Source organism: Gorilla gorilla, chromosome 10, assembly GCF_029281585.2.
Source record: "Gorilla gorilla gorilla isolate KB3781 chromosome 10, NHGRI_mGorGor1-v2.1_pri, whole genome shotgun sequence".
NCBI classification, from domain to species: Eukaryota; Metazoa; Chordata; class Mammalia; order Primates; family Hominidae; genus Gorilla; species Gorilla gorilla.
The window spans coordinates 118,229,692-118,373,870 of record NC_073234.2 but is presented as its reverse complement, the minus strand read 5'-3'; the positions used below and the strand labels follow the sequence as shown (position 1 = coordinate 118,373,870).

The following is a 144,179-nucleotide window of genomic DNA, read 5'->3' as shown; positions in this document are numbered from 1 at the left end:
ATTGGCTCTTTTAACAAGCTACCTGGTAGTCCTTTTGTATACTAAAGATAAAGAACTATTTCTCTAGAGGTATTCTGGGTGATAAGACAGTCTCCATTACTCAGACTCATGAAGAACTAATATATTCTGATAAATAAGTTAAACTAGCCATGTAAATATGCTAATACTTTATTTGGGTAAGCGGATGCCCTAGTGACTTGAGGGGGAGGAGAGGCTCAGTAAGTTATTAAAAAGATGGCCTTTGATACTGGCCCTGAAGAATGGTCAGAAACTTGCAGCGGGAAGAAAAGAGCCACAGGAACAACCTACCCAGCCCCGGAGCCTTTCGCTTCCTTGACTTTCTCCACTCCAGTCGCCTTAACCTCCATTCCTCTTCAGCCACCCCTTTCAAGTCTGCATCTTGGGCTTTGTCTTTACCTAGAAGAGCCCCACTTTGGAAATCTTAACTTTCCATTCCCACGTGTAGCCTCATCCTCTGATTCTTCCTCATCCTCACTTCTGCCCTACCTCTCTCCAACCTCCTTTCCTGAGCTCTATTTCTTCCAATCTGGTCTCCCCCCAACTCAGGAAAGTTTGATTGATTAACTCATAAACCTGTAACTTATAAAATGCGTACCTTCCCGTCCTAAAAAAAGGCCGATACACTCTTTGACCTTGTGACCACCTTTAGCCCTCTGCCAAATTTTTTGAACATTAGTCAACACCCACAGTTTCATTTATTTCTTGCTCTTCCCTCTGGAGTACCCAGAGTGTGTCTGTGGGAATCTTTCTGGATGAGGGGGGCTGAGTAAAGATTGTGGGTAGGGCTCATCCAATCTGTTGAGGGACTGAGGATGAGTGAGGGAGAACTTACTCTCTCTACCTGTCTTGGAGCTGGGGCACTAGTCTTCTCCTAACTTTGGACTCAGACTTATACTGGAACTGTAGTCTGGGTCCACAGTTTGTCAACTGCAGATCTTGGGACTCAGCCTCCATAATCACATGAGCTAATTTCTTGAAATACATGTCCATCTACATCTAATTTCTTACTGGTTCTGTTTTTCTGGAGAACCCAGACTAATACAGTCATCCCTGACTCTATTTTGCTACACATAAAAGATACATCAGGTCCTACTTTATTTGATCATCTCAATGCATCTGGCCCTGCTGATCACTCATCTCTTCTTGAGATTCTCTCCTCCTTTGACTACCATGGTTCTTATCCTTCCGATCCTTTGTTTCTCAGTACTTAGTTTTTTTAGTTTCTCATCCCCAGTGTCAAGTTCCTTGATGACATATGCTGCCCTTAGAGTTTAGCTTCCACCTCTTCTGCTGATGACTCTCAAATTCTTGGTTCTGGACTGACCTCCCTGGGATCTGAAACTGGTGTGACCAACATTGCTACTGGAATATTCCATGGATGTATCAAGGGCAACATATTTGAAACTCAGATCATGCTTATTGCCTCAACTCGTTCCCTCCTTTTGTGTTCTATATTTCAGGGTTTAGCACCATCCGCCGACACAGTCAAACCAAAATCCTGGGGTCATGCCGTACTCTCACCACTCTCTCACAGCCACTCCACAACCACCAAGTCTTAACAATTATACACACAGACACACACACACATTTACACACACAAACACACACATTTAGTATGTATATAATATAAACAAATGTACATAATGAAAAATCCATCTGATTTAAATCATTTTCTTCCTCCCTATTACTATATCATTGCTTTACTTCAGTATCGTCCCAGCTGGTATTCATGCTTTTAGTTTAATCTCCCTCAAATACTTTTTCTTCACTGCCACCAGAATGATCTAACTAAATGTCACAGTCACACGTATAAAAGGCATCAGAACATAAAAAAATGGAACTTTATATTACAGTCCCAGACAAAGAGATCTTTACAAAGTATCACATACACTATTGCTCCTCTACAAAACCTTTCAGAACAGGGGAACAGGATGGCTGAATAGAAGCCTTCACCTATCATTCTCCCCACAGGAACACCACCAAGTTGTGTGACTATCCACACAAAAAAGCATCTTCATAAGAACCAAAAATCAGGTAAGCCATCACAGTACACTATTTTAGTTTTATATCACTGAAAGGGACACCTAAGAAGGTAGAAAAGACAGTCTTGAATTGCTGATGCAACTCCTCCCCCCTCACCCCAACACTCCAGCAGCAGTGGACGCATGGCATGGAGAGAGAATCTGTGTGCTTCGGTAAGGGACAGCAAAGGGATTGTGGGACTTGGCATTGTCCTGCCCTGCCGTAGTGGAAAGCAACACCAGGCAGAACTCAGTCAGCACCCACAGAGGGAGCATTTAGACCAGGCCTAGCCAGAGGAGAATTGCCCATCCTAATGTTCAAAAGTTTAGTTCTTGCAAGTCTCACCAACATGGGCTAAACAGCTCTTGGGTACTAAAGAAACTCAAAAGGCAGTCTAGGCCACAAAGACTGCAATTCCCAGGCAAGTCCTGACGCTATGCTGGGCTCAGAGCCAGTGGACTTGTGGCGCACATGACCTAGTGAATCCCCAGCAAGGGTTGCCAAGGGAGTGCTTGTCTCACCCCTCTTCCAACCCCTGGCAGCGCAGCTCACAGCTCCAGGAGAGACTCCTTCCCTCTGTTTGAGGAAAGGAGAGGGAGGAATAAAGAGGGCTTTGTCTTGCAACTTGAATATCAGCTCAGCTACAGTAGAATAGGGTGCTGGGCAGAGTCCTGGGGCCCCTATTCCAGGCTCTAGCTCCCAGACAACATTTCTAGACACACCCTGGGACAGAAGAGACCCCACCACCTTGAAGTGAAGGACCCAGTCATGGAAAGAACCTTTGGGCCCTGAATGATCAGCAACAGTAACCAGGTAGTATATTCCATGGGCCTTGGCTTCAGGTGTGACCCAGCATATTCCTAGCTGTGGTGGCTATGAGGAGAGACTCCTTCTGCTTGAGAAACAGAGGGGGAAGAATAAAGGGGACTTAGTCTTGGAGCTTGGGTATGAGGTTGGCCGCAGTGGGGTAAAATAGCAGGCAGGCTCTTGGGTTCCCAATTCCAGGCCTTGGCTCTTGGATGGCATTTCTGGACTGCCCTGGGCCAGAGGGGGCCCACTCCTCTGAAGAGAGAGTCCCAGACCTTGCAGCATTCACAACAAGCTGCCCGAAGAGCCCTTAGCCCTTGAGTGAAGATCAGTGATAGCCTGGCAGTACTCCCTGTGGGTCTGGGGCAGTGGTAGCCAGGGTGAGAGACCCCTCTGTTTGTGGAAAGGGGAGGGAAGAATGGGAAGAACTCTGTCTTGTGGCTTGGGTGCCAGCTCAGCCACAGTAAAAGAGAGCACCAGGTAGTTTCCTAAGGTTTCCAACTCCAGGCTCTGGCACCTGGATGTTGAAGAGTTAGGTGTTTAATACCCTACTTGCAGTATGGGCTTCCATCTCTGGACCAGCCTAAGGCTGGGGAGAATGTGTCACCCTGGCTGGCTTTGCCACCTACTGATTGTAGAGCCCTAGGGCCTTGAGTGAACATAGGCAGTAGTCAGGCAGTAGTTGCCACAGGTCTTGGGCTACATCCAGTGCTGTGCTGGCTTCAGATCTGACCCAGTGAAGTCCTAGTGGTGGTGACCACAGGGGTGCTTGTGTCACTGCTCTGCTCCCCCAGCTCCAGACAGCTCAGCACAGAGTGAGAGACTCTACTCATCTGGGAGGAAGTAAGGAGAAAGAACAACAGTCTTTGCCTGGTAATCCAGATAATTCTTCCGGACCTTATCCAACACCACCAAGGTGGTACCTCTGTAAGCTTGCAAGAGCCACAGTATTACTTGGTTTGGAGTTTCCCCTGTTGCAAATGCAGCCGCAGTGATCAAAAACTTGGATTACAATATCCAAATTTATTAGAATACCTGGAAATCCTTTCCAAAAAGTACTACTACAAACAAGCCCAGATGGTGAGAACTATATGAAACACTAACTCTTCAATGCCCAGACACCAATGAACTAGATGGTCAAGTATCAAGACCATCTAGAAAAACATGACCTCACCAAATGAACTAAATAAGACACCAGGAACCAATGCTGCAGAGACAGAGATATGTGACCTTTCAGACAGGGAATTCAGAATACCTGCTTTGAGGAAAATCAACATAATTCAAGATAACATAGAGAAGGAATTCAGAATTCTATTGGATAAATTTAACAAAATTTAAAATAATTAAAAAGAATTAAGCAGAAATTCTGAAGCTGAAAAGTGCAATAGACATACTGAAGAATGTATTACAGTCATAAGATAATTGACGAAGCAGAAGAAAGAATTAGTGAGCTTAAAGACAGGCTATTTGAAAATACACAAAGGAGACAGAAGAGTAAAAAAGAATGAAGCATGCCTACAAGATCTAGAAAATAACCTTAAAAGAGCAGACCTAAGAGTTGTTGACCTTAAAGAGAAGGTAGAGAGAGAGATGGGGGTAGAAAGTTTTTCAAAGGCGTAATAACATAACTTGCTGAACCTAAAGAACAATATCAATATTCAAGTACAAGAAGATTATAGAACATTAAGCAGATTTAACCCAAGTAGGACTACCTGAAGACATTTAATAATCAAAAAAGGTCAAGGATAAAGGAAGGATGCTAAAAGCAGCAAGAGAAAAGAAACAAAAAACGTGCAATGGATCTCCAATACAACTGACAGTAGACGTTTCAGTGGAAACCTTATAGGCATGGAGGAAGTAGCATGACATATTTAAAGTGCTGAAGGGAAAAAACTATTTTTTGTTTCCAACTTTTATTTTAGGTTCAGGGAATACACATACAGGTTTGTTACATGGGTAAATTTTATATCACAGGGGTTTGGTGTACCGATTATTTTGTCACCCATGTAGTGAACATAGTATCTGATAGGTAATTTTTCAATCCTCACCCTTCTCCCACCCTCCAACCTCAAGAAGGACTCAGTATCTATTGTTCTGTTTTTTGTGTCTATCTTCACTCAATGTTTATTTGGTTTTCTATTCTTGCATGAATTCACTTAGGATAATGGCCTCCAGCTCTATCCATGTTGCTGCAAATGACATGATTTCATTCATTTTTATGATATAATATTGCATGGTGTATATGTCGTACATTTTCCTTATCCAGTCTACCATTGATGGGCATCTAGTTTGATTACATGTCTTTGCTATTGCTAATAATGCTGCAGCAAACTTGTCCACGTGTGTATCTTTATGGTAGAATGATTTATATTCCTTTGGGTATGTAATATAATGCTAGGTCGAATGGTAGTTCTGTTTTAAGTCCTTTGAGAGATCTCCAAACAGCTTTCCACAGTGGCTAAACTAATTTACTTTCCCACCAGCAGTGTATGAACATATCCTTTTCTCCACAACCTCACCAACATCTGCTACATTTTTATTTTTTCATGATCGCCATTCTGATTAGTGTGAGACGGTATCTCATTGCGGTTTTGATTTGCATTTCTCTAATGATTAGTGATGTTGAGCAATTTTTCATATGATTGTTGGGTGTGTGTATGTCTTCTCTTGAGAAGTGTCTGTTCATGTCCTTTGCTCATTTTTAATGTGGTTGTTTGTTTTTTGTTTATTAGTTTAAGTTCCTCACAGAATCTGAATATTTGACCTTTGTTGGATGCGTAGTTTGCAAATATTTTCTCCCATTTTGTAGGTCTTCTTTTTTCTCTATTGTTACTTTATTTTGCTGTGCTGAAGCTCTTTAGTTTAACTAAGTCCCACTTGTCAATTTTTCTTTTTGTTACAATTGCTTTTGGTGTTTTCCTCATGAAATTTTTGTCAGGGCTGATGTCCAGAATGGTATTTCATAGGTTTTCTTCTAGGGTTCTTAAAGTTTTAGGTTTTACAAATTTTAGGTTTTTAAAGTTTTAGGTCTTTTTATCATCTTGAGTTGACTTTTGTATATGGTGAAAGGAAGGAGTACAGTTTCAATCTTCAGCATATGGCTAGTCCTCTATCCCAGCACCATTTATTGAATAGGTATTCCCTTCCCAATTGCTTATTATTGTCAGCTTTGTTGAAAATCAGGTAATTATAGATGTGCAACTTTATTTCTGAATTCTCTAACCTGTTCCATTGGTCTATGTGTCTGTTTTTGTAACAGTACCATGCTGTTTTGGTTACTTTAGCCTTGTGGTATGGTTTGAAGTTGGGTAGTGTGATGCCTCTGACTTTGTTCTTTTTGCTTAGGATTGTTTTGAATACCTAGGTTCTTTTTTGGTTTCATTTGAATTTTAGAATGGTATCTTCTTATTCTGTGAAAAAAATGTCATTGGTAGTTTCATAGAAATAGCAATGAATCTGTTTTGGGTAGTATGGCCATTTTACCAACGTTAATTCTTCCTACCCATGAGCATGGAATGTTTTTCCATTTGCTTGTGTTGTGTCTGATTTCTTTCAGCAGTGTTTTGTAATTCTCATTGTAGAGATCTTTCACCTCCCTGGTTAGCTGTATGCCCAGGTATTTTATTATTTTTGTGGCTATTGTGAATGTGATTGTGTTCTTAATTTGACTCCCAGCTTGGATGTTATTGTGTACAGAAATGCTACGAATTTTTACACATTGATTTTTTTTTATTCTGAACTTTTATGAAGTTGTTTATCAGATCTAGATGCCTTAGAGCAGATACAATGGGGTTTTCTTGGTATAGGATCATAACATCTATGAAGAGAGATAGTTTGACTTCCTCTCCTATTTGGATGTCTTTTATTTCTTTGTCTTGCCTGATTACTCTGGCTAGGACTTCTAGTATTATGTTGAATAGAGTGGTGAGAGTAGGCATCCTTGTCTTGTTCCAGTTCTCAACCTTCCAGTTTTTGCTATTCAGTATGATGTTGGCTGTGGGTTCATTATAGATGGCTCTTATTATTTTGAGGTGTGTTCCTTTGATGCCTAGTTTGTTGAGGGTTTTTAACATGAAGGGATGTTGAGTTTTATCAAAAGCCTTTTCTGCATCTATTCAGGAGATCATGTGGTTTTTGTTTTTAGTTCTGCTTTTGTGATAAATCACATTTATTGATTTTCCTATGTTGAATCAACATTGCATCCCAGGAATATAGTCTACTTGATCACTGTGGATTTGCTTTGTGATAGTTTCCCACTATTTTTGTGTGGTTTTCTAAGTCTTTTTGTAGACCTCTAACAATTTATGAATCTGGGTGTTCCAGTGTGGGGTGCATATATAGTTAGGATAGTTAAGTCTTCTGGTTGAATTGAACTCTGTATTATTATGTGATCCTCTACTTCATTATTTTTTATCATTGTTGGTTTAAAGTCTGTTTTGCCTGAAGTAACAATATCTATCCCTGCCCTTTTTTGTTTTCCATTTGCTTGATAGATCTTTCTCGATCTTTTTACTTTTAGCCTATGGATGTCATTCATGTCAGATGGTTCTCTTGAAGACAGCATATAGTTTGGTCTTGCTTCTGTATCCAGCCTGCTACTCTGTGTCTTTTAATTGGAGGGATTTAGCCTACTTACGTGCTAGTTTAATATGGAAATGTTCAGATTTGATCCTATTATTGTGTTATTAGCTGGTTGTTACATAAATTGTGTAGTTGCTTTACAGTGTCAGTGGTCTATGTACTTATTGTTGTGGCCAGTAATGGTTTTTTGTTTCCATGTTTAGCGCTCCTTAAAGATCTATTGTAAGGCAGGTTTGTTGGTAATGAATTCCATTAGCATTTGCTTGCCTGAAAAGAGTTTTATTTCTCCTTTACTTTTGAAGTTTAGTTGGTCTGGATATAAAATTCTTGGTTGGAATTTATTTTCTTTAGGAATGCTGAATATAGATCCCCAATCTCTTCTGGTTTGTAGGGCTTCTGCTGAAAGGTCAGCTGTTATCCTGATAGGGTTTCCTTTGCAAATGACCTGCCCTTTCTCTCTAGCTGCCTTTAATATATATTTTTTTCCACACTGACCTTCGAGATTCTGATGACTATGTGTCTTGGGGATGGTCATCTTTTATAGTATATCAGACGTTCTCTGAATTTTCTGAATATGAACATCGACCTCTCTAACAAGATTGGGAAAATTTTTGTGGACGATATTTTCAAATATCTTTCCCAAGTTGCTTGCTCTCTCTTCCTGTCTTTCAGGGATGCCAGTGACTCATAGGTTAGGTCTCTTTACATAATCCCACATTTCTCAGAGGTTTTGCTTATTTTAAAAATTTTTTCTTTATTTTTGTCACACTGAACTAATTCAAATAACCAGTCTTTGAGCTCTGAATTATTTCCTCAGCTCAGTTGATTCTGCTGTTAATATTGTGTTATGAAATTCTTGTAGTGAGTCATTCAGCTCTATTAGATCAGTTTGGTTCTTTCTTAAAATGGAAATTTTGTCTTTCATCTCTTGAATCATTTTACTGAATTCCTCAGATTCTTTGGATTGGGTTTCAGCTTTCTCCTGAATCTCTATGGTATTCATTGCCATCTAGATTCTGAATTTTATGTCTGTCATTTCAGTCATTTCATTCTCCTTAAGAAGCATCACTGGAAAGCTAATGTGGTCTTTTGGAGATGAGAAGCTTTGGCTTTTAGAATTGCCAGAGTTGTCATGCTGGTTCTTTCTCATCTGTGTGGGATGATGTTCTTTAACTATGGTGTCATTTGAGCAGTCAGTTGGCTTCATTTCTAGATGTTTTCAGAGGGCCAGTCTTTGTGCAGGGTCTGTCTTTGTGGCTGAATTCTTGCTCATGGTTTAACAGTGGGATGTATTAGCAAAGTATTTTTGCTATTGTAGTTTCAGCTGCAGTTCAGTAGATGGCACTTAAACATAAGGGCCATTAGATAGGTTCTCACTCAGTTGCATGGCTCCTCTGTATTTCCTCCTGCTTGCCTCCATCCTCTCAGTGCTCTGACAGTGTAGGCTCCTCTCCCAGTCAAGTGCTGGCCACAGATCTTGGCTTAGCACTCCCAGGCTGCACACTGCAGCCCTGGGGCAAGCTTGGGCTTTTGTTTCCTCCCTAGCTTAAGGTCTGCAGGGGCAGAGACCTTGGCAGTGGCAATGGCATAAGGCCTGTCGCTTGTACCTGGGATCTCCACCCCAGAGAAATGCAGAACCACTGCCAACTGGAATCATCACCTACGGGTGGTGTGGCTGCTTTGTAGTCCCAAACTGGGGGCCCTGCATGGTTAGGAAGAGCAGGGAGTCAGGGTCTCACAGTGAAGAAAGACTGGGCTCCTGTCTGTATGGAAGCTGCATGACAAAGCTGTGAGCAAAATGATCAGGGTCTTTGTTCACTCTCCAGCCCAAGAGCAGCAAGGGCAGGTACCACGGCAGTGGTAGTGCCAGAGGGGTTGTCAGTTGCTTCTGGGAGCTCTGCCCTGGAGAAACACAGAGCTGCTGCCAATGGGAACGTTTAGCTGAAGGTGGGACAGCTGTGTTGCAGGCCTAAGCCAGTGGGCCCTGCCTGGTGAAGAACAAGGTGTGTAGAGGGCTCTGGGGGAAGACAGTCTGGCCTCTTTTCCATAGGTCTTCTGTAGTGTGCTGGAAATGTGAGTAAAGCACTCAGGCTTTTTGTTGTTCCTTTCTCAGCCAGAAGGCAGCAGTGGCAATGGCAGAGAGGCTGTCAGTTGCTTGGGGGAACTCTACTTGAGAGAGACACGGGGCTGTCAGTGGAAATGTTCAGCTGGAGGTGGGATAGTTACTCTGCAGGCCCAAGTGGGGGTTTCTGCCTGATGAAGAGCAGGGTGTCAGGAGCTCACAGGGAAGAGAGACTGGGCTCCTCTCTGTATGGTGGCTGAGGAATGTTGGATATGTGAGCAAAGCAATCAGGGTCTTTTTGCGTTCCCCAACCCAAGGGCAGAAAGAGTTGATATGCTGCCGTGGCAATGGCAGAGAGCCCGTTAGTTGTTTCCAGGTATTCCACCTCACAGAAATGCACAGCCACCACCAACTGAAGTGAGAAGGTGGCTGTGGTGGGAGCCCAGGTTGGGAGGCCCTGCTGAGTGAAGTGTAGCAGGGGCAAGGACCAGTGTCAAGAATAATCTGGCTCCTTTTCTGTATGGCATCTACTACAGCATGTTGGAGGCTTGAGACAGTATTTGGGCTCTTCACTACCTCCCTAGCCTGAGGGAAGTAGAGGTGAGGGCCAAGACAGCAGACAGCAAGCAGCAGCAACTAAGCGTCTGTCATTTACCTCTGGGAGTTCTGTCCCAGAGAAATGCAGAGCTGCTACTGGCCCAAGTGCTTAGGTGGGAGTAGGGTGGCTGTTCTGGGGTCCTGGGCCAGTGGGCTTTGCCTGAAGATATGAAGCAGAGGTGAGGCTTGCAGTCTGTCCCTTCCTCAGCACTGTGGACACAAACCCTATCCTGGGGGTTAGCAAGAGAGCCTGGCATTCCTTATTGGTGAAATACACACTTACAGCAGGTGGTGTCGGGGTGCTCAGGGATCCAAGACCCTTGGGGATCCATGTGAACCTGAGTGGTAGCTCTGCCCAGACTCTAGGCAGTTGTCCATGTCAGTTTGGAGGCCTGGGAGGGGGGCGTTGTGGGGAGGGTCACAGGGAAAATCCTGTGCCCAGAATTGCAATAATCTATGGGAATAGTGTGGTCACTGGGGCCTCTTGCTCATGCACCCTTTCCCCATGGTGGGGATACTCCCTTGCTTCCATGCCAATCCTTGGTGGGCAGCTGTCCTGCCTCATTCCTCTCTGCTCTCTGTGGTTCACTGTTGCTTCCTTGCTGAATTCCAAACATGGCTTCCTGGACAATCTTGTTGAAGAGCAGTACTAAGGAAAATTTATAGTGTTTACTCACAACTTTATCTCCATTCCATGAGAGCGGTGCACAGTAGCTCTTCGGTCAGCCATCTTGGCACCTCCCCTCTGGAAAAAAATGTTTATCCTAGAGTAGTATATCCAGCCAAAAAGTTCTTCAAACATGAAGGAGAAATAAAGACTTTCCCAGACAAACAAAACCTGAGGGATTTTATCAACACCAAACTTATCCTACATGAAATGCTAAAGGGAGTTTTTTAATCTGAAAGAAAATGATATTAATGAGCATTAAGAAATAATCTGAAGGTGAAAAACTTACTGGTAATACTAAGCACAGAGAAAAACATAATATAATAACATTGTAAATATAGTGTATAAATTACTCATATCTTGAGTAGAATGACAAAAAGATGAGTAAATAAAAAATAATAACTACAACAACAACTTGTCAATACATTAATACATTGAAAGTACAATAATATATAAATAGAAATAATAAAAAGTTAACAATCAGGGTAACAAAGTTAAAGTGTAGAGTTTTAAAATTAGTTTTCTCTTTGCTTGTTTGTTTGTTTATGCAATCAGTGTTAAGTTGTCATCGGATTAAATTAATAGGTTATAAGATATTATGTGGAAGCCTCATTGGTACCCTCAAATAAAAAACCATATAACAGGTACAAAAAAAAGTAAAAAGCAAGAAATTATAACATACCACCATAGAAAACCACTTTCACTAAAAGAAAGACAGAAAGGAGGGAAAGAAGAAAAAGATCACAAAACAACCAGAAAAACAAGCAACAGAAATGGCACGAGTAAGTCCTTACTTAATAATAGCATTGAATATAAATGGACTAAACTCTCAGTATTAGTTCTTTCTCACACTGCTAATAAAGACATGCTTGAGACTGAGTAATTTACAAAGGAAAGAGATTTAATTGACTCAGTTCTGCAGGGCTGGGGAGGCCTTGGGAAACTTACAACAATGAAGGATAAGCAAACACATCCTTCTTCACATGGTGGCAGCAAGAAGGAGTGCCAAGCAAGAGGGGGAAAAGCCCCTTATAAAATCATCAGATCTCCTGAGAACTCACTCTATCACGAGAACAGCTTGAGGGTAACTGCCCCCATAATTAAATTACCTCCCAGCAGGTCCCTCCCACTACATGTGGGGATTATGAGAACTACAATTCAAGATGAGATTTGAGTGGGGACTCAGCCAAACCATATCACTCTCCAATCAAAAGACATAGGCTGTCTAAATGGAAAGAAAAAATAAGTCTCAATGATCTGTTGCCTACAAGAAACACACTTCACCTATAAAGACACACAAAGACTAAAAATAAAGAAATAGAAAAACATACTTCATGCCAATGGAAACCGAAAAAGAGAAGGAGTAGCTACATTTAGACAAAATATATTTCAAGATAGAAACTATTTAAAGCGACAAAGAAGATCATTATATAATGATAAAGTGGTAAATTCATCAAGACAATATAATAATTGTAAATATTTATGCATCCAATGATGGAGTACGCAGATATACAAAACAAATATTATTAGAGCTAAAGAAAGAGGTAGATTCCCATACAATAATAGCTAGAGACATCAACACCTCACTTTCAGCATTGAGCAGATCACTGAGACAGAAAATTAACAAAGAAATATCAATGTAATCTGCACTATAGACCAAATGAATCTAATAGATATTTACAGAACATTTCATTCAATGGCTGCAGAATATACATTATTCTCCACAGCTCATGGATCATTCTCAAGAATAGACCATATTTTAGGTCACAAAAGAGTCTTTAAAAAGTTCAAAAATTGAGATTATATTAAGTATCTTCTCTGACCATAATGGAAGAAAACTAGAAATCAATAATAGGAGGAATTTTGGAAACTACACAAACACATGGAAATTAAACAATACGCTTCTGAATGACCAGTGGGTCAATGAATAAATTAAAATAGAAATTGAAAAATTTGCTGAAACCAGTGATAATGGAAACACAACAAAGCAAAACCTTTGGGTTACAGTGAAAGTAGTACTAAAAGAAAATTTTATACCTATAAGCATCCACATCAAAAAATAAAAAAAATTCAAATAAACAAGCTATCAATGCATCTTAAGGAACTAGAAAAACAAGAGCAAACAAAACCCAAAATTAATAGAAGAAAAAAAAATAAAGATCAGAGCAGAAAGAAATAAAACAAAGAAAACAACACAACAGATCAACATAACAAAAAGTTGGTTTTTTGAAAAGGTAAACAAAATCAGCAAACCTTTAGCCAGACTAAGAAAAAAAAGGGAGAAGACCGAATTAAATAAAATCTGATATGAAATAGGAGACATTACAACCAATACCACAGGAATTTAGAGGATCATTAGAGGCTACAATGAGCAACTGTACACCACTAAATTGGAAAACCTAGAAGAAATGGATACATTCCTAGATACATAAAACCTACCAATATTGAACCATGAAGAAATCCAAAACCTGAACAGACCGATAACAAGTAACAAGACCTAAGCCATAATGAAGTCTTCCAGCAAAAAAAGGCCTGGTACCCAATGGCTTCATTGCTAAATTTCACCAAACTTTTAAAGAAGAGATAATACCAATACTACTCAAACTATTCTGACAAATAGAGGTGAAGGGAGTACTTCCAAACTCATTCTACAAGGCCATTATTACCCTGATACCAAAACCAGATAAAAACACATGAATAAAGGAAACTACAGGCCAGTATTCCTAAAGAACATTGATGCAAAAATCCTTAACAAAATACTAGCAAAAGAAATTCAACATCACGTTTAAAAGATCATTCATCAAGACCACGTGAGATTTATCCCAGGATACAAGGATGGTTCAACATTTACATATCAATCAAAGTGATACATCATATCAACAGAATGAAGGACAAAAACCATATGATCATTTCAACTGATGCTGAAAAAGCATTGGATAAAATTCAACATCCCTTCATGATAAAAACTCTCAAAAAACTGGGTATAGAAGGAACATACCTCAACACAATAAAAGCCATATATGACAGACCCACAGCTAGGGTCATGCTGAATGGGAAAAGACTGAAAGCCTTTCTTCAAAGGTCTGGAAAATAACAAGGATGCCTACTTTAACCACTGAAGTTCTAGTTAGAGCAATCAGACAAGAGAAAGAAATAAAAGGCATCCAATTTGGAAAGAAGAAAGTCAAATTATCTTTATTTGTAGATGACATGATCTTATATTTGGAAAAACCTAAATACTTAACCAAATAACAGAACTGGCTAAACAAATTCAGTGAAGTTTCAGGACATAAAATTAACATAGAAAATCAGTAGCATTTCTATATGCCAGCAGCAAACAATCTGAAAAAGAAATGAAGAACATAATCCCATTTACAATATCCACAAATAAAATAAAATACCTAGGAGTTAACCTAAGAAGTGAAAGGTCTCTACAATGAAAACTGTAAGACATTGATGAAAGAAATTGAAGAGGATGCAAAAAAATAGAAAGATATTCCATATTCATAGATTGGAAAAAATAATATTGTTAAAATGTACATACTACCCAAAGCAACATACAGATTCAATGCAATCCCTATCAAATTATCAATGACATTCTTCACAGAAACAGAAAAAAAAATCCTAAAATTTAAGTAACCATGAAACGCCCAGAATATCCAAAGCTATTCTGATCAAAAAGAACAAAACTGGAGGAATTGCATTACCTGGCTTCAAATTATAATACAGAGCTAAAGTAACCAAAACAGGATAGTACTGGCATAAACACAGACACACAGAGCAATGGAAGAGAATAAAGAACACACAAAAAATCCATACATCTACAGTGAACTCGTTTTTAACCAAGGTGCCAAGAACATACACTTGGGAAAGGACAGTCTCTTCAATCAATGATGCTGGGAAAACTGGAAACTCATATGCAGAGGAATGAACCAACATTCCTATGTCTCATCATATTAAAACATCAAATCAAAATTTAAGACCTAAAACTATGAAAATACTGAAAGAAAACATTGGGGAAACTCTTCAGAACATTGAACTGGGCAAAGATCTCTTGAGTAATATCCCACAAGCACAGTCAACCAAAGCAAAAATGAACAAACGGGATCACATCAAGTTAAAAATGCTTTTGCACCACAAAAGAAACAACAAAGTGAAGAGACAACCCACAGAATGGGAGAAAATATTTGCAAACTCTACATCTGACAACCAATTAATAACTGAAATATACAAAGAGGTCAAACAATTGTATGGGAAAAATTCTAATAATCCAATTGAAAAATGGGCAAAAAATCTGAATAAACATTGTGAAAAGAAAACATATAAATGGAAAACAGGCATATGAAAAGGTGCTTGATATCATTGATCATCGGAGAAATGCTAATCAAAACTGTAATGAAATATCATCTCACCCCAGTTAAAATGGCTTATAATCCAAAATACAGGCAAAGGAACCCTTGTATGCTGTTGGTGAGAATGTAAATTAGTACAACCACTATGGAGAACAGTTTGGAGGTTCCTCAAAAATTGAAAATAGAGCTACAATATGATCCAGTAATCCCACTGCTGGGTATATACCCCAAATAAAGGAAATTAGTATGTTGAAGAGAAATCTGCATGCCCATGTTTATTGCAGCACTATTCACAATAGGCAAAATTTGCAAGCAACCTATGCCTATTAACAAATGAATAGATATGCAAAATGTGGTACTTATACACAATGGAGTACTATTCAGCCATAAAAAGAATGAGATCCTGTTGTTTGAAAAAACATGGATGGAACTGGAGGTCATTATGTTAAATGAAATAAGCCAGGAACAGAAAGACAAACTTTGCATGTTCTCACTTATTTATGGAGCCTAAAAATTAAAAAGATTGAATTTTTGGAGACAGAGAGAAGAACAATGGGTACCAGAGGCCGAGAAGGATAGTGTGGTGGTAAAACCGTGGATGGTTAATGGTACAAAAATACAGTGATATAGAATGAAAAACATCTAGTATTTGACAGCACAACAGGGTGACTATAGTCAATGATAATTTCCTGTACATTTTAAAATGAAAGAGCATAATTGAATTGTTTGTAACACAAAGAAAGAATAAATGCTTGAGGTACAGGATACACTATTTTCCATGAGTATAAGCGTGCAATGTGTAATGTGACTATTAAGCATTGCATGATTGTATCAAAATATCTTACGTACTCCATAAATATACACCTACTACATCCTAACAAAAATTAAAAATTAAAATAATGAAAAACTTTCAGTAGCCTCCCATTATTCTTATAAGAACCCACTGCCTTTGAAGTTCCCATAAGAGTGAAAAACCTGCTTTGCCTCCTTTCATGAACTCAGCACTCATTGTGGTGTCTCAAAAAAGGCAGATGTTCTATATACACTTGTTGAAGAAGTGAATTGAGTTGGTGGTACCAAAGCTGCTTACAAAATGTAAGATATATGTATATGTAATACAGGAAGTGGCATGCAAAACACTTAATTTAATAGTTTCAGAAAAACTGTCCTTCTCCTCTTGTCATCTCTGTAGCCTCATTTGTTCCTTGGCATGGGCTCTCTAGGATCACCAGCGATCTTTTTATGTGAATATCTTCCTAGCCTCAAGCAACTGGGTCTTCTCTCCAAGGAGCCCACAGAGTCTGGTGCTTATTTATTGAATAGCAGGCATTTAATAAATGTTCATTGTAGTTGATATTGATGGTTTCACATAATCATGGTTGTTAACTTGTCAAAGTCTTGTGCCATTTCCTTCTCATAAGCTGTAAGTATAAGAAGGGCACAGTGGGAAGAGCAGAGGCCCTGTAATGGTGGGTCCTAAGGGTTTGGGATGGTTGGGCAGGGTAGGCTTGGCTTTGGGAAGCCTTGAATGACAGACAAATGGTTTGGTTGGGATGACCTGGGAGATTTGTAAGCAGAGAGGTAATACAGATGATAAGTCTGAAGTAATGGAAGGGGGATTGGAGGAGACAGACTCTGACTACCTCAAACCCCTTTCCTAACATCACTTTTTCTGAGCTTGTTCAGCACACACACCACCATCCATTTATTCTTTCAACAGACACTAGAATGTAAGCCCCAGGATGGCAGGGGCTGTGTCTGCTTCATTTACCAGTGGTTTTTTGGTGTCTAGTACAGGGGCTGCCACATGACAGGAGCTCAATAAATATTACTGCATCAACATTTATTGGATACCTACTATGTACCAACAATGTGGTGGGTTCTAGGATGCAAAAATTGAAAAAAGACTCAGTCTCTGTATTGAGGGAGTTAACATAATATTCCTTTTTGCAAGAGGGCAAGGAAAAAGGCTGAATGCAAAACCAGAATATCAACAGGGTGCTAACCGAGACCAATGGAAGGGGCAACTGACTCTCCCCAGGGAAGGTAGGCAAGGAGATTGAGGGAAGTAGCAATGAAAGGAGAGCTCGCAAAATGAAGTCATCAGAGCTTTGCATAAGAAACAATTCATGGACCTTAGATCAAGTAGTGAGGATTAAAACTATGTCTATGTGAGGCTTTGGCTAGTTTTTCTACCTAAGACATCCTTACCTCTCCTTTCCACTTGGGAATCATCTTCCTTTCCTAACCATCATCATCAACCCTTAAGTCAGTCAGGGGCATCTGTGGCGCATTCCCCCAGCACTTGGCCCCACACAGCCAAGCTCTAACACCTACCCACCCCACTGCCATTTCCCTCTCATAAGCTTTAAGTTGTGGGGGAGCAGGTTATTTTGTCTGACTCACATAGTTCCTGTGTGGGAGTACATACAAATTTTGGAAGCCTATGGCTTATAAAACTTTGGGGCTCTATTGAAGGAAAGGAATACAAAATTTTAAATATAAAATTTGATAGAAAAATGAATACATCTTTAGAACAAAAACCCAAGTAAATGCCACCTTATTGAAGGCTGGCAAAATGCCACAAATTCCAGGTAAATTATATAATATTTTTATTAATAAATTATCTAATCAACCTCTACAGTAACTGTTTCTGTATTTTTGGTGTACACTGATTATCTCATAATTTTTATTTTCATTATCTTCAGAGAGAATAAACAGATAATTTATTTTTTCTATAACATGATTGAAATTTGTTTTTTTATTATTGATACCATAGATACGTAAGACATATCGCTTCACACACAAATACACTGAAATGTGTAGTTGTAGAACCACTAAAGATTTGTGCCTTACAAACAGGAATTCTCATACATTGATTTCACACAATTCTCAACAGAAATGAGGAAGAAAGGATGTGTGTTTTTGCTTTATTATCAAGTATATTCCTGACAAGGAGAGAAATTCTGTTTTGATCAGGGATTAGAGAGAACTAGACCCCATATAACATGCTCTCCAAACTTCTTCTCAAGACCTTAAGACCCAGTAACTCAGGATAGTGGACAGCAGGGGTGTTCTGGAATCTCTTCTTACACCTAGACAGCCAGCAAAACAACTCTTATAAAAGTCGGTGCAAAAGATGTCAATATAACCACTAACTATACACAAATGAATTTTCATCCTATCTTGCTCTTATCTGGATCTCAAAGATGTCTGTGGCCACTGGCCATGAGGAGAAGCATGATGGAGAGGATGTTAATGTGGGAAGAGATGGCAGTCATACCTAACTGTGGATTAACTATCTTACTTTGGCAAATTAAAAAAAAAAAAAGATGAAAATATGTAACCAGACAAACTCATTTCTAGGGTTCCTCTAAGAGCCTCAGAGCTTATGTAGATGTGAGGCTCTAAAGCTTTAGTTCATTAGCTACATGATGAATCTGCCTCTGCTGCCTCTGAGTAGGTGGTAAACACATACTGAATGAATGAATGGCAGAAATAAAATAAAAAGAGCATTGAATTTGGACTCAGATAGCCTGTGTGACTTTGAGCAAGTTACTTAACTACTCAGTTTATTTCGTCATTTTCAAAATGGGGTTAGCAATCTGTACCTTACAGATAATGTATTTGAAAATACTCTGTAAATCAAAATGTAAAATACAAATAGAAAAATAGTTTTTAGAAAGATAACACATAATAGAAGGTCCCTAACTTAATATCTCAATGAGTCCCAGTTCCACAGGGATCTTCTCAATGATTAGACTGAAGAGCACAACTCAATAGATCTCTTTGTTCCTTCAAAAGCAGAGATAGAGCTATCTCTGAGAATGGCATTCTCTCCATCTACTTAGCAGCCTAAGAGTCATCTTTGACCTGTTTCTCATGCTGGCTCATATCTAAACTGACTCCTCTTTTTAAAATTTCTAAATTTTTCTCAAATTCATCCTATTTTCTTCATCTCCACCCTCAGTACCACTTTAGTCCAAGGCATCATGGCCATTTCTCACCTGGACAAGTGCAATCACCTATTAGCTGCTTTCGATACCCTCCATTCCACTCTCCACCTTGCAGCCACAGTGGTCTTGTCAAAATGCACATCTAATGGAGCCACCTCTGATTACACACTTCAAGGGCACTCCACCTCTCAGGATAAAGATAAAAGTTCCTTGCCATGGTTGACATGGTCTACCCCAAGGAGCTTTCCACTCGCATCTTCAACCAAGTTCCCCATTGTTTCTGCAACATGACCTTTGCTCATGCTATTCCTTCTGCCTGGAAGGTTCTGGAAGGTTCCAGGTTCTTCCCTTCCCTTTTCATCTAGATATTTCTACTTTATTCTCTGAGATTGCAAAAACTTCCTAGGGAAAAGTTCTCAGAGCATTATGTACATCTCCTTCATGGCACTTGTTAAGATTACAAATTTGAATTCATTCCTGTGATTTGACTAATGTCTGTATTAGTCTATTCTCATGCTGCTAATAAAGACATACCCAAGACCGGGTAATTAATAAAGGAAAGAAGTTTAATTGACCCACCATTCTGCAGGGCTGAGGAGGCCTCAGGAAACTGACAATCATGGTGGAAGGGGAAGCAAACACATCCTTTTTCACATGGTGGCAGGAAGGAAAAGTGCCGAGCAAAAGAGAAAAAAGCCCTTTACAAAACCATCAGATATCCTGAAAACTCATTTATTACCATGAGAACAGCAGCATGGGGGCATGAGAACGCCCCAATTTGGGTGGTGGCACAGCCAAACCATATCAATCTCCATTTGCTAAAAGAAACATAAACTCAGGAAGGCAGTTATAATCATGGAACCTAGAAGAGTGGCTCTCTTGCAGCAAAAGCTGAACAAATATTTTTAGATTGGGTGGATGAATCTCATGTCTAGTCCCCCAAGTGTCTCCTTAGCCCTAGACCTCAGCCACCTTTTTCCCCTGGTGAGACAGACCCAGAGGAATTAGCGAAAGAATTTATATCCACAATCAGGTCTGTGTCTTATCAGGAAACTGAGCACCCCATGGCCTGATGGACTGTGTACCTCAGAATATGTGCCTCCAAAATTTTTTATTAGATGAGTAGTGACTGCAGTCTCCAAAACTCACGCTTTCAAATGGTCACACCTACCAAGTCCCTGCAAGGGTCAGGGGTCTCTAAGTGGATAGGGGTGTTTAGACCACGCCCCTTCCACTAAACATTTTGCTTCCCTTGAGAACCAGAGGGAAAAGACAATGGGGACTTTCTCCAGCCCTGACATCACCATACCTGATATTTTGCTTTCTATCCCAGAAGACTACAATATCTCAGACTCCTCATCCACACAATGAGAATACTAAAAACCTATCAGTCAACAGTAATTTATTGTACATTTAAAAATAACTAAAAGTATAATTGGATTGTTTGTAACACAAAGAAAGGATAAATGCTTGAGGTGACAGATACCCCATTTACCCTGATGTGATTATGACTCATTGTATGATTGTATCAAAATATCTCATGTACCCCACAAATACATACAACTACTATGTACCCACATATATTAAACATTAAAAAATTTTAAAATAAAAGCATATCTCATTGGACTGTAGAAAGTATCAAGTGAGATAACTTTTCCAATGTGCCTGGTACTGAATAACTAAGTGCTGAATTAATTTTTGTTTCTCTCTCTTTCCGGAAGGAATGAAATAGAATAAAGCTGAAGGATATTTCATTTATGTTCAACTAGAAATCCAATATAGTTTTAGGCAAACTATATTTTCCCTTGCAACTGTACTTCCTTACATACATGTAAGTGGGAAAGAATAAATATGACAAACAAAATATCACTCCTGATTCCACAATCTAAACAAAACACTGCCTCTTTCTAGGTTTTGTTTTTTGGTTTTTGTTTGTTTGTTTTTTGGCTTAGGGTTGGGGTGTATGCTTCTTGACATACCTACATAATGAGGAATACAAGGCTTTATATCTTTTATCAGTAATTATTCATAGCTTAATTGTGTAAATTGTAAAATATCACACTTTTATAATCTTAATTTTTTGTGGCTGCAGCTATTATTTGAATAAACTGTAATTAATTATTTTCCCTGTGCTTAAGATTTCATTTCTCCCCACACTATCTGGAATCATGTTGCCCTGAACATACTTGTGCATATTTTTCTACATTTCTGATTATACTAGTAAGCATTGAACATATAATGTGCATCAGGCACCATGCTTAGTCCTGAGGATTTAGAAACACTGATATTTGATCTCTGTCCTGAGAGTTCTTAGTCCAGGAGAGGAGACAGAAGAGTGGAAACAAAATCACAAGAGAGTGTGTGAGTTTGCAGAGAAAACTGCCAGGCAGTATCTGGGCCAAGGAAGGATACCCACCTCTGACTAGGAGCAATGAGTCAGAAAAAAAAAAAAACTTTTTTGAAGATGTAGTGTATGAATTCACCTGGTGAGTGTTGATCCTTACTCCTAAGCCTTCCATTTTGGCAGCCTCCCCTAGCTTTCACCTTGAATTTTTCTTCAGACCAAGCATACCCTGATAACTTTGGATATGATGTCCCTTTCTCTGTTATCAAAGGCTGAGCCTTCTCTGCCCCTAAGTGTCTTCTATTCCTAATGACATTGTTGCTCTGTCCTCTGAGCCATCAGACTTCAATCCAGTCCTATTTGTGACTTTGCTACCATAGTAATAGTCAGTGGGGTTGCGGTAAATGTTTAGCAACCCACCCACCCAAACAAACAGTGTTTGCTAATTATCATGGTGTAAAGACTCACTCTATGACTGACTTCAAGCTACCAACATCATGTCACTGAACACAGAATTGGGAAGAGAGGTACAGTAGCATATTATGTCATATTTCTACCACATAGATACAATGGACATAAAATAACATTAAAAGCATAGATAGTAATAAAATAATTAGAAGTAATCTTCTTGGAGTATTTATTACCTTCGTTTTTAATATAATTGATTCAATCACAAATTTACATAATTTCATTTTTAATTGTGGTTCTGTTTAGAAATATGCTCACAAAATTATTGATAAGTTCTTGAAAAATAGTCTCGAATGTCTATGTGAACTATCAGGTTGGTGCAAAAGTAATTGTGGTTTTTGCATTTTTTTATGGCAAAAACTGCAATTACTTTTGCACCAATCTAATACTTTTGGCTCACAACTGGCTATGAACCAGTTACATGAATTTGTCCTGCCTACTTCTCCAGACTCAGCTTACACGTCTCTCCTTTTCACTCTCTTTACGCCCCCCACAACTGGCTTATGTATGCTCCTCAAAAAAGTCCCATTTACTCATATATTAGAGATTTTGTATAGATGTTTCCTCTACCAGAAATCCCTTCCCCTAGCTCTTTGCATTCGGAGCCTTTCCATAATTCAGTTCTCAGCTCAAACATTACCTTGTTGAATAGATCTTCCCTCAGCACCCGACTTAAACCAGTATCCCCCAGATAGTCTCTTACCTCTTTTTAAAACTCAGTGTCTTCTTGGTCACTGTAAGTACTGAGTTTATCTTGCCTTTTTTGTCTATTTATTTAATGTTCATGTTTCCTAATAGGACGTGAAATTACTTTGAGTAGACTCTCCTGTTTATCATAAACAAACAGTGCCTGGCACTTAGTACATCTTCAACAAACGTTTGTTGAATAAATGTGTGCATGAATGACAGCACCTCAGTGATCTCACTCGGATGCTGCCGAGAAGGGATGCTAATGCAATGACTTCAGAGTCTTGAGATCATACATATAATGTATATTATATATATATTGGTTTGTACTTAAACTTGGATCAAATGCACTTGATTTACTAACTGACTTTATTATGACTCAATGTAAAGTCTAAATTCTGCTAAGAATTCCTGGAATAGCCTGCCTGAAATCTTATTTTAATGAAAACCATGACTTCATACCTTAATTGCATTGGGTTTATGTGGGATTTGGCTGATCTTTAGATTTCTGGGTTGTCTGTGAGGGAAAAGTTAGACTAAAAAGAAGGATGCCATTGAAACAAGGTTCTGAAGAAGTTCGTGAGCCATGCTGACTTTTTAGGAAGTCTCCTTTGTGTTTGCAATGAGACGTTGCATTTTTCTCTGAAGTCTGATGAAGAAAGAACAGTTTTAGGACAAGTAAATCCATCTTAAATATCAATCCATGTCTCTTAGATTGTTGTGATTAGATTTGATTGTGAGTGACAGAAACATCAAAAAAATGAGTTTAAACAAAGTAGAAGTTAATTTTTCTCATCAAATTCTAAGTCAGCAGTCTAAGGCTGCTGAAGTGATGTTTTATGATATCAATAACCACAAATGCTTCTTCTATCTTGAACCTTTCCTCCTTTGCTCTGAAAAACATGTCTCCATCCCTAAATTTACCTTATAATGCAATATGGCTGCTCCTGCTCCAGTCAGCATATCTGCATTCCATCCTGCAAGAAGGAGAAAATAAAAGGAGAAGGGTGTGCCTCCTCTATGGACACTACTTAGGTATTGCACAGACTACTTCTCCTTGCATTTCTTTGGCCAAATATTAGACCTGTAGTTACACTCAGCTGCAAGAAAGGCTGGGAAAGGCTGGGAAAGGCAGTTTTTATTCTGTGAAGGATTGGGGAAAACTAATATTGAGTTTCCATTTCCATGCGAAAGAAGGAAAGAAAATGGAGAACCTAGTTGTATATGCCACAGGTCCCTTTCTTTCCTATCAGGTTGCCAAGCAATTCCTGAACATCAGGGTAACTTCTAGGCAGACTTTCCACACTTTCATAACATTGGCAAATGAGTAAACCAGGAATCCAAATGAATTTACACAGTTTATTGTTCAGGGCACAATAGGCAATATGAGGTCCACATTTTCATTGATTCTGCTTGTCCCCCAAGTCCATGGGTAATGCAGAGTGGATCCAGGTGGATGCTGAGCATACAGTTTCACAGCCAAGGAACACTGAGCTTAGGAAATTCTGATTCATACAGAAGCTGATGGCAACTTCCTCATCCTCCTCTTCAAAGATAGGCATTATCTTTACCTTGGCATGGAAACAAGTTTTCTTCTGGTGAGAGGTTGAAGACTTTATTATTATGGAATGTCTTCAGAGATGGAGATGTTCTCTATAATTATTATACTGGTCAATAAATAATTCTGCTGTCTGATCCAAAGGGACAGACTAGCCTCTAATGCTCTTTGCTGTGCATATATCCTTGAAAAGGTAGTCTAAGACATATAGAAATGCCATCGAAATTGTCTCTAACATCCCATTTGTTGAATTCTGTACAAATGCATAAAACTGGTTAAATATTTAAAGAAATAGCTTAATTTAAAAAAAACCCATCAGTCTAGTTGCTGCTAATAGTACATTGAATGTGATTGTTTTGTTTTTGCTGCTTTGGAGTTTGAGACTTTCTATACAGGACATGCATGCTAAGAGATGGAGAATCCCATTTGGCAGCATTAGATTCAATACGCACTGTAAGGATTTATAAGGACCAACCAGAAGACTAAAACAAATGGCTGGAAAAAGAATTTCACTAGAGATGTGTCAATGTGCTGTGGCATTTCTCTTTTGCTTCCACTGGAAGGGGAGAAGGATTCCCTCCTCTTTACCTTATACCAAGTTAGGGAGGTTAAAAAGAACCTACCAGAGAACTTGGCCTACGTCCTCTGGATTTTGCAGGTGTAGAAACTGCCTAACTCATGTATAAAGGCAAGAAACTGGATAACTTCTTTGAATATTGAGCGTAGACAGAGAAGAAGTCCAGAGAAGAAGCTGGACTCCACCACTGGCAGGACAAAGGTATGTTTTTCTTAAAATAGGCTGCACGGTGAGATAACTCCAAAAGACAATTGATTGTGGGATGGACCTCTTTAAGTCAGGTGGTATTACCTGGACTGTGAGACCATGTTGAAAAACCTCTGGGAAATCCCGAAGACAGGTACAAAATATCCCATTAGACAAATAATCAGAATTTAGACATCTTAGGTGTAGACAGTTCACAGAAATGACAATAGAAATTACTTTTAAATATGTACAAACATTGCTCAAAATAAGGTACATTCTAATTTAAACTATAATATGTTTTTCCCCCTCTAGAATGATGAGAATCAAAAATTTTGGTAAGTTCTCATGGATGGTCTATAGGCCACATGCCTGGCTACCTAATATTTGTTCTGGTCCCACAGCAATAAATTTATAAATGTTCTTGGTTCAAGCAGTTTACATTAGCATGAAGAGCTTGAATATGATTAATGAGAAGTTTGTTCAGGCATAAGGGTACCCTGTGCTATATCCATTTCACCAAACTGTGCAATGTGTGATTAATGTGTTATGCTGAAACCAAGTGCGTTGTATACAGTCAAGTCCCTGTCCAGAACTGCTTTAGTCTCATGCTCATCAGGCTGTGTGTGAAGGAGGAGCTGAGCTTCCATAAGGTCTAGCATATCTCTCATTCACGCAGGCATTATCATCCACAAGTGTGTACCCCCTGCTGTAAACATATCCTGCTTGTTCATAGGTGATACTGATGATCTTTTTGCTGTGAATCTTGACTCAGCAGACCTCTTGATTTACTCAAGTGATGTCTGGTCTTTCTGTAAATCTGAACTTACTTGTTGACATTTGCCCAGTGGTGAAGTATACAATGTCACATTGGGCTGAAAACTATAGGGAAAGTGGACATTCTTATATTTTGTTGGTAAAGTGTAAGTTGGTAGAACTCATATGGATTGATAGACCATACATAACCATTTAACGGAGACAGTCCAATTTATATCTGGTTTTTTTTCTGTGTAATTACAACTAGTACCTCCTTTCACTATCAAAACATTCCAACATGGATAATAAATTATATGGTCATCCTCTAAAGGGTAATTTGTCAGTATGTACTAAAATTATACATTCTCATGTCCTTTGACTCATACATTCAACTTAATGTATTATTTCACATAGCTATCTTCTTACACATGTAAAATGATACATACAAAGTTCTTCATTAAAGCATTACTTGTGATAGTGAAAGATTAGAAACAACATAAATGTTAATACTTACCAACAGAGTACTGATGAAATAAATTATGATAATCCACATAAAAATACAATGGAGCCATTACAAAAGAATAAATAAGGTCTTCATGTAGTAAACAGCATGACCTCAAGATATATCATTAAGTTTAAAGTTTAAAAAGGCAAGGTTTAGGGCCAGGCGTGGTGACTCACGCCTGTAATCCCAGCAGTTTGGAAGGCTGAGGTGGGTGGATCATGAGTTCAGGAGATCGAGACTAACCTGGCCAACATGATGAAACACTGTCTCTACTAAAATACAAAAAATTAGCTGGGCATGGTGGTGCGCACCTGTAGACCCAGCTACTAAGGATGCTGAGGTGGGGGAATCACTTGAACTGGGGAGGTGGAGGTTGCTGTGAGCTGAGATCGCACCACTGTATTCCAGCCTGGCAACAGAGCGAGACTTCATCTCAAAAAAAAAAAAAAAAAAAAAAAAAGGCAAGATTTAGAATCATGTATAGTATGCTACTATTTGTGTAAGAAAAGGAGGGAAGGAATATATGCATATACACTATCATAAATATTTGCTTAAAAATCTCTAGAAGAAACTGACAATGTTGGTTATCTTTGGAGAAGAGAATCAGGTGCCTGATGAAAAGGGGAATGTGAAATAATTTTCACTAGGTTTTACATTTTGATGTTTGAGCCATATGAGTGCTCACCTCCTCAAAAATAAATGAAAAAGGTTATATCTAAAAGGAAAAAATTATATAACTTGGAGGAAAAAAATAAAAACACAGCAAAAAATTAAAATATAAGGGATAACTCTCGAATCAGAGAAAGAAAATTTGATCTATATATCTAGAGGAAAGTTAAAATAGGCTCTACGGTGAGAAAATCCCAAAAGACAATTGATTGTGGGATTGGCCTCTTTAAGTTAGGTGGTATTATCTGGACTGTGGGACCATGTTGAAAAGCCTCTAAGAAATCCCCAAGGCATGTACAGGTATATCTACAACGCAGGTAGATTAAAGATCTAGATATGAAAGATCTAGATGCTAGAGAGAAGAGCACCTCTTTGGAACTTTGGGATGGGGAAGGACTTCTTAAACAATACTCTATAGTACAAACCACAAAAATTTTTAAAAGGATGGACTTATTATTTCAAAATTACTTGTTTTATTGTTTAATCAAGGAAGGACACCAGTTGACAATTAACTGACAGTGACACATTGGGAGGCAATGTGTTCAGTGACTGAGAAGGGCACAGAGCTAATATTTGGACACAGAGCTAACAGAAATTATTGCAACAAATCTACAAGACAGGAATCCTAGTAGAAAATGGGTAGAGAATATGATGATAAACTATTCATAGCATGGGAAATCTAAGAGGTATAAGTATATAAAGAGATGCTCAAACTCATGAGTTATGAGAGAAATTCAAATTAAAAACAACAAGACACCAGCTTATGCTGATCAGATTGGCAAAAATTCTGACCTTTGGAGAATACCACATATTAGGTATACCCACCAGTAGGAACTCTTTTGCCTGCTAGTTGGTGTGTAGACTGGTCCAAGCCACTCTAAAGGGCAATCTGGCAGCACTTTGTGAAATTAAGAGTGCATGTTCCCTGTGATTCATAATAGCCCCACTCTTCTATCCCAGAAAATTTCTACCCCAGGCCTATAAGGGAAGAAAGATAAGGAAATTTATCACAGTATTGTTTGGGGTGGTGAAAAATTAGAAATGACTTAGATGTCCATAACTGAAAAATAAAGAAGTCAAGTGTGGCAGATACACACTGGAATATTCTGAACCATTTAGAAAAGCAAAGAACTAGATATATATTCATCAGCATGGCTAGATCCTAAGAACACAGTTGAAAGAAAAAAGAAACTATGAAATCTATAGTACATCCATAGATTGTAGTAAATCTATAGTGCCACATCACATATCCATGAAAAATACATATATGCACAAACATTTCTATGTATTTTACAAGTTCAAGGCTAAACATCATATTAGAGAAGATGCCTCTGGGGAAAGGCAGTGAGAGTGAGGAATTATGATAAAAGAGAATGAATAAAAAAACAAGAGAAGGGTCATGTAAGTTTTGTTTCTGTGCCATGAACTCATGGATTATGATTAACTCAACCTTCTGCACATGAAGATAAACAAGAAAGAACTGATAAACCTGCAATGGTTGGGTAATCTTCAACTTCCAAATCAGCGAAGGTCAGCTCTAAGTTTGCCAAGTACACAACTTCTCATCTTGTGACATGTTCCCCACCTCTGTGCAGTGTTAAAGAATACCTGAGTGGTCTACTGACTGACTGTGGATGCTTCTTCTAGATGTGCCTTTTATTCCTCAATTTCCTTAGCACCCAGCACTGCTCTCATTATAGCAGCACATTGCATTCCAACCAAATTGAACAAAAAGGTGGCTTAAAAATCATCTGCAAGTTTATGGCACAAGCAATCTCTTATTTTTATTTTAGTGCATAAATAAATTTTTCCTTTTTGCCAGAATAATTTTTTTAAAAGAAGCAATTAGTTTTTCTTCTCTCAGATAGCAATGATATGCTTTCCTCTCAACCTAGATTTAGGGCATTTTTATGTGAGATAGGATTAAAAATTCCATTTTTGTACAACCACTATGGAGAAGAGTTTGGCAGTTCCTCAAAAAACTAAAAATAGAGCTACTATATGATCTAGTGATCCCACTGCTGGGTATATACCTATAAGAAAGGAAATCAGTATATCAAAGAGATGTCTGTTCTCTTATGTTTGTTGCAGCACTATTCACAATAGCCAAGATCTGGAAGCAACCCAAGTCTCCATCAACATGGGTTTTAAAAAAATGTGGTACTTTAATACACAATGGAGTACTATTCAGCAATAAAAAAGAATGAGATCCTGTTATTTGCAATAACATGGACAGAACTGAAGGTCATTATGTCAAATGAAATAAGCCAGGCACAGAAAGCCAAACATCACATATTCTCACTCATATGTGGGGCCTAAAAATCAAAACGATTTGATTCATGGAGCTAGAGAGTAGAGAGCTAATTACCAGAGGTGGGGAAGGGTAGTAGGGGCCTGGAGAGGAGGTGGAGATGGTTAATAGGTACAAAAAAATATAGAAAGAATGAATAAGACCTAGTATTTGATAGTACAACAGGGTGAATATAGTCAAAATAATTTAATTATACATTTAAAAATACCTGAAAGAGTATAATTGGCTTGTTTGCAACACAAAAGATAAATGCTTGTGGGGATGGATGCCCCATTTTCAATGATGTGATTATTACACATTGCATACCTGTATCAAATATTGCACATACTCCATGAATGCATACATCTACTATGTTCCCACAAAAATTAAACATTAGAAAAAAGAGTTGCATTTTCAGCTGTTATGGGGAGAAGAAAGAAAAGCTATCATTCTGTTGTCCTAAAAATTATGTTGTCCTCATTTCAAACAGGAAAGCAAAAGTATTTGAGAGCCAGTGCACTGCCTTGGTGTTGGGTGAAACATAGATTGAATTCGGGCCATTTGTTTAAACTTCCTAGGCCTCAGTTTCTTGCCTATTAAGAGGGAGTGCATAGTACATGGGATTGTTAAGAGGAAGAAGTGAAACCATGCACGTGGAGAGCGTGGCACAGTGTCTAAGACAGAGTGTGCATGCAAATAAGTAGATAACATTCTTTGCTTTTCTTTATTGCATGCCTGTAATATTTTTGGAGCTGTCACATTCATTGCCCTCAAGTAGCATCAAGGGATGAAATTATGTTTGTACGAAAATCCTGAGGCTGAGGAATACAACATGTTTTATGTCTACTACACTGAAAACTACCGGAGTCAGATAAAGAATACAGATTCTCCCGAGGATGGAAATCAAGATCTTTGCCTTCAATATTTAACAACATTGAGCTTCCAACTTACTATGGGAAATATTCCTCAGGCCCCTAAAGGTTCCTTTTGGACAGAAATTGCACCTGTTATATCTGTATTCTTAGCAAACAGTAGACAGCCTGGCACATCATAGAGGCTTAAGGAATCTTAAATATCCCCTAACATTCTCATTTTAAAGACAAAAAAAAACAAAAACAAAAAACAAAAACTGAGGCATGGGCTTGACCAAATCAGTGGTAGAACCAAGAGTTAAACCACTTGTTTTGAATCCTAAACCTGAGTTTTATTTTATTTATTTATTTATTTATTTATTTATTTATTTATTTATTTATTTTCAGATGCTTGGTCAAAGAACAGTGGGAGGAGAGGGATGGGCTTCCAGCAACCTTTATTATTGGCTTATTTTCTTACAGCCCATTAATTTCTCTTGGGAAAATATTAAGCAGGCACTCAAGGCTTGAGGCCCCTGAGTTTTCACATCCTTTCTGAACTTCTGAACCTGCTTTCCAGCATTCTTTTATACTTTGTTTTACCTGCTGGTCAGTAATGCCTCACCCTCAGTCTTCTCTAAAAGTGTAGTTAATGGCGTCTTCCCGACTATTTGAAGACCACTGGCCAAAACCCACCAGCTCACTCATAGACCATCCCCCTACTTTACTTTCTTCAAAAGACTTAGCCCTACCTAAACTTATTTATATGTTTATTTTCTGCCCACCAGAATGGCAGCATGGCTGGGGAGGCAGAGTCTGTTTTGTTCATTGCTGTATTCCCAAAGACTAGAACACCACCAAACACACGGTACAGGTCTCAGTAATTATTGTCAAATTTATGTGGATTTGCTTTTAAACAATATCTTCCATTTACTGAGTGTTTATGTGGAAGAACTGTACTAAACTTTAATGCATTTCTTTATTCCTATTCTTAAAACCTTCCAGCAAGGTGGCTCTACCACCCTCTTTTCCGAGCTTCAGGAGCAGTTGTGCGAATAGCTGGAGAACACCAGGCTGGATTTAAACCCAGATCGCTCTTACATTTGCTCTTTACCTGCTGTGCTCAGCGTTCACGTGCCCTCTAGCTGTAGTTTTCTGACGTCAGCGCACAGCAAGGCAGTGTGCTTAGAGGTTAACAGAAGGGAAAACAACAACAAAAATCTAAATGAGAATCCTGACTGTTTCAGCTGGGGGTAAGGCGGGGCGGATTATTCATATAATTGTTATACCAGACGGTCGCAGGCTTAGCCCAATTGCAGAGAACCCCGTTCCCAGGCTTCTGAGAGTCCCGGAAGTGCCTAAACCTGTCTAATCAACGGGGCTTGGGTGGCCCGTCGCTCCCTGGCTTCTTCCCATTACCCAGGGCGGGCAGCGAAGTGGTGCCTCCTGCGTCCCCCACACCCTCCCTCAGCCCCTCCCCTCCGGCCCGTCCTGGGCAGGTGACCTGGAGCATCGGGCAGGCTGCCCTGGCCTCCTGCGTCAGGACAACGCCCACGAGGGGCGTTACTGTGCGGAGATGCACCGCGCAAGAGACACCCTTTGTAACTCTCTTCTCCTGCCTAGTGCGAGGTTAAAACCTTCAGCCCCACGTGCTGTTTGCAAACCTGCCTGTACCTGAGGCCCTAAAAAGCCAGAGACCTCACTCCCGGGGAGCCAGCATGTCCACTGCGGTCCTGGAAAACCCAGGCTTGGGCAGGAAACTCTCTGACTTTGAACAGGTGAGCCACGGCAGCCTGAGCTGCTCAGTTAGGGGAATTTGGGCCTCCAGAGAAAGAGATCTGAAGACTGCTGGTGCTTCCTGGTTTCATAAGCTCAGTAAGAAGTCTGAATTCATTGGAAGCTGATGAGAATGTCCAGGAAGTCAACAGACAAATGTCCTCAACAGTTGTTTCTAAGTGGGAGAACATCTGTCCTCGGTGGCTTTCACAGGAATGGATGACCACTGCTTTAGGGGGTTGGGGATCTGGCCTCCAGAACTGCCACCAATTAGCTGTGTGTCTTTGGACAAGTTACTGTCCCTCTCTGTTGTCTGTTTACTCTTCTGTACACTGAAGGGGCTGGTCCCTAATGATCTGGGATGGGATGTGGAGTCCTTCTAGATTTCTTTTGTAATATTTATAAAGTGCTCTCAGCAAGGTATCAAAATGGCAAAATTGTGAGTAACTATCCTCTTTTCATTTTGGGAAGAAGATGAGGCATGAAGAGAATTCAGACAGAAACTTACTCAGACCAGGGGAGGCAGAAACTAAGCAGAGAGGAAAATGACCAAAAGTTAGCCCTGGGCATGGAATGTGAAAGAACCTTAAATGTGACTTGGAAATAATGCCCAAGGTATATTCCATTCTCCAGGATTTGTTGGCATTTTCTTGAGGTGAAGAATTGGAGAATACATTCTTTAATGTGACCTACATATTTACCCATGGGAGGAAGTCTGCTCCTGGACTCTTGAGATTCAGTCATAAAGCCCAGGCCCGGGAAATAATGTGAGTCTGCAGGCCCCTGTCATCTGTAGGATTAGGGAGAAGAGTTCTCAGTAGAAAACAGGGAGGCTGGAGAGAAAAGAATGGTTAATGTTAACGTTAACATAACTAGAAAGACTGCAGAACTTAGGACTGATTTTTTTTTTGAATCCTTAAAAAAAAAAAAAACTTCTTATGGAAAGAGTACATGGCTCTTAGGAGACAGAACTTATTGTACAGAGGAACAGCGTGAGAGTCAGAGTGATCCCAGAACAGGTCCTGGCTCCATCCTGCACATAGTTTTGGTGCTGCTGGCAATACGGTCCCCACAACTGTGGGAAGGGGTTAGGGGCAGGGATCTCATCAGGAAAGCATAGGGGTTTAAAGTTCTTTATAGAGCACTTAGAAGATTGAGAATCCACAAATTATATTAATAACAAACAAAGTAGTGTCTTGTTAGGGAAAAGTTATAATTAAAAAAAAATAGGCTGTATATATATCAATGGTTCCAAAATTTTCTATGGTTAAGAATCACCTGGGATGGTTTTGAAATGGCATATTCTAAGACAACTTGATTCAACAGGTTTAGGTACAGCCCAGGGAACTACATTCTAAGAAGGAATCACCTGTAATTTTGGAGTCAAGATCCAAGGAACACTCATTGAGAAACACTGATTTACAAAGTGTATGGAGAGAAATGGAGCAAGTGAAGGGGGATCAGCATGGTGAAATATAGGCTGTTAGGAGTGGTATTGACTAACTGTCTGGTGACTGGACCAGAGTAAATCTTTTACTTTGCAAGAAACAGGACTAAATTCCCATATTACGTCCATAGCAAAGGGAATTATGTAGAAAAATTGATAATTAGGAACCTGAGTTCTTGACCAGCCTCCACTACCTATGTGGCCTCAGGTGAGTTATTTTCTCCCTTTGGCTCTAAGTTTTCCCCATCTGTAATGTGAGGGAGTTTAACTAGATGAGCACTAAGGACAAATCAATTTCTGTGAGTCAATTATTATGAAGTACCATGTGGGCATCAAATGCCAAGTGGAAAGCATAGATAAAGAAGTGATTGTGCACCTGGGCTGAGGGGAACAAACATTTCCTAAGAGAATTGAGACCCAAAAGAGCCGTTAAGGAAGGTGAGATCTTGGAAAGGGGAATTTGGTGAATACTCTAATGAGGAGCTAAAAAGGCAAGAAAGAAAGCAGCTTGGCTGGAAAGGAGGTTCCTGTAGGTGGGCCTCCAGAGATTCGGTACCACAGAAACTGCCAAACATCAGCAAGAAGCCATGGGGATGGAGCGTTTGAGGGATTCTAAGTAGAAGGACACGAGTAAAAATGTCAGGCTGGATCGATGCAGGCCACTAAGAAATGGATTCAGGTGATGGCAGTGGGAAGAAAGGACCTGATGCCCAGAGGCATTTCTGGAGAAGACGAGATCAGACTTGTGATTGGCTGAACACACATTGGAGTGGGGTGGGGTTTGGGGGGTGACTCAACTTCAAGCCCAGGTACATTCAAGTCTGAATTGCCCTAGTCAAAAGTGGCATCTGTGGAAGTGTATCAGAAATATCTTACTTTTCTTGGAAGCCAACAGGAGAAAGGAGTGCTGCCAAGTGAACTAGAGACAGGAATATCTTTTGTCATTTCAAGGAAACTGGAAAGAAGAAGGCTCAGTATTCTTTGGTAGGAAGAAGACTTAAGTCAGAGACTCATCTGTACCTCTCTGGCAGGGTTTAAAAGGGGGAAGAGGAATAGAGGCTGCAAGAGATTGTGATTCATGGACAGTATGCAGAGATCAAATGACCTGGGTTCCGATCCTGGCTCCACTGCTAACTGTGTAACTATAGGCAAGTTCCTTAACCTCTCTAAGCCTTAATCTTGTCATCAATAAAAGGGGGCACTTGGTACCTAATAAAACCTACCTCTTAGGTTGTTGCCAAATTACATGAGATAATCCAAATCAAGTGCTTATTATAATATCCAGAAATTATAGGCTCTAAATAAATGTTTATATAGGCTCTAAATAAATAAGGTTTTTTAGAAAGATAACATCATGATCAAAATGGGATATTTAACAGTTTAGTCTTCCATTTCATTTGAAGCTCCCTAAAATCACTCTTGCTGATAAATTTGTTTTTTCCTTCACACCTCAGTTTCATGGGATGTTTTGGCAAAAATCTGAATTTTCTGAATTGAAAGAATTTTTTTGCTAAGGGTCATCAGTATTCATGCAGGGCTTGTTATTCTGAGTCACTAAGAGTTTCCTAACACAGCCTTCTCTCATTGAGATGATGTAACATCTATTCCATTAATTTCATTAACTTGCTTACAAGAGAGTAATTGTTCTGCAAATTTTTTTCTTCCCAGTTTTAGGTACCTGCTGCTTATTGTGGACACACATAGAATTTTATGTATTATTTTTCAACTTAGGCTAATGATTTAGCAAACTCTGGAATGTCAGCCCTAACCCCAACCTTGGTTTTCTGTCACATGCATGTAGTAAGTGCTAGATCCTGGACATTCTTTGAGATTTAGTTTAAGACTAAGTTTATTTTCTGATAGATTATTTGTGTACTTTCATGGATTTTGTGACTCTTTTTCAACAATTGGATGTCTCAGATCTCAGCATATGGGAGCAAGTTAATGCTTCCTGAGATCTTTGCCAAAGGTCAAGAGGTCATTTTTGTGTATTTATAATTTTCCATCATTTTTATATATTTCTCAATATTCTTTTTAAACTATTCTTTTCCTTTTTTCATCCTCTGAATACTGTTTTGACAGAGCTTGTTATTAGCATGCTTTCACGGATGAGAAAACTAAGAAAGCTGAATGATATGCCCAAAGTAGTCCACCTGGAAAATGAAAGAGAGAGGATTCCAATCCAGGTCTTACGATTCAAAAGCCTGTGCATGTTCCATTTTTAGTACTTTCCACACTGTATTTCTCAATGTCTTTCTGGGACATTTTATAAACCATATTATATCACCTCTAAGGATCTTTCAGTTTGTTATATATGTGTCTATTAAGTTAGATTGTGAGCTCCTAAAAGATAGAGCATTGTCTTATTCATCTTTAAATTTCTCAGAGCCCAAATAGTGCCTGGAACCTAGTAGTTGCTCAATAAAAGGTATTGAATTTACAGGATTGAATGGTGACATCAATGAATAATTGAAGATTCCTTAAGTTGATAACTGACCCAGTAGCATCATTGATCATTTAATTGCCCTGGACTTACTTATTTTCCACCACACTACATATTTCTGTATGGAATATATATAGCTCATTGTATTGCAAGATTTAACTGGAAGAAAGAGTTCATGCTTGCTTTGTCCATGGAGGTTTAACAGGAATGAATTGCTAAACTGTGGAAAATGTTTTAAACAAATACATCTTATCCTGTAGGAAACAAGCTATATTGAAGACAACTGCAATCAAAATGGTGCCATATCACTGATCTTCTCACTCAAAGAAGAAGTTGGTGCATTGGCCAAAGTATTGCGCTTATTTGAGGTCAGTGCTACAATCATGTTTGTCTTCGATAATGTCGTAGCAAACTTCCATGTTCTTTTCTAGTTAGATGCAATGAAAAGAACACAGCATCTGGAACAGGCAGATTTGAATTTGAGCTCAAGTTTTTACATTAACCAACTGTGTGACCTTAGTTAAGTCACTCAATGTCTCTGAGCTTCAGTTTTTCCATTCATAATATAGTGCTGATAATATGTGCCTTGTCAGTTTCAACAGGAACTTTGTGATGAAATAATGTGTTTTGTAAAATGCGTAATCATATGTGCGATTAGGCATGATTAACTATAATCATATGTGACACGTGATTACATTTCACATAACATGTAATCACATGTGTCACATGTGATTACAGTTAAAGAGTAGAGAAAACAAGAAATAAATATTAATTCTTTTATTCACTAAATTAATATTGATTGTCTTCTATGTATAAGTGTAAAATAATATGCAAGACACCATCCCTTTCTTCAAGTAGCTTAACCCAAAACTATGCTTTAGAAAATAGCTAATGTTCTTCAAGACATTGGTAAATGTCTTATGATTAAAGTGGTTCCATAATTAATAAACTTGGGAAGCTCGGGCATATTATGTTACCTGATTTCTCTATTATAGGACTTTTAGAGTCTATAAAACTAATTATATTAAGTTGTTTACAGAGAGAAATGTATGTATTATTTTCCAAACTTACTTGACTGTGGATCCTTTTTATTTTAAGAACACGTATTCGCATCTGGGAACAGAATTTAGGAAATGTTGATTTGGATGTTTGCTGGGCAGCCAAACTTCACAGAACTCCAAATAGGTTTCCTCATCCAGATTCCTTCCGAGTACTATGCTAATATTTTTGCTGGGATTTTGTCCCACCTGAAAATACATTGCTTTATGCTAAGATTCCTGTGACCTCTCTAGCTGATTGGGAGGCAGGGGTAGCACATTGGTCAGGGCCGTGCACATACTTAGTGCTCAGTGTGTTTGGGCATGCAATCAACAAATCCTTTTGGGGCATGACTGGATACGATTAGATATCTTGTGAAAACCTAAGATGTTCTCAACACTGTGGGTGGGGAGGAAGATGGGGGACACATAGAAATTGTAAGGAAGAGAAACTGCCTCCTTTAGGATCTAACAGGGGAAGCAAATATTCTGAGTAGCTGGGGAGGGAAGGCAGAGCATGAGAAGTTATCTCAGTAAAAGGTAGCTTTATAGACATGATCTTATTCAGTCTAATGAAAATAACATGAGGTAGGAGCTATTTCTGCCCCCATTTTTCAGAGATAGAAACTGATGCTTACAGGGGTTAGGTAAATGTGCCCAAGGTCAAACAGCTAGTAAATACTGAAGAAATCATTTAAACCCAGGCATTCTGAGTCTAGAACCTACATACACTCTTAACTGCTATTCAGTACTGCCCCAGACAGAACGGGCTTCATAGTTTGCAGGGCGCAGTGCAAAATGAAAACGTGGGGTCTCTTCCTCAATAACAGGAAATAATGCTGTTAAAAGCACTAAAATATATAACTTTGTCCTTTCTTCTGTGGTCTCTCTCATGTCCTGTTATGGTGTTTTTGATTTGCCATTTAGTTGTGCTCTCCTCTCCTGGGCACCTTGGCCCTCTAACTGCTGGGTTCCCTTTCCAGCCAGGGCTGGGCTGACAGCCAAGCCCCTACCAAGGATGGGGAAATCCATCTTCCATTTCCGTGGGCCTGCTGCACAAACCCACAGTGATGAGCTATCCCCCAAGAGATTGTAACCTCTGGATGGAGAATGGAAAGGAAGCTTGCCTGAAGCCAAATCACCCACCAAATCCCCTGCCAGATCTCCCAGGGTTGGCGGAGAGTGGCAGCAGAATATAAACTTCCCCCCAAAGCCCATGCCTCCTGGTCATGACTCTGGGCAAAGGGCAGTAGTGGTGGTGAGGTAAGGCCAGGGAGGGGAAGGCCGCGTGGGTCCAGAGGACCAACGTGCTTGAAAGCAACCCCTTAGAACCATGGCTGAGAAGGTAAGGAGAGGGCAAATGGTGTGATTACACATGAGCTGAGTCTCCAAATACCCAGCATGTGCTTTATTGTCCCATTGGACTTTGCTTATGAAACACAAATTGAAAAGTCATTATTAAGAATTTCAACTCACGCCTGTAATCCCAGCACTTTGGGAGGCTGAGGCTGACGGATCACAAGGTCAGGAGATCGAGACCATCCTGGCTAACATGGTGAAACCCCGTCTCTACTAAAAATACAAAAAATTAGCCCGGCGTGGTGGTGGGTGCCTGTAGTCCCACCTATTTGGGAGGCCGAGGCAGGAGAATGGCGTGAACCCGGGAGGCAGAGCTTGCAGTGAGCCCGGATCGTGCCACTGCACTCTAGCCTGGGTGACAGAGCAAGACTCCATCTCAAAAAAAAAAAAAAAAAAGGAATTTCAAGGAGGTTGCAAAGAACATGAAACCCCAAGTATGATTCCTGTGGTATGACACTGGTTGCACATCCCAGAAGCTGGCCCTGACCTCAGACCTCTTTTATCAAGCTTTCCTTGAATTAATTACAATCTTCTCAGTGTTCCCAAAGCACTTCTTACTTTTAGCTGCAGCACTTCCTTGCGTGCTCAGCATATACATTATGTCTAGTCCTGAGGATGGTTTCTTCAAGAAGAGAACCTTGTCTCAGTCATGTTTATATCCTCAACAGAACCTGAGTTTTATATACGTTGTGTTCAATTAAGAATGAAATTCAATCTAAAGAAAATTTTTTTACCTTAATAAATTTTTTTAAGTTAAAAAAATATTTTAAAAGTATCTTTTCACTTTTTGAGCCAATTAATTTTTTTTTTTTTTTTGAGACAGAGTCTTACTCTGTCACCCAGGCTGGAGTGTAGTGGTGCAATCTCAGCTCACTGCAACCTCCGCCTCCCAGGTTCAGGCGATTCTCATGCCTCAGCCTCCCCAGTAGCTGGGACTACAGTCACATGCCACCATGCCCAGCTAATTTTTATAATTTTAGTAGAGACAGGGTTTCACCATGTTGCCCAAGCTGATCTGGAACTCCTGGACTCAAGTCATCTGCCTGCCTTGGCCTCGCAAAGTGCTGGGATTACAGGCGTGAGCTACCAGCCAGGGCCAATTAATTTTTACCCTGAGTTTTTAAATATAATTAAATCTTGTGATCGAATTTATGAATAAGTAGAGAAAAGATAGATCTCCTATTTAGAGTTCCAAATAATTTAAGTAGTGGGTTTTTATAGTGACTTTTTTTCCAAAAAGTACCACATGGAAGGGGGAGAAGAGTTTCTTTACAGTGGAGAAATATGACAAGGACACCTCAGCCATGTGACCAAAATCAACATTATTCAAAAAGAAACTGAATATTAAAACAAACCTTTCCTTAATAGTAAAAAAAAATTAAAATTAAAATTAACATCATCAGCGATGTCATGTTGATGGTATGCATTCTTGGTAGGATGAAAATGGCACATTACCCCTGTGGTCTTCCTCCACACAATCCATAACCTCCGTCTAACCATGAGAGAAAAAAATCAAATGAATCCTAATTGAGGAACATTATCCAAAATACATGACCATTACTCCTGAAAACTCTCAGGGTCATCAAAAACAAGTACTGTCTGAGCGACTGTCACAGCCGAGCAGAGCTTAAAGAGGCATGAAGACTAGGGCCAGGCATGGTGGCTCACGTCTGTAATCCCAGCACTTTGAGAGGCTGAGGCGGGAGTATCACCTGAGGTCAGGCGTTTAAGACCAGCCTGGCCAACATGGTGAAACCCGGTCTTTACTAAAAACACAAAAAATTAGCTGGGCATGGTGGCAGCTACTTGGGAGGCTGAGGCAGGAGAATTGCTTGAACCAGGGAGACAGAGGTTGCAGAAAGCTGAGATCACGCCATTGCACTCCAGCCTGAGCAGCGAGAGTGAAACTCTGTCTCAAAAAAAAAAAAAAAAAAAGAGACATGAGGACTAAATGTAACGTGGTATCTTGAATGGGATCCTAGAACAGACAAAGGACTTTAGATATAAACTAAAGAAATTTGAATAAAGTATGGTCTTTGGTTTATAACGTGCATCAATATTGGTTCATTAATTGTAACCTATGTTCCACATTAATGTAAGATGTTCATAATGGGGGAGACTGAGTCCAGGTTATGTGGAAACTCTCTGTGCTATCATTTCTATTTTTTCATAAATCAAAATTATTCTTTAAAAATTGCGTTAAAAAATTAAACCTGGGGGAGGAGAACGTATGTCTGAGTGAGAGCAAGCGAGCAATGGGTGTAGAGAAGAGAGACAGCATTTTCTGAGCAACAAACTGTCCATGAGAAAGAATATATCTGTAAAATGCACCTATGTAACTTCTTAGCTTTTATATTAGATAATCAGCATTTTCTCTTTGAGAGGTTGCCCCTTAGGCCTAAGTCAGAGTTAATAGATTAAATAATAGTAAATGAACAGAACGTTTTCAACCTAATAAATAAACGACAAGTATCTAAATTACCAGAATTGGATGGAATGCACTCAAGACATGTGTGTTTGTGTGTGTGTGTGTGTGTCGGGGCTGCGGGGGGTGGTAGGGAGGGGGGCGCATGCATGTATGTGAACTCTGGGTGAACTCTCTGAAGCATTATCCAGAATCTCAACTGCACAGGTCAGTAAGTGATGTTATTACACCCATTTTACAGAAGAGGAAACAGAGGTCACTGTATTGGGTGATTGAAGAAGGGTTGTCAGTGAGTATTGATTTTTTTTTTTTTTCCAAACATACTTCAGAAGTTGCTGTAGAAATTGTATAGGCCAGTATACTTCTCGCCTTAGTAACAGCCTGGCAAAATGTTACAATCACTCAAAGTGCTGAGTTAAGGCTGGGCATGGTGGCTCACACCTGTAATCCCAGCACTTTGGAAGGCCAAGGAGGGCAGATCACTTGAGGCCAGGAGTTCAAACCAGCCTGGCCAAAATGGCAAATCCCCATCACTACTAAAAATACAAAAATTATCTGGGCGTGATGGCGCATACTTGTAATCCCAGCTACTAAGGTGGCTGAGGCATGAGAATCGCTTGAACCCAGGAGGCAGAGTTTGAAGTTAGCTAAGATCACCCCACTGCACTCCAGCCTGGGCAACAGAGTGAGACTCTGTCCGCCCCCTCTCTCCCCACAAAAAAAAAAAAAAAAAAAGAAAAGAAGGAAAAAGATGCTGCGTTAAGAGAGAGAATCAAATTCTAGTATTTGTGGAACCGCATTATGCAATGAGCTGGGCACATATGACTCTTCATTTAATCCGCATTAAACTAAGTGAAGGTGGTACTCTCACTTTATGGATGAGGGAACTGAGGTTCAGAGCAGTTGAGTAATTTGCTCAAGATCACACAGCTAATGTGCAGTGGAAATGGCATTGAACTCTGAATCTCAGATTCCGAAGCCCATGATCTTTCTATTACACCCCACACCTCTGCCAAATACAGCTATCCCTGAACATCTGAATCACTCTGGAGTTTTTTTAAAAATGCAAATATCCTGGTCCCAGTCTCTCATTCTTGGGGGGAGGGGGCAAAAGTACCTGTCTCTGGGTATTTTTTCTTTCATATTGAAAAATGCGTTTAAATGCAAGACAATTAACTACTAATATTCCTTCCATCTATTATCAACCGCTGTTAACATTTTGACATATCACTTTCATTTTTTCCTGTGTCATTGCAGTTTCAAATATTACAAATTAACATATCATTTCTTAAGAAAAAAATTAGAAGATAAAGCTACAGTCTTTTCTCATCTCTCCTCTATCCTGATCATTCTAATTCTACAAACTTTCTAGCCAAGACAGCATCATTATGAGTTTAGCATATTTCCTTCCAGTCCTTTGGAAAAGTATGTTGTTATTGACAAGTGTCATGCTATGCACATTGGTCTGCAGCCTCTTTCAGTAAGCACAATGGAGTGGACAAGAGGATGGACTCCATGGATGCAGGGCTGTGGCTTAGAGAGGGTCGCTTGACTTCTCTGTGCCTCAGTTCCTCATCTGTAAAATGGAAATAGTAATCGTATCTGCTTCATAGGGTAGTTCTAAAGATTAAATCACCTAATGCATGTGATCTAAAGAGTAAATCACTTAATGCGCCCTCAGAATATTTATTAACTGTTAAGTAAGAATTACTATATATATATTTTGTGAATGCAACATTTAAAAAATGTATACATGTTGATACATATAGATCAGGTTCATAACTTTTAACCTCTGAAGTATAGTTCTTAATATCTGTGTATCATATTTTATTTATCATCCCTCTATTTTTGGCATCCATGGTGTTTTCTAGTTTCTATAGTCACAGACAATTCTGCAGTATTTTGTTCAATTTTTTTGGTAAGTAATATGCAAAAATTTCTTTAGGGTAGATACCTAGAAGTGGAATCTGGTCGTAGGATATGGACATTTTTAGTTTTAATCAGAACTACAAAGTTTTTCTCCAAATGTCCTGTAAGAATTTATACTCCCACTGGTTCAACATGAGAATACTCATTTCTCTATACATTTAAGAATATATGCTTATTATTGCCTTTAATCTTGAACAATATAATGAGTGAAATGTGGTAATTTGTTGATTTAATGTTCATTTTTTTGACTATTAGTGAGATGTAGGTCATATTTCATAACATTTATAATTTGTCTTTTTGTAAATTGTGATTTGTCTACACATTGTATTTTTTGTGGCAAATGTGCCTTTTTCTTACCAATTTTTTGACATTTTATATACTCTGAATACTGTTATGTATGTTACAAAGATTTTCTCCCAGTCTTTCTCATTTTACTTGGGTTTATGGTATAATTTGTCATATTGAAATTTAAAATTCTGATATAATCAATACTTTCAGTCATTTTTTCATGTGTTTTGGATTTTTGTTTGTTCTTGAATTTTTTTTTTTTTTTTAATTCCACTGGTGACTCTGATGCCAAGTCGGGAATGAGAACCATTGTTCTAAGCTATTGCCCGGGAAGGGGTTCTTGCTGTGCATGAGAGACTGTGTTATCACTTCACATGAATTAAGTCATATTTAATACTCATCACAGTGCTGTGGGGAGTCAGCGATGCCATACCGATTTTAGAGAGGAGGAAACTAAACCTCAGAGACTCAGTAGCTTGTCTAAGGTAGACAAGGTGGTAGGACTTCAGAAATTGACCTAGGCCTATTATGCTAAAACCTCCGGGCTCATATTTTTTTTAATCAGAGAAAAACCAATTGTTATGAGAAAGCAGAATGACACAGCAGTTATTTTGCATCTCTTTTTGTTGTAAAGAGAACGATCTTTAGACTGGGAATGTTGAAACAAAACATTGAGAGCCAAGAGAAGCTTGGCTGGTAGATCTTGGTACCCTGTCCTTGGACTAGTGACTTCACCCCATCACCTATCTGTTACTTACAAGGGGGTGAATCACGGAGCTATCTGGGGCCAAGGTTTTATGAGAAATCAAGAGATCACTATTTGCCCGTAGAAGAATTCATATCTTTGGTTCCAAACATTATAGTAGCCCCATGTTATGACATAAAGAGTAGGAGGAATATAGGCTTGATATTGGGCATCTAAATCCCAGATCTACCAGTGATTGACTTACTGGTCTTGCTATGCCTGGTGTGACTCTGAGGCCACAGAAGATGCTCACACAATTTTTATTCCTTTACCCCTTTCGCGTGTTTTGTTTTACCCCATCAGGAATCTTTGAGAAAGCGTGAAGATGAGAAAGATGTTGGAAGACTAGGGAGAGTAGAAAGCTTTGATTTTAAAGTGTTGTTTTTTGTTTTAATGAAAATCTAGAATGAATGACTTGTATTGTTTGTGAATACTTACAGAAAAATGGCAATGAGTAATAAGAGCTGGGGTTGAGCCATTCGCCAGAAGACAAGTAGCTTGGCAGAGCAGGGGGACTGTGGTGTGCATAGTCTACTCGGGTGTTTACATCTCTCCCAACATCTTTGTGAATGAAATGGAGAAGCAAGCCATAGATGAAAATACGGATGAGACCTTTAAGCTGTGCAGTTTACAACACATTTCTGGACCCTATAAAATGAAATTAAAGGAAATAAGTGGCAAAACAAATGAAATAATCTAGACTACACTTTAGAGCAGTGTTTCCCAAATAATATTCTGTCAAAATCTGTATGATAGTAGGTATTTTATCAGAAAAGAATTCCAAGGGTCATTATATCTGAAAAATTCCACATCTAGGTTTTAGAGAGCCATAGTGCACATGAACTTATTAAAGACTCTGAGAAGTTCTGTAGCGAGGAAACCTGTTCAGTGTAATCTCACTCAGCATTTCCTATATGTATTTACCATGGGACCCTGTTTAGGGAAGATCTCTTAATATCTTCCAGGCACTAGTGTTCCACTAAACTCATGCTGTTTTAGAGTTATGAACTCCAAACTATCAGTGATAACCTAGGTTTGGGGTCCTGAGGGATGGAATGGCATTGGGGTTAAGGATATACCATCTAGAGTCAAACTGTTTGGATTCAGAACCCAGTTGCACAACCTGTGAGCTTGAAGACCTCAAGAAAAGTATTTAACTTCTTAGTGGCTAGGTTTCCTCATTCTAAAAATTAAGATAAGAAGTAGAAGTTCTAGTGAATTGGGGCCAAATGATTAGGAGTATACCAAAACCCTTACCTGCTAACCTACAAACATCCCACTGACCTCAGTAGATTGTTCCAACTTTCAATTATTTATGCATTGGTTTAAACATTTTCTGTAGCACTCTATATTTTTAGCCTCTACTAGCTCATGTCCACGCCTTTTAGGAAAACACTCTCCTGAGAGTCTTTACTGTAAGTGGCTTAGTAATGGGCTACAAAATGAGAAGCAGGCTCCTGGGGGAAGTACACTGTTCACCTTACCACGTATTCTCTAGGGAAGGGAACAAGCAAACAAGCAGATGTACAGAGCTCTGAGCTCCAAGGTCGTCTTTGACGTATGTGGGTAGGTTCAAAGACAGCATCATTCAATTGATGAAGGCACAGAGGCTCAGACTAAACAAGCTTCCAGGAGCTAGACACTTAGAGACAAAAACTGCTTTAGAATTTACCCTCCATTTTTACAGTAGACAGATCTTTTGGAAGCAAATGGGAAAGGCACAGTATCTATTAGTCATACCCACTTTTTTGTGCCCTACTCCTGCCTAGGGGATCCACTCCTCCCCCTCATCAGATATTCAATGATCTCATCAGATACCCAGTGATCATGACCTCATCAGATATTCAGAGATCAATGACCTCATCAGATATTCAATGATCACAGAGGTTGTGGCCTATTGATAGCATATCAGTTGTGATTATTGCTCCATAAGGTTGTTTTTTTTGTTTGTTTTTGTGTGTGTGTGTGTGTGTGTTTTTTTTTTTTTTTTTTTGAGACAGAATCTCACTCTATCCCCCAGGCTACAGTACAGTGGTACGATCTCAGCCCACCTCAACCTCCACCTCCCTGGTTCAAGAGACTCTCTTGCCTCAGCTTCCTGAGTAGCTGGGATTACAGGCACCTGCCACTATGCCCGGCTAATTTTTGTATTTTTAGTTGAGACGGGGTTTCACTATGTTGGCCAGGCTGTTCTCGAACTCCTGACCTCAGGTGATCCACCTGCCTTGGCCTCCCAGAGTGCTGGGATTACAGGCGTGAGCCACTGCGCCCAGCCCACAAGGTCTTTTTGACCTAGAATATTTTACCAGTTTGGTGGTATAGGAAAAGAAACACAAAGAAAAGACAGTTCTTTTCCCTAAAGGTGTGAGCTGAGCCAGATTAAGCTGCAATCCTGGCTTTCTCCTGCAAGGAGTCTACTCTGAGTTAGGCAGCCCCAACTACCTGGAAGGGAGGGTGGGGGAAGAAATAATCTCATGAAGTGGGAGGTGACTGAAAGAAAAAATGTCCAAAGAATCACACAGGAGACATGCCAAGAGGAAGCAAGAGTGAGATCCCAAAAGATGGTCTTGGGGTTTCCTGTAAATGCCAGTGGGTTTAATTTCCATATTGTTGGTCAACTGGGGCATTGTTGGCCCTCCCAGAAGAGGAAATCAGTGAAACATGTAAGAAGTTCCATCAGTATCTCCTTGCGACTTCTCCAACCTTTGCAACTACCGTATCTCACCCCAAATACTGTTGTTGCCCCAGACAGTTCCTGTCTTGTCCCACTACAGTCTAGTCTTAAAACAGCTGCCAGAATGTGTCTTTTAAAACATGAATCAAATGATACCTATCTTCTGCCTAATTACCTCTCATAGCTTCTTATACCACTCAGAGTGAAAACCAAACAAAGTTCAGGTAATGGCCAAAATGGCCTTCCATGATCTATTCCTGGTAACTTCTCTGCCTGGTGTCTTCACACCCCCACTTCCTGCTTACTCTGCCCCAGTCACACCGGCCTCCTTGTTGGTCTGCCCTCACATTGTGCATTCTCTTACCCCAGGACCCTTGCACTGGCTGTTCCCTCACGTTTTTCTCCCTCACTGATTTCAGGTTCATGCTTAAAGGTTACCTGTTTATTTTTTTATGACTTCGTGGCTGCATTGTTTAAAAATAGCACTCCCATGCACAATGGTGTAGCCAGTCCCTCTTTCCTGCTTCATCTTTCTCCATGGTGCTGACCACCATCTGAAGACTGTATATTTTACTTATTTACCATAACTACTGTTTGTCTCCTCCTTTGAGAACATAAAGCTCCACAAGGGCAGAGATTTTTTTTTCTGCTTTTCCCACTGTTACATTCCAGCACCTAGAACAGTGGTTAACACAAAAATGGTGCTTAACTGAGTGAATTATTGAATGGTCCTGTCTATTTACCTAAGACCAGTGATTTAGGGCATTTTTTGTAAATGTCTTTGATGTTGTCCCCAGCAACCTCTGAAATAGGCCAGGACATAACTTCACTTAAGTTTACTCCAAGACAACAGCACATAGTGGTCCAAGAAGTTCTCCCTTGCCAGTCTATTCTCATCTCAAAAGATGCCTAGGCTTTCCTTCTTTTTGAACTGTGCTCTCAAAAAAAAAAAAAAATTTAAAAAAAGAGCTGAGAAAAATTTAGGGTAAAACAAATATTGAAGGATAAAATTACACATAAAATGTAATGTGCTCCATCTTTCAGAGAAATGGGTATCTATACCAAGTTGAGGAGGCAGAGTATAAGGATACCTACTGAATATATATTAATGAAGACAAAAATTATTAGGTGCAGACAAAAATTGTTGGGTGCTTTTGCTTTTTTAAACTCTCATTAAGCTGCCAGGTAATATTATCTTTATTTTAAACACAGAATACCAACTTCAGAATGGCCAATTAATATATCCAAAGGTAGTGAGTAGCAGAACCAGAATTTGAACTCAGATAGCCCACATACTTGCAAGATACCATCCTCTCTTTTCAATGAATAAGATAGAGGAGGAGGAGGAGACGGGGTGCCCCGTATGCAGTCAAAAGAAGATCCAGAAAGACAAGCCAACTTTTCACCATTATGAACCCTGTTTCTATAGTTTTATTTGCTTGTGACCAATCCCCCTTTAGAAAGGCTTTCTTAAAGGATAGGAGAAGAAAGTGGTTTCTGGTGAATCCTTAGAAAAATTGGTGATTCATTTCACCTTGCCTATATCTTCTGTTTGAATCCTGATTAGCAAGGTTTTGTGCTGCCATCTTTTATGCATAAATTAAATATTAGACAAATCGTGAAATTGTTTTTGGAAAGTTCAAGCCTTTATTGCCTTCCCCTAGATGCCCACTTGGAGTAATATCAAGAGTGCTTTCTTTATCCCTCAGCAAAGATGTGGTGAGTGTATATGGGTCAATTTGTAAACCTACACAAACCTCTTGTTGAAAAGTAAAAATTCATTTGTTAAAAGTATGATCCTAATCAGGCTTGTAAATTAACTTTTGAGGCTCTCTTAGCAATCAAAATTATTGGTTTCTAAGGATCCATACTAGTAAATTAGAAAGACGCCAATAAGGAAATTACATGCCAAACTGGAGGGTTATTTTTTAACAAATTGACTCAAAGGGAAAGAAATGATTTAAACAATTCAGCTCTGTGTTCAGTGTGTAATTAACCAGAAACTTCACTCATATAAGACTTTTGCCTAGTAAGTAGCACTTACATAACTCCCACACCCCACCCCCCATTTGTTAGCCCGGGCATAATTTTTTAAACATTTTTAAATAATCCCATACCTATATCTATTATAAGTATTTACCCCAATGGTTATCATTATAACCATTTAACAAATAAAGTTAAGTTTTCATTATAAAAGTAATAAATGTGGCTGGGCACAGTGGCTCACGCCTGTAATCCCGGCACTTTGGGAGGCTGAGGCAGGCGGATCACGAAGTCAGGAGATCAAGACCATCCTGGTTAACACGGTGAAACCTCATCTCTACTAAAAATACAGAAAATTAGCCAGGCGTGGTGGCAGGTGCCAGTAGTCCCTGCTACTCATGAGGCTGAGGCAGGAGAATGGCATGAACCTGGGAGGCTGAGCTTGTAGTGAGCCGAGATCACGCCACTGCACTCCAGCCTGGGTGACAGAGCAAGACTCCATCTCAAAAAAAAAAAAAAAAAAAAAAAAAAAAAAAAAAAGCAATAAGTGTTTCTAGGAAACTTGAACTATGATTTTAAAAAAAGAGAAAGAAGGAAACAAAATCATCCCTAAGCCCTTCATCTAGAGACCGCCACTGCACTCATGTCTTGAAGTGCTTACTGACACATTTTTTAATACATGTTGTTGTTTTTGTTACTCACTTTTTAATGATTGCCTAATCTTCCGTTGTGTAATTATACCACAGTCCACTTCATCATTCCTCTATTATGGGAGTTTAGTTAGCTTAGAAGTTTTGGTGAAATGCTATGTGAATTTTCCCATAAGTTAAATCTCTAGCACTAGAAAAACTGAGTCATAAAACATAAATTGTTTTATTGTTATCCTCAAAGCTGTGGAAGTGGATGCTTCCAGGGGTGGGGTATGAGTGATGAGCACTGCATCCTATGGTCTGCTTCCCAGAACTTCTTCTTTGCTCCCCTCCCTTCCAAAACTCTCCAACAAATAAGCGTGCCAGAGGTGTGTCCATTCTCGGTTCTTGGATTTGCTGTGCTCTCAGCTCTACATAAGGCAGGGATTGGTTATGTCTTCTTTTGAAGTTTCATCTTAGGTAAATAGTAGGTGGAACCTACCCATTCTCTTTATTCCTGAGCCAAGAAGGATGACATTGCTCTTTGCTTTGTTTGACAAGTAATCTCTGTTTGCCAGAGAAAGCTTCAGATCTATCTCTATCTCTCTGGCATTACCTCCTCACTATTCTCTCTCTCCCTAGTGGGGGCCCCTCTGTGGGTTTCCCTAGCCACAGCCCTCAGGGGTGTGTTGTCAGCAGTTGGAGCCATAAATAATTGCTGCACCGTGAGCCTGTTTGAGGTTATTTATTATATTTACTACACCCAGAGGTTTTAATTATTTGTGTTTGACATAATGGTAGTAATAATAATAAAAGTTGATACTTGTGGAGTGCTCACTGTATGTATGCCTGGCAGGAAAGGCAGTGTGGTTAAAAAACTAATGACTGAAATTAGAAAAAAAAATGGGCCTCGCTCTCTAGCTACTTACAGCCAAGCACCTTCATCTCTGATTTTATTTTTTTATGTCTCCCTTAACCTTTTCAAAGGATTGTTGGGATGGTCACAGAAAAGAATTCTATACTATAAAGTGATACTTAAGTATGAAAAGGCATCACTACAGTTCTTTTGAACCTTATACCATTAATGATCAAGGCAAAAGATACACCTCTTCAACTACAAGTTCAGTGAATTTTAATTTTTTGAAATTTTAGAGTTATTTAGTTATATTTTCAGATACTTTCTGTCCATTTAAATATTGGAATAACCCGTATTATGTGTTTGTTTGTTTTAATAAAGTGTATATAATACTCCTTGGTTTTCTTCAAAATAAATAGCGTTACTAAGGAAATCACATACTTTCTGACTAAGTAGCAGATGATTTGCTGGGCATTTATGTTAGAGGACCAACTAAAATAAATGACTTTGTTTTTGTAATAACCATAAGAGCTAAAATATCACCATCTAAAGACATTGAAATTGAGAAGCTGTAGTAAATAATCATTATTTTCACATTTTTATGGCATTTAATGAAAGCAGCTTCCCAGCTCTTTGCACGAATGTGGGAGTGGGATGTTTCCATGCTTAGCAAGTGCTTTCAGCAGGAAAACACTGACTGATGACTGCAGGTTGAAATCTTTGTGTTGGGGGTTCACTGTATTATTTTAGTAGACTTTGCCAAGTGTTGCTGCTGACCAACATTCATTTTTTAGTTCATTTCTGCTTCAGAACCAGTGTAAAGAGTCCAGGTTTTACAAGAAAACTGTGGCATAATTACAAATGAGCTCCAGTCCCCCACAGCCCATTCTTGGAAAGGGACAAGACAGATGTAAATAAAACTCTTGGGTCAGCCAGCCTAATATTTTTTAGAGGATACATTTGGACAAATTATACAACCCACATTGTGCTTCTTATTTATGTGTGGTTATTTTGCACCCAGCACTCAGCAGATGCCATAGTAATCCAGAGGAGTCCAAGGAATTTGGTTCTACAATTAGGGACATTTGAGACATCAAGCAAACTCTGATACTCAGGCAGTTATTGCCTTTGAGAAAGAAGTTATTGCCTTTTTTCTGATAATGCATCACAGCTACATTCCTTAAAAACTCTAAGACTATTTATACTTGTGATGTTCCAACATTTTTTGAGAGCATTTTAAAAATTGTTTTTTCACTGAGGTGTTTAAGAATAGCCAAGAATAAATGTCGGTTTGAATTTTATATATATATATATATATATATATATATATACACACACACACACATATATGTGAGAGTTAATATGAAAATATAAAAAATTATTACAAATCAGTAAAAAATCTCTATAATAAGAAAATGGTATAAACTGATAATTCATAAAAGAAATGCAAATGGCCACTAAACCTAGGAAAAATGTTTAGTGTCATCAGCAGTTAAATAAAAACTTGAACAATGAGTTATTTGCTGTTTTCATCTGTCAAGTCAAGAATATTGAAAATCCTTAAAGGTAGTACAGGTGAGAAACATGGATCCTCTAGTGGAAAGATAGAAGAGATGAGTATAGACTTTCTGGAAGGCAATGGGACAATATATAGAGAATCTTTAAAGGGTAGTTTCTGATTAAACAATTTGACCCCTAGGCATTTATTCTGAGAAATCAGTTAGACAAGTAGGCAAAACTTTATGTATATTGCTGACTGTTATTTCTAGTGGCAGAAAAACAAGAAGCAACATACCCATCACTAGGGTATTGGTTAAAGAATTTATGACCACATCTGTGCTGCGGATCATCAGGCAGCCATTAAAAATGGTCTGATGAGGGTACGAATGGCTAATGTAAAAGCAGGAAATATCTTATTCATCCTTGCATTGTCCAAGTACCTAGCCTGGCCCATGATATTTGATTTAAAGACGATATTCCTCAGGGAGATATGATGTGCTCTTTTCTTCCCGTTGGATTCCTGAAATTCTCTTTATTTAGCCACATAGACACCAGAGTAATAGTCAAATCTGAGGGTGGCATGGAATATGATGGACTTTTTCCATTTTCCTACCCACAAACTCTTCTCATATCCTTGGATAATTTTGATCCTTTTGAGGTGATTATAGAAGACGTCCTGAATGTAATATCTTCTTACCATTTCCACTCCCACCAACATAGACATAGCCACCTTCACGTCTTGTCTGCATTTCAGCAATGGCCTCTTGACAGGACTTGCTTGGTCTATCTTATCCCTTAAAGTTCATTCTCAACATAGAAATTAGACTGGTCCTTTTAAGCCTATGAGATCATATTCTTCCTCTGCTCAAAATCTTGCAAAGATCCCTATTTCTTTCAGAATCAAAACCATAATTCTTAAAATGGCCTGCAATGACCCTGTGATTATTCTGACACTGTCTCCTGTTATTTTCCCCTTGACCTCCTCCACTCTCATCAACCCACCTTGTGGCTGTCTCTTCAACAGGCTGGGCATGCTGCCACCTTCCGGCCTTCACCTCTCTCAACTCCTTTAGGACTGTACATAAATCTTGCCATCCCAATGAGGCCCCATGTGCCTGCCCTATTTAGTCCTGCAATCTGCCCTCACCCTGCCTCAAGAATGCCCATTTGCTTCCTCCTGCTCTGTGTTGCATTTTTGCCTTAGTCCTTCTCATGATAACATGCACAAATGAGTTTCTGTTTGTTGTTTGTATCCCCTCAACTTGAATGTAAGCTTTATAAAGGAAAGCATCTTTATTTTGTTCACTGGTGGATCCCAAGCCACTAGAAGGATGATTGGCCACTGTTCGGTGTTACAAATGTATATATTTATTGAATAGCTAGAATGGAAAGTAATTATATATATATATATATATATATATATATATATATTTTTTTTTTTTTTTTTTTTTGAGACAGTCTCGCTCTGTCGCCCAGGCTGGAGTGCAGTGGCGCGATCTTGGCTCACTGCAACTTCCACCTCCGTGGTTCAAGCAATTCCCCTGTCTCAGCCTCCCAAGTAGCTGGGATTGGGATTACAGGCACACACCACCATGCCCAGCTAATTCTTTTGTGTTTTTAGCAGAGACAGGGTTTCACCATGTTGGCCAGACTTGTCTGCAACTCCTGACCTCAGGCAATCTGCCCACCTCGGCCCCTCAAAGTGCTGGGATTATAGGCGTGAGCCACAGTGCCAGGCCTATATAAATATATTAGTGGTAATTATATTAGATAATTTTTACTGAGCATTTACTATGTGCCAAGTGGTGCACGTGTATCATATCATCCAACACTCCCAATGAACTTAAGAAGCAGGTATAATTAAGACCAGCAAGTTACAGATGGAAAAACTGAGGAATAGAAACATGAAAGTACATCGTCTCACAAGCAATAAATTTAGGTATTAGATATAAATCAAATAAGTCTGACCCCCTATTCAAGCAGAACAATGTTGCTTCTATATTATTTATTTATTGTAATTCCATAGAATTTCATTTGGAAAGTGGGGGTGTTTCCTACATAAATATTTTTGGCAGCCACTGTCCTAAATATTTTAACCAAATCAAAATCTTATAGTGGCAATTCTAGGCCTTTAGCAGATTTTCATGTGATTAAATTGTGACATGTGAACTAACTGCCCCACCTCCTGCCACTTAGTACTTGGTTTTAAAGAAGAAAAAGTAAACAACTTTTGCAAATTTAAGGACTTTTTTCTACTCTTATAAAAATAATTGTATTCTTGAACTCTCCATTTTGTTGTGTTAGGTTTTCTTGTTCTGGTTCTGCATCTTTGGCCTGCGTTAGTTCCAGTCACTGTCTCCTCACCCTCCCCATTCTCTCTTCTAGGAGAATGATATAAACCTGACCCACATTGAATCTAGACCTTCTCGTTTAAAGAAAGATGAGTACGAATTTTTCACCCATTTGGATAAACGTAGCCTGCCTGCTCTGACAAACATCATCAAGATCTTGAGGCATGACATTGGTGCCACTGTCCATGAGCTTTCACGAGATAAGAAGAAAGACACAGGTAAGAATTAGAGGAATTTTGCAACATAAGTAACTCCACACTATCTTCATAAAATAACAGCAATATACATATTTAACAGCATATTTAAATATATGTATATTTAATATATATTGCAGTTATTTTGCGGAAGCAAAATAATATATATGTATTGGAAATAATGCCTTGGAAGACTGTTTGGGGGATTAAATGAGTGGACATAGGTTGGGGACCTAGGCAAGTGCCTGGTATATTTTAGACATATAATGAATTTTAGTTATTTTTCACCTTCCTAAAGATAGCTATTTCTTTTTTTTTTTTTTACTTTATAAGCTTTTAATTTTTATTTATTTTTATTGTTCTCTCTCTTTTTTCTTTCAACTTTTATTTTAAATTCAGGGTTATATGTACAGGTTTGTTACATGGGTAAATTGTGTGTCATGGGAATTTGGTGTACAGATAATTTTGTCACCCAGGTGATCAGCATACTACCCAATAAGTAGTATCTAATTTTCAACAAAACCCATGAAAGCAAGCAATGAAGAAAGGAATTCCTAGTCAATAAATACTGCTGGGATAACTCGAAAGCCATATGCAGAAAATTGAAACTGGACCACTGCCTTTTACCATATACAAAAATCAACTCAAGATGGTTGAATGGATTTTTGAATCTCTCCACTCCAACCAGAGGGATCTCTTCAAGTCCTTTTCATAACATGCCAATTCCAGAGCTGGAGATACCTGGCTCCTTGTTACTAGGGCTTTCATTGTCATTTTCCATCTTCTTATCTGTCTCTTCTTCTCATACAATCTCCTTGTGGGCAGGTAGACTCTCTTACCTATATTTGTATCCTCAGAGTTTAGCACACTGCTTGGTACACAGGTGCTCTGCACATATTTCTGAGTAAATGACTAATATAGGAGTTGTCAAAACTTGCATTGTCCCATTATTTACGTACTGAAATGCTACTCATCCTCCGGGGAGGAAAAGGGTGGTAGAGTATAGAAATTATAAGTGTGGGCTTGAAGTTGAATAGACTGTGGTTCAAGTCCTACTTCTTCCACATATTGAGTTTGATACCCTGACAAATTGCTTTAACTGCCCTGACCTCAATTTTTCATACGGCTTTTGTGAGGATTAAATGAAGTCATACATAAACAGTGCTTAGAACAGTGCCTGGTGCACTGTAGGGCTGGACAAATGATAGCATGTGGTTGTTATTATGATTATGATTAGCCTGAAAGCAATACAGAGGAAGAAGGTGACTGCTTTTTAGGGCCTCAAGCATATTCAAATGAACCCTTTTTTAATAGACTTATTTTATTTTTTATTTTTATTTTTATTTTTTTAGACAGAATTTCGCTCTTGTTGCCCAGGCTGGAGTGCAATGGTGTGATCTCAGCTCACTGCAACCTCTGCCTCCTGGGTTCAGGCAATTCTCCTGCCTCAACCTCTTGAGTAGCTGGGATTACAGGCATGCCCCACCACACCTGGCTAATTTTTGTATTTTCCATAGAGACGGGATTTCACCATGTTTGTCAAGCTGGTCTCAAACTCTCGACCTCGGGTGATCCACCCGCCTCAGCCTCCCAAAGAATTGGGATTACAGGCATGAGCCACTGTGCCTGGCCTTAATAGACTTTTTAAAAGAGCAGTATTAGGTTTACAGAAAAACTGCACAGAAAGTACAGAGAGTTCCCAGGTCTTTCGTCCCTACCTCAGTTTCTTCTATTAACATCTTGCATTTGTGTGGTATTTTTTTTAGAACTGATGAGCCGATATTGATATATTATCACTAATTGAAGTCCATAGTTTATATTCGGGATCATGCTTTGTATTTTACAGTTTTATTGGTTTTGACAAATGCGTAATGTCATGAATCTACCATTTCAGTGTCATACAGAATAGTTTCATTGCCCTAAAAATGCCCTGTGCTCCAGCTATTCATTCCTTCTTCTTTACAGACTCCTTCCAGCAACCACTGCTCTTTTTGCTAGCTCCATAGTTTTGCTTTTTCAAGAATGTCACATAGTTGAAATCATACAGTATGTAACCTTTTCAGACTGGCTTCCTCCATTTAGCAATACATATTTACAAATCCTCCATGTCTTTCTGTGACTTGATAGCTCAGTTCTTTTTGTTCCTGAATAATATTCCATTGTCAGGATGTACCACAGTTTGTTTATTCATTCACCTATTGAAGGACATCTTGGTTGCTTCCAATTTTTGATGATTATGAATAAAGCTGTGAATAAACATTTATGTGCAGTTTTTTTGTGTGAAGATAAGTTTTCAACTGATTCAAGTAAATACCTAAGAATGTGATTGCTGAGGTTAACTTCTTTAAAAAATTATTTTTTTTTTCTACTGTAAAATCGAGTTTCTTTCAAAAACACTTGGAAAGACTTTGGGTCAAGAGGAGTTCAGGCACCATAGCTGAAAGAAGCATTTGAATAGGCAGAGATGCTTTAAAATGAGACAAGATCCACCCCGTAAAACAGGCCACTGAAACATTTTTTAAAAGGTAGCTCCATGGCCTTTCTAGGAGACTCATCTCTGCCTTCATTCTCCTGTAGGTATAACCAAGGCAAGGAAAGCCCACTCCAGTGTTCTGGCCTTGTGGAGAGTGGACAGCCATGCAGATGGGCTCAGGCCCCTGGAGGGCAGGCACTTGGAATTCCTCCCTGGATTAGTCCTATCTGCCTTCTTTCCTTTTCAGCCTCCCAAGCTGCTTCCCCAATGACTGCCCTCCCTTGCTTTTTTCCGGCCACCTGCTCTCAACAGGAGCTGCAGACCCTTTGGACAAAGGGCCTGCCAGATCCTGGGGCAATTCAGCCTCTGGTTGGAGCAGGTGGAGGCTGGGCCAGCTGGGGCCATGAGGAAGGAAATCAAAGCAATTGACAGGCAGCCAGCCAGCCCCTGGAGGAGCCAGGGAATATATAGTAAACCAGCTGGAGAGCCGGCAGCCTGAACTGGAGGCTCAGAAAGGAGGTTCTTAGTGGGGACATTGAGGGGGAGTTAGGAGTGCAGATTCAGGAAGCACGGCGACCACACTCGGTGTGACTTTGAGCAAATCATTGACCCTTGCAGTCTCCCACTGTATCAAAGGGGAGTCACAAGAGCCTCTGCCTTATAGGATTGGTGAAATCACACAAGTGAAGCACTGGGAACAGAGCAGAGCGTGTTTAATTAAGGACTTAAAGTTATTCTCTATTCTTACCATTATCATCATTATTATTATAAACACTGGCATGAGCACAAGAGCGACCGAAATGCAGCCTGTGCACAGCTACTTTTTCAGAGTCTGGCAACTGGAAAATGACCTGAGAGGTCATGCAGCCCTACAGACCCCTTCATTTTTCATTGTGAAAACAGAGGCTGTGACTTGCCTTAAGGCAAACAATGGGTTCTGGGGGGTCATGCGCAAGGGTGTGTTGAGAGCAGCTCTATGCCGGGCACAGTGCTAGGAAAGAAAGGGTCAAACTGCCTGTTCTTAAGGAGCTCACAGCCTGGCAAAGGGGAAGACACACCCAGGTAAGTAGAATAGAGGGACAGGTGCTGTGACAAAGACAGGGTTGGTGTGATTCCGCCTGTTCTCCACTCATGTTTAGCTCTGAGGATCCAGGAAGTAAGAAAGTAAAAAAGCTAATGTTTTCCTTTTTTTTGAGATGGAGCCTCACTTTGTCGCCCAGGCTGGAGTACAGTGGCACAATCTCTGCTCACTGCAACCTCCACCTCCCGGGTTCAAGCCATTCTCCTGCCTCAGCCTCCCCGAGTAGCTGAGATTACAGGTGCATGCCACCACGCCCGGCTAATTTTTATATTTTTAGTAGAGACGGGGTTTCGCCATGTTGTTCAGGCTGGTCTCACACTCCTGACCTCAGGTGATCCGCCCACCTCGGCCTCCCAAAGTGCTGAGATTACAAGTGTGAGCCACAGTGCCCGGCCTAAAAAGTTAATGTTTTCACATAGAGGCATCATGTAATAAAAGTTGGGTTTATTGGAGCCTGGAGGAAGCACAGGTTCAATTCCCTAATGGGGCTTCTCGCTTTCTTGCTCAAAATGTCAAGGTTGTTGATATTTGAATTGGGATGACATTTTCCCTAGGGAAGAAAAACTAGCTAAGACCAACCCTTTAAAATAACATGTGTTTTGTGACCCTTATTTCTTCAGATGATTGGTCACCCAATCCCACAGTGGCTGCCCCCACCTGACCTTACCGTACCTGTAATGAGAGAGCTGATGTTGACATGCCACGACCTGGCATCTGCCAAGAAAGACTCTTTTGGGTTTCTGTGGTAGTTTCCGTGAAGTGGGGTCTGGGCCAAGAAACAGGTTTTTTTAAGGGGAACAACCATTCCTTTGCAAAGTTGCCCTTTCTATAGGACTCAGTGGGAGAACAGTCAGAGGAAGAAAAGCATTGTAGTAGATCTGAACCTTTGATTCTTTCTCCGGACAAAATGCCCTTTTTATTGTGGGGCTCAGATCTCAGAGGCGAGTCTGACAGCAGGTTCAAGTAGGAGATCTGAACCCCTCAAATCAATTAAGCTAAACCACTTTCCACTCTAGTTTTTAAACCATTCAAAAAGCCATGTGGGTGATAGAAAATAAAAGTTTTTCAGTTTCTTAATTGCGAAAGTTCCCCACCCAAAACAGCTTAAGAGAAGGTTAATTACGGTGACATGGTAAAGAAACCCCAACCTTCTCAAATGCCTCCTGGAGAAGCTGATGTGAATTTAATAGGATTTTAATCCAGAGAGTCTTTTGAATACTTGAGGTCTATTCTCCTGCTACCCTCTTTCCTGATGACTTCAAATCCTTCTTCAACCAAACATGAAAGAGCATTAATATCTTTCATCGATCAATCTACTAATCCTTTTACCTTTCCCTTTGAGTCGACTGCATGACATTACATTTAGTGGGGGCTAGAAAATTCCTACATGGAGAGAGATTGCAGCCAGGAGAAGCAGACAGACACAATGTCTTGGGTAGACAGAAGTTAGGAACATCACCATTTGAGAAATATGTTTGCAGTTATTTTCCAAGAGCAGATAAATATCTGTTGGGTTTTGTTTAATTTATGGTGATTATAAGGGTCCTGTTGGGGAAGAAAAGTGAGTTCAAATTGCCAGAACAACTACTGGTTCTGTGGAAAGCAGAAAGACCTATCTGCCTGTCTATCTATCTATCTATCTATCTATCTATCTATCTATCCATCCGTCTATCTATCTATCCATCATCTATCATCTATGCCTGTCTATCTATCATCTATCTACCTATCTATCTATCCATCAATCATCTATCATCTATCTATCTATCTATCTATCTATCTATCTATCTATCTATCTATCTATCCATGTTGTCTGGGGACACTTATGATTACTGTGAGAAGACAAAAGCAACATCATTGTAGTCATTCCTTCCCTCTTGTTGCCTCTCCTTGCCTTCTTGAGTTTCTTCTGCTTCAACATTGCTGACCTGAAGAACTGTGCTGAGTAAAGCTGACATTTCAGATCAATTGGTGTTGAAGGGAGGATAAGATTCCTTAGAGGGCTCTGAAAAGCCCCTGGCCCAAGATAGTACATGGGAGTGCATGCATATTTTTTAGGAGACAAGATTTTTCAAAGGGGCTATGGTTCCCAAAGAGTTAAGAATTTTTAGAGAGAAGCCGCTTAGGGCTGGAAGGGAATCCATCTGGTTAGAGTTTTTCCCCACTCCCACCACCTGCACTTTTCTTTCGTCTCTCCTTTCCTCTGCTTGGCTTTTCTGTCTCCACCTTCCCATTGCCCTCTTCTCAGTTCTAAACCTTCTCCCATGCATTTCACTTTGTGCATTCCATGTGTGCCTTTCACAGCTGTAGATGTATGTGGCTCTGTGTCTGCAGGAGACCAAGTATCTGCATGTTTGCAAAAACACACAGGATTGGCTGTCTTTTTCAGTCTTTACCTGGATGCTTGCTGGATGCACTGATGTAGCACTAAGTCCTGGCAGCTGGGGAGGTCACTCGTTTCAGCAAACTGCCTCACTGAGACAAGCAGACTCCAGCTGAGAGGATCAGCTCATTCAGGGGGAGGTGACACCAACCCAGGAGTGGGAAGCAGAGTCCCTTCATATCCTTGGTAGACTGTCTGCTCCCTGCAGTCAGTCACAGGCAGCTCTATTCATTGGCAAAGGAAGATCCTGAGCAAATGCTATTTCTGCAGCCCATCTAGTTTGCCAGGTCACAGAGCTTCAAGCTCAGGAAGATTACAAAATTATAAGGAGGCTCTCATTCTAAGAGGAATCCCTCAGTGATATGCCACACCCAGTGTTTTCCAAATTCTTTCGCATTAGGTTATCTCATTTAAGCTTTGCAACAACCAACTCAGGCAGCTAAAGCAAACATAGTATTATTCTTGTTTTCAATATTAGAAAACAAGTCAGAAAGGTATAATTAAAAGGTTGCATGGATTTTCCAGTTCAACTCCTGGGCTGTAGCTGTTCGGCCAAGTTGCTTTCCCTCTTTAGGCCTCAATTTTCTCATCTGCAAATGAAGAAATCCAGGTCCCAGTGTGGTTGTGTGGATTATATGATATAATTTGCATAAAGTGCCTAGCATGTAGGGCCCATGCAAAAGGTTACAAGTAAACTTACCCTTAAGTCTCTCATAAGGGTACACAATGAATCTTAGGGTTGAGCAAGTCCAAACTCCCAAAACTCCTGAAGTTTGATAAACAAAGGCAACCGTGAAATGCTGTTTGGGTCAATCCAAAAGATTGTGAAAGGTAGAAAAATTTACACTGGGAATACATTTTCTCTGTGTGACAGGTGTGTTCTCTCAATTGAAGAAGGAAGTAAAAGGATATGGAATGACTAACTAAATATCACTTTGCCATCATGCTGGATTGAGGGAGTATTGTCGTGATGCACTAAGGGCCATGAATTTAGAGTCAAGAGCCAGGATTTGGGTCTCCATTTTGTACACTACTAGCTAGGTTTGAATTCCATCTGACACCCTTCCAGATGGATGACCGCTTCTCCTTCATCTGTGAAATGGAGCAAAGACCCACTCTCCCAATTCCTGTGGCTCATGGAGGGGATTATGTGGAGTACCCTGTGCATTAGGGTGCTTGAAAGATCAAATTGAACTTGCTTGAGTTGAATAGGCCCTTGATCTTAGACATCCTTAAGTTTCAATAGGGAGAGCTCTCTATGATCTATAACCCCAGCCAATAACAGGTCACTTGTCACCACCAGCTCCATGGACATAGACACTTACCATGCCAATAATAATATATAAAGAGTTGGTGGCAGCCACCACCTCATTGAAGCCAGGCTTACCTAGCAGCCACGGAGACAACTTCATGTGTGGGATTGTATGAGGGTCCCTGTGAATGATCTCTCATTTCCAAATATTTTTTGTGCTTAACATCATCCACTTGACTTTGTGCTATATTGCACATGGCACTGGCATATGAGATAGAAGGTCAGCTTTTCATGCAGCTTTTCTTTCTCCTTCCCTTCTTTCTTCCTCGTTCCTTCCCTACTTCCACCATCCTCTTTCCTCCTTGCTTCCTTCTTTCTTCTTTCCCTTTTTTCTTCTCATCTTCCTTTCTCTTGTACCATTCTGACAATACTCAAAACCAATAGCCTCTCTTTTTTTCATCCTCGTCGACATTTTTGTAGCATTTGATACAAATATCCCCCAGGAATTCTCTCTTTCCTTAGCATGTTATGAATTATGTGGCCCTTACTTTTTAAAAATCTTGACTGTTGGGATTTTCTTCCTTCTCTTACTACTCCTTCTCAAACAGCACAGAGTCAGCGTTGCCACCATCCTCTCTCATTCACATCTGTCTCCTAATTCAGTTGATCATTTATGCTACTGATATTGATTGAGTGCCCACTCGGTGGCAGCCATATGATAGGATGCAATAGTGAAAAAGACAGACGTGGTGCCTAGACCCATGCATTTTGTAATCTAGTAGGTTGTGGCTACATGGCATAATACATGGCAATGATAGAGAAGATGGCATGTCTCAGTAGTCTTAGGAGGTGCACCAAGGCACTGAGCCCAGGCGTGGGTTCAGTTGATGAGAAGAAGGGGAGCAGGGCCAAATAAGTGCTCCTGGAGTGACATAACCAATACATGGAGGAGGCTTTAGATGTCTTCTGTTTGACCCAATGTTGCTTGACCATAACTAGGGTTGTCAGTGACAGGTAACCAGATCTCAATGCAATGGTGAGCTCTCAGAAGACAGAATTAGATATTTGGGGATATGGGGGCCAGCCTGCCAATGGATAATGTTTATGAGATACATAGTATCTTAAAAAGGATATTGGGAGGGTAGTTGTAATTTAGGTGAGCGGTTGGAATAAATAGCCCTACAGGTTATTTTATTTATTCATAATTCCACTCATATCTATTCACTCACTCCCTCCGCTTATTAAGCACGGTTTCACTGTTTACTTCATGTGTGAGATCCCTTTTATTCATCTGGTTTGGGGATTCTTATTTTTCCATGTGAACAGAGAGAACAGATGCTTTGTCCTAAAATCACCACTCCTGACTTCTGACCACTGCTGTCTCCAGGAGGCAGAGGGTAATAGCTGGGCATCATCAGCCAGCCTTTGGCTCATCATTCTTGCCAAGAGCTTCCTGAAGAGCATTCCTTCTCCAGAAAGAAAGTAGAAGCTACTTAAAAGAGAAGAATAAAACCCTCAAAAGTCTTCCTCCTGCAGGATGTTGGCATGCCATCTCTTCTTCCTTTGTGGGAGCTGTGGAGATCGGCACACAGGGACTGCTTCTCTGGGGGGCTGGAGGCCATTGCCTAGGAGGAGACATCCGGGAGCCTGGGAGGAGGTGGTGAAAACAGCCTTCTATTTCAGACCCAAGAAACCAGGATTTATTGCTCTCTCTGAGACAGGCTGGAGGCAAGCCTGGGTGCCTTGCCGGCTAACCCCTGGGGCTAGTGAACATCGGGTGGAGGGAGGGGGTAAGATTGGACTCAGCCTGCACCTTGAACTGCTGTAAATTGAATGGGCCTCCTCTGACCCACTGGCCAGGAAGCAGGCTCTGGCCAGGCCTGGAGGGTCTTTTGCTCAGTGGCGCTCCTGAGCCAGCCACCCCTTGGCGTCCTGGCTGAGCAGTTGACCCCGACTTAATGGGACCACTACGTGGGTGTCCAGGGCCAGCTCTCCAGCGGGCTGCTTCCTTTGGAGCCAAATCAATATTTATTAATGATCTGCCCCCACCGGGTGCCTCCGCTCCACAGAGGGCCTCTGTTGCCCCAGCCTGCCCAAGTCATTCATTAACTGCGGAGCCCAGCCGCCCGCCGGAGAGGCTGTTAAGGGGCTCACAGAGGCCAGCCCACCGGCCGAGGTATTTGGCAAGGCCATTAATGAGCTAATCTGATTTAACTTTTCAAAACGGAGGCCTGGGTCGCTGGGGTCAGTCTCTATTTCCAGCTTTGTGAGAGAGACCGGGTAGGGGGAAGGGACCTGCAGCCTTCACTAAAGAAAATAAGGGGTAGGTGAAGAGAACTTAGGTTAAAAAATGACTATCCCTAAATCCAGGGATGCTTAGGATGGGGCAGACTCAAGGCTGTCCTAGGGATCTTTTTCAAGCACCTTTAGAGCCTTAGTTTGTCATGCTTCCTTTCCTTCTCAAGGTGGGGGAAAAGGAATCTAAAATTTAAAAGCACCCCTTCACCACCACCACACCTTTATTCTAAGCCCAGCATTGCTTTTTGGTGAAGTGCATCGGCTGCACAATTGTTCTTTCGGCTCAGCTAGCTCAGTGATCTTGAGCAAATCACTTTATCTCTTTGAGCCTATTTGCTCATCAGTGAACAGCAATAATGTCTACCACCTGGGACTGTTTTGCGAATTAAAGGAGATGATGAAAGTAAAGCACTTAGCACAGTATCTGGTGCATAATAAGCGCTCAAGAAAATGTAACTTTAGAGGAAAAAGGGTAGCCCTACCTTTTTGCCTGGGAAAAATCAGAAGAGCCCAGGTGCAGGGGTTAGAGACATAAGCATGGACTGGCTTGGCCTCTAGTAGCCTCTGGGACCACTATCTTAGTCAGACAAGCAACTCTGGAGTTTATTATGAGGCTCAGGTGCAAGGACTGATGCCACAGATGCACCTGTTTTGGGTCAGTTTCTTCCCACCCCAAAGAAGGAGGCAGGCAAGTGCTCAGCACCTTGCCCATTTCACAGATGCAAAGCCAGAGATGCAGGAATTAAGTAGTTTGCTCAGACTTCCATGTTGTGTGGGTGGGAAAGATGAGACTTGAACTCAGACCTGCTGGCTTCAAACCCAGGATGTGCACACCCTTTGCACAATGTAGAGTCAGCACATGTGTCAAGGCTCGGCACTGAGTTTGTCTGGGGTCCTCTGTGGTCTCTCCTGAGGTCCTCACATTGCCTGCTTCGCAACTCTGCAAGCTGGGAAGTGAGCCACATCAGGGATCGACCCCCAATCCCCAACACCCAGCACCCAGGTGCCTCTCCCTGGTCTTGTTCCTCAGGCTTTGTCCCTGCTCTCCAACATGACAGCTGGTGAATTTCTCTTAATGGTTAGGTCTGACCTGGGTCCTCATCCTACCCTAGAAGACAAATAGGCTGCACCCAAGGGCATTAACTTTATGTAAGGGAATAGATCAAATGTGGAGCTGGGCTGCTGCCTGGAGGAAGTGAGCACCAGACCTTCTCACCCTTTCTCACTTGTCCTTCTGTAATGATAATACCACTATCGGATACTTAGAAGCACTTGTGTGCCGGACACCATTCTAAGAACTCTTCATACATGAGTTCATTTTAATCCTCCCATCAACCCTCCGAAGGACGTACTATTAGTATAGCTATTTTGTAAACGGGAAACTAGGGAACAGAGGGCTTAAGTAATTTGCACAAAGTTCCAAAGTAGAGATTGGAGCTAGGTGGTCTGGCTCCAAAGTGTGTATGATGAGTCCCCAGGCTTTGCCACTTCTCTGGCCTGGCTGTGTTTTGGACCTTTTCTTGAAGATGATGGGGTCCCGAAGCCACCAAAGGCCCCTGGACTCAGGTGAGCACCCTGCAGCCTCACAGTGCTACCTCGGGGTCCCTCACAGCCTCTGCGACAAGGTGCAGAGCTCAGAGGTCTGGGATGTGGTGAGCTGTTTTGATCTTTGTCTTCTTTTTACAAAGACTTGAATCCTCTGAGTCTTGGCAACTTTCTCAAGTTCTTCAAATTTTTTGTTTTCGTTTTGTTTTATTTTGTCTTGTTTCTCCGACCAAGAGGGCTGAATGAAGCCAGGTGGCCCAGTAAGAATTTTCCTTTGGAGAAGGAAAAAGTCACCCAGAGCTAGAAATATGCTGGTTCTGCTGCCCTCTGGCGTTCGCTGAGCGCCAGCCAGCCCGCACAGCCCCGAGTCAAGGTGGTGCACCCTGACTGAGGTCTGTAGGGAAGAACGTTGTTTCTCTGGTGGGAGGAGAAAGGAAAATGAGGCTGTGCATTTGGGAGCTGAACAAATGTAGTGACTGTACTTCTGAAAAATAAATGAGGTTGACACATTGATTGAAGTGGAGCTGACTTTTCAAGTATCATCTGGCCAGTCTCAGCCCTTCAGAGGATCCCACAGGTCTCTGAATATGAAACTCAAAAGGGTTTGCTGCGCCGATGAATCTAATACCCACATGTTACAGAAACTAAAGCCCAAGATTAGAAACCTCTTAATATCCAAGCTGGACAGAGAACCAGCTTCCTGATCCCAGTCTCTGTTCTTTCCTCCTCCCTCCTCCTCTTCTTCCTCCTCCTCCTCCTTTAATCATCATCATTAAAATCTTTGTCATATTAATGGTTAACATTGATAAAACACATATTATGGGCCACTGTGCTAAGATGTGTCATATTGCTGCAGCATTTAATTCATCCAATAATACGGAAAGAGCATTTTAATTCATTTTGTGAATAAGGAAACTAAGGCTCCAGGAGATAAGACACTTGCCAGTTACACAACGAAATAAGTGGTAGAGACTTTCTAGGCTTGCTGGAAAACTTTCCACTCTGCTCTCTGCTATGATAAGCTAAGGATACAGTAGAAAAAAATTATATATATATATAGTATATATATATGCATATATATACAGATATATATAGTATGTGTGTATACGTGTATGTGTATATATACATACACACATATGTAACTCACAGCTGAGAAGTAATACTGTCTACTATGTGCCAGTATTGTTTTCCATAAATCACACATATTAACTCATTTAACATCATGTTGTTCTTATAAAGCAATACTTTCTAGTACTACTATTATCACCATTTCAAAGATAGGAAGAGTGAGGCACAAAGAGATGTAATAACTTTTCCTGGGCTCATAGATAGTAAATGCAGAGATAAGATTCAAACCTGGGCTGTCTGGCTGTTTTATGACTCTTAACCATTGCCGGACTGACTATTCATGACACAAATAGGAAACCAACTCTGGACTAGGGCCAGATCCTGAGTATCCCAGATTTCATTGAGCCATGCCAAGGCAACTTCAAGTCACCAGGGTCTTCCCTCTGGGGTCTAGAGGCAGAGGATTTCATAGTAAATAGCATGTTGTCTTTAACATCAAAAAGACAAGAGATAAGAGTTGGCAAGGATGTGGAGAAGAGGGAACCCTTGTACTCTGCTGGTGGGGATGTCAGTTGGCACAGCCATTATGGAAAACAGCATGAAAGTTTCTGAAACAATTAAAATATAGCTACCATACTTTCCAGAAATCCCATGTCTGAGTATATACTCAAAGGAAATGAAATCAATATGTCAAAGAGATATCTGCACCCCCTGTTCATTGCAGTATTATTCACAACAGCCAAGGGAAACAACCTACTTATCTATCAACAGGTGGATGAATGAAGAAAATGCGATACCCTCCTGACACACACACAATGGAATATTATTCAGCCATGAAAAAAGAAATATTGTCATTTGGGAGAACATGGGTGAACCCTAAGGGCATTATGCCAAGTGAAATAAGCCAGACACAGAAAGACAAATACTGCATGATCTCACTTATATCCAATTCAAAACGTGTTGAATTTATAGAAGCAGAGAGTAGAATGGTGGTTGCCGGGGGGTAGGGTGATGAGAGAAATTGGGAGATGGTCAAGGGTACAAAGTTTCAGTCATAAGATGAGCAAGTACTGGGGGGTCAAATGTACCGCATGGTGACTATTGTTAATCACACTTTACTGTGTACTTGAAATTTGCTCAGAGAGATCTCAAGTGTCCTTGTCCCACTCCATACCCACACAGGAAAAATGACTACATGAGATGATGAATATGTTCATTAACTTGATCGTGGTAACCATGATGTATGCATGTATTAAATAATTACATTGTATTTATAATTTTATAATATAAATATATATGTGTTATATAAACTATATGCAATAGGCCAGGTGCAGTGACTCACACCTGTAATCCCAGAACTTTGGGAGGCCGAGGTGGGCAGATCATGAGGTCAGGAGTTCGAGACCAGCCTGGCCAACATGGCGAAATCCTGTCTCTACTAAAAGTACAAAAATTAGCCGGGTGTGGTGGCACGCACCTGTATTCCCAGCTACTTGGGAGGCTGAGGCAGGAAAATTGCTTGAACCCGGGAGGCGTAGGTTGCAGTGAGCCGAGACCACAACACTGCACTCCAGCCTGGGTGACACAGCAAGACTCTGTCTCAAATAAATAAATTAAATTAATAAATAATAAAATATATGCAATATATACAAATATAATTATGTATATATAAATTATACAATTTTATGCAATTGTAATTTTATATTATAAATATATATGCATTTTTTATTGTTCAATTATACCCCAATAAAGATGGAGTTTTTAAAAAACAATTTAAAAAAGAGCATCCCCATCACTTTCCATTTCCTTATGCTTCTTTATTCTTCTTCTTCAAGAATTTCCTGACATTGTCATGTATTTACATTTATTTATTGCTTATTTCGTGTTGTCCCTGCCAGAATGTAACCACCACAAGGATGGAGACTCCCTTGTATGCACCCCACAATGCTTTGTGCTTGGTACGCAGGAGGTGCTCAGTACATATTTGTGGAATCTCCTTTGGTCATTCTAAAGGTCCCCTAAGTAAGAAGAGGTTGCAGCAAGAAAGGACTTGTTCTGCCTTATTTCTGGGGGCAGCAGTTACTGCCAGAATTATGAACGATTCCCAGGCAAAAGAGAGATGATGAATGAGTGGAGGCAGGCTACCTCCGCAGTGCGCGGATGAGATTATCCATGGTCCTGAACATAGAGGAAAGGGTCAGGCCCCCCTGTCCAGGTGGGTGCCATTCATTGAAACCCCTTGGTGGCAATGTCCTGGAGAAGCAAGAAAGATCTTTTAGAAGATCCTGAGCCCTGGGTGACTCTAAAGTGCTGATTCCTTTCTCAAGCCCTTGCAAACCTGGGTGGGAAACAACCCCCATTCTTGGCACTGACAGCAGAGGTTCAGTGTACAATGCAAATGCTGGACACACTGAGGAAGGAGAGCTTGGGGAGGAGTGTAGGTGACAAGGCGGGAAGCCACGTTCCTCACCAAATGAACAGAGCATGGTATTGAGTCATCCGAGACTCCAAAGTTTCAGCAGTTGGGACCAAGGAGGTCTATCAAGAGACTTGCCCTCATTGTTCCTCAGTTTCTTCATCTGTAAAACGGGATAATAATAATACCTACTTCAAAGGACTGTTGCAGAAATTGAAGGGGGTAGCATATGTGAAATGTTTAGGGCAGTGTCCAACACACAGCAAGTACGACAGCAGTGTTACCTGGAGTGATGGCTGCAGCATCTGCCTCTGTTCTTGCTGTCCATAGGGAGCCAATCTGGAAAAGAGGGCTGTGCTTTAGGGGCATGGAAACTTCTGGGCAGGAAATCTGCCTTCAGAGTCAGCCCTCCTTATCCGTATGCTCTGCCACCTTCCCATGATTGGCAAGATGCATTGACGATCAAGACCAGAGGCCAGAGAGTCAGCTGGACCTGCATTTGAATCCTGACTCCACTGTTTCTTAGCAGTGTGTGTTTGAGTTTGCACTAAACCTCTCTGTACCTCAGTGTCCTCGTCTTTAAAATGGGAATATTAATAGTACCTCCCCCCCCCCCACAGGTAAAATATTTAGAACACCATTCAGTGTTAGTTTTATTGCTAACATGGGTGGTAGAGAGCCTAGGTTCCTCAGCTCTGCAGAAACAAGGGGCTAAATGGACCTTTATGAACTGCTGGAATCAGCTCTCCTTGTTTTGCTGGAATGCAGCTGCTGCTCCTCCTGAGGCTCCTGTTTAGATCACGGACGGAATTTCCCCAGATTGGCCACTAGATGGCACACATGCTCTTTCCTGCCCCATCTAAGCAGGTCAGAATCATGAATCATGGGTGTCATATTGAAAGTCACGTTTTATGTACCAGACGCTGAGCGGCGCCCTTTGCTTGTTTCTCATCACTGCCCACAGCAATCCTCAGATTCAAGTAGCTACTCCACCAGAAATGCTCCACCAGAAGTGCCTGGCACGTAGGAAGGCTTCAAAAACACGTTTGCTGTTCTTCCTATAGTTGTGTATCCCAGTTGTTTATTCCTCCTCCTCCCGGAGGAGAAACTGAGACACAGAGAGGATAAGTAGGCAGATGGAACCCGGATTCTAAGCCAGACCGCATGCTGATTGGAAGTTCAGCATCTTCCCCTCAACCTCATTTCAGGGGAAGTTCTGGAAGCCTTGCACTCACTTCAGGGTTCCCACCACGTCTATTTTGGCTCTCTGGATTCTTTTTGAATCTACCACTTTCTTACTCCTGGTGTGATCTTAAATCAGCTATTTAAGCTTTTAGAGCCCCAGTTTCTTACCTGCGCAAGAGGGGTTATCATGACTTCCTTATTTTGAAGGTACGTCAGAAATAGCAACTGTACCAAAGCAGGCACTCTGGATGGTGGTTACTGCTGTCAATACCTTAAATGTTAACACAACCAGGGTGAATCGATTACTTCCCTCCTTTCTTCCCTCCTTTTCTTTCTTCCTTCCTTCCTTATCTTGTTTTCTCCCTCCTTTCTATCCTTTTCTTCCCTCCCTCTCTTCCCTCTTCCTTCCCTCCTTCTTTTTCTCTTTATGCCTGGTACAACAAAGTACCCATGGTTTCTGCCCTCATGAAACTTACGGTCCAAAATGCCCTTGTCTGTTCATTCCTGGGAAAATTTCACCTGCAATGTATCTTGTTTCCTGTAACCCACAGGGACGTCGGTGCTGCCACCTGCCCTTCTCCCTGGGCCCCTCTCTCTGCAAGACCCAGGTGTTGTAGTCCACCCCACTCAAGCCCAACCCCTTCCCCACTACACTGGCTTAGAAGCAAGTCTGAAATCCTTTAGGTGCTGCAAGTCATCTTCAGATCCCAACTATCTGACTCTGTTCACTCTGCTTCAACAACGGCTTTCTAACTGGCTTTGCGATCGAAATATTTTGCTGCAGTGCCTGGGGCCTTTGGGAGGGAAACACATAATGGGAAGATGGGTTCTCATGAGCTCATTTACAGTAGAACAGTCTGGTTTTATATAATTTATATTTTGGGCCTATATGTAATATTCTGCTGCTAATGGCCGGACGCAGTGGCTCATGCCTCTAATCCCAGCACTTTGGGAGGCCAAGGGGGTGGGTCACCTGAGGTCAAAAGTTTGAGACCAGCCTGGTCAACATGGTAGAACTCTGCCTCTACCTAAACTACAAAAATTAGCCAGGCATGATGGCGTGCACCTGTAATCCCAGCTACTCGGGAGGCTGAGGCAGGGGAGTCACTTGAACCCAGGAGGCAGAGGTTGCAGTGAGCCGAGATCACGTGCAACTGTACTCCAGCCTGGGTGACAGAAGGGAAAAAAAATTCTGCTGCTAAAGAAAACCATCAAAGAAAACTACCATGATGGGTGGGAGGGAGATGAGTTTTGAGATAATTCAGAGAACATCTCCAGGAAAGAGAATGTATTTGGGAATGGGTTTTAAAACCGGTTTCTAAGGAAAATGGAGTTTAACTTTTGAATGATAGTAATTTGGGGGTTATCTGGAAGCCAGCCCACTTGCCATCACCATTGACTGGGATCCCTACTTCTGATCTCAGCAAGGCCTTTGGCCATGTTCTGCCAATCTGTACTCAGGACGTTGCCTTCTCTGTGTTTCAGTGCCCTGGTTCCCAAGAACCATTCAAGAGCTGGACAGATTTGCCAATCAGATTCTCAGCTATGGAGCGGAACTGGATGCTGACCACCCTGTGAGTCCATGGCCCGTAGGATGAGATTTTTTCAGTGCCTCTCCTCCACTCCCCTCCCTTCCTCTTACCTTCTCTACTTGGAGCAATGTGCTTGTTCACTTGTTCAACAAACACTTATTGTGTTCCTATTTACACGAGGGCTGGGAAAAATTAGCAAGACATTATTGTCATCATCATTATCATGGTCATTATTTTTGTAGGAGCAAATATAAATCACTGTCCAGAAACTATTGTCTCTATATACTAGGTCTGTGTATGCACAAACACACACACAGATGCAAATCATCATTGTTTCTGCCTGTGTACATCTATGGAGGTTTAAATCAAGTGCTTGGTAAACAGCAACCTGTACTAACAACTCTGCCAACTTCAGGGGGCAGCGGGGAGTGGCGACGTTGAAACTGGATCTTAAAAACTGAGTAGGAGATGCTGGTCAGATAAGGAACAGAGAGGGCTTATGGCTGAAAGAACAGTGTATGAGAATACTGAGAGTCTTGGAAGCATCCACAATACTGTGGGAATGACTGGTTGGTGCATTAAGTATGAGAATGAGAGATGTGGCTGGGGCAGTGGGTTGGTATCAGATTGTAAAAGGGCTAATGGACCAGAAAGAGGAACACGGACTGGGCCTGTGTCTTGCAGCCATGGGGGCAGGTCCTTTAATGGTTTTTGAGTAGAGGACCGGGGTGGGGGATATTTCATCGTTCCCTCTACTCTGGAGCAGAGGGTCTGGGGAGGAACAGCCCAGGCTGCGGTGGCTCAGGGCCAGGTCTCACAGCCTCCATCGGTGGGAAGGGCCACCGTCCTGTTGCCTGCCCTTTATTCTCTGCCAGGCAAATGACTCCTTCATCTTTAAATGACTTGCAGCCATTTACATCGGTGAAGGTTGAGCAGAACCCAGAGGAAGCATTTACACTTCCACAGGAGTCTGTTTTCTCCTCACATTTATGTGTGTCTTTATAATCAGCAAAGAATGTTCTCAAAGGCACTTTTCAGGAGGCAAAGCAGATGCTTCCATCTTGCAGAACTAGTGAGGCCCGAGGAGCCTGATGACTTTTCTAAGGCCCGGTGCTAAACTGTGAATCCTGAGAGCTCATGGTGCCTGAAGACAAAGGCCTAGCTAGTGGCAGAAATCCAAGCTCTTTTACAGAGGCCAAAGGCAAGCTATTTCAGGGGCAAGCTGGCCTTTTGAAATATGAATGATTGATGCTTCTTCTAATTCAAATTGTAAAACCAATTATAGTGGGCTTGAAAACACAGAGGGGCATGAGGAGGAAAATGAAAAGCAACCATAATTTCAGTTATTTCTATTTTTCTCTCTGGACAGTTCTGCATTTTTCAAATAATGAGAAAGCATATATCAACAGAAACAAAGGTGAATTTCCTCCAATCTCCCAGACTTCCAAACAGAAAAAAAAAATCACCTGTTATCACACTATTCTAAAATAATCAATAAATCAATATTAATATTTGGGTGTGCCTCCATGCTTCCTCCTTTCTCTCTCTCTATATATGTATATATATATGTGTGTATATATATGTGTATATATATGTGTATATATATATGGTGTATATATACGCACACAAATATGTGTGTGTGTGTGTGTGTTTGTGTGTATTAACTGCCACAACTTACTAACCAGCACCCAATTGCAAACGTGTAGGAAGTTTGAGTCTCACCTATGTATTTTCATGTGAACTTCCAATGGCTTCCTTGAATATTAGTTGTGAAATTAAACTAAGTTATATTTAAACTGAGGATAGGAATTAAATTTAAAGCTCCTAGTGTATATTACTTAAATACTCTCTCTCCCCGAAAAGTAAAGGTAAATGTGGGGACTTTTGACCCCCATTCCATTCTATATACCATGTAGCCTACTCCCAGGAGCCCTGGGGCACCAAGGTTGCTCCAGGTGGGATTCTGCTCTGTGTACCCGTTCAACAGATCTCTGTCTGGGGCCTCTTAGCCATCAACTCTGTCAGCAAAGCAGCTCCAAAGATACTGGTTCTCAGAAAAGCTGTCTGTTCACCTCTGACCCATCCAAGGGGTCTGCCCAGCAGGGCGTTATTCTCCTCTTACCAAACTCCTGTCTTCCTGCCCCAAACTGGCATTCTTCCCATTCGTTTCACTCCCTTTTCATTTGGGACAGTGGAAGACGCCAATGCAAAGAGATGGACATTTTTCTCCCTGTATCCTCAAGTCCCCTCCAAAGCAGCTGGCACTAGCTTTAAAACTCTCTGGAATGCATTGGTTTTTAAAAGCCACATCTTTGACTCCCTGCCCTCTCAATGTTATGAATTTTATTGTAAAAATACAACATATCAGGTACACAGTTCCCTGAAGACGAGGCGCCAGGCTCTCTCTGTTCCTTTCATTTCTCATCAGATCCCAGGGACATGGGCCAAGGACAAAACAAACCCTCCAGCCTGCTTTCCCAGAGACCCTGGGGCCCACAGGCCTGGCCTCAGTGTGTGAGTGCAAACAGACACCAGCACAAGGAGTGGTGCAGTCAGCGGGTGTTCTTCTCGAAAGGACCCTCTGTTCTCTCTGTCCTGTTGCATCCTGTGTGATCTCTTCGTCCCTGAACCCGGCCCTTGGCCGTATGCATGGATGTGTGACCCAATATCTCTCATCAGGTCCTCCAAAGCAGTCACTTTGCAAAATGAAGTAAAGGAAGGACTGTTTCCAAGACAGAGGGAAAATGGCCTCTGCCTTTCAGTTTTAGCTAAGTGGGAAAATGAAATAGGGAAGCTAGATTTCCTGGTGACCATCTTGCCTCCTTTCCCCTTCTTTCCCAGTCTCCTTCCTTTCCCCTTTCCCACCTTGCTTTCTTTTTTCCAAAAGCTTTTAGTTAACTAATGATATTAGGAGCTAATGCTTCTTGAGCAGGGGCTGTGTGCCAGGCACAATGCTAAATGCTTGGCATTCCTTTTTTAATTTGAATATTATCACCACCGTATGAGGGCTGTACATCTCATTTTCAGATAAGAAATCTCAGAGGGAGAAGGCCGTGTAACATCATCTGTATGTGAACTATGTCTCAGGCCATATAAAAGAAAGGAAGTTGAAGTGACAGATGACATGATCCCTGCCCTCCAGGGGCCTGTGGTTGTACAGTAGAGAGAGAAGGGGTGTTGACTCTTCTCAAAGCAGTGCAGGAGGGAGCTGGAATAGTAACTGCAAACTTGGCAGGCAGAATCCAACTGGTTCTATTTAATTTCCATTTCCAAAATTTACTCCCCGTTCTGTCCATGTTGTTCCCTTTACCTGATATGTTTTTTCTTGCCAACCCACCTGTTATTTCCCCACTTGGAAACCTCTATTCATCTAAGGTCTAAATCATATATGTTGCCTCCCTAAAGCCTTCCTCCTGTCTCTTCCAAGACTTAAGTTTCTCACACTGTTACTATCTCAGAGATGGCAACAGTCACATTGTGTTTTATACTTTGGGTACAGAGTATCAGATCACAATAAGTTTACTTCTTCATGACTTATAACCTCATGGGAGGCACAAGATATATATATGCAAGTGAAAGGGCCATATGCATGTTTCCCAAACTGTAGTTTATGAAAAATATCCCATGATCAAAGAGAGAAACTCTGTATTCCATAACCCTACTTTAAGTATGCAAATTCCATTATCTCATTAGAAACTTTGGAAAATCATGCAAAAATGAAACCCAGTCAATGCAATGTTTCCTAAAACTTACTTACCCATGGAACTCTTTTTAATGAAATACCTAGCAACATTATCGTGAGTGGTAGTTTTCCATGGAATACAGTGTGGATAATAATTAGTATATAATTATATAATAATAACTCAAAAAAGTGCATAAATGCCAGGTTTCATGAGTCAGATAGCATGTGCTATCATTTCTAAGGTCACTGTGTACTGGAATGGTTAGGGAGGACTTCTAGAAAGAGGAAGATCTGAGTCTAGCCCTCTAGCAACCAGAGCAGGCTAACTGCTCAGCAAACAACCCCCAGATCTCCGTGGCCAACCCAATACAAGTTCACTTCCAATGTGGGTCAGTAAGGAAACTGCTCCACAAAGTCTTTCAGAACCAAGGCTCCTTCCACCAATGGCTGTACCCTCCTTCAACTCCTTGGAGCTCACTCATTCTGCCAGTGGATGGGAGAAGAGAGAGTGAGAATTGCTTCTGGGAAGTTTTCATGGGCCATGTCTGGAGATGACTCACATCCCTTCAATCAAATTCCATTGAGTAGAGCTCAGTCACATGCCCACTACTAACTGCAAAGAAGATGGGTGAAAATAGTTTAGCAACGTTCTCCGAACAAAGGAGAGAGGACAGATCTTGGGGAGCACCAGCAACCTCTGCCACATAGACCCCCAACTCCAGAGCTACCTATTCCAGTTTACCTGGCAGCTGCACTGGAGTCTAGGCTACAGATCTGCAATAGAGGGGGCTTCTTAGTGAAGAAAATATCAGCCAACACACCTGTCCTTCTGTGGATATTTCTACTTCTTGATCCAAGTCTTTGAAACTACATGTTTTTTTTTTAATGGAGTTTCGCTCTTGCTGCCCAGGCTGGAGTACAATGGTGCAATCTCAGCTCACTGCAACCTCCACCTCCTGGGTTCAAGTGATTCTCCTGCCTCAGCCTCCCACATAGCTGGGATTACAGGTGTGTGCCAGCACACCCAGCTAATTTTTGTATTTTTAGTAGAGATGGGGTTTCGTCATGTTGGCCAAGCTGGTCTCAAACTCCTGATCTCAGGTGATCCGCTCGCCTCAGCCTCCCAAAATGCTGGGATTATGGGCATGAGCCACCACACCAGGCCTGAAACTGTTTTTAATCTTTCAAGGTGTGGGCATCAAGTTTTCCTGCTCTCCTGTAGGAAATTTCTTCTTCAGCAAATTGCCCAAGAACAAGGCTATATTTTTCAATACTTTTCTCCTTTTCTTTTCCTTTTGCCCACCTAATTTTCTCCACCTGAGGCCCTGTCAGAGTTCATTCTAAGAGTCAGTCAGCTAGTTGAGTCATCAAAGACTTGTTGCATTCTTACTAAATTGCTCTATCCAAGCATAATTTGTGAAAAGTTAAAAACATAACTGTCATGCAGGTATATAGTGAACACCTGTCAAAGATCCATTTAACTCACTATTGAGGGAACCAGCAAGATGACAAAGATAGTGCAGAAAAGATAAAAGAGACAAAAGTACATGTGGTCATCGGAAAATAGAAAGCCAGAATAAGGTCACAAAGATGGATGCACAAGTGATTAATGTTCCATAAGACAATAAAGCCATAATTATGTGTCTTATCCTTTCTACTAGGCAGAAACAACTTACAATTTGATAATCAAATGAATATTTTGCAACTTATTGGTCTCCTAAAAAGCCAGCATCTACTTTGAAGTGGTTGTAACTTTATAAGTAGTAAATATATGTCCCCTTAGAGCACAGAGTGAGCTTGTGAGACAATGATCTCATATGACATTTAAAAGGCACACGGTAACTTTTTTGCCCTAGGTTTTGCAAATATACATATATAAATATATATATATATATATATATTTTTTTTTTTTTTGAGGCAGAGTTTTGCTCTTGTCACCCAGGCTGGAGTGCAATGGCACGATCTCAGCTCACTGCAACCTCTGCCTCCCAGGTTCAAGCAGTTCTCCTGCCTCAGCCTCCCGAGTAGCTGGGATTACAGGCATGCGCCACCACGCCTGACTAATTTTGTATTTTTAGTAGAGACAGGATTTCACTATGTGGGCCAGGCTGGTCTTGAACTCCTGACCTCAGGCGATCTGCCCACCTTGGACTCCCAAAGTGCTGGGATTACAGGCATGAGCCACTGCACCCGGCCTGTTTTGCATAATTTTTGAACAGCTTCTACTTGGGGATATGCTGAGTGTGCTATGCCCTGAAAATCCAGTGATATGTAAAAGAGTTTCCTGAGTTTAATCATTATTAACATACGTGAGACCATCTGAAAAGAGAAACGTACAACACACTGAGAGAAACCAATAAACTTTGGAAAAATCCAGGAAGACACAAAGAACAGATAGTGACTTATTGGTCTAAACGAGTGGGGAAGAGGGTCCCACTCAGAGGGTAGAACATGTGTGAAGGCCTTGATGTGGGAAAGAGCATGGTGTGTTTAAGGAATTAAAGCAAGACCAGTGCACTCTGCAGCATCATAGGAAGGCCAGAGTGAGTCAGCACAGGGCTGGACACATAGACAGCGCTGGATCATGTAAAGCCTTGTGGACTGTGCTAAATATTTTGGACAATAGTCTAATAGCAATGAGAAGCCCTTGAAGGGCTTTTGAAGAGGCAAGTGGCCTCACCAGACTTGCACTTTATAAATATAATTTGGGCTGAAGTGGAGGGGGTGAGAGGCCACTTACACAGCAGCTACAATAGTCAGGCAAGAAATGGTGGTGGTCGAATGCAGGTGCAGCAGTGAGAATGAAGTAGGAAGGACAGACTCAGATGTTTGAATGGTAGAATGGGCAGAAATTGATTGCTGGATGTGAAGGAAGAGAGAAGGGGGAAGTAAAACAATAACTCCTGGCTTATGGGCTTGGGCAACTAGGTACATACATTTTTCCAGAATAGGCTTCTTGGCCAATTGTAGAGTGAGCAAAGGGATTGGGCATGGTCGGTGCTCCCCTAGTCTACTGTTTGCAAGTCCTCCTTGACCAATGTCTATAGGATGGGAATGGCAGCTACCTAATAAATGCCAGTTTGAACCTTTTGTCTTCTGTGTTCCACCCTTCCCCCAGTTGTCATGAAACATTATGAAAAATGCAAAAAGCCTCTTGTTATTGGCCTAACTGAAATATACACAGCAAGGTAAGAATTCTGTAGATGTTGGTTTAAAAGCCCCTTGTGGCCGGTGGGGATCACTGACCCATTCCAGAGTACATCTTTTTTATATTCTGAGCCAGACTTCTCTGTCTTTGGATTTCCTGCCATTTTGCACAAATGCATCATGCTTTGAGCGACTATGATGTGCTCAGAATTTTGCTTAATGTGCTGCCGACATTACCTGACTTAAACTGTACAACACTGTGAAGCAGGTAGGATTGACAGTCTTATTTTACTGATGAGGAAACTAAGGCTCTGAGAGATAAACTGGCCACTCCCAGGCCATGCTCCTAGTGAATAAATGAATTAATATTCCAACGCAGCTTTTCTGACTTTAAAACCTATGTTCTCACTAGCCTAAAGAGAGCACTTCTGAGGTTTAACCTTAGCTATGTTATTAGGAAATGATGGAATAAATATCTCAGTCTACAAGAATACTCAAGACTTTTCCATATATGCAGTTACCCTCTCCCCTAAACCCCCACACACAAACAAATTATACCTCTCAATACACGCAGACTTCAGTTGATGTCATGACTTGCATCCTGTAGAACTCTCTCGACTTTCTCCCGTCTTCTATCCCCTCCCCTCCCCCTCACCACTCCTTCACCAACAATATATTTTCCTGTCAAAACATACTTGGTTACATGCAGTGCAACTAAAATTGCTGCCATTAGTTTAATTGAGACAGGATGATTATAAATAAATTACATGCAGTGCTACTGAAATTGCTGCTATTAGTCTAAATTGAGACAGGGTGATCAGTCATCACCAACTGTGATTTGATTCAGAATGTACTCCACATGGACGGCTACAGAGGCCCTGTGGTCGTCTGGTAGCCCAAGGAATGCAAGGCCAGATCCCCAAGAGACTGGGCATCAGGCCACAGAGCTCTCTGACCACTGGTAACTGAGAAAGCAAAACTCCTTGCAACCTGGTTGGTTGGGGCCCCTTGCAGGCTGATAATGAACTTCTTAGAAACCAGGAGCTGGAAAGGGTCATGGTTAGAAACCTTCCCACATGGAAGATCTGTATAGTGCATTATCTGTGTGTGTGTTCCTGTATACCAATGTGTGAATCTCCTGCTACTTCACTAAAATGATTTGAGATGGATATTTAATACTATTTTCTTTATTTCTTATTCTAAAAGAAACCCATTCTCACATTCTCATGTGAATCCCCTGCTACTTCACTAAAATGATTTGAGATGGATATTTAATACTATTTTCTTTTTTTTATTCTGAAAGAAACCCATTCTCACATTAGAAAACTTGAAAAGCATAAATAGTTTTCAAGAATACAACTGTTAGTGTTACTTATTTTTCCCACTACCTGGAGGTAACACTTGTTAGAGTTTGGTGTATTTCTTTAATCATTTCATTTATATACTTACATATTTCCTCTGACATAATTGATATATGACATAATTGACATAATTGATAATATCAACTGGGTATACAGTATTACATTAGCTTTTATTTTCACAAGTAGAAAATCTTTAAACCACCTAGACAAGGTACATGAAAGATAAACAATAAAGGCAAATGGGGGTAAGAACTGTTCAGGGATATCTCATTCCTAGAAGCAGCATGATGAAGTGGAAATCCACGGATTGAAGGAATTCTCTTTTCTTCCTGGATTCCTACTTCAGTGCTCAAATCTCAACTTGCCAGCCTAGGGAGGACCACAAAATCCAAATGGAGGTGCTAGTTCTGTAGTTTTGGGCCTTTAGGCAAATGGCTCCATGGGCTTCATATTCTTCAAGTCTAGACCAAAATATAGAAATGGACCTTTCTACAAGGTGCCTTACAGGGTCAAAAGTCTACATATTATCCTTAAGGCCTGGAGAAAAACTATTCACTACTAACTATTAAATAAGAATGGCAAGTGAGAATGACCGTAACAATCAAACCTTAATGACTGACCAATATTACATTTTTATTTTGAGCCCCAAGTATGGAGATATGGACAAATAAATACTCTTTGTTTAGTCCAGTAGACAGGTTTCTAAAATGGTGTGTTACTGATGTTTGGAAAGTAAATCATGGTGCCCAGTTTTATTTTTTTTTAACCACATCATCTCAAACCAACTTATCTTCACCCAGTAGAAACGAGGCACAACAGTAGTTTTAAGTACTCAGATTCCTAAGCTTTCTAATCTGTAATTAATGATTAAAAACCATTCAGTGCTCTAGGGAAAGGAAGAGTTATACTTTGCAATAACCGTGTCATAAAATCTTTTCTAAACAGAGTAATCACATTATTTATCTGGGATTTAGATTTGGAGTAAAAAAAAATGTGTAGTAGTTTTACTTCGCTTTGCAAGTGTGAAACATTTGGATGTTTCTATTTTTCAAAATATATTCCAGGAAATAAACTAATTAACTCCTTTCTTCCCTCCCTTCCTTTCTTCCAACAAGTGTCTGTAGTTTTTTCCTGTGTGCCAGAATCAATGCCGCAGATTCTCAGAACAAATTACATTATATTACATTGACCTCTGTGTCTTTACAATTACTGGTAGGCCCTGATATATATATATATACACACATACACATATACATATATATATGTATATATACACGTATATATATACATGTATATATACATATATACATGTATGTATATATGTGTACATATGTATATATACACGGATATATACACGTATATATATACGTATATATACATGTATATATCCGTGCATATATATACGTGTATATACATGTATATATGTATATATGTATATGTACGTGTATATATACACGTATGTATGTATATGTACGTGTGTATATACACGTATGTATGTATATGTACGTGTGTATATACACGTATGTATGTATATGTATGTGTGTATATACACGTATGTATGTATATGTACGTGTGTATACACGTATGTATGTATATGTACGTGTATATATACACGTATGTATGTATATGTACGTGTGTATACACGTATGTATGTATATGTACGTGTATATATACACGTATGTATGTATATGTACGTGTATATATACACATGTATGTATGTATATGTACATTATATATACACATGTATGTATGTATATATACACATGTATATACACACGTATACATGTATATATACACGTGTATATATGTATACATGTATATATGTATACATGTGTATATACATGTATATATGTATACATGTGTATATACATGTATATATGTATACATGTGTATACACATGTATATATGTATATATGTGTATACACATGTATATATACATGTATATATATACATCTATATATGTATATACATAGGGAGAGAGAGGGAGAGAGAGAGAGAGAAAGAGAGAGAGAGAAAACTCTCCCAAAACAAAAATTCAACCAATCAAGCAACCAAAACAAAAAACAATATCTAAAAATCAGGGAATATTTCTCTTTTTAAAAGGCTCCTTTAAACATTACACTCTGTGACATAAGCTTTTGTTTTGAATTCACTACTGCCTTGGTTTGGAGGGACAGTGGAGAAGAGAAATTGTGAGCTAAAGTGGTGGATGGCATGGCTTACTGGGAAAGGCTTGGAAGAACCACAGCAGAGTTCTACGGAAATGACATCAGTCTCTTGTCTTAACAAAATTTAGACTGCAATCAACTGTTTTTGGAAAATTGTCTTTCAATCAGTTGGAATCCCATTTCCACCCCAAACACTCAAAGACACACTTAGCCTCTTTTCACTCGGAAATGTGCTGCTTACAAATCACTGGGAAAAGGCTGCCTGTGAGTCAGCTTCAGAGGAGACGCCATTATCATCCTTTTTAGGTCCTGAGACAGACTCTCAGTTAGCTAGGCCCCTGCCAGATTGTAAAGGCTGACAATTACTGATGGTGATCCAAATCCCAGCCTCACCTTCACTATGGCTCCACTTCTCTGAACCACCATTTATTCCGGAAAGAACAGGATAATCATACTCGTCGAACTTGCAAGTTTGTTGTGAGAATTATATGTAAAATCAGTTCCTAGTACTCACAAACTGGCACATAGTATGTATTTAATCAATGGTATTTTTAACAATTGCAAGAGCAATAAGCATGTGCCTGCTCGTCTATCAAGAAATTAAAAGGTAGAGCTAGACACAAACCTTAATCAGGAATTAAATGGATATTGTACATCTTCATCATAGACATCCATCCTATGAACTTTGCCTAGTTTAGCAAGTGTGTCAGTCAGATATGCTGTAGATGAGGTTTCTTTAAGAACAGATCATGCACATTGGAATCCACAGCAAGGAAGCTCATGCTAAATCAAAGGAGTTACTAATAAGGTGTCACTCACAATATCTGGTAGGAGAGCTAAGTTTAACCGAGACTTTAGTTTTAGGGTATAACCAAGGGAAGGAGACATGCACTTGAGAGCCCCCATTCAAAGCATTCATAAAGGTACCAGACCTCTTCCTATGAAGCCTTGAAAAATCAGGTGTCTCTTTTCTCCTAGGGTTTTAAAGATCCTGTGTACCGTGCAAGACGGAAGCAGTTTGCTGACATTGCCTACAACTACCGCCAGTAAGTCTGCCTTGCTTGTTGGGGGGAAGAGAGAAAAACACACCCCTAGCCTGCTTCTCCCTTGCCCTCATCCAGTTGAGGATGGAAAATACCAGCATGAAGAGTCCTGCCTTCTGTGTGTGCATGTGTTCATGTGCATGCGTGTATGTGTGTGGGGGGGTGTGTTTAAACCCTCCCTTTAATAACACATGATAAAAAATGATTGCTGCTAGACAAAACAAAATTACCCACTGTGCTGGGGCCCTGCTCTCTCCCAAGCTTTGTTGTCTAATTACGCAGTGGTGTCTGCAGTAATTAGAAAAGGCCTTGGCCCTGAATAAAACAGCCTCCGGTCTTCTCTACATTAAACAGGGAAGAAGGAAAAAGAGAATCATTTACATTCAAGAAGGAGCTAGCTGCTTTACTGAAATAATGAATCATTCAAGATTTCAGGCCAGCCAAACTTCAGCTTTCTACTTTTATCTGGTCTGACCCAGCTGTGAAGGACAATTTTAGGATGTTTTTTTTTTTTTTTTTTTTTTTTCCTGTCTGGGGTTCTGTGTTCCTCCCCTACCCTATTTTAGCCAAAAGAAAATGCAAATATAAAACATGTTTGAGAAGACAACAGCTTTGCTCCTTTGAGTCTTAAGGAACTACAGAAATGCCACCATGGGAAACTTAGTGTTTTGACAAGTGCTGTTACTGAGTTAAGGGATTAAGAAAAGACATGCACAAGAAGAAACTTAAAATTTGTCCAGAATGCTCATGGCATAGTGCTTTGACAGCTTTGATAGAATCTCAGGGAGATGGAGAAGATGATGGGCCTTTCTATACTGAATACAAAGTTACTTTCAACATGGAAAAACCTCCGGAAAAAAGAGAGAGAAAGTTTTTCTGGATGACTTTTGGTAGTGGAAGAATTCAAAAATGTGCTGTCTTTAGTCAGATCTAAGCCCATCTGGGCCTTGGATCCTGCTGAGCAGGATTCACAGAAGATGGTGACCTCCCTCTCCTGACCCCACCTTTGCCCCAGCACAGTCAGGTGGACACCATCAAAGCAGGTACAGGCAAGAGTCCTTCAGATAGTCAGCAATAACAGATCATACTTATTATCTTCTTGCTGTGTGTCTGGGGGCTTTGGTGAATGCTTTGTATATATCATTTTGTTTAGCCTCAATAATAACTTCTCATTTTTCAGATGGGGTAATCAAAGCTTACAAAGGTTAAGTAAGTTGCCAACATCATGTAGCTAGTATGTGACATAATCAGGTTTTAAACTCAGGTTTGTTGAATTCTAAGGGTATTTTTAGCCACTCTTCTGAGTGTCTGGGGACTCCTAGAGTCTAGAGACTGCACTTCATATAATCAAGGAGAAGGTGCTTAGAAAGTACATTCACTTACTTCTGGGTTGCTGGGATTTGGGGAGAGTGGAGACAGATCCTCCTCAACCTCCTTCTCATAGAAATGTGAAACCTTATGAAGAAGAGTGAAATTGGTGAATCACCTCACAATCCTGGATGTTAATCAGTTAACTTGGTTACTGAAAATCATCTACAGATAGCTGGACTCTCAGAAGTATGTTAAAATTTTTTAGTCAATTTCTCACCTTTTATAGATGAATCCCACATGATTAACTGATGTGCCGAAGGTCATGTAGCTAGTAAAGGGCTCGCCTTTTTAAAAAATTCAAAGCCTATTTCAGACTTTACTTTATCTCATCTCATTTAAGTTTTCGGTGCTCTTTTTACCATGTCTTTCTTCTTCAAAATAGTCTCTTACTTCAGGGTCTGATATAGTTCATCCTTGTTTTTTTTTTTTTGTTTTTTTTTTTGCAGATTCTATTTTGCAAATTTGCCTACTTGCTTAAGTGTATTTGTGACCCCAAAATCGATACTCACTGTACACTTTCACAGTCATTCCCAGACTTGCACAGAGAGGAGAAAAAATTTGATTCTACTGAGGTGTATATCTCCAACTGAGGTCAAACAAGGCAACACTCTACCTTTCTGTTTCTACCCTCATTTTGTCAGCATGTGTCCTTTACATGGTCTGTTTAGTGTCACATTTTTAACATTTTTGTGCTTTCCTTTGTGATTTTGCTTTTTAAAAATTGAGCAAGGTCTCACTCAGTTAGGAAGTGGCAGAGTTAGAATTGAGATTCTCCTGCTTTTCCCAGGAAAGCAGTGACTGCTGAGCCACTGCTATCAAGCTTGGGATGAGCAGCCCCAATAACTGCATAAAGGGGATACAGCAATCACTGCTTTAGACTTCAGGGGCTGGCGCTAATCGGATTAACCTGCAGAAAAGCAGAATCAGAATCTCAAATAGTCATGTTCAAGCTAAACGAAAGACTCCAGAGTGAAGCACCGAGGCCTCATCTCCTCAGGTTTTCATTTAGATGTCACCTTCTCAGCCATGCCCTCTCTACACCCTATGTAAAATTGAAACCCCACTCTGAAACTCCCTATACCTTTGCCCTTTTTTTCTCTATAGCATTTGTCATCATCTAACGGAGTTGTGTTGGCTTTCTGTCTGCCTCTACTAGAAATGTGGACTCCATGAGGGCAGGCGTAATTGACTGTTTTGTCACAGTGCTCAGTTAACATTTGTCGAATGAATGAATGAATCCAAGAGACCATATAAAAGTAAAGATTCAAAATGGTGAATTGGAGTCAGAGCCAGGAATTGTGTCTAGAATCATCTAGAAGGCTGCTACAGCAGGTTTTGATGATATTACTGGAGTGGAAGTTGGGCTTTTAAGTTTTATCTAGGAATAGATAAAACGGATCATAGGAGCTTATATTTTTCAGCTGCAAAACAACTCAAACATAAAGGAGAGCTCTACTGGATACTATAAATGAAGAGTTTAAGGGGGGTAGTTTAGGCTCAGGCAGGTCCAGGATTCAGTGTCTCATTATTTGCCTCTCTGACTCTAGTGTCCTTTGCTTTGGCCTTGCTTTTCAGACATTGGCCTCATTTCTCTTGGAGAGGGAACCTAGCAACTCTAGGCTGATACGCCAACTCAATTAGAGGTCCTGTCTATTTCCAACAAAGTCAACCACAGTTCTGGCATTGAGTCCACTGACTCTGATTAGGACATAGGCCCATCTCTCAGCCAGGCACAATGCAGGAGAATGAGGGATTTCAATTGGCTTAGCCTGGTCACATGCCCACTTCTGAAGGTAGGAGTGGAGTATCTCCTCACCGGAACCGCACAGACTGAGAGGGGAGAAAGGTGCTTTACTGATGAATGGGGAACAGATGTTGAGTCCCTAGAACAGCAGGTGTCAACCAGCAGAACATCTTGGTGCTCAGGATGTTACCATTTCTTGAAATTTGTTGCAGGAATAACAGATGCCTTTCTTTTAAAATGCGAATCAGTCATAATGGTAATGATCAATTATCCAACTGTTAGGATTTGTCAGTACTAATACTAGGTACTTTATACATAGTATTAGACTTAAATTTATCCACACCATACAAATAGTTACTTATGTTTAGCCCACGTAGCAGTTGCACAGATTGAGGCTCAGAGAGGCTTACTAAATTGCCTGAGCTGATACAGCTAGGGAATGGCAGGGCCAAGGATTGAACAGTCTCTGTCTGTTTCCAAAGTCTGTTTGTCTCCTGTATCAGTGCTTAGTCTCGATAATGGCGTGTTCTTGGGCAAGAGCTTACCTGATTTTTTGTTTCACCATCATTGCTGGCTACCACAAGACCTTCTGAACTTGTCTGGCTTTCAATAATACTTAAGCAAAATGCTATCTTTTTGCCTAATCCCTGTCACTCATCTGTAGACAATAACAAAGACTGTGCTCTAATGTGTTTGGATGAGGTACAATTCTGAAAGGGCAAGAAAGACCTAATCTGGAGCCTAATGATGATCCATAATTCTGAGATAAACAGTCTCACTTTGTCCCAGACTGTGTTCCTGTTAGAGAAATAGGCCTGCAGCCTAGGGAACAGTCACTGATCTTTGAAGTCAGGCTTTGTTTGGTTTACATCTGTTTGTGCTGTTCAGAACACAGTTCATTCCCAGGTGGTTTTCAAAAGGACTTTTTTTTTTAATCTTTAATTTAGCTTTCATTTTAAGTTCAAGGGTACATGGGCAGGTATTTACATATAGGTAAACTTGTGTCATGGGGATTTGTTGTACAGACTATTTCATCACTCAGGTATTAAGCCTAGTACCCATTAGTTATTTTTCCTGATCCTCTCCCTCCTCCCACCCTCCACCCTTCAATAGACTCAGTGTGTGTTGTTCCCCTCTACGTGTCTGTGTGTTCTCACCATTTAGCTCCCACTTACAAGTGAGAACATGTGGTCTTTGGTTTTCTCTTCCATTAGTTTGGTAAGGATAATGGCCTCCAGCTCCATCCATGTTCCTGCAAAGGACATGATGTCATTTTTTATAGCCATATAGTATTCCATGGTGTATATGTACAACATTTTCTTTATCCAGTCCACCACTGATGGACATTGAAGTTGATTCCATGTCTGTGCTATCGTGAATAGTGCTGCAGTGAACATATGCGTGCATGTGTCTTTATGATAGAATGATTTATATTCCTTTGGGTATGTACCTCATAATAGGATTGCTGGGTCAAATGGTATTTCTGTTTTTAGGTCTTTGAGGAATTGCCACAGTCTTTCTTTTTTTTTATTATTATACTTTAAGTTCTAGGGTACATGTGCACAACGTGCAGGTTTGTTACATATGTATACATGTGCCATGTTGGTGTGCTGCACCCATTAACTTGTCAGGTATATCTCCTAATGCTATCCCTCTCCCTTCCCCCGACCCCACAACAGGCCCCGGTGTGTGATGTTCCCCTTCCTGTGTCCAAGTGTTCTCATTGTTCAATTCCCACCTGTGAGTGAGAACATGCAGTGTTTGGTTTTCTGTCCCTGCGATAGTTTGCTAAGAATGATGGTTTCCAGTTTCATCCATGTCCCTATAAAGGACATGAACTCATCCTTTTTTATGGCTGCATAGTATTCCATGCTGTATATGTGCCACATTTTCTTAATCCAGTCTATCACTGATGGACATTTGGGTTGGTTCCAAGTCTTTACTATTGTGAATAGTGCTGCAATAAACATATATGTGCATGTGTCTTTATAGCAGCATGATTTATAATCCTTTGGGTATATACCCAGTAATGGGATGGCTGGGTCAAATGGTATTTCTAGTTCTAGATCCTTGAGGAATTGCCACACTGTCTTCCACAATAGTTGAACCAGTTTACAGTCCCACCAACAGTATAAAAGTGTTCCTATTTCTCCATATCCTCTCCAGCACCTGTTGTTTCCTGACTTTTTAATGATCGCCATTCTAACTGGTGTGAGATGGTATCTCGCTGTGGTTTTGATTTGCATTTCTCTGATGGCCAGCGATGATGAGCATTTTTTCATGTGTCTGTTGGCTGCATAAATGTCTTCTTTTGAGAAGTGTCTGTTCATATCCTTTGCCCATTTTTTGATGGGGTTGTTTTTTTCTTGTAAATTTGTTTGAGTTCTTTGTAGATTCTGGATATTAGCCCCTTGGCAGATGAGTAGATTGCAAAAATTTTCTCCCATTCTGTCAGTTGCCTGTTCACTCTGATGGTAGTTTCTTTTGCTGTGCAGAAGCTCTTTAGTTTAATTAGATCCCATTTGTCAATTTCGGCTTTTGTTGCCATTGCTTTTGGTGTTTTAGACATGAAGTCCTTGCCCATGCCTATGTCCTGAATGGTATTACCTAAGTTTTCTTCTAGGGTTTTTATGGTTTTAGGTCTAACATTTAAGTCTTTAATCCATCTTGAATTAATTTTTGTATAAGGTGTAAGGAAGGGATCCAGTTTCAGCTTTCTACACGTGGCTAGCCAATTTTCCCAGCACCATTTATTAAATAGGAAATCCTTTCCCCATTTCTTGTTTTTGTCAGGTTTGTCAAAGATCAGTTGGTTGTAGATGTGTGGTATTATTAATGAGGGCTCTGTTTTGTTCCATTGGTCTATACCTCTGTTTTGGTACCAGTACCATGCTGTTTTGGTTACTGTAGCTTTGTAGTATAGTTTGAAATCAGGTAGCGTGATGCCTCCAGCTTTGTTCTTTTGGCTTAGGATTGTCTTGGCAATGCGGGCTCTTTTTTGGTTCCATATTAACTTTAAAGTAGTTTTTTCCAATTCTGTGAAGAAAGTCATTGGTAGCTTCATGGGGATGGCATTGACTCTATAAGTTACCTTGGGCAGTATGGCCATTTTCACGATATTGATTCTTCCTGTCCATGAGCATGGAATGTTCTTCCATTTGTTTGTGTTCTCTTTTATTTCTTTGAACAGTGGTTCAACTAAAAGTTCTCCTTGAAGAAGTCCTTCACATCCCTTGTAAGTTGGATTCCTAGGTATTTTATTCTCTTTGAAGCAATTGTGAATGGGAGTTCCCTCATGATTTGGCTCTCTGTTTGTTTGTTATTGGTGTATAAGAATGCTTGTGATTTTTGCACATTGATTTTGTATCCTGAGACTTTGCTGAAGTTGATTATCAGCTTAAGGAGATTTTGGGCTGAGACGATGGGGTTTTGTAAATATACAATCATGTGATCTGCAAACAGGGACAATTTGACTTCCTCTTTTCCTAATTGAATACCGTTTATTTCTTTCTGCTGCCTGATTGCCCTGACCAGAACTTCCAACACTATGTTGAATAGGAGTAGTGAGAGAGGGCATCCCTGTCTTGTGCCAGTTTTCAAAGGGAAGGGAATGCTTCCAGCTTTTGCCCATTCAGTATGATATTGGCTGTGGGTTTGTCATAAATAGCTCTTATTATTTTGAGATACGTCCCATCCATACCTAATTTATTGAGAGTTTTTAGCATGAAGGGCTGTTGAATTTTGTCAAAGGCCTTCTCTGCATCTATTGAGATAATCATGTGGTTTTTGTCTTTGGTTCTGTTTATATGCTGGATTACATTTACTGATTTGTGTATGTTGAACCAGCCTTGCATCCCAGGGATGAAGCCCACTTGATCGTGGTGGATAAGCTTTTTGATGTGCTGCTGGATTTGGTTTGCCAGTATTTTATTGAGGATTTTTGCATTGATGTTCATCAGGGATATTGGTCTGAAATTCTCTTTTTTGTTGTGTCTCTGCCAGGCTTTGGTATCAGGATGATGCTGGCCTCATGAAATGAGTTAGGGAGGATTCCCTCTTTTTCTATTGATTGGAACAGTTTCAGAAGGAATGGTACCAGCTCCTCCTTGTACCTCTGGTAGAATTCGGCTGTGAATCCATCTGGTCCTGTACTTTTTTTGGTGGGTAGGCTATTAATTATTGCCTCAATTTCAGAGCCTGTTATTGGTCTATTCAGGGATTCAACTTCTTCCTGGTTTAGTCTTGGGAGGGTGTATGTGTCCAGGAATTTATCTATTTCTTCTAGATTTTCTAGTTTATTTGCATAGAGGTGTTTATAGTATTCTCTGATGGTAGTTTGTATTTCTGTGGGATCGGTGGTGATATCCCCTTTATCATTTTTTATTGTGTCTATTTAATTCTTCTCTCTTTTCTTCTTTATTAGTCTTGCTAGCAGTCTATCAATTTTGTCGATCTTTCAAAAAACCAGCTCCTGGACTCATTGATTTTTTGAAGGTTTTTTGGTGTCTCTATCTCCTTCAGTTCTGCTCTGATATCAGTTATTTCTTGCCTTCTGCTGGCTTTTGAATGTGTTTGTTCTTGCTTCTCTAGTTCTTTCAATTGTGATGTTAGGGTATCAGTTTTAGATCTTTCCTGCTTTCTCTTGTGGGCATTTAGTGCTATAAATTTCCCTCGACACACTGCCTTAAATGTGTCCCAGAGATTCTGGTATGTTGTGTCTTTGTTCTCATTGGTTTCAAAGAACATCTTTATTTCTGCCTTCATTTTGTCATGTACCCAGTAGTCATTCAGGAGCAGGTTGTTCAGTTTCCATGTAGTTGAGTGGTTTTGAGTGAGTTTCTTAATCCTGAGTTCTAGTTTGATGGCACTGTGGTCTGAGAGACAGTTTGTTATAATTTCTGTTCTTTCACATTTGCTGAGGAGTGCCTTACTTCCAACTATGTGGTCAATTTTGGAATGAGTGCAATGTGGTGAGAAGAATGTATGTTCTGTTGATTTGGGGTGGAGAGTTCTGTAGATGTCTGTTAGGTCCACTTGGTGCAGAGCTGAGTTCAATTCCTGGACATCCTTGTTAACTTTCTTTCTTGTTGATCTGTCTAATGTTGACAGTGGGGTGTTAAACGCTCTCATTACTATTGTGTGGGAGTCTAAGTCTCTTTGTAGGTCTCTAACGACTTGCTTTATGAATCTGGGTGTTCCTATATTGGGTGCATATACATTTAGGATAGTTAGCTCTTCTTGTTGAATTGATCCCTTTACCATTGTGTAATGACCTTCTTTGTCTCTTTTGATCTTTGTTGGTTTAAAGTCTGTTTTATCCGGGATTGCAACCCCTGCCTTTTTTTGTTTTCCATTTGCTTGATAGATCTTCCTCCATCCCTTTATTTTGGGCCTATGTGTGTCTCTGCATGTGAGATGGGTCTCCTGAATACAACACACTGATAGGTCTTGACTCTTTATCCAATTTGCCAGTCTGCGTCTTTTAATTGGAGCATTTAGCCCATTTACTTTTAAGGTTAATATTGTTATGTGTGAATTTGATCCTGTCATTATGATGTTAGCTGGTTATTTTGCTCGTTAGTTGATGCAGTTTCTTCCCAGAATCAATGGTCTTTACAATTTGGCATGTTTTTGCAGTGGCTGGTACCAGTTGTTCCTTTCCATGTTTAGTGCTTCCTTCAGGAGCTCTTGTAGGGCAGGCCTGGTAGTGACAAAATCTCTCAGCATTTGCTTGTCTGTAAAGGATTTTATTTCTCCTTCACTTATGAAGCTTAGTTTGGCTGGATATGAAATTCTGAGTTGAAATTTCTTTTCTTTAAGAATGTTGAATATTGGCCCCCACTCTCTTCTGGCTGGTAGAGTTTCTGCCGAGAGATCAGCTGTTAGTCTGATGGGCTTCCCTTTGTGGGTAACCTGACCTTTCTCTCTGGCTGCCCTTAACATTTTTTTCCTTCATGTCAACTTTGGCGAATCTGACAATTATGTGTCTTGGAGTTGCTCTTCTTGAGGAGTATCTTTGTGGCATTCTCTGTATTTCCTGAATTTGAATGTTGGCCTGCCTTGCTAGGTTGGGGAAGTACTCCTGGATAGTATCCTTCAGAGTGTTTTCCAACTTGGTTCCATTCTCCCCATCACTTTCAGGTACACCGATCAGATGTAGATTTGGTCTTTTCACATAGTCCCATATTTCTTGGAGGCTTTGTTCGTTTCTTTTTACTCTTTTTTCTCTAAACTTCTCACTTCATTTCATTCATTTGATCTTCAATCACTGATACCCTTTCTTCCAGTTGATTGAATCAGCTACTGAAGCTTGTGCATTTCTCGCGTAGTTCTCGTGCCATGGTTTTCAGCTCCATCAGGTCATTTAAGGACTTCTCTACACTGTTTATTCTAGTTAGCCATTCATCTAATCTTTTTTCAAGGTTTTTAGCTTCTTTGCAATGGGTTCAAACTTCCTCCTTTAGCTCAGAGAAGTTTTATCGTCTGAAGCCTTCTTCTCTCAACTCATCAAAGTCATTCTCTGTCCAGCTTTGTTGTGTTGCTGGTGAGGAGCTGTGTTCCTTTGGAGGGGGAGAGGTGCTCTGATTTTTAGAATTTTCAGCTTTTCTGCTCTGTTTTTTCCCCATCTTTGTGGTTTTATCTACCTTTGGTCTTTGATGATGGTGACATACAGATGGGGTTTTGGTGTGGATGTCCTTTTTGTTTGTTAGTTTTCCTTCTAACAGTCAGGACCCTCAGCTGCAGGTCTGTTGGAGTTGGCTGAAGGTCCACTCCAGACCCTGTTTGCCTGGGTATCAGCAGCGGAGGCTGCAGAACAGCGAATATTTCTGAACACCAAATGTTGCTGCCTGATCATTCCTCTGGAAGCTTTGTCTCAGAGGGGTACCTGGCCGTGTGCGGTGTCAGTCTGCCCCTACTGGGGGATGCCTCCCAGTTAGGCTACTGGGGGATGCCTCCCAGTTAGGCTACTGGGGGGTCAGGGACCCACTTGAGAAGGCAGTCTGTATGTTCTCAGATCCCAAACTCCATGCTGGGAGAACCACTACTCTCTTCAAAGCTGTCAGACAGGGACATTTAAGTCTGCAGAGGTTTCTGCTGCCTTTTTTTTTGGCTATGCGCTGCCCCCAGAGGTGGAGTCTACAGAGGCAGGCAGGCCTCCTTGAGCTGTGGTGGGCTCCACCCAGTTTGAGCTTCCGGGACTTTTAAAACTAATAACTTTTAAACTATAGTTTGCATCAGAGTCACCTGGGGAGCTTACTAGAATCCAGATATGTGAGCCTTCCCTTCCCCAAGAGATTCAGGATCTATGCGGCCTGGCATATGTATTTGAACAAGCTCAGTAAAGAGAAGGTATAAGGCATTTTATACCTTAGCATGGATTTATATATTTATTTTCTCTCCTTTGTTCCAATATTTATTTATTATCCTTGATCTAGAACTTATTTATTTATTTAGTTTTCTAATTGACAAATAAAAATTGTATATAATTTTTAATTGTATATAATTATATAATTGTATATAAAATATGGTGTACAACATGATGTTTTGATACATGTATACAATGTGGAATCTTACTTAGCATGTATTTAAATACCTTTATAACTTCCCAGGAGCAGAAATATCAAACCCAATAAGTGCATGCCTACCAAACAAAGGGGATCTCAGATTCGTGGCCTACATATTAAATCCAGTTTAGCCCACTGGTATAATTGCTTTAGCTAACACCATAAACATACACTGTGTTGCTTTAACTGAACTTAGATGTCCTGGTTTAGAAAGGGAATGTATTCTCCTGCCAGCCCCCATTCTCCTTATTGCCAATCTCTGCAACTTTACAGCTTTGTGATACCTGACTGGCCCGTGCAGGTAAGTGAATTTCTACCCTAGGTAAGCAATTAGAGAATTAGAAGAGTAGAAAAACCAAGTGATTTCCCGAAAGTGAGAGCAAATCCTCATTGCAGCCTGTGTCATTGCTTAACCAAATCACCCTTTCATGTGGGAAATCAAAACAACAATGTTTCCTATATCAAGATGTGGAATTTTTCTCTTTCAAATAATGTATGAAATTCACTGTAGCAAGCGATGGCAGCTCACAGGTTCTGGTCCCCGACTCCCTCTGCTAACCTAACCTGCGTTCTGCTGTGCCCCTGCCCTGCTTGAGACACCTATTTTGTGCCTGTATTCTAGTGGGCAGCCCATCCCTCGAGTGGAATACATGGAGGAAGAAAAGAAAACATGGGGCACAGTGTTCAAGACTCTGAAGTCCTTGTATAAAACCCATGCTTGCTATGAGTACAATCACATTTTTCCACTTCTTGAAAAGTACTGTGGCTTCCATGAAGATAACATTCCCCAGCTGGAAGACGTTTCTCAATTCCTGCAGAGTAAGTCCGCATCAGGGTCAATGGCCCTGCAGAAAGTTGGGGGAGGATTGAGGCAGAGGAGAGGGAAGGGGAAGACAAGTATGTGGAGGCAAGTATGAAAGCATGTGCTTGTAGAAATGCATGCAGATTGATTCCTCCAGGAAGAACTCAATTTCACTGCGCTCTGCCTTCCCTCCAGCCCCTACTGTGTTTATCCACTTTCATTCAATCAAACACCTGAGGCTGTGGATTTTGCTGTGTACCTGTCCCTGAAAAGTATTTTCTTTCACACTTAAAGCCCAAGGTGCTTCATTGAGTTTTTTTTTGTTTGTTTTTTTTTTTTTTTTTTTTTTTTTTTTTTTTTTTGCCCTGTAGTTCCTGCTGTGTTATGAGTTAGGAGTGTGTGTTTGTGTAAGAAATGTGCTATTTTCGGGGATGGTGCCAAGAGCCCTGAGCTCTGAGTCTGTGCATCTGGTATGAATCCTGCCTTCGATCCTCTCCAGCTGAGTAAAACTGCCTCAGTTTTGTCATCTGTCATATGGACACTGTATCAACTCTTTAGCTTTTCCCATAGGGAAATTATGAGAATGAAGTAAGGTGCTGCATATGGAAACAACCAGCACAGTCTTGCATATACAGCAGGTATTCAGTGAATTTGGACTGAATTGAAATCTGAGTAGCTCAATAGGTAAGTACATTGAGTCGCAAGCCTCTCTGTACAGTATATCCAGGTGAAATGGGTGTTACTCTTTCTGCCAAGAGGATGTTAATTTAGCAAAAACAAAATAATGAACTAGCACATATTGAACACCTACTATGTGCCAGGTAGAATAAGCAGAAGTGGGGAGACAGACTACAGGTTACAAAATTTTCTATATATCAGAGCTGTGCAGAGATGGGCCACTGTGGGGGCAATAAGCCAGGGAAATTACTTGGCAGGAAGGGAAGTTGTAGCCAGGACAGTTTGGGGGTGAGCTAGATGACCTTTTGGGTCCCTTCCATTAGAAAGTCTTTGCTTCTTAGATAAAGAATGGAGTAAGGGTCCAAGCAGAGTGTGCTTCAGCCTGAAGACACAGAGAACATGGGGGCAAGAGGCAAGGGGATCTCAAAGACTTCTTAAGCTAATTACTTCCATTGCCATGGCCAATAATAAGACTAATAAAACAGTAATACTAGCAGTTGGGAAGCTACATAATAGTAATTAAGAGAACAGACTTTGAAGCTAGACTGCCTGTGGCTGTGACCTTGAATAAAACCTTTAACCTATCTCTGTCTCAGCTTTCCCATCGGTAAAGTGGGCATAATAAAAGTGTCTGCTTCATAAGGCTATTGTGGGGATTAGTAGCATAACTAAAGTAGCTTAAAAGAGTGTCTTACATACAGTAGGTCATATATAGTGTTAGCTATTATTACCATTATCACTGTCATTATCCTTATCCTCCAAAGTTTGCAACAAACTGAGACAGATACAGGAACCATAGAGATGGTGATCAGAGGTCAGCTTTAAAATTGAGCGATTTAGAGAATGTGATATAGATATGCACACAAATGGACTTGCTAATATTTTACCTCTTAATTAGGTAAACTTACCTGCCAATTCATGGAGCATAGTCCATTGCATGGCCAAGAGCAGACTGGAATAAGGTCCTCTGTGAACAATTAAGAGAGAAAGAGCAGTACAGAAAGAGTTAAATTGACAATATTCATATTCTCTTCCCAAATGCTCCAGTCAGACAGGTCACTGCTACTCATGGGGTAGACTGTGTGACGTGCAGTACAGAAGCTGGAAGCACTCTATCCATACTCTTCCCTTCTGAGAAATGAGGTACAAATTCCCTCTTCACTCTAGAAGCAGGAGAAGTAGGGAATCATTGTTCCACCCTAACAAATGGTAATGAAAGCTAAATTTATTGCATGTTTCCAATGTGCTAGGCTCTGTGCTAAGTACTTTGTATTCATTAGCTCTTTTTATTCTTGGAACATCTCTAAGAAGTATCTATCCACATTATGCAGATGAGGAAACTGAGGCTCAGAAATGGGAATTTACTTGATCCAGATCACCTAGCTAGAAAGCAGCGAGGCAGACATCTGGAGCCAAGTCTGCCTAGCGTCAAAGCCTATGTCCCTGGGCAGTTATGTGTACTACTCCACTACCTAAAGGTCTCCTACTGCCTCTGACTCAGTGGTGATGAGCTTTGAGTTTTCTTTCTTCTTTGCATCCCAGCTTGCACTGGTTTCCGCCTCCGACCTGTGGCTGGCCTGCTTTCCTCTCGGGATTTCTTGGGTGGCCTGGCCTTCCGAGTCTTCCACTGCACACAGTACATCAGACATGGATCCAAGCCCATGTATACACCCGAACCGTGAGTACTGTCCTCCAGCTACCAGTTGCCAGGCACAATGAGCGCCATCTTTTCCTGCTGCAAGAATGAGGTTTGGGTTCATTGCTGGCTGGTCCACAGGACTAGTTGTCTAGATTGTTTGCTGGTAGTACTAAAAACAATTCATCTATTCTGGAGATTTGCTCCATCCAAGTAGATAGACCAGACTGATTGGAGATTTGGGCATCCTGTGATCCAATAACTCAGAACTCCCTTGGCAGTGAGAATGAGAGATCCCAATCAAGTTCCAAAGTCAAAGCTACAAAGTTGCAAATGAGAACAGGAACAAGTGGCAGCCAAGCTATCTCAATACCTCCTAAGTATACATCTAGATTACTCTTATCTTTCTTTGCCTAGATTGTGTATTGGGTAGAGGTAGAGAATTGCAGACATTATGCTTCTTACTTGGGTGTTTCGTTATCCCCTTAGTCTGATAAAACTTATGCAACTTATAAAAAATTAATGGAACATCCAAAATTGTTTTTCCTTGCCCATAAAGTTCATTGCTACAAATCCAAAAAGACCTATTCCAAATGGACATAGCACATACAGTGTTAAATAAATGTAGGTTTTCTTCCCTCACTGCTGTCCACCTCCAGACTAACAGAAGAGCAGCACTGTTTTTGTTTTAGTTCCCAGTGGAATAGCTGAGCATATTGTATCTGCCCAGGGAAGTCAATACCAGGGAGAAGACAGGATGAGAAGTGTTCATGACTCATAGCTCACTTAGGTATATGGGAGCATGTCCACAGGAATATTAGCTCTTCTGCCCGGTACCCCACTGGGGATACTCTTAAGACCCTTGGCTGCTGTGCCCTACCCTGCACCTGTCTCTTATTTTTCCTTCCTTTTCTTCTTTTTACCTTGTACCCTGCCTTTTCTGATCCCAACCTCTGCATATCACTTATTCCTGGGAGAGGGATCATAAGCCTAAAAGAGTTATTTCCATTCTTTCTGCCCATTCCTCATGTAGAAAGACTGAGTCTGGCTTGGCTTAAACCTCCTCCCCTCCAAGCTCTCTGTGCTTTCTGTCTTTCAGTGACATCTGCCATGAGCTGTTGGGACATGTGCCCTTGTTTTCAGATCGCAGCTTTGCCCAGTTTTCCCAGGTAAGGAATGGATTTTTTAGCCTTCTAGTTATAGGTCTGTGACCTGAATTTCTCAAATGAGTTGAGCCCAGGGAGGGATCCTCATGCCCTCTGCAAGAGGGGAAACCAGGTACAGTTCTATGATCCCACCTGAAATGGGTGTGTGGTTCTGGGAAGCTAAATACCCATTTCGGAGATCAAGCATGGGGTTGGTGAATCACTCATCCTCTGAATCATATGTGTGTTCTTCAGTGTACTAATCTCATTTTTCCTGCTAGAGCCTTTCATCCATGAAAGCCTCCCTGATTCCCATGCAGGAACTACCTCACCTTCTTCCAATCTCTTAGTACATTCCCCTCACCTTTTCAGGGCTGTTGCAACTTTCTACCTTGTCAGGCAGTTATTTGTGTATATGCTTGAATTAAGTGAGGTGACATTTGCCAAGAATCCAATGCTGATACCCTGACTTAGAGTTAACAAAGAAAAAAAATGAGCTGAATATCTTATCACCATCATCAAAGCTGCAACCCTGCAAGCTAGAATTTCATTCATCTTTCACAGTGGTTAACAAGCTCAAAAAAAAGCTTTCTTTTTCTTTTTCTTTCTTTCTTTTTTTTTTTTTTTTTAAGGCAAGGTCTCACTCTGTCACCCAGGCTGGACTGGAGTGCAGTGGTGTAATCATGGTTCACTGCAGCCTCAGACTTCTGGGCTCAAACAATCCTCCCACCTCAGCCTCCTGAGTGGCTGGGACTACAAGCACATACTTTCATGCCTGGCTGAATGTTTTAACTTTTGTGGAGACAGAGTCTCACTACATTGCCGAGGCTGACCTCAAACTCTTGGCCTCAATCCTCCCATCTCACCCTCCCAAAGTGCTAAGATTACAGGCAAGAGCCACCACACCTGGCTAAAAAAGAAAGTTTTGGGCTGAGTAAAATAATGCTACCAATTCTCTCCAGGCACTGAGAGGCAGCCTAAAACCATGGTTTGGTAGCTGGGATCATGAGAAGGTTGAATGGTGTTCTGATGTACCGAGGCTCCAACCCTGCCACTAACCAGCTGTGTGACCTGGGGTTACATTATCAGCCACCCTGTGCCTCAGTTTTAATAAACGTGGATCAGTCAAAAGCCCTCTCCACCAGTCATCTTCCTCACAAAGAAGCACAAGAATCAAATGGAATGACCTATGAGCAAATGCTGAGCCAAGTATTGGGATTTCAGAATAATTGGATTGTGTGTGAATTTAATGGGCATTTTCCCTCAGCTGGAAGAAATAAACATTCCCACTGTCAAATAAAGAAGCTACCACTAAATATTTGAAACAAACAAACAAAAAAGTGGAATTTATTGCTTGCTAAGTGAGGGAAAACTGTACTTGTAAGATGAAGCCTCTCTAAACAAAAGGAAAATTACTTTTATGTGAGGTTTGGGGAATTATGGAGTTCAAAGATCGTTGGACTTTTGGAAGTGGAAGTGTTTAGGGATTAGTTGAACTTTAACTGTAGAAGCATCACCAATGACATTCAGAAGTGTGGTTACTGCTGCCAAGATATCTTTGATTGCTTGGGACAGTTTTAAAATCTGGATTTGTTACTGTGGCCAAAAAACAATCAGATGTTTCCTTGAAGAATAGGAACCTTTTATTCTTACCACCAGAAGTTAGTTTACGAAGTCAGAGGCTAAGTGGCAGTCCTCCTTAAGCCATTTCCACTTTGGGGAACCCCACAGAAGAGTGGACAGTTGCTCAAGTCAACAAACAGGAGCTCTTGGGGCATCAGTGTCACATGGTTCTAACTTTGATCTGGACAGTTTCAAGGCAGCAAGTCATGTTGAAAGTTTCCTGAGAACATTCCTTTTTGATCAGAGGCAGGACTTGCTTCCCACTACAGTACAGGATGGAGTGGGGCTGGAGCACAGGGAATGTTGGGCCCCCCTTGTTGTAGGCAAACTCTAGGCTCACAAAGAATGGTGACTAAGAGAACAAGGCGCCATTTTGGTCTTGGATTTATCAGTGGTTTCTAGTTGAATTGAGAGAGCAGATCCAGGCTAAGAATTTGAATTTGGTTCACTCTAAATCAGAAAGTATTTTATAAGCCTAATCTGAACCAGGCTCTGGACTTGGCCCAGGGAGTGATATAGAGATGCAGACCATGTAGCTTCTTGCTTCAAAGTGGGTCTAATCATAGTCTTCATCTCTGTCTACACGCACTCCTCTGGTGATCTCACTCAATTTCATGGCTTTAACTACCACCTCTACTCTGATGACGGACACATTTACATCTGCAGCCAAGACTTCCATCCCCAAATTCAGACTTACGTATTGAACTGCCTATTCAACATCTCCCCTTGGATGTCTATAAGACATCTCTATCATCCTGTCCAAAACTGAGCTCTGGATCTTCCTTCTCAAACCTTCTCCAGCACAGCTTTTTCTATATCAGTTCATAGGAACTCTGCCCTTCCAGCTGATCAAACCATAAGCACTTTGGGACATTACCAACTCCTTTTTCTCCTAACCCCACAGCCAATCTTTCAGAAAATCCTGTGTGTTCTACCTTCAAAATATGTGTAGAGTCTGACCATTTCAATTATGTCTACTGCTACCGACTTGGTCTCAGCCACTATCATTTCTCATCCTGGTGACTGCGGTAGCCTCCTCAGTGGCCCCCTCTAGTGGTCCCTACCCTGGACCCCTCCAATCTCCTGGTGTCCTGTCTACCCTCCACCTCTCCAGTCTCCTGGTGTCCCGTTTACTTTCAGCCTCTCCAGTGTCTTGGTGTCCAGTCTACACTCAGCCTCTCCAGTCTCCTGGTGTCCCATTTACTCTCAACCTCTCCAGTGTCCTGGTGTCCTGTCTACACTCAGCCTCTCCATTCTCCTGGTGTCCTGTTTACCCTCTACCTCTCCAGTGTCCTGGTGTCCTGTCTACCCTCAACCTCTCCAGTCTCCTGATGTCCTGTCTACACTCAGCCTCTCCAGTCTCCTGGTGTCCTGTCTGCCCTCCACCTCTCCAGTCTTCTGGTGTCCTGTCTATCCTCAACCTCTCCAGTCTCCTGGTGTTCCGTCTACACTCAGCCTTTCTAGTGTCCTGGTGTCCCGTCTACCCTCCACCTCTTCAGTCTCCTGGTATCCTGTCTACCCTCCACCTCTCCAGTCTCCTGGTGTCCTGTCTACACTTAACCTCTCCAGTCTCCGGGTGTCCTGTCTATCCTCAACCCCTTCAGTCTCCTTGTTCCCTGTCTACCCTCCAGTCTCCTGGTATCCTACTCTAACCTCAACCCCTACCATCTCTTGGTGTCCTGCCTCTACCCTCAACCGCTACCATCTGTTCTCACACAGCAGCCAGAAGGAGTGCTTGATAACACAAGTGAGATCATGACCATCTATCTGCTCATTACCCTGCAATGGCTCCTGTTTCACTGAAAGGAAAAACTCAAGCCCTAAAACATCAAAAATATTCTACATGATCTGTCTCTGGATCCCCCTTTGATATTACCTGCCACTGCCCCCTCACTAATTCTTCTCCAGCCACATTGGTTCCTCCCTGTTTCTTGACCCAAACAACACTGCCTTTTCTTGGGAAAGAAATGCAAGCTTTTGCACTGGCTATATGCTTGGCCAACAGTGTGCTTCCCTCAGATGTCAGTATAACCAACAACCCCACTTCCTTCAAGTCTGTGCTCAAATATGACCTTCTCAATGATGCTTACCCTGGAAGGCTATTTAAAATCGAAGTCTCCCCTGAATCCCCTGGAGCTCTTAGTCCCTCTTGTTTATTTCTCCTTTTGTTTCTTCTTTCCAAAGAACTTATATTCTTCTAACATAGTTATGTATATGTTCATTATTGTCTGTCTCCACTAAAACTCACAAGATGTCTTTACTGATTTTATACACTGCCTGGCACATCGAATAAACTTAATAAATATTTTGAGAGTGAATTAATGTACACAGTAGGAAAGACACATACACGCAAGGCAGGCTGCAGTAAGTGCTGTAAAACAGACAATGAGACAGTAGAGGAATTCTGCAACAGAAGCTGTGGTGAGAATTAATCTATGATGTGTTAGACTCTCCAGCTATATATATGCCTGGACCGATGTCACCACTTATCTGCAGTTCTCCTGTGATGTTTCCAGGGTACATGATTAAGACTCATTTAACATTCCAGGAATGTTCTGCTGGTGAATAATCACTGAGCTGGAGTCAAGAGAAGAAGCTTTAGATACTAACCGACCCTGTGACCATGAGCAAGTCACTTCCCTTCTCTGTGCCTCAATTTCCTCACTTATAAAGTGAAAACAAAGGGCCAAGTGAGGGTGAAAGGGTCCCCCTACCCTGGAGATCTGTGATTCTATAACATATGGGCAGGAAAGACTTGATAACACACTCAGAGTCTATGTGGGCTGTTCTGAAGGCATCTGGCCACCCATCACCTTTTTATGGCCAAGTACCAGGTTGGTTCTGTGGTTCCAATTACAGGAACAGAACAGGTTCTGTTTTCCCCCACTTACAGGAAATTGGCCTTGCCTCTCTGGGTGCACCTGATGAATACATTGAAAAGCTCGCCACAGTAAGTCCCTTCTCTCCCTGGGTGGATGGTGGAGTGCTATAGGCTATGGCCCTCAGGTCTTTGAAACTTTCCTACTCCCCTGGAAGCCAGGTTATCTGGGGAAAAAAATCAGAATGTGGTGGGTCACATTTGCACAAGTGAAACTTCACATTTTGATAGATTTCTCCTTAATAATTTGATTTTGAAATCAGCTACCTGCAGATGTTTACATCTCTTAAATTTTAAGCAGTATCTTGAACCCACCAACAGGCTATAATAGTAGCCCTTGAAAACCCTTGGCATAAAGTGTGTGTATGAAGTAATCTGGATCCAGAGCTTTGAACATGGAATGTTTACATCTCTACTTTTCATACCAGAGCATACATTAGGATCTTTTCTTACTCAGACATGAGGGAGAAATGGGGGTGGGCTTTCCCCTTCTTGCTGAACACTTTCCTCTCCTGAGTATATCTGATGACACTTGTCCACTGGGGCTATAGAAGCAATTCTACATAGCATGTGATTTCCTTCCTTCATACTCGTTTCTAATTTTAGTACATCCCACCCCAGCCACTAGCCACATTGCCTGTCCTGGAAGTTGAAAAATAAACATTTATAATTGAATTATGGACTGCCAATGAGTGCAAATCTATTATTAAGATATATCAGTTTAGAAGCTTATGAACTCATTCCATCAAAAGGCTAAAAACTCCCAGAAGGTTATTTTCTCACTGACAGCTGCTTTCAGGTGCTGGACAAGTGGCTTTTTCTTCCTCATCTCTAAAAATGGGATGCAATAGCTCATATCTTGCCCATCTCAAAAGCAACTAAAAATTTAACTATTTAAATTGAATTATTTAAATTTTTGTGAACATGGGTTTTTAAATGCCAGAGGCTACAGAGATACAAGGAGCGGCTTTCAAAGAAGTTACAGAGGTAGATAGAATTTCTCATTTCTACAAAGAAAATAAACTTGGAACTCAAAGCATCATGTTATCTGCCATAACAATATTAAAATGACTTATCACCAATTCGACTTCTCTAAAGAATTGTTACTGATTGAAAAAATGTTACTGATTGGTTGGGGAACAGTCCTGGATTCTTGCTGCCCTTAATTTGCTGTGTAACTACATGCATGTTGCCTTACCTTCCTGGGCTGAAGACTCCTCACCTGTATGTGAGGAGGTCAGACTGACTGAGCTCTGACAGCCCTCCCAGGTTTAACATTTTCTAGTCCAATAAACAGATGTAACTAATAACCTACCCCTAATTCTCCAAAACTGTGACTGTCTCCAGCAGCTAACTGAGCTCTGGGTTCCTCTTAGCCCCAGAACCCCAATATTCTTTTTTTCAGGCCAACTCTCTAGGACATATTGAACTGTCAGTTATTGAAAGAAAAGTACTTGGTCATTTGCATAAATGCAGTAGTTGACTTCAGAAACATCCCCAAGTTTTAGCATGGATGATGGGACATTCTCCTCACTGATTCTATCACTACCCAATCTGCTACCTCCCACTGTTGTGCCTAATGAGCTCTACCAGCTTCAGAGCATCTGAGGAACATCTCAGTCTAGTTGACACCACAGAGAAAAAAACAAAAGAGATGGAGGAGTTCCTGTCATATGGAGAACAAATTGTTGGGGGCCTCCTTTTGGGGCTTCTTAGTACCTCCTGATATTTTCCATCATGCTTTACATTCAGCCAACACTCAACAGGTGACTAGATAGAGTGAGACACAGGACACAGAGACGTGATCACAGGTCATGCTGATTCAGAGAACAAACCTGCACAGGCTTCTACCTGGGCAATCCTGTCCATGGCACTGGGGCAGTTGCTGCCTTCTCCTTCTTTGAGGTGTGTGCTAGTCAAAGATCTCCAGAGAGAAAGAACCAGTGAGATATATAGACAGAGAGAAAGAGAGAGAGGGAAATCTGAGAGGGGACTTATTAGGGGAATTGGCTTACACAGTTATCAAGGCTGAGAGGTCCCACGATATGCTGCCTGCAAACTGGAGAACCTGAAAAGTCAGTGGCGTAGATTAGTCAAAGTTCAAAAGCCTCAGAACCATGGAAGTTGATGGTATAGCTCTCAGTCTGAGACCAAAGGCCTGAGAACCCCTGGGTGGTGGTTGGGTGCGAGTCCCAGAGTCCAAAGGCCAGAAAGCCTGGAGTTCTGATGTCTAAGGGCAGGAGAAACAGGGTGTCCTGGTTCCAAGAGAGATAGAATATGAATGTGGCTTTCCTCTGCCTTTTTCTTCCATCTGGGATTCCAGCCCATTGGGTGGTTCCCGCCTACAATGAGGAAAGATCTTCCCCACTCAGTCCACTGACTCACATGCCAATCCCCTCCAGAAACACCCTCATAGACATACCCCAAAATAATGCTTTACTATCTATTCAGGTATCCGTTCATCCAGTCAAGGTGACACATAAAATTAACCATCACAGAGTGTGCTCTCAGATTGACTTTCCATTCCAGATTTACTGGTTTACTGTGGAGTTTGGGCTCTGCAAACAAGGAGACTCCATAAAGGCATATGGTGCTGGGCTCCTGTCATCCTTTGGTGAATTACAGGTATGACCTTAACAGGAACCAAGGATAGATTTAAAAGTGGTGGGTAGAGAAAACCATTATTGTGCTTTCAATATTGTTGAAACTCTATTTGTATCCATTTTGATATGCAACCTGGGAACTCATTCTCCAGTGATTGGTACCTTAGCAGCTATGATTTGATGATGGCTGCGGGTGTTACAGATAGAAATGGAATTGCAAGTACACATATCTCTGGGGAGAAGGGGCCTCCTGATTCCAAGGCTGACCTATGCATGCAGCCTTGTGAGTATGCAAACACATGCCAGAAAGTGTGGTTGGCTCCCACGTCATCTATTGACCACCTTACTTGAAAGTAATTGGAGTGAATTACTCCTTTCTCCCTTGGCTGTAGGTTTTAGATGAGCTATGAAGGGTAGAACCTAGTATGTGCAAAATAATTTGGCTCACAGCATTTGGGCTGTGATGTAGAAGGAATCGGGGTGAGATGAGAGAAGGGGCACAAATGGCCTATGGGATGCAGCAGGGAATACTGATCCTGATTTAACAGTGATAATAACTTTTCACTTGGGGCCTACAGTACTGCTTATCAGAGAAGCCAAAGCTTCTCCCCCTGGAGCTGGAGAAGACAGCCATCCAAAATTACACTGTCACGGAGTTCCAGCCCCTGTATTACGTGGCGGAGAGTTTTAATGATGCCAAGGAGAAAGTAAGGTGAGGTGGTGACAAAGGTGAGCCACTAGCTCTGGGGGCCTCCTGACTGGTGCCACTCATCTGTGGGTGGTTGGCCAGGAGAGTGGACTCCAATGCCTACAGCAACTTTGTACCATAGATAGTTTCTCTCCCATGTTCTCCACCCTCCTTTTCTTCCATTCTCTGTTGGAAGGTTGGGCATGCTGACCTTTGCACACACCCCTGCCACCTGGTCCCTGTTCAACGCAACCACCAAGTCAAGACACTGAACCCTCCTGCACACAGAGTGGCCACAGAAGTCTCCCCACAAAATCAAAGAAGTCTTATAACCTGGGAAGTCCTTTCTTCACTTTCTTCTCCCAAACACCTACAAAATTTGCTTCCTCCTTTGTGTCTTTACCCAAATTTAATCTCTATATGTCTTTCTCTAACCAACTTATTTCTACTCACACCTGCCACCAGTGCGTCTGTAATACTTATTAACTTGTAATATATTACATAAGGTAAGCTCCATGAGGGTAGAAATTTTGTTCTTTCTATTTTCTGTTTTTCCTCCAGCCCCTGGAACAATACCTGACACAGAGTAAGCACTCAATAAATAATTGGTGAAGGCATTAATCCCAGAGGTAGTTCAGCAAGAGGCTGATGGAGTGGTTCTGGGACTCTGAGACTGTTGGCCCTCTGAGTGCACAGTTCCTGCACCCAAGCAGGAGACAGAGTGGGCAGAGGGTCCACCTGGACATGAATATCCTAATACTCACTGTATGTTACCACTTAAAAAAATCTTATCAGTGATGGATGACAGGCATGGAACATACAGGCCTTTGGGAGTCTATGACACTGGGTATGTTAGCTTTCAACCCTATCTATGGCCTCTGAGAGGTCAGAGGAATGGAGGGGAGTGGTGATAGAATAAATGACTTCTCAAAGAAATCCGCACTTTTGAAAAGAGAGACATGAGGGAGGAAAGAGAGACATAAGGGAGAAAGTCAAAGACAAATGAACATACATCTTAGTCCTTCCTTTCTAAATCCAAATTCCATCCCCCCCAGACCCCTCACAAAGAAAGGTAAAAATTATCCTTTTGCCAGCTCATTCACTTACCTTACATTTGCAAGGTAAGATTGTGGGACAAGACAGGTCCAGCTAACATTTCTTTGAGAACCCTTTGGAATAAAGAGACTTCAAAGAGGACTAAGTTTCTTTCTTTTAAAATGGATATTCCTTAATTTATGTCTACCATCTTTAGATAATTAAAGGTAAAATGCTGGCCCACAAATCCACTTGGTATGGCCTAAAATGACTATTTCTCCAGCTCTGTCCAGAGCTCTCAAGTCCTTCTGGCTCTGCTTTTTTAATTCTCTCCTAAACTGGGAGCCTAGCCTCCTTCCAGCATCATCCCCCTCTCCCTCCAAGGCCCAAGGTTTGGACCCAGGCATTGGGGCTTAGAGGCAGTGCTGATGAGCACCCTGTCATACCGAGATCACATTTGGATGGGCCCTCCTGGAGACAACTCTCTAACCAGCAAGTGATCAGTCCCAGACCAGCAGGGAAGAGCTTGCCAGGAAACAGGCCTGTCAGTACCAAGGCCTCAAGGGAAACAACCATGAAAACCCCATTCTGCTGAGAAGTGGCTCAGAGAGTCAAAGAGAATGCTAAAGAACAGGGTTCAAAACAAGGAATCTGCACATCCCTTTGGATTCCCTCAAAGCATCTCAGCCAAGAGAAACCAATTCTAACCACTTGGAGTTTTAAGATTCAAGTTGTAGGCAGCGATGTGATTGGCTGAGCATGGTTCACATGCTACCTCCTTGCCAGAGGAGGGCTGGCACTGAATACTGACTTCTGGACTGATACACACCTAGTAGGGTAGGGGTAAATCACCCAAAGCAAATATGAGCTGCTTTATGGGAAGAAGGAGGAAGAGGTGCAGAGCAGGCAAAATCACAGATGTGTAACATGTGGCTCATGCCACCAGCTGGGTTGAGACAGCTCCTTTCAGAGAAGAGGTGGAAATATATACTTGGCCATTTGTTCTTCATGAAAGATAGCAACTAACACTCATGGGGCACTTACACCATAGTATAACAGCATTTGCTGCAACCCCCTGAGGCAGGTACCACTAATGCCCCAATTTTACAGAGGAAATTGGGGTACAGAAGAGTGGTCCCCTGTGCCCATGGTCACAAGGGCCATAATAGACAGAGGCAGGGTTTCAGCCCAGGCAGCTTGACTTGGAACTTGGGGAGCCACTCTTGCCAAACTTGGAGGTCCCTACTGTCTCCTGTAACATTGTATTTTCAGTACAGCAGCTTATACGTTCACCAGAGGCCAACTTAGAAATCTGTGATTACTTTGCAACATCTTGTTAATGGTATTGCATGATGTCCCTCATAGAGGCCCTCATGGTGGATTTCTCCCAGATCCAGGAGTAAGGCACTGGGAAGGCAGGAAAGCAAAGGGTCCAGGCCAGAGTCAGACTGCCTGGGTTCCTTCCCAGCTGCATAACTTACTGACAGTACGGCCTTAGTAGTCACGCAGCCTTCCCAAGCCTGTTTCCTCATAAGTAAAATGGGTATAGCAATGGTGCCTTTCTCCTAAGGTTTTTGTGAAGGTTAAATAAGGAAGGATATTTGTAAAGAGCATTGGACAGTTAGAACTTAACATAGTTCTTGGAACATAGAAGGTACTCCATCAATGTTAAATTTCATTATTAACATAGTGCTTTCTTCACCACTTGAGAGCTATTTCCCTCTGCATTGATTGTCAAGCATTTCAGAGCTTTTTTTCCTCTATATAGCATTCTTTAGCTAGATTTTACTTACTCTTGATTTTATTTAATGATAGGAGTTTGTGGCTTTATTGTATTCAGTAGTTTCACTGTAAGCTATCTCTGTCTTCTTGGAGCCAGGGGACTAAATAAACATGTGTATACATGTGTTTGTACATACACACACACACACAGAGGCTTCCCAAGAAGACTCACTAAAACTCCATTCCCCCCGCCTCAGCCCTGGCTGTTGAAGACCCTGCTCTAGGGAGGTGTCCGTGTTCCTAAAAAAGAAGTAAAATGCCACTGAGAACTCTCTTAAGATTACCTTTTTCCAAATGGTGCCCTTCACTCAAGCCTGTGGTTTTGGTCTTAGGAACTTTGCTGCCACAATACCTCGGCCCTTCTCAGTTCGCTATGACCCATACACCCAAAGGATTGAGGTCTTGGACAATACCCAGCAGCTTAAGATTTTGGCTGATTCCATTAACAGTAAGTAATTTACACCTTACGAGGCCACTCGGTTTCTCAGTAATCGAAGACTGTCTTTCCCTACCATCGCCATAGGAAAAATAATAAATTTATTGAAATATTTAATTAAGGAGAAAAGCACCTCTATGTAAGCCATGGGTTCATTGATGGAGAAGAACTTGACAAAAAGGTCAGAATTACCCTTGTGTCCTTTTTCCTTTGACCTTCCTAGATTCCACTCCACCTCCTACCATCATTCCACCTTTCCACACTTGGCCTGTCACTGCCATGTTCCTTTTTCTCCCTCGCCTCTCCATCCCTTCTACGCTAAGTGTCCAGTTGTTATCACTCTGCCTGGTTCTATCCACTTTATAAGCTGTCCAGTGGCTCATCTGTTGGCCTTCCACTCTTCCTTCATAATGAGAATATTATAATAATTGCTCTTAAGAATATCACAGGGTTACCTCATTTATCACCTGATTATCTCTCTAGCCCTTCATATTCTCTTCCAGCAACACTGATCAATTTTTAGTTCTCATGCTCTTTCCAGACTCCTAACCCTTGCCCATGCAGTTGTTTATGTTTAAAATATTCTCCTTTCCAATCTCATTTACCTGGTATGTGAAGACATGGCATAAATGGAAGGCTGCATCACACCTTCATCCAGTGATCTTGCCATCTAGACTGAGTTATCTGCTTAGACCATGGATTCTAAAATTTGAATGTGCATCAGAATCAAATGAAAAGCCAGCTAAAAATTAATAGCTTTGAGTCATAGCCAAGGCTAAATTTACCAAATTTGTGATAACTCTTGGGAGTTTATAGACCTCAGGTGATTCTGACACTAGAGTTTTGTGTGAACCATACTATTAGGTTCAATGATTTCGCTTCTTGAAGCATATGCAGATGGTAATGTAAAAGAGAAATGGAACAGCTAATGATTTGCCTGGGGAGAGACCTGTTAAGTCCTTCCCTGGGAAGTGACCTATGGAAAAGGGATGCTGATTACATTAATGGCTCTGGCATTTTCTAAAACATGCAAGTACTTATACCATAATGAGGCTGTAAGCTCCTTGAAAGTTGGGGTGGCACCCAGCTCATCCAAGAAGCCCACTTATCCCCTAGTGCTTTGCACTGAGGACACTTGAAGAGTGCTTGTTTATTATATAAGTGGCCCATTTTGATGGTGTTTTTCTTTGTAGGTGAAATTGGAATCCTTTGCAGTGCCCTCCAGAAAATAAAGTAAAGCCATGGACAGAATGTGGTCTGTCAGCTGTGAATCTGTTGATGGAGATCCAACTATTTCTTTCATCAGAAAAAGTCCGAAAAGCAAACCTTAATTTGAAATAACAGCCTTAAATCCTTTACAAGATGGAGAAACAACAAATAAGTCAAAATAATCTGAAATGACAGGATATGAGTACATACTCAAAAGCATAATGGTAAATCTTTTGGGGTCATCTTTGATTTAGAGATGATAATCCCATATTCTCAATTGAGTTAAATCAGTAATCTGTCGCATTTCATCAAGATTAATTAAAATTTGGGACCTGCTTCATTCAAGCTTCATATATGCTTTGCAGAGAACTCATAAAGGAGCATATAAGGCTAAATGTAAAACACAAGACTGTCATTAGAATTGAATTATTGGGCTTAATATAAATCGTAACCTATGAAGTTTATTTTCTATTTTAGTTAACTATGATTCCAATTACTACTTTGTTATCGTACCTAAGTAAATTTTCTTTAAGTCAGAAGCCCATTAAAATAGTTACAAGCATTGAACTTCTTTAGTATTATATTAATATAAAAACATTTTTGTATGTTTTATTGTAATCATAAATACTGCTGTATAAGGTAATAAAACTCTGTACCTAATCCCCATAACTTCCAGTATCATTCTCCAATTAATTATCAAGTCTGTTTTGGGAAACACTTTGAAGACATTTATGATGCAGCAGATGTTGACTAAAGGCTTGGTTGGTAGATATTCAGGAAATGTTCACTGAATAAATAAGTAAATACATTATTGAAAAGCAAATCTGTATAAATGTGAAAGTTTTATTTGTATTAGTAATAAAACATTAGTAGTTTAAACAATTTCACTGTTTCAGTTATTTCCTGGAATGAAATATTCCTCTCACTTTCTTAGAAATACATTAGCTAGATAGTTTTGTAACATGAGAAAATGGCCAGAGGCTCATATCTCCAACCCTTTGCAGGGGCTCCTTGTGACACTCAGAGTCATGCCTGGACAGTCAACGGACTTTGACTTTTGTTGATTGTGTGTTTGCCATGAAAACATGAATATCTGAGAAGCAGTGGGGAGAAAAAAAACAATATCTTTGAAGCTATGATTTGAAATTCTCATACTACTTTACATTTTATTTTGGAAACAGTTAAGTCTTAAAGAATTTGCATAGTGTTTCTTCGAGTTTAGTTCTCAGAACAGCTGTAGTATCATCAACAGCAAATTCTGGGTACCTTCCCAGCTCCACCCAATTTGAATCTCTGAAGATAAGGCCCAGAGACCTGTATTTTTAAGTACCCCATTTTTTTTATTATTCACCGCCAAATTCTATCAGGTACATTCAGTTTGAGAAAACCTGACTTGTGGTGGTCAGTCTGCCACTGCCAATGATGTCAATGTGGATAAGCTGTTTCCCTTCTTTAGACCTCAGTGTCACTCTAACAATGAGGGAGTTAAACTTTATAAACCAAGGTCCATTGCAGCCTTGAAATATGATTCAAGTGTTCATATGTGTCTTTATATAGCTATGCCTGATCCACTGATGGGGTGTTACAATACCTGCTTATATATGCCAGCTGGGAGGAAAGAGGAATTTACTGAAAGTGTCTGAAGTTTCATTGTTTTGAAGTTGGAATTTTATGCCTGTATCTACGTTTATGCCTTTGTAAAACCCAGTGATTTTAAAAGTGAAAAAGGACTTTTTTCTCTGCTTTTACTCTAAACACCAAACAATCCCTGCAAAGGGATTATTCTGATGTTTCTTTATTTCACATGAAAAGTTAATTATTGACTCTGGAACTTAAATATTAGATAATTTTTTGACAATATTGAAGAGTGAGTTTTAGTCCAGTAAAGATGTTTTAATGAGCTTGAAGGTAAAGTTTCGGTTAAGTTATGATTTTCACAGGAAGTTACATACTGAATGAAAGATAATATTTGTATTTTTGGTAATGTGCTACTCAGTTCTTAACTCTTTTTTATCCAGATATAAAAGCCCAGTCTATAGCAATGGGATTTAATAAATTTCCAATATGTAAGTGTTTTTATTTGTTTAGTTTCTAGTAAATGAGCAATATTTTAGAAACAGTATCAGTCTTTACTGACAGATGATCTTGCTGAGTACAATCAAAATAAATACATAAAAAATTCTAAGCATGTGGCATTGATGTTTAATAAGTTTCTGAAAGTAGGAATCTGAATTTTAACTGTAGGTTTCTAAGTTGTATAATTTAGTTGTGTTTCAAAAAATCCGCCAATAAAATGTCAGCTTTATAAAAACAGAAACCTTGACTTTATTTTCACCTCTAAAACCATTAGCACTTAGCCCATAATAGATGCTCAATAATTTATTTTAAGACAGTTGCTGTGTGAGCTGCATCACAAGGAAGGTAGCAAAAATTGTTTATCACAAATAAACTATTGTGTAAGAAAAGTTTAGAAACAACTAAATTTGTAATTTTTTCTTTTAAAAGTTATCAAAAATTTATAAATTAGACAAAATAGTGATTTTTTTTTTGAGACGGAGTCTTGCTCTGTTGCCCAGGCTGGAGTGCAGTGGCATGATCTCGGCTCACTGCAACCTCAGCCTCCTGGGCTTAAGCGATTCTCCTGCCTCAGCCTCCCAAGTAGTTGGGATTACAGGCATGCACCACCATACCTGGCTAATTTTTGTATTTTTAGTAGAGACAGTTTTCGCCATGTTGGCCAGGCTGGTCTTGAACTCCTGACCTCAAGTGATTCACCTGCCTCAGCCTGCCAAAGTGCTGGGATTACAAGTGTGAGCTACCATGCCCAGACAAAATTGCGATTTTTTTAAAAGAAAGATATTACCCCTTATAACTAGTTTAGACTAGATTATGGCTAGTTTGTATTTATGCTGCTTGGATAATAACTGCACTATGGTAAGTGCTTAATAAATGTTTGTTGATAAATAAAGATAAAAAATTATACCAGTGAAACTTCACAGTCGTCCATGGTCAGGCTGAAATGCTCAGAAAGCATTTAGTGACTTCTCTAACATTTGCAAAAAAAAAAAATCATCGAGGAAACAAAATTAAGAAAGTATATAAAAATGTATTTATTTTGCAAAGGAAAGATTAAAAATGTGTTTAAAGTATCTTCTTCCCAGTAAAGTGTGTATGCACCCTCAACACACACACACACACACACACACACACACACAGATGGTCACTGTCTTTTAATAGATTTCCTGTGAAGTTTCAAAAGTAAAATTGCTTGAAACTTGAAAGTTGCTAAGAGTAGATTTTAATGTTCTCATCCCCCAAAAATATAAATATGTTATGTGATGGATATGCTAATTACCTTGATTTAATCATTTTACAATGTGTGTGCACATATATGTATATGCATATGTACATATGCACATATATATTCATATGTACATATGCACATATATGTATATTCATATGTACATGTGCACATATGTGTATATGCATATGTACATATGCACATATATGCATACACATATGTATGTATGCATATATATGCATATATGTGCATATCTATATATGTATTGCACACATATATATACACCACATTATACACCATAAATATATACAATTTGTATTTGTGAATTTTAAAACTTTCTTTTAAAAAGATGTGCTTCTCTGAGAGATGGGATTCTTAAGAATCCCATTACTAAAGAAATCATAACAGCCTTTTAATTTTTTAATTTGCCTAAATGAATAAAAGATAAATAGCAATTAAGCTTGAACTGCAGTACTTATTTTTCTTTAGATCATTCTTAGGTGGTACACGATGCCCAGAGGAAGTAAGTGGATCAGCATCTTTCATTGATGTTATTAAAATTTGTCTAAACTTTGGATGCCTTTAATTTGCTATTCCTAGAAGTAGACATAAATTAAGGAATATCTATTTTAAAAGAAAGAAACTTAGTCCTCTTTGAGGTCTCTTTATTCCAAAGGGTTCTCAAACAAATGTTAGCTGGACCTGTCTTGTCCCACAATCTTACCTTGCAAATGTAAGGTAAGTGAATGAGTTGTGTCAAAGGGATAATTTTTATCTTTCCTTGTGAGTGGTCTGGGGAGGATGGAATTTGGATTTAGAAAGGAAGGACTAAGATGTATGTTCATTTGTAACTTTGAGTCTCTCCCTCATGTCTCTCTTTTCAAAAGTGTGGATTTCTTTGAGAAGTCATTTATTCTATCACCACTCTCCTCCATTCCTCCAACCTCTCAGAGGCCACAGATAGGGCTAAGTTGAGGAATTCATCAGCAAAGGCACAGAGCAGCTGGCCCTTTCCCTAAGACCCACCCTGCCATATATTGGAGTAGAACACATTTTAAAGCTGTTCATTAGAGAGTCACCAGGCATCAAAATCATCCCAAAGCAAAAAATTAGCTTGGAACAACTACTTTGCTTGCAAAAGGTAACTGTTGGTCTAGAAAGGCTTCCCAGCTCCAGCAGCACCCAAATACTGCTTCTTCCCACCTTCCCCCAATCTGTGAAGATAGATAAACTCTGTTTCCTTGGCCTAACAAAATAATCAAGTTTGAGAGTGAAAAAGGAGGAAGCAGAAACTTTCCCAAACTTTCTGTTCCTAGAATGTCCTTGGGAAAGCCAAGGAGGCAGGAGGCTGTCTTTGAAGTCACTCTTGTGAAAAATAACTACTAATTTTCCCGCATGGAATGCAGCCTGGAATTACACAATAGCGGTTTTGTGACTGTGAAGTGCCTTGTGCCTTCTAAGACAAGGCACCTCAGCCTGGGGCAAAGAGAGAGAGGAGCAGACTATACATGCCTTCTAGAGTAGAGATTCTCAGCACCGAGGACAGCACCCACATTTGTTGCCAGTACTGAGGGCAGGGAAGTGGATGGTAATCCTGAAAGCCTTTATTTATTTATTTATTTATTTATTTATTTATTTATTTATTTATTTATTTATATTTTGAGACAGAGTCTCGCTCTTGTTGCCCAGGCTGGAGTACAGTGGTGCGATCTTGTCTCACTGAAACCTCCGCCTCCCGGGTTAAAGCGATTCTCCTGCTTCAGCCATCCAAGTAGCTGGTATGTGACATGACTCCTGGCTAATTTTTTGTATTTAGTAGAGATGAGGTTTCACCATGTTGGTCAGGCTGGTCTCGAACTCCTGACCTCAGGTAATCCACCCGTCTCGGCCTCCCAAAGTGCTGGGAGCCAGCATGCCTGGCTGAAAGCCTATCTTTTAATGGAGCAAGAGTCAGGCATGGAAAGAGAATGAGTTTGTACAAACACCAGGAAACAAGATTATGACAATTATTTTGCTTACAGGAAACTTTGAATAAATTTTGGCTGCATAAAGACAGAATGAAAAAGTGTGCCATTTATCTCCTTAATGACAATGTCCAAAGTCTTACATTTTACACAGACAAAAATCAGGTACCATTTTTTTTAAAAGAAGCAGTACACTCCTACATGTTACAATTTAGGATAGAGATAGAAAGACGTAGCATCTTTCAGGAGACTGCTCTGGTGATCCCAATTCAAATGGCAGTTTTTCCATCAAGCTGAACTTACTTAAATAGACTCTTAATCTCCCCAAGTCTCAATTTTTTATCTGTAAGGTGGAGAAGATGCATGTCTATCTTATAAGGTTGTCACAAAGATCAAACAACATATTGTGTATATAGAAGCTCTCAATCACTTCCAATATTACCTAACAATTTTAAATATTTATTATTCTTATTTAAAGCACAAATGGGCTCTAATAAGTCTTGGTTATTATTACTCTGATCATCTTGGTCCAGCAACATAATCCCAACTGACCACTCTTTCCAAAGAGATGACAACTGTAGAGAAGCTTCCAGTTGAGAAAAGAATTTCAATTAAAGTAGAATTTAAACCTTTCAACACACACTGCACATGCACACACACACATACATGTACACACGGGCTTGTGTTATGAACAATAAAATAATAAAATTTGCATCAACTTGAAACTAAAACTATCTTGAAAATGGCAACTTCAGAGATTGAAATTGAAATTTCCTATTTGAAGCTTAAGGCAATAGACCTTCATTCTTTCACCCTCATTTCTGACATTGTTCTTCATTTTGCAACCTCCTTTCTCTCATGGAGCTGCAGCATTACCAGACTTGTAGATCATAATCTTCAAAAAGTCAGCATTTGCTTTATTGCTAAAGACATTTCTTGAAATGATCTGTCTCTGCGTCCCCGAACAAATCACATTTTGAATCCAAATTGTAATCCCCACAAGTTGGGGGAGGGATCTCATGGAAGGTGATTAGATCATGGCGGCAGTTCCCCCATGCTGTTCTCATGATAGTGAGTGAGTTCTCATGAGATCCGATAGTTTTATAACGGGTTTTTCCCCCCTTTGCTCTGCACTTCTTTCTTCTTCCACCATGTGAAGAAGGACGTGTTTGTTTCCCCTTCTGCCATGATTGTTAATTTCCTGAGGCCTCCCCAGCCATGCAGAACTATGAGTCAATCAAATCTCTTTCCTCTATAAATCACCCAGTCTCAGGCAGTTCCTTTTAGCAGCAAGAACAGATTAAGACCCTTCTTTCAGCTGGGGGTGTTCTGCAGTGCACGTTTTATGAAATAGTTAACACTTTAACATAAACAACATTGATTTTTAAAAAATAGATCATGCTACAGACAGGTTGTTTTACTAAGGAACCAGAGTAAGAAAGCATGACTTCACTTTGCTGCCCAATTTTAAGGTAATTTTGGTGAGATCTGGGAGGCTTTTTGTGTTTCCAGGAGCAGGAAGTGGAGAACAATTTTTAACACAAAAGTCGCTGGCACTGTGGCCATTTCACCCTTTGAGCACATTGCAGCCTACAGAAAAAGCCAATTTGGAGGCAGAATCAAAAATTCTTGCAAAATAGGGCAAGACAAACCAGTCCTTCAAATATGAGGAAGTGAAAAGAAAGCACCCTATTGCTCCAGGAACACTGCTCCATCCCCACTCATTAAAGGATTGTACAATAAAAGTTGCCAAAATCTGCCACCAGGTGTATAGTTTGACGAGGGGGAAAGATAATCCGTTAATATACAAGGTTTTAAAACTCAAATTATTGCACTTTTCGGGCTTAATTCCGCAAGTTTTTATATGAAAATAAAATAAATACTTTATTTGGGCTCAGTGAAAGACTAGACACATTAAAATGATTACTGCAAGGGCGATGCAGCAGAACCTCTATTGCTCCACCCTGTGGAGTTGATTTAGGATATTAGTCTTTTTGCGTAAGCACCGCTGGATTCCTCGACCTCCTTTTCTCTTCCGTCCCCAGGAACTCTCCAACCTGAAAAGAAGCGCCTTCCACTCATCAGTCCTGGCTTAGAACCAGCTTAGCTGGAACCAGAAACATGCTCCATTCATTTCAAGAGATTCAACCCTCATCGTTCCAAAAATTTAGTTTATATTTGATGAACTTAAAGTGGCATCCCGTCAACATACAGGCGGGGACGGTGGGTTTAAAACCAGTCCCATCCCCAGTTTGCCTCAGAATCCCCAAGGCCAGCAGGACTGCCTAGAGATCAGGAGTGAAGGTGGGAATGACCATTTGGCTACTGCAGCCCTCACCTTGCGCTTTTCCACCTAGATTTGTTTGTGGGGCAGCGGAGAGAACTGGAGAGAAGTGGGGCGGTGGTGGACAAATTCTGGGGGATAGGTGAAAAGAGAACATGAGACGTATCCGAATAAAGTTTTCTACGTCCTCAAAGAGAAATGGCACTGACGGAGAAACCGAAAAGAAACCTTCAGATTCTCACCAGCGGTGATTTGCGCTGCAAAGGGCGCAGAAACGCGGCTCTCAGACCTTGCCTGCGCGTGGGTTAATTAAAACCAATCCAGGTTCTGCAGCCCCCGACTCCTCCCTACGGTTTGGCAGAAGGTAGGCGGGCTGCCCCAACCCTTAAATACCCACGGGTCGACGCCGGCCAGAACCACGGACAGCTCCCGCCCTGTGGCCCTTGTGTCCTCCCAGCGCTGTGCCGTCTGCAGTTTCACCCGGAGGACAAGGAGTGTGGCTGCAGATCGGGTCGGCCTGCCCTTGCTCTGCTTCTTCCCCACCCACACTTGGTGGGTGTCTTCTAGGCTGTCCAGCCTTGAACTAAGCACCCCAAGAGGAGTCAGAGCCCGAGAGATGAGAAAGGGGCGCCCGATGAAGATCTAGGTCCGTCCATCTCTGGGAGCTCAGCTACTGCGCCCGAGAGGCAGCGCTCAGACAGCGGGGAGGAGGCGGCCGCGGAGCCCCCGGAGATGGAGGGTGAAGGCCTGCTTTCAAAGTATCCCACGTCGTTCAGGTACCACTTCCTTTGAGAACTCTTGTTTGCTCACAAATGAGAGGGAGAGACCAGAGACGTATGAGAGGCCTCACTGTACAGTGAAACTGAGGTTTCCCAGCATAATAAGAGCAGTCCTCATCCACTTTCCCCTCCCCATCCCTTCTCCACGCTCTTTCTAACTTGGTTCTTCGAGGAAAGAGGTTAGCCAGATGTGAGATGTGAAATTCACTCATCCATCGCGCTTCCCCTTTCCCCAACCACTGGGAGGTCTTCACACTCCCCACCTCCCTTCTTCCCAGACCTGCCAATCTTCAGGTCCCATGGAGAGAGCTGAGAAGAAGGTTGAGTCTCCAGGGCCCAGATGGGTTGGGACCTGGGGGTTCTCTCCTTCTGGTGGAAGGTGGAGAGGGAGTGTGAGATCCTTCTGCTTCAGGTTGGTCTTTTCTACTAGCTTCTGTTTTAAGTGCAGGGGAAAGCTCAATGAAAAAGTCTGTTTCTCCAAGACTGAAGAAGTTTTTTGCAAGTGCAACCTTTGTTCAAAGAGTTGGACCTTTCTTTGTGTATGTGTGAGGAGGGGTGTGGGGGGATGAGTGGGGAATTCTGGGAAGCATATTTTAATTCATTTGATCAATGGCTTCCAAGTGTTCGGTCTCTGTTAACCCCCAAAGGACTCAGGGCTCGTCGTAGAGAGAGTGGGAGGCTGGACTGGGCAGTGGGGAGAAGATAGAGGAAGGTGGAAGGTGGCCACCAAGTTTTCTTCTTGGTTGGGCATTAGAATGGGAATGCAGACATGCTGTTGTCTTTAAGGATTTAGAATATAAATTACTGCTGTTGGCTATGGGTATCTGAACTAGAATCAGAAGCAGGAAGTGTTTGTAAAAGGGTGTCTGGAAATCTGAAAACTAAATATTCAGTTAGGCTTTACCTACTTAGTTGAAGACAGAAAAAAACAACCACCTGATATCTTCAGGCAAGTGCTGCATGCTCTAAAAAGACACTATTTGGGGAGTATAAAAGAATACACCAACATGATCTCTCCAGCAAATGTCGCAATACAAGCCAAGGGCCCACTAGTAGATTGCTCAGATAAATTATTATCTATGTAACAGAACATTGTTCAAGAGTTCAAAATAAAATGAAGTAAATCTATAAATAATGACCTAGGGAAGTCTATCAGGTATTTTTAAGCAAACAAAAAGCATGACCACATTTCCATTTTTTGAAAAACGCTATTAATGATGTATATGTATATACATGGATATATGTATATTTGTTTGATCACAGAGGATAACAGAAACTAGCAAGTTGGAATGTTGCCAGTGGTTACTACTGGGTCTGAAATGATGGTCAAAGACTGCTCTTGCTCTTTATCCCACATGCTGTTTTAAAAAGAAGAAAGATAATGTGATTAAAGGTAATTTGAACTTGTTACTCTTGCTGTTTTTATTTTTATTTTACTATTTTATGTAATAAAAAATTACTGAAATTTGAGGATAAAAAGCAAGTATGTGAAGATTTCAATTACTGATCCATCTCTCCCTTTCAATCCCTTGAAGCAAAGATTCATCATTTAGAATTCAGACCTGCCAAGACTAAGGATGCTTTGTCTCAGGTGAAAATTTACATGAAATGTAACATTTCTAAGTCCATTGTCACCATGTTTATTGGTGCCTTAAAACAAGAGCTCAGATGTGGGCATGCTCACCCAAAAGAAAGAGGTAAATCATTGTATTTCTCTATGCAGAGGCTCTGAATCTAAACTGAGGATGGAGATAAAGTTCTGCCATTTCCCTGGATTGGCTATGATTGCAAACCTGTTCCACCTTAAAGGCAGTTCCTGGAATTGCCATGTGCCACAGTCTACACACAACTTTGCTATTTCAAACCTTTCTAACTAAGGAGACAGCAGAACATCGTAGTTAAACAAGGGCTGAACATGGTTTTGCCATTCACTCAATACATGACCTTAAGCAAGTTATTCATCATCTTGTGCTTTGGTTTCCTCATTGGTAAGGCGAGAACGTAACAGTATCCACCTTATAGGTTTGATGGGAGTGTTAAGGAAGACAAGCCTGTAAAGAGCTTAGGAGAATGCTAACTGTAGTAGTTATTATCACTAATCCTACGTGGAAAAAATGCAAATCAAGGAGAGTGGAAACCTGTTGGAAGCAAATTGGTGCTTTTTGGATAAAAATATCCATAATGAACAAGAGGGATGGAGCTGGAGATTATAGGTTAAGGAACCTGACGGTACAGTCTGCATAGTTAGATGGAATAACGTGGAGGGTTTGAGTCAGGACCCCTGGATTCAACTCCCAGCTGTGCCGCTTACCAGCTATTCCCACATGAACAAATATGTTACCTCTCTGTACTTCTTGTTAACTACAAAATGCCAACAATAATACACACTTTCTATGCAGACTGTGAAAATTAAAGGAATTCTAAGCATTCAGTACATGTTAGCTACCATCTGTCTCTTACCCTCTAAAAGCAAAATTGCTTCAGATGCTCTCAGTGACCCTCCCCCCACCCTTCTGCCCTTTCCTTTTCAGTGCAGAATGGTTGGCTGCCTAACTGCCAGCTCCTAAGTTTCTCTTTTTAAAAGTTTTATTCAGATTCTAAGGCACTTTGCCTTTATGGTAGACCAAAAGTTCTTAGGAATTAATACCTTTGCATCACATTATTCCTCTACCAATGACCAGTAAGAGCTGGTAGAGGCTTTCTTCCTCACTGACTCTCAAAGTTTTATCAGAGGCAGTAAGCTCAGTTGCCCACAATAATAACTGCATGCCTGATAACACTCCATGTAATTATTGCCTTTCTTTACCTGTCTGTTTCCCATTTTTCTATTTTTAGTTCCCAACTATATTATTTCCACCAGGATCCTTTTCTCAGAGTCTGCTTCTAAAAGACCCAAACTAGGACATATGTGCGTATGATGATAATGACGACAACGATGAAGACGATGATGATGATGATGATGATGATGATGATGGTGTGTGTTTCTCACCCAAGCTTCTGCATTGTTTTTCCCCAAGATTCTCATCTATTAGCCCTTATCCTATAAATGATTAATTCTAATGTCTCTTTTTTTCTCTCTTAACTCGGATATCTTCATTTCTCCTTCTTACAGTTTCCTTGTTTCCAAGGAAAAATACAAGATCTTGACAACTGCAATCACCTGGTAACCAATCATGAATCTGGTATGGACCACTTTCACCCTGTAAGTAAAATGCATGCATTTGTTTATTTTAATTCCACCTGACAACTTATTGGTTATACTCTTCAACCTTCCAAAAAGAAGATTCCAGGCAGGCTTTTTATATGCACTGAAAATAAATGCCATCATTGCCACTATCACGCAAGAACCTGACAGGCAGATCCCTATCTTTCCTAAGAATATGGCTAGAAATTTAGGCCAATCAATATGTTGTACTATAAAAACTCTAGCCCCAAATATATAGACAAAGGTAAATTGAACTCACTTGTTCATGTGTAACTTGGAGAGAGTAATTCCACACAGTAGAGTGAGTAGTCTGGAGTGAATAGTCTGGGCTGGGTTTACATCTTGCCTCCTCCACTCCTAGCTGGGTAACCTTGGGGAATTTATTTAACCTACATCAACTTTAGTCTCCCTGTTTATGAATTGGGGATAATGAAAATAGTACATACTTCACATTCTTTTTGGTAAGGATTATATATACTATATATAGTAAGTACTTAATACAAAGGCATATAGTTAGTGTCCAGGAAATGTTAGCCCTTGTTATTCCTATTGATAATAATAATAAACAGCAATAGAATCTTACTGAGGAACCATAAGGGACCTCATGGTACATACTGGATTTATACATCTCAAAGCTGAAAAGAGACCACAGACATTCTGCAGCACAGAAATTCCCCAACTGAGGTCAGGTGAGGTGACCTTCTCAAAAACACAGGATTCATTTCAACAAGCAAATGTAGTGATTGCTTACTGCATGATAGATATGATTGTTGATATTGGGTTTGTTATTGTACGTACTACAGGCTAAGAGGAGAGCTAGTTTTTGGAACACAAAAAGCCTATAATTTCATGCAGAATCTGTTTATTGAGATCTAGCAGGTGGCCACAAATAATACCTAACACCAGCTGAAAATGGGAAACCATTTCTCTTTTCCAGGCCAAGAATATTTCCAGGAACAAAACTGCTTTGGAAGGGGAAGTGGGACTTCTTGGATAAAGTTTCCTGGAGAGAAAAGGAGTTCTAATTAGTATGGGCACTGAGGTGAGGGTAGATAGAAACAGACATGGGGGCAGCATACTTCTGTCTGGCCACCCTTAGCGGGTTGATATCTTGATCAGTTGGTTGGTCAGTTCCTAGGATAGAATAAGGATCCACAGCATGTAGACCATATCACTGCCTAGGAAACACACAGTGGTGCTTGCCCTAGGAATTTCTGCCCCTTCTTTCCAAGACCCCACATTGGAGGCTCTATCCAGAGTGAACTACTGAAATTCTTTTAGAACTTTTAACCCAAATAAAGCTGGGCTACCTTATGTCCTATTTTAGAAATAGTACTTCTTTCTAAAGAAATGTCATCATGACAAAAACAAAAAAAACAAAACAACAACAACAGAAAACATCGTCAAGCAATATAACTCTTTAGTGGAATCTTTGGAAAGGGCAACTCATGGGAAATTCCATTTCTTGCAATACAGTAAAATGCCCTGATGCGCCACAAATTGCTCTTCTGTCTTTTGCCTGTACTTTTTATCAGTCTCAAACCTCCAGCTCTTCTTTCTTTCTCATATTTATCTTCCTATCTCCTGACTTTCTGGCTCTAAAGATAACAGTGTTTTGGTACACATCATAATCTCTGAAACCAAATTGGCTAATTAGCTTTGAACCCCGGCACTATCATGGTTTGTTTGTGGCCTTGGAAAAGTTGCCCAACAGTGGTTGACATATGATTACATTAACTTTTACCTTGTGCCAGGCAGGTATTAAGTAACTAGCCCAAAGTTACTTAGCTAGTTAGTGATAGAGCCAGGACCTGGCTCAAGCAGCTTGACTCCAAAGCCTACATTCTTTTTTTTTTTTTTTTTTTTTTTTTTAGCAGAGTCTTTCTCTGTCACCCAGGCTGGCACAGTGCAATGGCACGATCTCAGCTCACTGCAACCTCTGCCTCCTGGGTTCAAGTAATACTCCTGCCTCAGCCTCCTGAGTAGCTGAGATTACAGATGCATGCCACCACACCCAGCTAATTTTTTTTTTTTGTATTTTTAGTAAAGACAGGGTTTCACTATGTTGGTCAGGCTGGTCTTGAACTCCTGACCTCAAGCAGTCCTCCTACCTTGGCCTCCCAAAGTGCTGGGATTACAGGCGTGAGCCACCACACTTGGCCCAAAGCCCAGACTCTTGAGGACTATGCTGTTCTGCTACGTTATGCCTCAGTTTTCTCATCTTTAGATGGGGGTAATAATAATACTGCTTCATGGCAGGAAAAATAATGTACTGGGGAGTGTTAAGGCTATAAATATATTAATTTCCTTCTGACATTAAATGGTTTTAATGGTTGCATTTTACTGAGTCAACTAAAATTCAGAGACATTAAGTTACTTTTTTTGTAGTCTCCCTGGTAAGTTGCTGAACAAAGCTGGGCTTAAACTTAAATCTATACTATTTCTAGTTGAGGCATTCAAACTCATACTCAGCCATCTGAGGATGATGTAATATTGGGCGTGTGATTTTTACCTTCCTGGGCCTCAGTTTTCTCACCTTTAAATTTAGGGTGTTCACCTCACAAATCCATGATAATTATAAAAATTAGATATAAAAATGTAATTTGTAGACCTTCCAATGGCATGGAAATGTTAAGTTAGGTATTGTTAAGTATTACTGGGTCTTTCTAGAAGCGTTTGCCCAAGTTGCACAGAGCTGGGGAATGAACAAAGTTTCATGGAAACACCAGACACGTCAAAATCACCCAAGGACACCATAGATGGCCATTCAGCCTACTGGGGGATCTAGTAAGAGAACCTACTGAGAAGAGGATAGAGGGGAGCCTGCTAAGGTACCTGAGGCCAGAGATACAGGAAAATTAGCTGCCCTCACTGCACATGTGGGGATGGGGGTAGAATCCCTGTTCTGCTGGAACAACAGTGCTTCAGAGAGGCTACTACTCATGGTGAAGAAGGAAGCTTTAACAGTGGAGATCATGAAGACCACAATCACCTATACATCCAATCTTCCCTTATCCCCTGTCCTAACAGAATCACTGTACTTGCCTTTCCTTTGAACGTGGGTTGCCTCAGGCATTTGTTCAACAAATATTTGTTAAGCACCTATGATGTGGCAGACACTATTCCAAAGCATACAGACAAGATTTCTGCTTTTATAATATCTGTATCCTGATAGAGGGAGGCAGGAGGGGAGACTAAAAGAAACAAATGAAGGATATGATTATTTTGTCTGATAAACACTGTGAAGAAAATAAACATCTGATTGCTCATCAAAATCATCTTTGGTAATAGATCATGATATACTTTTGCCAAATAACCTGAAGGTGCTCAAAGAATTGAGTGGCATTACTGTATAGTTTCTCAGCACCTACAACTATAAAAAATGGGGAAAAACCCAAACAAATATAATCAACACTGGTTCCTGTTTCATTTTAGTAACAAATAAATTTTGCATAAACTAAGAGGGTTAAAAAATTTTCCATCTTTTTAATTAACAAATGCATTTCCAATTATAGTGCACTTTTGTGGTTAGCAATTATTTATAAATTGTGTATTAATAATATTTGTAAGTATCACTCAATCCAAAACATGTTTTAACCCTCAGGATCTTAGAGCCATGGAAAAAAAGTTTTAAAGAGGCTTAATTTATGCTCATTTTTTTTTGTGAGGATCAATAAAATGCTTTTAGGAATAAAATATATTGCATTGCAACAAAATTTTGTGAGCAATATGAAATGAAAATATGGTTTCAAGAAAAGAGGACAAACAGAAAATTTCTAACTATTAGGAAAGTGCATACCACAGCTTTTGGCTGGATTATTGTGAGTATCAAGCTGCAATGGAATCAGATTTCAATGGATACCAATAGAAGAATTAGCTAACCGTTTTATTTTAAATGCGAATATTTTAATACACCAGCGATTACATTTTTATGACATAGGATAAATTTTTAGGTGATGACTTAAAAAAATCTGAGGGGTATACATATTTGCAAAATTCTTTTAGAGAGTGTATAAGATTTGAATATCACGTGCGTAATCTTTAGACTGCACTATACTTAGTGGCCCCTAGATGGAGTCTCTCCTCACATGTTGCCCCAGTTCCACAAGGACAACTTGGAAGGGTGGAGAGCTCTCATTTGCATTAACTGCTCCACAAATTACTAAAAAGGCCTTGATAGGAAGCTCACCGGAAGGAAAATGTGCATAGTGGAAATAGCAGTAGGTTTTGCTCAACATTAGTTTTCCTGATTCTTCTCCTAACTAGTTCATTGGCTCTCTGAGCCTCAGTTTCCTCATTTGAAATATGAGTGGTAGGATACATTCATATAAAGAATACAGACTCTGGGATTGGACTGCCTGAGCTCAAATTTCAGCTTTGCTACTTACCAGCTGGGTGACCTGATACATGTTTTTGATATCTCAGTGTTTTCTGTCATCTAATAACCATAATAGTAATGATAGTAGTACCTATTGAATAGAGTTGTTGTGAAGATTAACCAAATTAACACTTATAAAGTGCTTTGAATAGTGCCTAGCACAAAGATGTAATTATTACTTATTACCTTAACTATTAATATTATTATAATCATTAACATGGCTTTTGAAAAAATGAAAATGAACAATGCATGGGAAATGCTTTAAACCCCATGGCTGCTACACAACTAAAAGAAATGCTAATAAATCACATTAGCTATGGTGCTTTCAGCAGCAAATTACAAAAACAAAAACAAAACTAAAATGGGTTTAACCTAGGAGGAGATTTATTATTTCCTATAACAATAAGCTCATATACGTGACAGTCAGGGCTCCAGTGCTATAATTCCAGGCTCTGCCCTGTGAGGTGTTCTTTGTGCTCACAGTATCTTCCCTCTCACTCACAAGACAGCTACTACTGGAAGCTGAAGCCAGGTACTTCCTTCTTCCCTTCCATCTAATTGGCCAACGTAAGTCAGGTGCTCACCTCTGCATCACTAATATTTCTTAAGGAAGTTCCGCGCACTGATTACCTTAACCCCGGTGTCTGAACTGATCCCTGGTACATGGGATAGTGTGACTAGGTTAGGACAATCAAGATCCAGACCCTGGAACTGGAGACATGAGTCACACATCTCAGTCTGTGTCCCAGCAGGGAGCAGATGGCACATTGAAACTAGTTTAATGAGAATTTAATAAAGTGACCATAAAGCTGTGGGCAATGTTTAGGGAACTCAGCAAGGGATGGTGCAGTGTCCAGGGCTGGCAACAACAGGAACCAATACCGCCCTCAGCCTGAGGATTAGGGGGCTATTATTAGAACACAAGTGCCGAGAATCAGATAGGGAGGGTTGCCCAAGAGGTTCTTTGTCCATTCATAGAGGGATGCTGTCAACTTGCAACTACCTAGCAAAGAAGGAAGCCAGAAGAATAAATACCCACCCTCCCTCTGAAAGCCACAGTGCAAGGAAGCCATTAATGCCATCAATGCACACTCATCACCAGATCAGGCACTCAGACTCTAGGTCACAGTGGAGAAGGATAAGCAAATGGAATTATGAGCATACATGGACATTGAATACACATGAGCTGTACAAAGGAGGGGACAGATACCTAAACAAAATCATATCCTGTTAGCAAAGAGAAGAGGAATGCTGGTTAGACATCTAACACAATTCACTATAAGTATTCTTTTTCAAAATAAGATTGTTCTGTTTTGGTTTCAAATATAAATTATCTACAATTGAAGATATCTTTAATTTTTAAGTAAAATTCCTCCTGAAAGGAGAGGCACAACAAGATAACAAAAAAGGCTGAACTGTCACTACTTGATGAGAGATTCAGGGAAAGATGAATGTCTTGACCTTTCAGGGGAAAGTGAAGAAATCCATTCCCAGAAGGGATTGCAAAGGGAAGTGGCTGTTCCCTTGATAAGGCCAAAGAGGGCAAGCCTAATGAGACCTAAGCCAGTTACATGGTGTAATTTACTGAATGGTGTTGGCTGCCTTGCAATGTTTCAAGGCAATCTTTTTGCAATACATGATTAGTAGGAAAAAGAGATTTGGATTTTGCCATTTTTCAAAGGAAACTTGACTACATTTAGTAATACAGAAAAATGTTCTCTTTGGAAAGTCTCATATTTCTATGCAAAGTGGTGTCCCAAGTCAGAATTTACACAATGTATTATTGCTTAGTGTATGAGGATCAGCTAATTAGTTATGAACGAAATGTCAAGATAAACAAACCCAACCTCTAAAGAACTCCAAGAAGCTCTGTGACTAAGTGTCACCATCAAGGACGAGAAGAGTCTACACCAGTGATTCTCAACACTGGCTATGTATTAGAACTTTTTGGGAGATTTGAAAATTTTCTGGGCCCAGATTCCACCCCAGAGCAATTAAATGAGAATCTCTTTCATTAAGGTACAGGCATTGGTGCTTTTTGAAAAGCTCCCCAAGTGATCCTCGTATGCTTCCAGGGTTGAGAAGCTCTGGTCTATAGGACACCTATACTTCCAATAGATGCAGCATGCTCAAATCAATCAGATCAGTTGCTGTGCTGATGAGTCAATTCAGTCCAAGTAGCCATGTTAGCATGTAGAGCCTACAACTGTTTTGTTGTGTCTTTTAGCCAGATATTGGGCCAGCACAATAGAGCAGTTAAAAAGGAGGACTGCCTGGGGTCAAATTCTGTGTCCACTCATGGGCTATGTGACTTTGGAAAAGTCACTTAACTCTTTTGAGGCTTAGTTTCATCATCTGTAAAATGGGGGCAATGGTAGGAATTACAACACAGATTGTGTTGAGTATTAACTTAGAAAATATTTATGGAAGTCTTAGAGCAGTGCCCATCACAGAGTGAGCCCTCACTAACTGTGCACTGTAGTTATGTGTCTAGATTTAAGCCAGCTGGAAGTTCCAGGAGGATCCCTACACCTTTCCCACTGGCTTTGTAGAGTTCTGTCTGGCAGGGGGTTGGGGAGGAGAGGTTATTGAAGTTACTGGATATTTTGGCCCCTCCCAATCCAGAATATATGGGTCTATGAGATGCTTTGGAGTATTTCTGCATGACAGGTAAGGACTTTAAGAATGAAAAAGACTACTATTTCTGCCAATAATTGCCACCGTTTATTGATTGTGTCAGGTACCCTGTCAGGCAGTTTCCATCTTCTCACAATCTTCACAAGAATCCTACAGAAACAAGACGTATCCCCCGATTTACTGATGATGGTCCTTCAGCCCAGAGATGGTGAGTAACTTTCCCAAGGTCATCCAGCTAATAAATGACCAAATTGGGATTTAATCCCAGACGTCTCTGGCTTCAGACCTCACGCTTTTTTAACAAAGCTATGTTGCCTGCCTTCAATGACACTCTTCAACCTTAGGACTGTAGTAACTTCTTATCTTGGGGGGACAACAAACAACAAACAAAACCCCCAAAACAAAATCTCTTGCTGAACAAATGGGGCCGTGTCCCAAAGATGGAGCCTTCTCAGCAAATCTCTTCCTTTCTAAGGTACCACAGGTCTAGAGAACAGAAGTTAAGGGCAGACATTGTGGAACTGGCTTTGGTCTGTGAAGAGTAAGTAAACCCATTATGTAGTATTCTGGGATCCAGAGCCTTCCCTGGAAGGGGACATTTTTAAAGGGAATATTTTTAATCGTGCAGGATGAGCCAGCAGGTAGTGGTGCTCCATGAAGAGAGGGCAGTGTCTGCCTTTGGTGCTCCTCTGAAGATGGGCTCTCATTACTGATGGGTTCAGAGGTTGGGAGTGATCAGTGGGTGGAAGGCTGCTCACAGCCCATTTCTTAAGAAGTTAACATAAGTCAATCCATACAATTAGTTCAGAAACCCACTACCTACTTACTCCTGGGAAGGCTACCAGAACTATTATAATCTCACTTTCTCCTGGCCCAAATGGAGACACTTGGTCACACATGAATCTTTACTGAGTTTAAAAAGTGCTTATGTGAAGTCTCTTACAAACATAACATTTTTAATCACATTTATAAAAATATATTTAATGTCCTCATTGCAAGGACAAAATGTCGATAATAATAGCCTAGGTTTGTTGGTTTTTTTTTAATGTGCCAAGTTTTATATATATTAACCCACTTAAGCCTTACTATAACCCTATGAAGTATTGACCTATTTTTCAGCTGAGGAAAGTGTAGCCCAGAGATGCTGAGTAATTGCGTGATGGATTGTGTGGTAGTTCTCTATTATCTATCAGGACCCAACAGGAATAGAAGGAATACTCAAATTGAGTAAATTGGGAGGAATTCATTATGGGGACTGCATACAAGCAATGGGCAAGTTGTAAAAAAAATCTACAAGGAATAGGCAAAGCCCCACCCCTAAACTTAAACGGAAAGAAAGATTTTAACAGGAGCTGTTACGTTGAGTGGAGGGAGGTAGCCAGGCCACATGGCCCAGCAGGGAGGGAGCTAGGGGAATAAATATCCTAATCACTCCCCTCTTTCCCTCTCATCTCCTACAGCACTCTCCATGGGCTGAACCCAACTGGAAGTCGGAGGGTAAAGGGCCCATGACTCAGTCCGTTCAGGCTGACCCGCCTGGGGCTCAGAGCATAACAGACAAGGGTGGGGAAGAAAAAAGAATGGACTTGGAGAAGCAAATGGGAAATATTCAGGCACTTCTGATCTCAGTTTGGCCAATCGGCTCCCCTCTCTCTGACTGTAAACACAGAGATACAGAAACTGTCATTAGAAATGAGTAGTGTTAATGATCCATGACAGAAAGCTCGTGAATTTCTACTGCTGAGGAGGCTTGAGCTTTTCTGTTTTCATTCTTTCTACACATCGGGAGCGGAGCTCCCCAGTGCCTTTATGATACATCGCTACTTCTGCTTCACCTAATCAAAGGCACTTACTGCTGCTCAGAACCTCAGGCCTCCAACTGAACAATGCCCAGGTTTTCTCTCCATCACCCCCTGTTCTCTAGTGTGAGTAGTTAGATTACTGCTTTTATGTCTGTCTTCCCAACTGCAGTCCACAAAACGGCTCATATTGAACAGTAATACAAATAAAGAGAAAAAGGAGAGAAGACAAGAACAAAAAGTAATGAGTTTAGAAACTTGGAAAGTAGAAACTTCTTTGGTATGTTCCTGTTGAAAACCACTGGTCTCATCTTCCACTTTCTCACATTGCTGTTTCAGAGAAAAACTTAATTATACTTAATTATCGGGTTGTAATGTTTATAGGGTTGGTTATTCTGGTTAGCCAAATTTACTGGTTATCTGTTTAGAGCCTTTGAATTTTAATTCTAGCTGGCACATTTGTTAAAACATTATTAGCTTACCTTTCTTCCTTAATGAGTACTGGATCTTCCCAGAGAAAAGGTTCCCAGTCATTTACCTGGAATTTTTTATACATATTTGCAGCCGTTCTTTGAGCTCCCTAAAGAGCATAATTAGAGACATAACATTCACTCAGATTTCCTGCCCTTCTTTGTAATAAGTCAATGAGCCAGTCATTTATTCCACAAATATTTGTTGATACCTACTGTGTGCCTGTCAGCAGTTCTCCAAGCAGGGGCTACAAAAATAAAAAGATTGTCTTTTAATGAGGAGCAACTTCGAGTCTTAGCTCTTGGTACTCCCTCTGTCTAGTAATATCCATTTTTATACTTAGTATTTTAATAAATAACTCTTCCTCAAATTATTTTAAAACACATAGTAACAGAAAAAATTATTTATTTATTCTACTTTCTCTTAATTACACCTGTGGGGAGCTTGGCCGGGCAGACTCTGGGTTTCCAGCCAAGGTCTTTCTGTCCACCTGGGGGCAGCAGACCCTCACACAGAAAAGTACCTCGAAGGAAGCAATTGGCTTTCTGAGCTCCTGGCTTTCAAACACAAGTCTTCCAAATTATGGACCCATGAATATTCTAAAGACTTATACTCGAAGGACGCTTCCAAAATCAAATAAATTTGGGTTGAACCAAGTTAAATAGGTTTTTAACCCTGCAGGACTTCTCACAATGTTTAATATACTTTTTTTTTTCTTTTCTTTCTTTCTTCGACAGAGTCTCGCTGTATTGCCAGACTGGAGTGCAGTGGCGTGATCTCGGCTCACTGCAACCTCCGCCTCCCAGGTTCAACTGATTCTCCTGCCTCAGCCTCCTGAGTAGCTGGGACTACAGGCGCCCACCGCCACGCCCAGCTAATTTTTTTTATTTTTAGTAGAGACGGGGTTTCACCATGCTGGCCAAGCTGGTCTCGAATTCCTGACCTCAGGTGATCCACCCGCGTTAGCCTCCCAAAGTGCTGACATTACAGGTGTGAGCCACTGCGCCGGGCCTAATATAGTTTTGTGGTACAAAACACGATGGCATACTTGCTCTGTGACTGGCTCTGTGCAAAGTACATCACCCACAGTGGCCTTTTTAAACTTGGCAATAGTCCTATGAGATAGGCACTAATTGTGTTCCCCATTTTACAAATGAGGAAACAGAGGCACAGAGCTTATAACTGGTGGCTGAGTTTCCGGTTGGGGCCATCTAGTTACAGAACTTGCATGTTTAATCATGACACCATAATGCTTTGCAATGGGAGATTCCAAGAGGGGGAATTTGACATTCAGTGTTTCCCAAATTTATTTGGCTTTGGAACCCTTTTATTCCTTCTAATCAACATAGAGGCCAAGTATGTAATGGGATACTCTGATAAATGCTTCAATAAAGCAATGGCTTTATGCCGCCCCGCTTTAAAAGATAACTAAAAATATAAGTCCACAGGCCCATCATATAATTGAACAGGTAAGGACTGAATTTTGATTTGATGGAAAGACTCTTATCATATTAATCTAAGTTCTCAAAGTGAATGCCACTAAACCAAGACTATTCAGTGTATTTGAAGTATGTACAACACCAGTCAGAATTGGGACTTCTCAGGAAGAAAAAAGGGTATATGGCAGATAGGTAAGAACAGAAAGCCACAGGTCTAGCAGGGAAGCTAAATATGGTGTGGAATGTGTTGGGGAGATGGGAAAAATGCTCACCTCTTCATGGAAGTTCGAAAAGAAGACTGAGATTCTAAATAATGCTGGAGTATTGCAGCTGGAACAAGCATACCAATGGCCAACACGAGGCCTTTCTAGAATAAATCTAAAACAATTAAGAGATAATATGATAGCATTGGGAGATATACCTAATGCTAGATGACGAGTTAGTGGGTGCAGCGCACCAGCATGGCACATGTATACATATGTAACTAACCTGCACATTGTGCACATGCACCCTAAAACTTAAAGTATAATAATAATAAAAAGAAAAGAAAAAAAAAAGAGATAATAAGCCAGGGGGTTGATGCCAGGTAATACTGATAGTTACCTTAAACAATGTTTTCTAAACTTAAGTTTTTTACACACCAACTTCATGATTTTTTTTCTATCAAGATACGACTACTATTATTTATCTAGTGTTTTTTAAATTGTCTTATATCTTTGCTTAAATTTATTTTTTTAAACCTTAATATCTGAGAATTCATCATTTTGAAGGAATAATTATATTGTTCTAATATATAAATTTTAAAGTTAATATCTTTATTCCATCTAAAGTGGTATGTGTACTATTCTTTGGAAATGATTTTCTAAAGGATTAAAAACTTGCCAGTGTTGGAAAAAAAAGGAAACAGGAAAATTAAGACTGAGTTAAAGAAGGTGAAAACAAAATTGAAGAATAAGAATAAAGGTTAGACATGAAATATATCTGTCTCTAATTTGAGGTGCAATGTCAAATTTTTTTGTAGATTGTTCTAAAAATATCAGTTGTTCTTTTGCTTGTATTTTAATTCAATGATTAAATAAACAGATGACCTAGTTTCGTAAACAGATTATCTTTTTCTTAGTTCTGTCTGATAACTGCAACAAAAATATCAAATACCCCTCATATAAATTATCAAATCAAAAGGTTATTCATTATATGGAATGTTTTATTTATGACCATCTGTATTGCAGCTTTGAGTTAACATTAACTTGGATGGCTTTTATTTTTATTTTTTTGAGAGAGTCTCACTCTGTCACCCAGGCTGGAGTGTGGGGGCGCAATCACAGCTCACTGAAACCTCAACTTCCTAGACTCAGCCTTTCAAGTATCTGGGACCACAGGTGCCTGCCACCATGCCTGGCTAATTTTTTGTTATTATTTGTAGAGATAAGGGTCTCCCTGTGTTGCCCAGGCTGGTTTCGAACCCCTGGGCTGAAGTGATCCTCCCACCTTGGCCTCCCATAGTGCTGGGATTACAGGTGTGAGCTTCTGCCCCTGGCTTTGGGTGACATTTTAGAAATCAATTTTGAATTTTTAAAAACTCATCTTGTGCTTCCAAAAAAAAAAGACATGTTAATGTGCTACAAAGTCCACTTTATTAAAGACTATTTCATCATTCCATTGATTACCCATGGCACGAAACATTCTTCCATGTTGACGTTAGACATAGAAATTGAAACACAGATGACTAAACTTACTGTTTCAACAAAATGTGAATCAATAGATTATTTGATAAGAGCAAGAGACATCCCCTACAGCAGTACTATCCACAAAACTTTCTGTGATGATGGGAATATTCCACACCTGCACTGTCTGATTCAACAGCTTCTAGTTCCATGTGATCACTGAGCACTTGGAATGTCTCTTGTATGCCTAAATAACTGAGTTTTTATTTTATTTTAATTCATCTAAATTTAAGCGTAAATGACCATGGGTGGCCAGCGGCCTACACAATGGAATGTGGAGCCCTGTAGGGCAGCAAACCTTCTGCTCAGGATTCTGTCTTTTAAAGAGGGTTTGGAGAAAATTCATTCACATTTGACTCTTTTTCTTAATAGAGGAAGTCTCCATTTATGCCTATATTTTAATAAAATGGCTTCAACATTCTGTTTCATAATTAGTCTTCTAATTGGTTATGATCAATATATTTACACAATGTCTTTCTTTGTGTTTTCTTTTTCTCTACTTTCTAAGTGTAGATCCCATGATAGATAATGGGCAACAAGTCCAGGGGCCGACAGGTCAGAAGAATTGGATGGAATGGCAAGACTCCGTCTCAAAAAAAATAAAATAAAACAAAGAATCGGATGGAATGAAATGGATGGTATATAAGATCCTAGAGGCTAAGCTGCTTATAAGTCCTAACTTATAACTCAACAAGCTAACTCCTAGTTTTATTGCCTGTTAAAATACTCTCTTAGACAAACAAAATTAGAGCAATTCCAACTATTAGAAAAACTAAAGACATATTATCTAGGACCTAAGATTTTTTAGACCTTCTAGAACTGTTTGAACCTTAGAAAAAATATGTTTTGGTTCCAAAACATAAAAAGAAAATTACAAAATCAAAAGTAACATTTAATTAGATAACTGCAAAATGTAACATGCTAACCAACCAACTGCAGTTTAACTATTTTGTAGCTAATTTAAATTATATTTAATTTGGAATGTGAAATATGGTTGACATTAACATGCTTGATAGATTTTATGGCCCTGCAAGAAAAAGACTGCCTAAAGTGCTGAAGAAAATGGCAATAACAACACCCTTCTGGAAGCAATATGAAATCACCAAGCTGCCAGCTTGCAAGCCTCAAATGACATGTTCATTGCCTAGTTAAGAAAGTCATGTCCAAGAAGGTCAAGTGATAAGTTCCCATAGTCTACATAGAGGTGTGTCCCGACTAGAATTTTTATCTCTTACCTCCCACATGAGGGCTTTTTCACCCAAAGTCGTGCAAAGGCCCTGAATCACCTGCATCTGGTTCATCAGGATGCTTGCTAAAATCCAGATTCATAGGCCATACCTCACATCTACTGAATTAGAACCTCTGGGCTTCAAATTCAGCAATCTGCATTCTGCCCCACACAATGCTAACTATCATTTTACCTCTTTCCGGTGACATACTTAGCTAGATGGCTCTAGTCAGTTCAGCTAGGCAATTTGTTTTCAGTGAGTTGATTAATTGGATTCCATCGACCTGTTGACCCAATGTGGACATAATAAGTCCAAAAGTGGTTTCTTTTTTTAAAATGACCCTAAAATGGAGAAACAATAATACTTAGATTCTTTCCTCACCAATGCCATTGGATCAAGCATTCCAAAGCTCTCTTAGAAGAACTGTAGAGACAAAATGCCAGGACACAACTGTGAAGGAAGTACTGAGGACAGACATGGAAAAGCTTGCTTGCTGAAAGCTCAGGGATAACCATGGCAGCCACCCAAGATTTTGTTCTCTCTGCTTCTCTGGCTTCTTTTTCTATATGTTAGGTCAAAATGGTGGATGTATGGAATGTTCTACAACTGTCAGTGCCAGGCACTGTCCTAGGTGCTGAGGAATCTAGGATGAGCAAGTTAGACTCAGTCTTTGTCTTAAATTTGCTTACAGTCTAGCTCAGGAAGAGGTAAACTAGGCTTTAATCCCAGCCGTGTCACTCACGTGCTGTGTGACCTTGGGTAAGCCACTTCACCTCCATGCATTTATGCTTTCTTATTTTAACCTCTCCTTCACCACAGCCCCTATAGGAGCATCTGTGGCCTTAGATAGTCAGTGGGGTTACCATCTACATTGATAATTCATGGGTGCATGTGACTGTCTTCCCATTAGCCAATTCTTGTTTGTGCAGAGCTAGGCCATGCCAGCCCAGTGAAAAGGCTGTCTTCTCCTTCTGACCCCACCCAGGGGCCCCTGGGGCCAATTACATCAACCTTTTCAGAATTTGCTCTCCAAATTAGCTCGTGTGTGCTCTGGCTATGTGAGAGGGTCACATTCATTACCTCATGGATGTGAGGGCTCCAGCAAAGCCCCAGGGGAGCTGTGTAGCCCATGACAACCTCCTCCAAATGCTTTCTGAGGAGCTGCAGCAGGATGCCTCCCCCCTGCAGTGCCTCAGGTCCATACGAAGAGAAAAAATGATCCCAGAGTCAAAAGATTCAATCCCAAAACAGTCCAGGGCTAAGGAAAACCATGGGGGAGAGCTGGGGGGGAAGAAGGAGATGAAGATACAGAAAAAAGTGACGTCTGTGGCTATTAAGGGAAAATGCTAATTGTTTCAATCACAAGCCTAACCAAGTCTGGCAAATTCTGATAGGGGCATTTTTATGAACATTTACATTTAATCTGGGATTTCCAGTTGCTAAATTAGTTCAGAGTACACACTCTGGGAGAGTGTACACATACTCAGTCAATTTGACTAACATGTATTGAGTACCTATTGTGTGCTTGACATCATTATGTGCATTTTGAATGCAGTGGTGAAAAGCCATCTTTGCCCCCATAGTACGTACATCCTAGCTAGGGAAAACAGAAAATAAAAACAAACTAGTTAAATAAAAAGATATACATGACATAATTTTAGGTAATGATAAGTGCTAAGGATAACAGGATAGCAGAGAAGGGGATAGAGAGAAAAGAAAAAAAAAGACTGCTTTTTAAGAAGCATCTGAGCAGGGAGGACTTCTAGACAGAGGTGACATTTGAGCAGAAACTTAAATGAAGGGGGTGTGGAGCTGGGCAGATATTTCACACAAAGGAAATAGCCTAACCAAATGCCTATCAGAGGCTGCCGGCGATGTAGTGTATACACATTATAAATATTTGTTGAGTTATTTTATAAAATATGATACAGGTATTTTTACTATTTGAAAAACCTAGGGCACAGAGAGGTTAAGTGATGTGTCCAGGGCAACACAGCAAGTTAAGTAGCAGAGTTGGAAAGTGATTCTAACTTTTTGCTTTTTAATCCTTTGCCAAATTATTCCTGGAACTAGGCACTCCTAAGATTCACTAGAATCTGATTCTCTGCTCCCTGCCAATACACCCCTCCCCCACCCATGTAAAGTGTATTTCCCCACCACCTTAAGCTTGGGTGCAGATCCCTAGAGACAGGGTTTGGTATTAATGCCTGACTCTCATAAAGAGTTAGATGAGAAACCACTTGAGGCATATGCCCCCAAATTTCTGGGTCTGAAAGCACCTGAAGACATGGTGGAACTTGTTCTAATTGTATCAGTGGTAAAACCAGCCTTTCCCAGGCACTCAGTTAGACTGCTGACTCCATGGTCTGACTCCATTTCTGTCTTTCTGGGGAGAGCTGGGTGTGAGAGGGGGTGTCAGTTACACCCTCCCTGACTAAGGAAATGTGCAGAATGGAAAGACAGCCATTACCCATGGCTGGCTATCGCCTCCTTAGCAACAATAGCCGTGTACACACTCACACACAAACACTGCACCAAAACAAGCAAAGGTCATTCTCTCTGGGCACTTCCAAGAATGATCTCAATTTTTCATAAAACAATGTTTATAAATTAGATGGAACCCCAGAGTAGTCCGGGAACAGAAATAACCATTTTATGAGACTTCCTGCCATTACATTATTACTTGTTTGCTTTAAATAAGCAAAATACAGTGTGTAGTGGACTCTAGCCGACCCCTTCCGGAGTCAAGCAAAGACCTCCTTACAAAGACCCCAGGAAAGTGAGTCTGAGTTGGGAAGGATTTTTTGGTACTGAGGGGGAGGAGCGCTTTCCATTCTGGGCCTTTTGACTAGAAGCATCTTAAAGGCAAGAGCTGTGCCCTATTTATCTTTCCATCCCAGCACCTAGCACAGTTACTAATACAACATATGTATTGAAGAAATGATTTTCATTGTTGAGTGAGTAAATATGTTACCAAATCAATGAATGAAAGGATGAATGAATGATCTGATCCCCAGGGCTAAGTGCTGAAGAAAACGAAAACACCCAACAAGAGCTACAAACACATTTAGGCCCTTGTTACATGTCAGGCTTTATCCTCAGAGCTTTACATGTGATGGCCATGAATAAGTATCCCATGCTCTTCACCCTTCTTCCTGCTGTTGCTGGTTTTTCCTCAATTCCTTGGGACCTCCATGCAGCAATCTATAGCCTCTGACACAGACTGCTCCTTCATTCTAACTCCAGAATTTCCTTTTCCTCTTCATCTATAAAAATCCCTGCTATCTCAGTCCGCTGAGTGTAAGTGGCTGTCATAAAGAAAAGCATTTGATAAACTAACTGCCTTAGGTTGACTTTCCTCAGAAGCAGACTCTGAGCAAGCATCCAAGTGCAGGGGGTTTATTTGGAAACAGAGGCTGGGAAGGAAAGACAGCCAATCAAGGCTCACAAACTTAAGCCAGCTACCACTATAGGCAACCTTAGTTGAAAAATCTTATGTGATGAACACGTATGTTTATTGAGGCACTATTCACAATAGCAAAGACTTGGAACCAACCTAAATGTCCAACAATGATAGACTGGATTAAGAAAATGTGGCACATATACACCATGGAATACTATGCAGCCATAAAAAATGATGAGTTCATGTCCTTTGTAAGGACCTGGATAAAGCTGGAAACCATCATTCTTAGCAAACTATAGCAAGGACAAAAAAACAAACACCGCATGTTCTCACTCATAGGTGGGAATTGAACAATGAGAACACATGGACACAGGAAGGGGAACATCACACACTGGGGACTGTTGTGGGGTGGGGGGAGGGGGGAGGGATAGCATTAGGAGATATACCTAATGCTAAATGATGAGTTAATGGGTGCAGCACACCAACATGGCACATGTATACATATGTAACAAACCTGCACGTTCTGCACATGTACCCTAAAACTTAAAGTATAATAATAATAAAAAAAAGAAAAATCGTATGTGAAAACTCTGAAAACTGGTGAGAAAAATATGCCACCTATTCTGAGCTATCCTACCCAGGGGCAAGAGGGCTGGGGTCTTTACACACCACCTTGCCAGTCTTTGTTTGAGGAGTGTTAATTCTCTGGCATAGCCAGGCTTCCTTGCACAGAGGCAGACTTGGCTTTTCTGGACTTTGGAGGAAACAATCCAGCAAAGTGATGCAGATACATATGGTTGGAAATACCTGAGGCACATTAAAGTGTTGAAGCTGAAGAAGTGTAGGTAGGGCACTGACAGCATTGGCCACTATAATTTTTATAGGGTGAAATGGCTGACCACAAATTTCCACCCCTTGCCAGAAGGATCTCAGCTTCTAAGGAAGGGTTTGGATGGGGCAATAATTTGACACAAATAAATGTGTCTCTTGTTCAGGTTTGGAAGATCAGACGGAAGTATAGAAATTCATTTGACCATGGAAGGGGCAAATGAGTTTCCACTTAACATATGGCAGATATATGAGCTTCTCCTGAGATTATAGGTGAGATGGGATCCATTTTCATAATGGAGTAAAAATGCAACCAGTACTCCTTCTACCGGAAACTAAGTAGTCCCTATCAAACCCATGCCTGTAAGCAGTACCTGGATACCTTTCTGCTACCAGAGAAATTCTGTGGGTCCTCAACAAGTGGGTGTGGAGGCCCAGCATGGAAAGTCACTTGCCCAGTGTTACACAATGGTTAGTGGCAAGCTGGTTTCATCAGGCAGTTTAGCCAATAAAAGAGAATCACACTAGGTCTGTCAAGCAAAAAGGGATTTAACATTGAGTAATAAGTTTATAAAATCACTGAAAAGGCTGAAAGGGCAAGTTAGGAGGATTAGCATTAGCTTTTAAGCTGGGGTTCCAAGAGTCGTAACATTTATGAAGCTCTGCCTGGCTCAGAAACTTGTCCTCTCCATAGGCCTGAGGCAGGTAAATTTCAGGAGATCATTATAAAAGCATGCCTGCATGACATCACATGCTACTCCTTCCAGAGGAAAATGATGGCTTTGGTCTGTCTTCCCCCTTCCACGTCTTATGCTACTGCATCTCACTGGCAGACTGAAAGTCATAAGACTAAATCACATTTAGACAATCCTGGAGGCAAAGGAGCCCAGGAAATGTAGCTCCTTGGCTTCCAGCCCCTGAGATTCAGGGGCGAGCATTAAGTAGGTAGAAATAAATGCAGATGGTCCAAACAAAGCAAAACAACATCTAGCATTGTGAGAGCCCCAGTAAGTATAGCAGTGAACCTAGATAGGAGAGGGAACATCTACTCAGTGGTACATGCCTCTCCCAAAGAATATATGGGGAACAGTGGCAAGGAAGAGAGTCAGCACTGGCCAGAATTCTGTACCTGTCCCACCTTTGGCAGCAGTTCTAGAGACCCAATACGAGTATTTCCAACATCATCATTGAGCCTATAATATTCATTGTCTTCATTATTGCTGCCTCCCCACACCTATCAGTCCATAATGCTATACCCTGGTTGTATAGTGACAAACCCCAGATAAAAACTTGGGGCCCTCAGGGCCTGTGGCCACAAGTGGAGCAATTAGATATGGGCATCCAGAAAACCTCCATTAGTGAAGCCTACAGATGTTCATCAGAGACTCCTGTCAATGCTTTATGGGTGTACAGATATTCGGAGTAATGCGGCTTGTTAATATCCATACATTTGGGATGACTTGGTTGGGGTTATGGCTGTCACACTAATTTGATGCATGACTTTGGGCAAGCTAACTTAACATTCCCTCCAGGGAGAATGTTATTGGGCTACATTGTCTGCATTCCCAATTCTAGTATCTTCACACAAAACATCTTATCTTAATTACAAGGTAACAACATTTCTCTGAACCCCAAAGTATGGCAAGATTTCACAAGAATCTGAGACTTTCTATCTTAAAGGGAAAAATTCTGTTTAAATATTTCCTTCCTGATCATTTCTCTCTTAACCAAAGTTAAGATTGACCCTTTGAGACCAATATGGTCGCTATAGTGTTTGGTTCACAAACGAACATGTAAACTCTAGTGCACAGCATAATTTTGAGTCATTCATTAGAAACCAACCCAAAGCCCCGAATCATGTGTTTAAAACAATCCTTGTGCCAACCTTTGAGGAGAACAAGACCTCCATTTTCTTGCAGATGTCCAATGCCTTCCTATCGTCCCCCTGCTTCAAACTCTTCTGGTATGGGGACATCTCATGTTCCTAACCTCTTTCTCATGAATCAAAACTTACCAAGTGTCACTCCTTCCTAGGATTTTTCTCTCTGTTCTGAGGGTGGTTTATGTCAAATAATCAAATTCTTGCTAACTTAATAATGAACTAATGTATCTCATCAAATATATAGAATATTTGAATCAATTAAAAATGTGACATTCATGGTAGGTTTATTAGAAGTACTGCCACTGTTATTATTATTATTATACTAAGGTAATTATTATTATTATTGATGATGATAATATAGCACTTTGCTTTTGCAGAGAACTTGTGATCTTCAAATCACCTTACAACTGATTTTCTAAGGAGGAACTAAGTCTCAGATCAGTTAAGAGATTTACCCAAGATCACCTAACTGATCAGTGGTGAGTTAATGGAAGTAAAACCCAAGTCTTTTGGCTTCCAGCCCATGCCCTTTTATGGCATATCTCACTGCTGAGAGGAAAAGCTGACAGAAGTCCCAGAGTAGGCATGACTAAGGAGGATAGATGAAACAAGTGAAAGGACTGACTCCATGGTAAGTCCCAATGTGCCATTAGGCTTGCAGTCCTTCACAGCAAAATACCCAGAAATAAGACCAAGTAGCTGGTTCACAGGATGGTCTGATTTCTGATTTTTAGAGGTAAATATTTATTTCTAAATATATCAACCTGGTTTCCTGCTCTAGGAAGCACAGGCAGGGCCACCATCTTTGTGTAAGTTGGGCAGTGCAAAACCCATGGGGGTTCCATTTACAAGATAGGCACTGTAGATTTATATACTTATTATTTAAAGTTTTAAGAAGATGACAGTCAAATGTCTCATTTTTAAAAAAATCAATGTATTATGACATTTTTATAATTGTCATAATTATGGAATGAATTGATGGGATGGAAGAGATGGGAGTGAAGTATCTTAAGGAAGAAAGCATTTTTAAAAATTTTCTGATCCACTCAAAAGCAGATAGGTGGGTGTTTGTTATAGATACAATCCAGGATCCAGATAGATGAAAGATATGAAGAGTGATTTGGCTTTTATTCATTTATTTATTAGTTTATTCATATAATGACTTATTCATTCATGCATGCATTATGCATCATCAATTTAAAAAGTAGACTTTGAGTGATAGCTTGTGCAAAACATTGTGCTAACATTGGAATGCTTAAGGCCAAATTCCGGCTTTCAGGGAGTTCAGCCTAATGGGAGAATCTGACAAGCAGATAAAATGCCTTCAAGTAGCATAGGGTTTCATGAGGACCCAGAGGCAGGAATCATAACCCAGTCTTGCATGGGAGCTGATCGACAGAGTGGGGCGAGTCAGGGAAAGTCCCTTTCCTTCTTAGGAGGTAGCATGAGGGTGTTCCAGGCTGAAGGAGTAGCAAGTGCAAAATCCTGGAGCAATAGTCTGTGTCCTCAGCAGGTGACACGAATTTGCTTATTTAAACCTCATAACAATGCTACGAGAGAGGCACCATTATTATTCTCATTAATAGATGAAGAAGCAAAGGCACGGAGAGATTCTGTAACTTGCTCAAGGTTGCCCAGCTGATAAAGAACAAACCTAGCACTTGAACCCAGAGAATCCAGCTACAGAGACCACACTGCTCTCGTCTGCCTCTCGAGAGAGAGCGTGGGCACTTTGGGAGAACCCTGAGAAAGTCAGTTTGGCAGATGCTCAGCCTTGGGGCTGGTGGTGGGATAGAGGCCGAAGGAGTGCAAGGGTGTGAGCCAGGCAAGCCTCAGAGCCTGGAGGTGGTTTGGTTCGGGGCTGCTTATAAGAACATGAGCTCGGCTCTTTTGTAGCTCCAGCTGGTGACTCCGCCTTTCCCTCTGGCTGCTTCCCGGAATCCACTGCCCAGTGCCCCAAGGGGCATATACCTAACAAACTATGGGGACCCCGGGAAATTACTCATCTTCCCCATCCCATGTCTGCACTGACTCCAGAGACATTTTCCAGAAGTTGCTTTGTCAATTTTTAAACTAAATGTTCATCTACTTGTTTTGTTGCTATGAGGCTCTTTTCTCTGAAACTTGAGTGACGGGAAGAGTGACCCAAAAACTAAACTTCAGTTATTTGAGCTCCGGTTTAGATTGATTTCAGTTCATTGTGAGTTTATGCTATTGTGTTATTGTGTTACTAAAGTTCCAAGAAAGCTGGAAAGAATACACAAATTTCAAAATGTCTGTTACTTGCCCTCTTGGAACTTTTGATCTATTTGGCCACAGCCAAAATGTATCCTTGGGAGATTATTAGAAAAAAATCAAATTAAAACTCAGTTGAAAAACTAACTTTTTCTGTGCATACTTGGTGTAACAGCCCATTAAAAACTAACTTATTCTGTGCATATTCTGTGTAACGGCCCATTAAATCACTATGCAAATTCTTGCCACTGTTCATAGGGCCTGATCAAACGAGCAGGGTTTTTTTTTTGGCTCTGTCCTGGGTTAAATAACGAGATGATTATTTAATCATTAGATACAAACACTCTACCACTAAAATACCAGATCATTACACACACACAAGTTACAGGACATGTTTTAGCAAACACTAGAGTATCTCTAATACATAGCAAAAAGATCTTAATAAAATGTTCTTTCTGAAAACCAGTTTACTGTAGGTATTTTGCTATTGATCATGGAAAGCAAAGATCTGTCACTTTGGTCCATTTTCTGGGGAGATTAGTTTCCTTGTTTGAAAAGCAGCTCATATGGTGGAAATGGTACTGACCTGGGAGTCAGGGGTACACAATACCAACCTCAGCTCTACCATTAACTTAACTCTGGGCAAATCACTTTGTAAGCCTCAGTTTCTAATATGAAATGGATTGGACTCTATGATCTCTGAAGACATTTGTTGTTCACCCAATTCTATGGTGAAAAAATACCAAAGCCTTGATACTGATAGGGATAGGTAAGCCTCAAGTAACCTTAAATTTTATTTAGGTCAGAGCTGTGCAAACTTTTTCTGTAGACGGCCAGGTAGTAAATATTTTGGGCTTTGTGGGTCAAAGTCTCTTGATCACAACTACTCTGCTGTTGTAGCAGGAAAGCAGCCATAGACAATACATGAATAAATAAGTGTGATTGTGTGCCAATAACTCTTCATTTACAAAAACAGGCAAAAGTTAGCATGCTGGACTTGGCCAGTGGGCTTCAGTTTACCAATCCCTGATTTAGATGATGGCTGTCATAGAGAGTTGGGAGAAGCAGTGACAGCAGAACCTTGGCCCATCTCAGAGATCTGATCAAACAGGGAAGACCACAACACCCTCCCGGCCCACCTTGCAAAGGCCACTCCACCTGTTCTACCTCCTGGGCACCCAGGAACAGGCTTGAATGTGTCTCTCC

At 40.6% G+C, this 144,179-nt stretch overlaps 1 protein-coding gene and 1 long non-coding RNA gene across 2 annotated transcripts in view; both read left to right on the top strand.

Moving 5' to 3' along the window:
- Nucleotides 1-4,441, top strand: part of LOC134756582 (uncharacterized) — a 6,475-nt gene extending 2,034 nt beyond the window's left edge. Inside the window, exons 3-4 of the long non-coding RNA XR_010129402.1 lie at nucleotides 1,993-2,055; nucleotides 3,645-4,441. This is a non-coding gene — a long non-coding RNA (uncharacterized lncRNA). The remainder of the gene's footprint in view (nucleotides 1-1,992; nucleotides 2,056-3,644) is intronic.
- Nucleotides 4,442-31,347: 26,906 nt separating this feature from the next.
- On the top strand, nucleotides 31,348-110,297 carry PAH (phenylalanine hydroxylase). The gene is made up of 13 exons (XM_004053779.5): nucleotides 31,348-31,731; nucleotides 35,880-35,987; nucleotides 53,430-53,613; nucleotides 70,773-70,861; nucleotides 82,156-82,223; nucleotides 93,523-93,719; nucleotides 95,923-96,058; nucleotides 97,116-97,185; nucleotides 101,678-101,734; nucleotides 104,192-104,287; nucleotides 104,844-104,977; nucleotides 108,103-108,218; nucleotides 109,400-110,297. Exons 1-13 carry the CDS (start codon nucleotides 31,672-31,674, stop codon nucleotides 109,441-109,443), a joined length of 1,359 nt encoding a protein of 452 aa, XP_004053827.1. The 5' UTR covers nucleotides 31,348-31,671; the 3' UTR covers nucleotides 109,444-110,297.
- Nucleotides 110,298-144,179: the final 33,882 nt, after the last annotated feature.

Coding starts and splice junctions, on each gene's coding strand:
- PAH (XM_004053779.5), top strand. CDS start 31,672: ATGTCCACTGCGGTCCTGGAAAACCCAGGCTTGGGCAGGAAACTCTCT. Junction 97,186..101,677: donor GCTTTGCCCAGTTTTCCCAG/GTAAGGAATGGA, acceptor CCCCACTTACAG/GAAATTGGCCTTGCCTCTCT. Junction 101,735..104,191: donor ACATTGAAAAGCTCGCCACA/GTAAGTCCCTTC, acceptor TTTCCATTCCAG/ATTTACTGGTTTACTGTGGA.